Here is a 117,548-nt window from a genome sequence, read left to right as displayed (position 1 = left end):
GGAATGCGAAACTCCAGCCCCCACGGCGGTCTGCTGGGGCTGCATCACAAAATACCACGGGCTGGGTGGTTTAAAGGACAGAGATTTGTTTTCTCCTGTTCTGGAGGCTGGAAGTCCATGATCAGGGTGTGAGCAGGGCTGGTTTTTCCTGAGGCCTCTCCTCAGCTTGCAGATGGCCTCCTCGCTGTGTCCGTCCTCGCTGTGTCCCAGCACGGTCTTCTCTCTGCTCGGCACGTGTCTGGTGTCTCACTGTTTGTATCCTAACTTCCTCTTCCTAAAAGGACATAGTCAGATGGGATTAGGGCCCACCCTAATGAGCCCACTTTATCTCAATCACCTTTTTAAAGGCCCTGTTTCCAAATCTACATTCTGAGCAACTAGGAGTCAGGGTTTCACAGGAATTTTCAGGGGACACAATTCAGCCCACAGCACCTACTGAATGCGAAACTCTGGGGCGGAGCAGTCCATGTCTTAAGGAGCCCTCGGGTCATTCCGATGCACGCTCAAGTGTGACAGCCTCGCACCCCAAGAGGCCCAGCCCAGAGCTCGTCGCTTAATCAGTCAACAAACGGTCTTAGCTACTGGGCAATGGGTGCTGAGGTCATGCATGCACCAGACCCAGCCTTGTCCTCATGGAGAGCACACGGTCTGGACAGGAGACAGACACGACAATTGATTCAAAATATCCCATTAGGCTGGGTGAGCCCAGTGCTGTAAGGGAGACGCGCAGGTGCCCTGGGGCAGCGGCGGCTTTTCGGAAGATGCAAGGTTGCAGCCTGGACCAGAAGGAAGAGCTGTAGTCACCAGGCAAGGAAGCCGGTGGCTCCAGAGGAGCGCCCCAGGCGAGGGATAGGCAAGACCAGGAGCCTCGACTGAGACTTTGGGCAGCTCAGTGGGGTGCAAGGTAATTCCCTGGGGTGCAGGAAGAAAACAAGAAAATTCCTATTTATTTTGTATTGCATTTAATTCATTTAAATTATGTATGACTATATTTTAAACATATACGATATGTTAGCATAGAAGTATGTGGAAATAATTATTAAATTTTAAAATGTACAGATATTGAAAAATTTTTTGGGTGCACATCAACAGTTTGGAGGTCACTGGTGTACATACAAAGGCGAGGCGGCTGGAGAGAACGGGAGGCTGGTGTGGCTGGAGTCCAGGAAGGAGAGGGGCAGTGGGGAGCCACTAAAGGTGTTTGAGCGGGAGAAGGGCTCAGATTTGTGCTTTAAAAATCGTAGCCTGGCTTCTCCCAGGAGAATGACGTGAAGGAGGCAAGAGCAGCAACACTTGCTAAGCTGAGACGTCTGCGCTCCTGGGGGCGGCAGCCTGGGGGGCGTGAGAGGGCTGTTCTGGAGGCCCACTGCCTTGTTTCAAATTCCACCTCCTCTTCTTTTCAGCTGTGTGATCTTGGTTACCAGGTTCAACCTCTCTGTGCCTTGTTTCCTTATGTGTAAAATGCGAGGCATAATAGCCCACCACAGGGTGTGGTGAGGATAAAGGAGACCAGTAACTGAAAGCAGGGCCCTGCAAAGAGAGACCCCAATGCGTGGGAGTCATTTTTATTGCTGTTATTGTTGCTTCTGCCATTTGTCTGGGTATTCCTCTGGGGCGGGACACTTGTCTGCTCTACCCTGTGTCTCCAGCTGCAGGAACCCGCCTTGCTGTGTGCCCCTGGGCAAGCACCTTCTCTATTCTGAGTCTCAGTTTCTCCTTGTGCAAAGTGAGGGCCAAAGCTCAGATCAGTGGTTTTCACACTGGGTTCCTTGGAGCCCTGGGGTTCTGTGGAGATGCCCCCGGGGAGGGGCGGACTGAGCATCTTTGTTTTCATATGCCTTATATACTGGGATTGTGTATAAGATTTTATTCAAACAAAAGAATCCATTGCTTAAAAAAAAAAAACTTTTCAAAAGCTTAAATACAAATGGGTGAGACTTCTCTCATGCCCTTCAGGCCCGGAGCCGATGAATTGTTGCAGAATCGTAACGGGCTACCCGTTGCGCAGTCGTCCTTTACAAATGCCTCCCTGGCCCAGAGTTCAGTTTCCTGTGCGTGGTCCCTGCTCTGTGAGGCCGGGGATGCCTGCACACCAGGCGTGTGAGGCTCTCAGGCCGAGCTGCCGGCTGGCCCCGGGATCGATGGACGGGGTCCCCTGCTTTCCCTCACAAAAGCACTGCCCCTGGTTCCTTCCGTCTTCCCAATAAGCCGTCTTCCTCACCCTTGGTCATCTCTCCTCCTTTGCCCTGGACCTCCTCCAGCTGCTTATGCAGTGGGCACATGCCCCTCCGGAGAGTCCAGAGGCTCCGTGTGAGAGGGACCTCAGCTCAGAGGGGATGTTTGAGCTGACCTTAGAGCTGTGGCTCTCAAAGTTTGGGGGAATGTCAGAATCTCTGGCAAATGTGTTAAAAATGCAGTTTCCTGGGCCTCAGTTCTGATTCAGGGTCTGCCAAGGGATCCAGGAACCTGAACATTGAAAGAACCCCACAATAGTGGCTTCGGAGGGAACACAGATACTGGCCTGGGCTTGGATCAAGCTATCAGCCGGAGACCACTCCCCGGGCACTCAAATCACGCATTCGTTCATTCGTTCATCCATCCATCTAGCCAGCCAGCCGGCCCTTAGTGAGCACCACTTATGCCAGGCGTTGTGCTGAGAATAGAAAGACAAGCCCAGCCCCGCCTCTCCCCTTGCCCAGCGCATGGTGCACTTCGGGAGCTTCTGACTTTATGTCTAATGCAAGGAGACGTCAGGCACAGCAGGTTAAAGAGGACACAACCCAAGCCTTGAAATGAGATAGATACGCTGCTCAACAACTTGGCCACTCAGGTGAATTACTTAACCTCTCTGAGCCAGGCTTTCCTGGACTGTAGAGGGTGATGGTAACAGGGTGCGCCGCCCGGGGTTGTCGGGAAGATCCAGCAGGGTCACCGCTGCACAGCTCTTAGCCGATGCCCGGAGTACACAGGTTCTCAGTGCATGGTAGTGGTTCTATATTAGGTGGAATTTGCTTTTGATGTTTAGTTTCCTCTTTAATCACCCAAGTTCATTTCACTGCAAGAAAAACCTACTTCTCTACTTTGCTTTCTGTATTCTTTTCAGATCAAGCCCCCTTTCCCCCAGAATGCCCTGGGCTTGGCACGATGAGCCCTTCTCAAAGAAGTCCATGGCCATTTCTGCTCCTGGATGGTGGCTCAGGCTCTGGCACCAGGGTGGTTTGAATTCTGATTCCAGCTGTGTGACCATGGGCAAGTCACTTCACCTCTCTGGGCCTAAAGACAATATCTACATCATAAGATTATTGAGATGTCAAATAAAATTAGATATACAATGCCTATCTGGGCACATATTAAGCAGCCATGAAATATTAGCTATCAACGGATATTTATTGAGTGCCTACAAGGGGGCTAGTCCAACCTGTGCACTAAGCATAGAGCAGTTAGTCCCAAACAGGTCAACACTGAGTGAATAAATTAATACACAGATCCATTAGTGGCATTAAGTACTATGGAGAAAAATAAAGCCAGGGAAGCATTAGAGTGTGCTGGGGGTGTTGTAGGGGGAGGGAGGGCGCTAATCTAACTGGCATGCTCCGGGGGGGGGCCTTGAAAATATGCTCCTCAAGCAGAGATCTGAAGGAGAGGAGAAAGCAAGCCTATCTATCCGGAAGAGCATCCCCAGCAGAGGGAACAGCAGATGCAAGAGCCGTGAGGAGCAAATGGGTTTGGAGGGTCAGAGAAAAACCAAGGAGGCGGGCGTGGCTGGAGCGCAGTGCACAAGGGGAGAAAACAGGCCTGAGGGGTAAAGCGGTGGAGGTGCCGGGGCCGCGGGAAAGCTGTCGGATGCTGTAAGTGGGGTCCCAGGGAGGCGGGAGCACAAACAGTAGACTCCGTCACTGACAGTCAATGAAATGCTAAGAGAAGCTGAGCCGAGGAAGGGGACAGTCACCAATGGAGTGGCCTGGGGCATGCGGTGGTGGCATTGATGCACTTTTATTCAGGGCAAGGTGGGCTGGCAGCAGGGACACCACCTGGAAGGCCGTGTTCGGGTGAGCTCGGCCGCCCTGGCCGGGGCGGAAGTGGTGAGGAGGAGTGGGTGGTTCCGTTTTGACGGTAAGCCTTCTCCCATTGCGGGCTCTTCTTCCCAGCCCCTCAGCCTCCCTCCTGCTGGCTGTGCTCCCTTTGAAGTCCCAGGTGGCTGAGAATGTCCTTGGCCACCTCTGCTGCCGTGTCTCCCCAAGAAGGGGTCCAACCTTCCCCATGACACACGGGTTCTGTTCACGGAGGGGCTCACAGAGTGTCCCCTCAGAACGCGCGGGGTGAAGACGTGTCAGGAGTTAACAAAGGCACGGAGCTCCCGCCTCCACTCGAGTCACACGTTCGGCTTCATTTCTGACTTCTCTGCCTGACCTCTCCTCCAACCAAGTGGACAAACGGCCTGGCTCTGCTCTGGCGCAGGTCGCCATAAATCAGCTGGCTGCATACGCAGCACCCCGCTTTCCCCGAGCTGAGATGAACCTTCCTGCGATAAGCCGCCGGTATTTACCTCCGCCTGTCCCGTGTGCATCCTGGGAATCGGCGTGGCTGGGGCTGGGGTGTTTTCAGGATCACGGTCTGCTCTTCTCATCCCCCAGAGTTTGACAGCCCTGAGCCAAGCCAGGGTTAATTTGACACACAAATGCGACACAGGCTGAACCATGCAGCCTCCTAGGACTGCTGAGCATCATCACCCCTGTCCCAAAGGCGAGCCCCTCTTCCTCCAAGTGAGGACCTACTGTGCGCCAGGTAGCACACAGGATGTGGATGGGAATAAAGCCACCTCCCGCCCTAGAAGAGCTTGCAGGCCAGTGGGGAGGGCCGACAGCTTTAGCCCAGGACAAGAGTTACTAAAGTCCTGACAGGTACCCAGGAGCTGTTCTGGGTACCCAACTGGTGTGAAGGTGTTTCAAGCTCAAAGCAGCCCCACGTGGCAGGGGTGTGTCCCCATCCACCACGTGCACTGTCTCCAGACAGCCCTGGAAGGGCCATAGGGCCAGAGCTGGGAAGCATCCTATGGCCTGGGGTCTGATGGCGTGGCTTCCCAGAAAGAAAACGCTTGGCTGAGCCTTGCTGGGGTGAAGAGGCACTTTAACAGGGAGAAAGTCATTCGAGGCAGAAGGACCAGTGTGGGCTGAGAAAGGCACGCGTGATCCTATTGAATACTCTCAACCACTCTAGGTCCTACTGTTGTGCTCACTTCCAGAGATCAGGGAGGTTGAGAGAGTTGCCCGAGGACACACAGAAGACACTGTTCCAGATTTCCACATCTGGTCGCTAACTATCAGGTCCACTGCCTCCAGATAACCCACGTCACAGCTTGCACTTCATGTAGGGCCCCTCAAGGGCTGGTTCTGCTCAGATGTTGGGAAGTTTGACCCAGAATGTGCAGAGCCTGAAGGCTCCACTAAGAAGCCTGGACTTGAGATGGGTGCACAAGTTGTAAACACGGCGTTCCCGGGAAGACTCTAGAAGGCTCTAAAGCCCCCACCCCTTGCAGGAAGCCTGACTCTCCCAGACCACCGACCCACACCTGGCTGTGCTCATGCCCAGACTCCACGCCCAGGGCCTCTGAGAGGGTAGGACGTGACACCAGGGCCCCCAGAACCATCCTCTCAACACCGCCCTCCCTGCGGCCAGAATTCCCCCGCATCCTTCCTTGGTCCTCACGAGCCTCCCTCCGGAGGAACCCTGCGTGAGGAAAGAACAATGCTGCTTCGGGAGGGCGTCATCAGACCGGCCTGGGGGCACTGGAGCCTGGCCCAGCCCTGGCATCCCTTCGCAGGAAGTGGGTAGAGGACAGGGTGGTTTTGAGGATAGGGAGCTTAGAGACTGTGGGATGAGGTGGACTGGGGCGGGGCCTTTCTGTGATGGAGGACTCCCAGCCCCAGGGGCTGGAGGTGTCAGGGAGTCAGACAGCTCGAGATGCCTGCCCCCTTGGGCAGACGTCTCTCCAAGCCTCGCTTTCCTCACTTGTAACTGGGGTGTGGCTGGAGGGAAAAACAAGTGACATGTGGGGAGGACCCAGCACTGTGCCTGGCGCACAGCGAGGGCCTGTTACCAGTGTGAGACACCGCCACTGACAGCCTCCTAGCGGGTCCTTCTGCAGCAGGAGGCCCCCAAGGGCAGCCCAGGGTGGGGAAAGGCAGCTGGCTGGTGCTCCGCTCCACGGGCTGCTTTCCTTCCGTGGAGGCTGCGGCTGTCTGGGGTGGGGTGGCTGAGCTCGGCTCTTAGCCAGAGATGTCTTGGCGCTTGACGTGAGGCTGCTGTTGTTTTTGGCTCTGCATCCAAGACTCCTGCATGGCTAATTACTCATTGTCTTGGGAGACGGGCCGGGAGCCTGAGAGAGGAGGGAGAGGGTGCTTGGGGCTGTTTTGCACCTGGCTAAGGAGGCAGCAGCAAGCCGAGGGAAGAGCTGAGTCTTCCACATACTGTCAGCTTTACTGAGAAATAATCTGCACGCGATAAAAAGCACGCAAGGGTGCAGTTCAATTAGTTTGGATAAAAGCCCCATAAACCTATAAAATCACAAAGCCACCAATCTAATCTAGATAGAGAACACTTCCAAGCCTGGATAAAGCTGCACGCGGCCCCTCACCTGTCAATAACCCCAACTCCACCCCGCGTAACCTCTAACCCTGCTTCTCTCGCTAAATGTTAGCTTCATCTTTTTAACAATTTTATGCAAATGGATCCTCCGGCTCTGACCTCTTAGCAAGAGGCTCCTTTCATGCAACGTGATGCTTCTGCGATTTGTCTACCTTGTTGCGTGTCGGTGGTCCAAGCCCTCTCAACGCTGAGTAGTATTCCGAGATGTGGATATAACACTATTTATTTATCCATTCACTTATTGTGAAACATTTTAGGTTGCGTCCAGTTTGGGGCTCTCAGGAACACAGCTGCTGTGAATACACTTGTACAGGTCTTCAGGTGAACGCACGTTTTCGTTCCCCTCAAGCCAATACTGGGCAGTGGAATTGCTGGGTCCTTTGTAAGTGAACATTTAGTGTTATAAGGAACTTCCAGACCTTTCCTCAAAGTGGCTGCACCATTTTACATTCCCATCAGCAATGTCTAAGAGTTCCAGTTGCCCCGTATCCTCGTCAGCTCTTGATCTTGGCAATCTTTGTAATTTTAGCCACTCAGGTGGGAGGCAGTGGAATCCTACTGTGGTTCCAAAGCTGCATTTCTCTGGTGATTAATAATGTGAAGCATCTTTTCACAGTCTTACACCTTTTGTGGGATTTTGAAAAGAAGTGTAGGAGCCCTGAACCAGGCCTGTGACCTTCTCATGAGGAGACCTTGGAAATTCGGGAGGCAGGTAGAGGAGCAGGGGCCATAGACCCCACCTCTACTAGGCTAGCCTTTTAAACCTGAATTGTTCATTACATGAGTAATATATATAAATAAATTCATACAATAGGAACATGAACACATTTGTGTAAGACTTGAGACCCCTTGACTGCACCAAGGGCTCCCTGCGTGATCCTCCAACCTCTCCCCAGAGGTCCTTCTTTATGTTGCAAACGTGTTCCCAGGGAAGAAGCCAGTGTTTATTTGTATGTGTGTTCTCACATAAGTGATGTAAGACTATATAAATCGTTCTTCAGCTTGCTTTTTCCAGTCCTCAAACTGTCTTAGAGACCTTGGCACATCACTACATCACTCCACGCAGATCTGCCCTGTTCCTTCTAGTTGCTTAGAACTCCAGGGTGAGGATGAACCAGAGTTGATGAATCCGTTCCCCTACTGCTGGATGGATAGGTTTGCTTGTGTGTTTTGCTGTTACAGACAATGCTGCAGTGAACATCCTGGTCTTTGCCTCCTTTGTTGCCACGTGTGTGTTTCTTAAGGCAGATTCCAAGGAGTGGAACCATCAAGCTGTTGTATCAGTTATCTATTGCCACAATAATGCTGCGTAACAAAAAAACCCCAAGACCAAATGGCTTAAACAATGATTGTTTATTCTTTCTCACCAGCCAATGGGGTGATTGGGCAGTTCCACTGATGAGGTCCTTGCCCAGGTGATTGTGGCTGTGCTTGCTTATGTGTCTGAGGTCGACTGGCAGCTCAGCTGGTGGCTGGCTGGTCTTGGATGGGCTTTGCTGGGGCAACTTGCCTCTGCCCTGTCTGGCTCTCCTCCTCAATCAGATCAGCCTGGGCTCCTTCCAGCGGTGGAGGCGGGGGTCCAGAGGGAGAGTACAAGTTCATGGGGCCTCTTGAAGTCTGGGCTCAGAGCCGGCACCTCATCGCTTCTGCTCCATTCTATTGGCCCAGGTCACGAGGCCACCAGATTCAAGAGACTGAGAAATAAAATCCAGCTCTTGATAGGAGGAGCAACAAGTCACATCGTAAAGGCTATGGATACAGGGAGGGGAAGAACTGGGGCCGTATTCCGCAATCGATCCATGGCAGTCTTTGAGTACGCACATTTTCCATTTTCTTGGAGGCTGCCGAATTGTCCCCGGAGCAGCTGGTCCAGTCTACACCCCATGGACGGGGGCAGGAGGGACCACGTCCCCACGGCCTCGCCCGCACAGAGTCTGTGCACTTGTCCAGCACTTGCCTCCGTCTGTTTTCTCCAATACGGCACAGAGATCACACGGAGGTAGGAGAAATGAAATGCAGCCGCCCAGAGCGTTAATTTCACTCATCTTTTTGAGTGGCAAAAACCCATTTAAAAAAATTAGAACAAACATGAATGAATGCACCAAAATGCAAAACTTACATGAAGTGTTAAGAAAAAAGAGGTACTATTTCAAAGAAATATCTTGCTATCAAGGCCAGATACTTCAGACTTAACACTGTACCTCAGAATCTCTGCATTTATTCATTTGTGCGCTCGACTAGTCCTTAGAGATTGTCTCCTACATTCCAGGCCTGGGTCCCGGGGCTGGGGACGTAGGGGCAGATGTGAGAATCAAGGTCTCCACCCTCTTGGAGCTAAATATTTAGGGGGAGAAAAGAGACTATATTGTGATTCCAGAAAATGCTAAATACTATGAAGAAAATAAAACAGAGAGATGTGACAGGGAGCCCCCAGGGCTGGGGGCTGTGACCTTAGACTGGGAGGACAGGGAAAGAGTCTTTGAGGAGGTGATGTTTGAGTGGAGGCCTAAATGACAGGGAGACAGTGAGGTTGGAGATCTGAGGGACGTGTGTACCAGGTAGAGGAAACAACAGTACAAAGGCCCTGGGGTAGGAACAAGCTCAGTGTTGCCCAGAAACAGGGAGAAGGCAAGTGAGGATAAAGCCCAGGGAACCCAGAAAATAAAGGGAGGAGAGGAAGGCGTAGAGGTTGGCTGGGCCAGGCATCTATTGAGTGCCTGCTGTGTGCCAAGCACTGTGCCAGCTACGTTCACCCCTCTCTGTCACCAGGATGGAGAAGTCAGTGCACCCTCTGCCGGTCCACCTCCAGCTGGTTAAAATGGATCCATGTCACAGGCAGTAAGAGTGAGGGGAAGCTGGGGCAGTCCTCACGCTGAGAAGATGGTGGTGAGCTTCTGCTAGCACTAGTGGGACAGGGAGGGTGGCCTTCAGGTCGTGGTTTGGTCCTGGGAACCAAAAGGAAAAGGGGCGGACTACAAACCCAGCAAGGGCTCCAGGAATAGCAGCGAAGGCCACTAGGAGGGGTCTGGCTGCGTAGACCAGGTGAACCTGGGCTTGAGTTCAACCACCCGGGAGCCACCAGCTAACCACACACGCCCACACTTGACCTCCGGGGACCAGAAGGGAGAGTGGCCGGCCAGCACGGGCGGCCCCCTGGCAGCAGCACGTCCCGGGGATGTCTGTGTTACGTCCTCGCTGTTCAGGAAGGGTTGTCTGCTAGACTCTGCACCCACCTTCTGCAGTTCTGGGATGCTGGTCAGGTCACCCCACCTCTTAGCCTCAGTTCTGTCACCTATAAAATGGGATGATAATATTACCTAACACCTCAGAGAGGCTGGGGGGGATTTGAGCGGATACTGTGTACGTGGGGCACCAGCCAAGTCACACTCGCTAAACAAGTACATTCCATTCGGGGGTTCATCACACTACAAGTTGATTACCACTCAGGGGGCCCGTTTGGGAGATCATGGGCATGTAATCTGACAGAGCTGGGCTCCAGTCCCGGCTCCATCACTGTGTGATCCGTCGCTGTGTGACCCTGGGCAGGTGACTCCACTCCTTGGACCTTTGGTTTCCTCGACTGTAAAATGAGGTTGACGGGAATCCCCAGGCCCGAGCTGCTGGGTGAGATGACGCATGTGCTGGGCAGGGCACGGAGTAAGTGGGCAACGAAGAGCAGCGAGCAAGGAAGGCGAGTGCGCGTGTGCCCGCTTCGACTCCTCCCCAGGCTGGAGCGCCATCCCCACCACCGTGAGGATCAGGGAGGCAGAAGCTACAGCAGGTCAGTCAGGAAGCTGATTGGAGCCCACGCCAGCCGACTTCAGGGTCTGTTCTTTCCACTCCACCTGCTGCCCCTCAGACCAGTCTCTCCAGGGGAAGGTCGTCTTGTCGCAGCAAAGGGATAGCTTTGAGGGGCCAGAGCTGAGGGACCCCAGGTTTGAGCCTCCAGCCCCAAGGACTCTCTCTGTGACTCCCTGGAGGCCACTGTCCCAACCTTGCCTGGAGTCTCCCTGTCAGTGAGTCCTTCTTTCCGTCCAGCCACATCCTCTCCTGGGTGACTCTTTGCCTGCTTCAGCGAACGTTCGCTGAGTCTCTTTCGAGGAGCCATTCTGGGTGCTGGGGATACAGGAGTGAACAGAACAAGGAGCCTGTCCTCCTGGCGACATCCCAGCAGAGGCAGTAGGCCAGAGGCAGACAGCAAACAGCCAAGACGATGAACAAGTTATCTGGTGTGTTAGGTGACAAGGGCTATGGCCAAAAAAGAAAAAAGGAGAGCAGGAGGAAGGGGGCTCAGCCCTGCGAGGGCCCGGGGGCAGGTGCTGAACTACAGAGGGAGGTCGGGGCTCCTGGCAGACTTGGAGGGGGAGGACAGGGCCGTGCCCTCATCTGGGAGGAGAGGTCCGGGCTCAGGGCGCAGCCACAGCAGGGGCACGGATGGGGCCACGGCAGGACTCTGAGCAGAGAAGGGAGGTGCTCTGCCTTATGTCTGCAAAGGCTGCCCTGGTTGCTGGTGGAGAACAGACTGTGGGGGCACGGGTGGCCACGTGGAGACCGCTGGAAGCTGCTGCAGCCGTCCAGGCACGAGGCACAGGTGGCTCAGACCGGGGTGCTGGCGGGGGGTGTGAGAAGTATTCGGACTCCGGGTGTCTCTCCATTAAAGCCCATTTGCTCTCATTTGATTCCCAGAGAGCGTCTGGCAAGCAACTCCTGTCCCCCATACCACCCCCGGCCACTGTGCCGTCCAGCACTGACTGTGGGGACGCAGGTTCCCAGGAGACACGAATGTGAAGTTTCCCCCATGAGGGCAATGGGATGGTCACCCAGTGGGAGCTCAAGGAAGACGGTGCCTGGCCCCTGGCTCTCAGCTCAGGTTGGTCCTCTCTCTGGCGGGCGGGGAGTTTGGTAGAAAGACAGCTGGCCCGGAACTGGAAGCCACGGGCCTGCGTGCCTTCGGCTTCTCGTGAGCTGTGACTCTTCTGTGGGCCGCAGTGCTCGCATCTGTTAAACCAGGGAAACCACCCACTCCCAGATCCCAGCAGCCGGGGCCAGACACCTTCAGGCGGACAGTCCAGCGGCCCAGGGACAGAGACAGGCTGATGCCAAACGCCCCCTCTCCCCCGCCATCGCACGCAGGGAAGGGCGGCAGAAGCAGCAATGAGCGTCCCAGCATGTTACAAACCAAACTAGCAGGCCCGGAGAACACCACAGGCTTTGTGTACCCACCCAGAACGGCGCCCAAGGTTGTTTTGGGGCCGCTGCTGGCAGGCGGGTCCTGTCCCTGCAAGACAGGGCCTGGGAGGGGCCCCGTCACCCCTGGGAGATAAACTGGATCCCTTTCCTAATCTGTCGCCTGAACAAAAGCATAATATGCCGTGAGGGCGGGGGACCCGCAGCGAGCCGACCGAGGATGGCGTCACATAGATGCACGTGCACACGTGCAACACAAACGCACATCTGAGACCAACACCCGGCTTGTAGCCTGAGCTGAGCACCAGCCGTGTGTGGGGCCTTCACCTGAGTCATTTCCTTTGACAGGTTCCATGGAAGGGGGAGCCGCTGGGCAGCCAGACACTCTTTCTTTGCTAATTCCAAACAGCCCCAGGCAGCTCCATACGTGTTTCCTCATCCGATTCTCCCAACGGCCCTTTGAGGTGAGGATTTTGATCCCCACTGTACAGATGAGGACACTGAGGCTCAGAGAGGTGGAGTGACTTGTCCAGAGTCACTCAGCTGGGATTTGAACTCAGGTTTGTGACCTGCTCCTTCTCCATCTGTCTTTGCCGCCTGGGTGGGTAATAATCATAAAGAATAATAATAGTAATGATAGCCTTGACTTCCTGAGCACCCATCACATCCCGGGCACTGTGCTAAGCGCATACATGCATTGTCTCATCTGTTCCCAACCCCTGGAGCCCAACGGGTCCCGCATGCTGATGGCAGCTGGCCGAAGGCCCCGCAAGGGCTTCATGCTCCAGCGGCCAGTGGCTGCCCTGACAGCGAGGGCAGCTCTGCCTCAGCTGCCTCTTGGTTCCTCCTGGGAAGCAGACGAGCACGGCAGTGACAGTCCTGAGCCCTGGAGAGGAGCGAATCGGGTCTGAATCCCAGGCCTGCCCCACGCTGGCAGAAGGCCCTTCTCCTGCCTCCCCACCTGCACAGAGAGGACCGTCACCAAGTGCCCCCATAGCTGGCCAGAGGAGCAGATGAGGATGCCACTCCATCAAGGGTTCGTCTGCCTGCTGCGAGGGACCACAGCAGGCCGAGGCTGCCCTTGAAGCCTGGCTCTTTCTGGGACCCCCTCTCACGCTGGCTGCCAGGGAATGCTCAGAAATAAAGGGGGACCCACACCGGGGCCAACAAGGCCTGTCCCTCGCAGAGAAGGCTGGCGTCTGGGTTTGCGAGGGCTGCTGGAACCAGGCCCCACAGACTGAGTGGTTTCAACCACAGAAACGCACCCTCTCAGAGCTGTAGGGGCTGGAGGCTGAGTCAGGGTGTTGGCGGGCTGGTCCCTGAGGGCCGTCAGGGAGCCCCTGTTCCAGCCACCCCCTCGCTCACAGTGGTTAGCTGCACCCTTTGGTGTGCCCTGGCGTGGCCTCTGCCCTCGCTTCACCTGGTGTCCCCCTTTGTGTGTGTGTGCACGCGCGCGCATGTGCATGTGTGTGCGCATGTGGGTGTGTGCGCGTCTTCCCTCTCTGCATGTTGGTCTCTGGGTCAAAACGTCCCTTTTTTATAAGGACACCAATCCTATCGGGTTAGGGCCCACCCTGTGACCTCATTTACTTTGACTGCCTCTACAAAGACCCTCTCTCCAAATAAGGCCACGTCTTGAAGTCCCAAGGGCTAGGGCATCAGCACGGGAACATTGAGGGACTCAGTTCAGCCCACGACAACTGGGAAGGAAGGAGTTGTGCTGGCCTCTCCCATCTGCTCTCCCCAGGGTCCCTCGGCAAGGCAGGGAGCCTCTGCAGCGCCTTCACCCAAGACACCCCTCTCCCCACTGAAGGGGAAGGAGAGGCCCTCAGAGAGGCCACGTGGGCTCCCCGCCACATGGGCTGGGGTGAGGCCGTGCCACCTGTGGGCATCGCCACCTGGCTTTGCCTCTTTGGAAGTTTATAGAAAGGGGAGACCACGCCTGAATTTTCAGAAACACCTTTCCAAGAAAAAAGGCCACCAAATTCTCCTCAGGAGCACCCTGGGGGCAGGGCCTGGACATTGGTCAAGTCTGTTTGGCACAGCCTGGCACAGGGCCTGGCTGGTGAGCATGAGGAGCCCTGGCCTTGGAGTCCTGGTCCCACCTCTTCATCACTGTGTGGCTTTGGGCAAGTTGCTTAACCTCTCTGAATTTCAGTTTTATGACTGATAAAATAAAGGTAAGAATCATACCTACTTTTCAATGTTATTGAGATTAACCGAGAGCATGTGTGAGAAGGCTCAGCACAGAGCTGGGCACACAGTAGCCACTAAAGAAATGTTGGCTCTTCTTGATTACGTGATTGGATGGATGGATGAAGGGGGGAAAATAGCTACTCTGCAATTCATTGATTTCTTGGTCATTCCCTCCTTTGAGAACTCATGACACCTGCTTCTGGCCGCAGATGCGAACACCAGCCACATCCCTTACTAGCCGTGATCTTGAGCAGGTTACGACCACCCTGACCCTCAGCTTCTCATCTATAAAAAGGAAGAGGAAGAGGCCGCCCCCGAGAGTTGGGGCGAGAATAAAACGATGTGACCACATCTGGGGGCAGCCGGCTCTCTCTCGGCGGCTGGAGGAGCGTGGGGGAGAGCAGCTTCCATCGCGGGCGGCGGCCCGCAGGCACCACCAGGCACGAGGGAGGCGGAAGCGTTTCCATGGCGGCCCAGGCGGCGTTTCTATTTTCAGGTGACATCTTAACAATGCCGGAACTAGATAGGACCCCGCAGAACCACCATTTCCCACCAGGATCCGAGCCTTGGTGGCAGGGGGGGAGGGTCTCTGACCCTAGCGTGGCTCTGAGCTGGGTGGTAGCTGAACGCAGGCCCTGGCTTCCGGGAGACCCTGTGGTCTCTGCAGTGGCTCCTCCTTGCCCTCTGCTCTCCTTCTGCCTCTGGGTGCCCCCTCCACCCTCGGCCCTGAGCCCACCCAGGAGGCTGACCACAGCAGCTCCCTGCACCACGGCTTCTAGACAGGAGCTGGCAGGGGCTGGGCCCCGCCCCCCCACTGCCTGCCTCAGGGCTTCCGCAAGGCAGCCCTCTCCACACAGGTGGCCCTGTCCGTTGCTCCTTCAGCCTGGGGCGAGCTGGCTTCCCCGGGACAGCTCTGCGCCATGCTGATTTCCCTACACCCTGCCCATACCTGGGAAACCCCTCACACCACCCGGCTGGACTGCACCCGGGGCTTCCTCCTGGATCCTGTCAGATGCACCACCTTCAGTCGCCCCTTCCTCTCCTCCTCCGTCCCCCCCCCACCCACCTCCTTCCTCACCTCTCCCCCCTCCCTGCCCCAGCTGTGCCCTCATCTTTCCTTTCCTCCAGGAGGGGAATGCCTACTAACTGTGCCATTCCCAGCTCAAACGTCAGCCCCCTGAGAGGTGGGGACCCTCTCTTCTCAGCCTCCACGGCATCAGGATCCCCCCAACACACTGCATCCTGGATCTCTGCATTGCCACAACCCGTACATGCCTGTCTCCCCAACAGGACAGAACAGGAGCTGCTTCCAGTCCAGTGCAGAACTGAGTCACCTTTGCGCCCCCTGAGCCCAACACGGGGCCCAGTGTGGATGCGTGATAAACATTTATTGGGTTAAATGAGTGTATAGGTGACAAGTACGCAGGGAGTTCTAAGGTGAGGATGATCATAAGGAGCCAAGGCAACCAGGAAGGCTTGACCTTGGCCTCGAAGCAGCGGATGGAAGGCACGAGGGAGGGAATTCTTGGCAGAGGGAATGGCATGTGTAAAGGCCCAGAGGCGGGACTGCTAGGGTGTATCTGGACCTGTTGGACTAAAGGAGAAGCCAGGGAGATAAAGTTGGAAGGAGATGGTAAGCTCTTTCTGAGCCTCAGTTTCCCCATCTGGAAAGGATATCAATCCTGCCCTCACTAAATGAGATCACACACATGGGGCACTTGCTGTGGCACAGACCTGGCCCCTGGGGGGTTGTTGGCAAATGAGAGCTGGGTCAGCCCAGCACACGCAGGCCCCAGGTCCCAGGCCCATCTCCACATGTGCTGGAGTCAGATGCCCAGTTCTCCGGAACACAAGCCACCCGGCTCCCTGGATCTGACTGCGCTGAAAATCAGCAGGCCCCAGCCTCACCTGACCTAATCCAGCCCCTCACCCCCCGGGGACTCCCAGTCTCCAAGCCCCAACCCACTGTGGGAGACGCTGATCTCAACAGGGCTTCCCCAAAGATGGTCAGAAAGAGGGGTGCACCCTGGGGTGTGTGAAGCTCGATTCAGTAGCTGCTATGAGGTTGCACAATTGTGTGTCAGAAACATCACAGGACCCAGGGCTGACATCCACTAGGCACCAGCGGCACAATGCCCAGGGCCCACTTAGACGTTCAGGGGCCCAAGAAAATGTGCTCATTTCTTGTAAAATCATAAAAAATAATTAATATAATCTACTTTGAATACATTCATCTTTATACCAATGCAGTCCCAAGGTATCATTTTTAGTAAATTTTTATAGAGTAAGGGGCCAGGAAGACAAAGTGCCCGGGGCCCACACAAGTCATAACGTGGCCCTGACCACGGTGGGGCCTGGGAAACCCTGGGGGCAGAAATGGAAACTGAGACTCAGCCTCAGGGGGCCAAGGTCACACAGCAACAGGGTGGGGAGCTGGGATTTCACCCAGGACCACCTGGCTCCTGGAATCCTGGCTGGTTGGTGGGTGTTCTTGAGGTGGCCTAACAAAGATCAATGTCCCAGTCTTCGCTGAGGCCTCAGCTTGCCTGGTTTATGGTCAGGAATTTGGTGGAGGTCCCACCCACACCCCCGGCCATGGTGAGGTTGCCCCCTTCACACCGTGGGTGCTGCGATGGGCAGAGCTGGGAGGGACTTCCTGAGCATCTGGTCCCCGGCTCGCCCTCCGAGATGCGGCTCTGGGGCTCGGCTTGGGGAGCTGCTGCTCCTGGTCCCAGCGGGTGGGGGTGGGATGGAGACGAGCCCTCTCCCACATCGTCACCCAATGCTCCCCACTCCCGCCCCACCTTGTTTACGTTGAGCCTGAATGAGACAGGAATCTGATGTTGTCCAGATGGAAAAGTCCCCCGGTTTTTGGCTGAAATTTTCTTGCTCAGGGAACTATCGGGGGCCAGCATATTACAGCCCTGGCCGTGCGGGAGACACTCCCCAGGTTCGGGATCTGCTTTCTCTCCCGACCCCACCCCGACCCATCCCATCTGTACTCTCAAAACAGCTGGAGCCCGGGGGGGGCGGGGAGGCCGGCTGCGGGTCCACCCGAGGGCAGCCTCTCATCGTGCGCAGTGACCGGGAGACTTCTCAGAGGCTCCCTGACCTGCAGACACCCTCTCTCGAGGGCCTCAAATCCCGCCGTCTGTGCTCGGGTCAGAGCAGAAGAGCTGTTTACTGGCATTTCCTTTAAAGGCAAAGAAGTGAATGACTGTGTCAAACCCTCTTTCGGGGTGGCCAAGCGCCTGGGCCGCACAGGGATGCTGCGGCTCTGAGTCTGTGCAGGGAGGGGCATGGGGCCTGTAATCCCGCTGTAGTCCTGCACATCCCTCCAGGATCGACGACCTTGACCAGGGCAGGGAGCACAGAGTGCACCTGGGTTAAGGGCCAGGCACGTGTGTGTTGGGGGGGGGGGGGCATATTGTGAGTCACAGAAAACTAAGGTGAGAAAGGTAAGATGTCAGCTAAGTTGGTGGACAAGGAGGGGAGGACGTTCCAGGCAGAAGGAACACCAGGAGCCTGGCATGGCACAGCACCCGGAGAGCTCCCGGCACGCCTGGGGAACAGCTGTGGCTGGAGCACAGGCTGGGCATCTCTGGCATTTGCTGCCTGTGTGCCCTTGAGCAAGTGACTTTGCTTCTCTGTGCCCCAGGCTCTTTGCAGGCAATACTAATATTTAATTTCCAAGGTGGTTATGAGCGCTGGAACAGATCCCCCGGCGTGGTGCCTAATATACAGCAGGCGCAGAATCAGGGTTCTTTCCTTTCTCCCTTCCCAAGGTGCTTTGCCCTCTGCGAAATCCCAGCTACAGTCTGATCAGTCAGGTTGGCTCAATGGTCAGAGGCAGAAGCCAACTCAAAGGGCCTTAAGGGAAAACCGAGGAGCCTAATGCCAAAGGCCCAGAACTGCAGGAAGCAATGTGGGTGCCAGCCAGTCAACGGCCCGTCCCTTCCTCTCTCTGCCGGCGGCCTTGTTTTTCTCCTCCTGCTGCTGTGCCATTTCCTGGAGGCCAAGACCCAGACTCTGGGGAGCCCCTGCTCAGCCACGGGCAGGAGAGCCTCTTTCTCCTGGGGCCGGGGCTCGGTCCAGGGAAGGGCTCCGATTGGTCGTGCGTGGTCACGTGCCCGTTCCTTGGCCCAATCACGCTGGCCCAGGATGGAGGATTTTCAGCGGCCAGGCCTAGGGCTCCGGGTACCATCTCTGATCAGAGGAACCAGGAGCCCTCACTGGACAGAAAAAAGCAACCAACACCGGATAATTTTACAAAAGAGGATCCCAGGCTGTACAGCTGAAAAGCTAGAGAGGCCGTTCCTGCTCCGTCCGGCTGCCCGTCTCCAGTTCTCTGTTCCAGAACCAGCCTGGGGCGTCTCTTCCACCCCGAGCATCTCTTGCCCAGAACAGCACCTTCCACACTGGGTCTGCCCCGCCCTCAAGCGGCCCGGGCTGAGCACAGAGCAGGGTTTGAACCCACATCCTCACAGCCAGTGTCCAGCATCCTGTCCTCGGCCTCCATCTCTCCATCTGTACCCGGCCCCTGCCCTCCGCCCACCCTAGCCCTGCCTTCTCCCCGGGGACATCCAACCTCCGAGTCCTCTGGGGGGCGGGGGGGAGGGTGGCAGACACCAGCCCTTGCTTCCTTCTGAGTCCCTGAGGATCTGGCTGGAATCCCCCGGGGTCGGCATCCCGGGTCACGTGGTCATTTAGCGCCCCCCCCCCCCCCCCCCCCATGCTGGGTTTTCTTCTTTCCCTCGCTGGTTAGACTGGAAGTTCAGAGGCCCTTCGCAAAGTGAGGTTCATCTCCCCCAGCTCTGGCCGTGCAGCTGCGGAGGGGAAGGGCCACAGCTGTTTCCACCTGGGTTAGGCTGACCCGGCTCACACCCCCTCGTCCTTCCCATCCCGTCCCGAAGCCTCCCCACGGGAGGCAGAGAGCCGCTGACTTTCCCCGAGACGAGTCCCGGCAAACCCGCTGGGCGTCCACGTTCCCCCCGGTGGTTCATCCTCCTCACAAAGAGACGTTCTTGCTTTTCTTTCTTCCCCTTTTTTTGGTGCTGTTTAAAAGAGAGTAATGCAAGTCTCAGATCCCCTCACATCATGTTAATGTTAAAGTAGGACTAAAAATAAATCTTGGGTTGCCATAGGAACGCTGACTGTTGCTAGGTTTAGTCTGTGGGGGATTGGGAGCCCTGCTTTTTCTGGCCCTGCTGGAAGGCGGCCTTTGTGGCTGCGCAGAGCACCTGGGAGGGGCCCCCAGGGCCTCGCCCCACCCCCCAAAACCCACTGAAGGTCAAAACTTGCTGAAGGCTGGGAGTCAGCTGTCCGCTGGGTGTCCTACAGGGCAGTGCGGTCCCCTGGAAGGGGGACTGGGGCTCTGCAAAGCCTCTGAAAAGAAGTTTCCAAGAAGGGGGTGGAGAGGGAGAAAATAAAGACGAAGAAAGAGAGGTAAAGAAGGAAGGAGCCAGGGAAGGTGAGAGGGAAGGAAAAAGGGAGGGGAGGAAGTGAGAGGGTAAAGGTTTGCAGGGCCTCCGCTGTGCCAGGCACCTTTGGACAGACGGCTCCTCCCTCTCCCTAACTTCCTTGCTGTGCAGACATTGGAGCAGAGGTTCAGAGAGGTGAGGACACATGCCCTGTGTCACACAGCCAGCAAGAGGCACATGTGGGCCCAGAGCACAGGTTTTCTGGCTCACTCCTGGGCCTGGGCCGCAAGACCTCTCCTCGCCTTCCCGCTCCCTTCTGCCTCTCCGAGGCTGGGCCTGTATGCGTCCTGTGGGCCTTGAGCCGCTGTGCCCCTATCCATCCTTGCCCCCTCAAGTGGATTTCCCTCTTCTGATTTGGGCACGCCAAGGACACCGCATGCCAACCCATGGTTACGTCCCATGCATTGTGGGAAGTCCCTCTGTCCCTTCTTGGTCAGCCCCATTTGCTGCAAAGCATGTGGTCAGGAGGGCAGACTTGAGGGCCAGGCAAACAGGAGTTCAAATCCAGCCTCAGCACTTGCTGAGCAGTCTCCCCACCTCTCTGTGCTTTAGTTCTCTCCGCAGCACGATGGAGGCGTGGATATTTCCCCCAGGTGTCGCCGGGGGAACATGTGAGAAGGTGCGTGTGGGCCACGGGCCCCAGACCTGGCACGTTGCAGAGATGGCAGCTCTCATGACGATGATCTCAGAGCACCACCTCGCATTTGCTGGGACGGCCCCTGGCACTGGCTCCTGCCTATGGGGGCTGTGGCCCCGGCGCTGTCACCCAGGAATGCATGAGATCACTTGAGTGTTGTGCGTGAATGCCCAGGGCTGGGGATTTCACATTGACCTGGCAGATGATGCTGCTTCTGAGAGCACAGGCCCCAGGCCACACAGTCCTGTGTGCATTTCTGGAACTGCCCAAGGCAGCTGCTTGCAAAGAAAGCAAATGTCAGCAGGCAGTGGAAGAAGGCTGGCCGTGGTGCCCATGTCCCCTGCTCAGATCTCCCTCCGTCCCTCCCACAAACGTTTCCTGGCCGGATCCCTAGTGCCGGACCCAGTGCCAGAGCCTGAGGAGGTGAGGGGACCGCTCTGCCTTTCTGCCCACGGCACACACAGCACACAGAAGGAAGTCGTCAGCAGGGGACCTGAGAGGCCACGAGCTCGCATGCTCATCTCCAGTGACATTGGGGGGTGGGTGGGGGGAGTTGGGAGGGCAGAGAGAAGCAGAAGCTCTCACAGCCGCTGGGTAGGGACGTGGCCTGTTTTATGTGTCACAGGTCAGATTTCGTGGGTTCATGGTTTTCCAGGGCCCTGATGGTTCTGTAGTCAGGACAGGTAGGACCTCCTACCAGGAAGGCAGGGCATGTAAAAAGTGACTGTTGTCTGGAAGTGAGGGCTGCGGAGGGGAGACAGGAAGGCCTGGAGAGGAAGAGAAGGGGGTGATGGCAGGGAGTGAGGAAGGGATGCAGCTGCAGGCCGGCCAGTGGGGTCTTTTCCTCCTCTGCGCCCGGCTGCGGCTGGGAGCGTTGGGTGGAAACAGCGGCCGGGATGAGCCGGAGAGGACTCTGGACCACAAGAGACAAAGAACAGAGAGAAAGAGCAGGTCCCAGGAGGGGTGGCCTCCCTCGGTGCTGCCCTGTCTGCCTCACCCGCAGCTTGGCCCTGAGATGGGGCTACAGAGGGTGGCACTGGTTCAGACAAGAAGAGTTTTTTTAAGGAGAAGTTTGAACAGATGCTATGCTGGGAGCTTTGCAAGTAACATCTCATGTTACCTGCATAAAAGCACAATGAATGGTATCGTTATCTCCATTTTACAGATGGCGAAGCTGAGGCTCAGAGAGGTTGAGTGACCTACCCAAGGTCACACAGCTAGCTAGGGAGTCCCTAAGACCATGCCCCTTCTATTACACTAATCCAGTATCTGTGTTGCACAAGAAGATGGTGAGGGGGTCAAGGAGAAGAGAAGTAACATTTACTGAGCACCCACCATGTGCCAGGGGCTTTCCTTATTTAACGGGGCATTATACCCACTCTACAGCTGGGGAAGTGGGAGGCTCAAGAGGCAAAGGCCCTTGGGCAAAGAGGCGGAGCTGCGTCTTTGTAAGCTCCGTATTCCAGTGCCTAGTCCACATGAGGTGCATCACAGGCGACTGACGCAAGTTTGTGGGGCTAAACTGTGGTGCTGGAGCGAGTCGGCTTCCTGGATCTAGAGACGGTCACAGCTGCCTTATTAGGTAGTGATTTGCCCATTTTGAGAAGCATTCAAGCAGAGGCGAGTGGCTCATTCATGAAGCATGGTAGAGAGGAAAGGACCAGCCAGGGGCAATCTTTCCTGAATGTCTGTCTTCAAAGTTCAGTATCAACCACATCAGCCCCACTTGTACTGCGACTTCATGTTTATCTGTTATCTCCCACTTTTTATTTAATTAAGTTTACCCTCGTTCTAAACTGTATCATCAAGTCACGTATATTACAGGCTAGTTGTGTAATTTTTCTAATGCATATTAAAATTAATCCATAAATATTAAATTTTTTAAGAAAAAGCTTGTCTGTGCCCCCTAAATCCTCTCACATACCCCACTGGCCCACATCTGGGGGTGCTGTCCTAGAGGGCCAGCAAGGCTTCCTCCATCCCTCACGTCTGGAGAGGTGTGAACGGAGCCAGAGGTGGGGCGTCCCAACCCGGGATCTGAAGGTAGGAAGGACCACGCCCCATCTGCTTTGTCCGTTGGTCACAGGGTGACGGGGTCTGACGGAAGATACACGGGGTGATGGGGAAACTCACAGATCGTGGAAGTTCAGCCTGGGGTGATGAGTGGCTTTGAGGGGTCCGGATTTTCCCTCTCCTGCTCTCCGTGCGGGGACCTGGCTGAGCTCTGTCTACGGAATCTAGGGCCGTTTCATTTTAATGTTTCGACCAGTGGGCTTCCTCCCTCCCTCACCCAGACTTTTTCTCGCGGCTCCAGCATTCTCAGAGCCCCTTGTGGCCCACTGTGGCCCTCTGGCCTCTCTCGGCCTCCAGAACGACATGCCTCTCTCCGCTGCTTCTAGCTTGGGTCTCTCATTTCCAATTCTGGGTCTGCAGAGCTGGGCCCTGCTTGCATCAGCCTTTCCCAGTTGGTGTCAGTCCACACTGTGACCTGGGAGGGGGGATGGAGAGAAACCTGTGCCGGAATGTGGCTCTGCGTCTGACATCTCCGGTACGCCCCCTCCCCAAGGAAACAAAGAGCGGGGCAGATGGTCACCGCTGGAGCCCAAGCCCATTCCCATTAGCCGAATGCCCCTTGGGGGCTGTCAGAAACCCCTAGCAGGTGAACCCTGTGAAAGGCAGAGAGAGACTGTCACAGCCTCACTGTCCTCTGAGCCAAGGACCACCAGGCCCTGAAGATTCTAAATACCATGGGAATTGGTGCCCCCAGGCAGCTGACCAATGAGGACCTGTCTTCTGGCTGCCCCACTCCTCGCCTCCCTGCCTCATGTCCATCCCTGCGTGCTCTCATGTCGGGCTGAGGGTCAAAGCGCCAGCTCTTAGCATCACAAAGGCATCACTGCTCTTGGCACAGTCTGAACGGCATCCTCACAGCCCCTGGAAATGACTCTTGCCTGGACAATAGGAGAACAGCCGTCTGAGGCCTTGCACCCTCCCGCGTTCCCATCCCTGGCCCCCCTCTCCCCTGACGTGGCAGCAGGTCTTCCAGCTGGTCCTCAGCCTTTTAGGATGTCCCCTCTGATGCACCTTCCCACAGCCCCCAAGGGGTCCTCCGGTACACACCTTCTCATTGCTCTGCCTGACCCTTCTGGTAGCTTATAGGTTAACCCACAGGTTAGCAGCCAAGCGCCTAGGCATGATATTCAAGGTCCCCCTTGACCTGGCCCCTCCTGGTTCTCCAGCTTCCTTGCTACAAGCTCAGCTCCCACATGAGGCTCTAGCAACACTGGCCTGCCCAGCTTCCCCATGCCTCATGCTGTTTCCAGCCTCCAGCCTTATATTTGCTGTGCCTTCTACCTTTCCACTCTCTGCTACCAGCTTTACTTATCTTTGAAGACTTGGTGCAGGCATCCTCTCCTCCTCCAGCAGGCCACCCGGCCCCTCTGAGGTGCTTTCCCATCCTGAGCCATGTTTTCTGCTGTGTCACTGTTGTCTGGGGGGCCTGCCCCCTAGGGAGCAGGCACTGTGCCTGGACCGTCTGATTCGTCAGTGCCTAGGGAACGTGCTGGATCAGTTCTCAAGATGATGAACCCTGGTCTTCTGCGGGGGCAGTAGTCATGTCCTGCCCCGGATGTGGGTTTCAGAGGTGTCTCTTTCACAAGGAAGGAGAGAAGGTCCTTTGCCAACCCCTCTGTTGGCCACTTGAAGCCCGGGGATTTGTCTCTGGTCCACTTCGGAGGGTCCAGTTTAGTTTTTGGAGCTCCTATTTTGGCAACAGTAGGATAGATAGATGCAGGGTTTAGAGAATCAGCCACTCTGGAGAGCTGAAAAATCAGTGAAACCTGCAAATCTGCACGCTGGGGTTGCGCCCACCGGGTCCAGGCCTGCTGGTGGGGTCAGAAGCCCCGTGCAGCCCAGACGGGTGCTCAGGGAGCTGGCCATCTTGACTCATATTTCTCAAACACCGGAAAGGGAATTCCTCGCGTGCAATGATTTTTCTCAAAATCCTCTTTTCCTCTTCCATCTGTCTCCTCCGTGGTCTCCTCTCTCTCCCCTTTTGTCCCAAACTGGCATCATGGACACCCCCAAGGAACTGAGCAGCAGATCCTTCATGGAGGGGGGAGTAGGGGAGCCTGAATGGCCCTATTGGTGAGGCCCGGGGAAACAGATGGTGCAAGGACATCGGGGTCTTCCAAAGAGTGGTTATGCCGCTCCTGTTTGCAAAGGTGTGGACAAGATGCTGGAAACCACAGGGGAGGACCCCCCTGGGCCTGAGGAGAAGAGGGGAGGGAGCAACTGAGCAGAACCCAGGGACTGTGTGGAGAGGGCTGCCCTTGGCCGTGGAGGTCGGGGTAGGGGGGCAAGGCTATCAATCCCGACTTGGCTCTCCTGCCTCCCTCCCTTCTCCTGCCAGCGCTGCCCGCTCAGCAACCCAGTTGGGAAGCCAAAGGACATGAAGGGCCTTGGCTGAGATCCAGACAGATCAACGCAGTGCAGTATCGGGCGGGGGAGCGGGGAGAGTGGCCTGGGAGACAGAGCCCGGACATCCACGCCAGGATGGGCTTTCATGACGGGGAGAGGAAAAGCCTGGCTGCTAGACCTTCAACATTTTTGCTTGAGGCAAATGTTTAAGAAAAAACGAACACAAAGAAACAGTTTTTAGTAGTAATAGATTTAATTCTTTATAATAATCTATGCTCTTCAAAAAAAAAAAAAACCCAAAGAATAGCCAAGTCCAAGAACATGCCCTGGAAAGTTCTGGAAGATGATACCACACGTTAGGTGGATAAGAGGAGCCCAGAAAGGGCTTTAAGGATGTAAATCTCCCAAGCAGAGAGCCACGTACCTGGCGCCGAAGAAATACATCAGCTGACAAGATGCTGTCTAATTCTCATTCATTTACATCCCAATCTGAGGTCCCAACCTCCAGATTTGCAAAACGAAACGAAAATAATTAGCGCAATCTACTGCAATTGTTTTCCAGCTTAATATTCTGCCGAGAACCTGCGTAGGGAAATGTAATTGCATTTTAAACCACAGTGCGAGAGAAGAGGTCGAGGCCAGACAGCCCAACTGTGGGAAGAGAAACTCCATCTCCAAGACATTCGGGACCGACCGGGGAGGCCTGGGAGCTGCAGCTTCGGGGGAGAGCTCCAGCAAGTGGGGTCCATGAGGGCAGGTGGGAAGTGAGCACACAGACGGGCTAGCTCCAAGAGAACTTCCAAGCCCAGGGGAGCTGCGGGGAGCCAGAGACTGTGTCCCCTTGCATGCAGTAGGGACTTACATACTGTTCACATGAAATCTGTGCAACATATGTGATTGAAATTTCATTTTTCCTGGTACATTGTTCATCCTACTAGCGCCACGAGATGCCTTTGGAACAGAGGGTTTCATGGTCAAATAACTTTGGGAAGAAATGCGTGCAAGTCGTGGAGGCTCGCTAGGTGGTTGAAGACTCTGAGAAGAAACACGGACCTGGTCTTATTTAACCCAGACTGTCAGTTCCGCCATATTGAGCACAGGGCCTGTTGCCTTTATGGCTATTACATCCTACGGCATAACCTTGAGCAGGTGCTCCCGGATTAAACCAGTGACAAGGAGGCCTGCAGGAGAGGACTATCTGTTTTTTGAAGGGTGACAGTCATATATGCCTCTAACAAGGCAAAGTCTGCCTCTTCTTTTTCATTTGTCAGGGACAAGTCCAAGATGCTTGGGGTTCCTTCATCCAGCAGTCCCTGAGCGCCTACTGTGTGCCAGGCACTGTTCTAGGCACCAGATATGTCAGGGCACAAGACACGAAAATCCCTGCCCCGGTGGAGCTTCTGTTCTGGGGAGAGCCCTGTGCCCTCCTCCTTCCACAGCCCTGGAGTGCAACGGACCCACCCCAGCCTAGTGGCCATTGCTGATTGGGACAGGAAGGGACAGCTGATCCAGTAGAATCGATCCGGAAGCTGAGTGAGGTCAATCGTTTTCAGGACGCAGGCCTTGAACCTGGGTTGCCCGAGTTGGAATCCTGACTTCCCAGCTCACAAGCTGAGTGATCTTAGGCCAGTCGCTTATTCACTCTTAGCTTCTATTTCCATCTAGGATGAGGATAATAATAAACCCACCTTGTAGGGCTGTCTTGAGAATTAACTAAGAATATCCACATAAAGACCTTAGACGGGTGCCCAGCACACAACTGGGGTGCCCGTGTCTGCTGTCAGGTGGTGACAGTAATTCTTGCTCCCAGGTGTGAAGAGACTGGGTTGGTTGGCTGGGCCGGGGGCTCTGGAAGATTTGAGAACAAAAGCTGCCATCTGGGGACCCTGGGGGCAGACAGAGCTGATCTCCAGAGCGATTCAGAAAATGGAGAGAGAGGTGGAGGGAGACAGAGGAGAGACAGCAAGCGCGGCCACCGCTGCGTCTGACCAGATGCCTCCATAGGGCTGGTGGCTCCCCCATCCGTGTGTCCCATGTTGTTCCCAGCTTCCACTAATTTCGGTTATCTTGCCTGGGTTTTCTGCTCCCAAGACGCAAGCTACCCCTGACCAAACTAGGACGTCCTGAAAACCCTGCTCAGGAGCGTGACCTCACGGGAACAAGAGCTGTTTGCAGCACAGTCAACGAGAGAACCGGCGGGCTTCCCCGGCTGGCCTCCCCTCTCTACGTGGAGCCTCGTCATCACGGCACCTGCTCGCGGAGACGGAGGAGGAAAGAGGCGTGGAAAGCCGTCTGATCAAGGCCTCCGAAGGCGCTGGCCTCCTGGTCCTCTGCTGGCCCGAGGGAGGACGTCCAAGGCTGATCAGCAGGTCCCAGCACTGCTTCCTGCGATTCTTCAAGGCTGACGGGGTCACTCAGGGGAGCAGAGGACATCTGCTGTTTCTTCCTCTGCTGCAGAGAGAGCCCATCCAGCTACAAGTCCCCACTCTGCTCCCTCTTCCTGAGAGGCTGAGCAGGGAGTTGATGCTCAGAGAAGGCAGGAAGGTGCCCTAGTGGGCAGAAGACTCATTGGATGTTGGGGTGGGGGATAAGCCCAGAAAACGGCTTGGAATAGACAGTGGCCTTGAACGCCTGGCAAGGAGCTGGGAGCCCCTGACAATCTTTACAGGGGGTGTGGCGTGGTGTGACATGTTTTAGGAAGACTGTGCTAGAAGCAGCATGAAGGACTGACCGATGACAAGGTGTGGCTTGGTCACAAAGAACAAGAAACCAGATATGAGGAGATGGCATGGTGTCACACAGGGACCCCAGTGAGGCCAACGTTGACCCACGGCTCCTTCAGCTCCCCACCCACCCACCTGTGCAGCCTGCGTGGAGCTGTGCTGAGCATGCTGCCCTAGCTGTGGAGACAGAGAAGGAGATGGGTGGGGAGTCAGGACAAAGAGAAGGACAACTTCATACAAAAAAGACATTTAGGGGCGGGCCCAGTGGTGCATCGGTTAAGTGCACACGTTCTGCTTTGGCGGCCCAGGGTTCACTGGTTCGGATCCTGGGTGTGGACATGGCACCCCTTGGCAAGCCATGCTGTGGTAGGCGTCCCACATATAAAGTAGAGGAAGATGGGCACGGATGTTGGCTCAGAGCCAGTCTTCCTCAGCAAAAAACAAAGAGGAGATTGGCAGCAGATGTTAGCTCAGGGCTAATCTTCCTCAAAAAAAAAAAAAGACATTTATTCATTCAACAAACACTCTCTGCACATCTGGGCTGAGCCCTGAGCAAACACAATTCAAGCTTCTCCTTGTCTTTCTCTTTCTCTCCTCCTCTTCCTCTCTCTCTCTCTCTCTCTTCTTTTGGTCTAACTTTTGGCCCTTTCTGACATGCAAGTATGATAAGTCCAAGAGCTGCCGTAATGAATTACCAAAAGCTGGGTGGCGTAAAACAACAGGAATTTATCCTCCCACAGTTCTAGAAGCCAGAGGTCTGAAATCAAGGCATCCACAGGGCCTGCTTTCTCTGAAGGCTCCAGGAGAGAATCCTTCCTCGCCTTTCTCCTCGCGTCTGCTGGCAATCCTCAGTGCTCTTGTCACTGTGTCCTCCAGTCTCTGCCGCCACAGTCACGTGGCCTTCTCCCTGTGTGTGTCTCGGGGTCTTTTTTTCTTCTTACAACATCACCAGTTGTATCGGGTTAGGACCCACCCTAACTGAGCACAACCTCATCTTATCTTGATTGTATCTGAAAAGACAACTCTTTCCAAATAAGGTCACGTTCACGGTCCTGGGGTTAGGACGTGAACAGCACTCATTACAGGAAAAAGTATAGAAAACGTGGATGAGTAATAAATAAACAAAATCATTAAAAATTTGCATCACACAGAATCACTCTATCATTTTGGGATGTCTCTGTCTGGATAATCTTCCCTCTATCAAAAATATGTTACCGTTTTTGCAAACATTCGCTTCTCCCGTGCACTCCGTTGGGATCTGTTTGTTTCACCTGGTGCTCCGCATGTCTGTTCTAACCATTGTTTCCCATGTCTTGGGTCAGAGCCTCCCCATTACAGCCGGGGAGCCACTACCCACATTTCCTTCTGGAAGCAGAAAATAATAACGACACGGTCATAGACATAGGTCAAGGCTTTAGAGCTTGCTGGGTCATTACGACGGCAAGGTCCAGTCCATGCACGTCTCATGTTAGTGTGATATCTCGACCACCCCGTGAGTTCAACTTTATTGGCGCACTTTGCAGATGATGAAATAGATTGGGAGGGTTGAGCGCCTTGCCTTATCTCACAGCCAGTGGTCAGTATACTCAGGTTGTAGGCCCAGCTGACAGCAGAGGAATCCTCGAAGCTGCCTCCTCTAAGGGAGCTCTCAGATGTTATGATGTCAGGGGTGCTATTAAGATTCACCTCGCAGGTCTTGGAGGATGTGCAGGAGGGAGAGCTTGCCGGGTGAGAAAGCAGGTGGGGGATACGGTGGATGCGAGGGCACGAAAGCCCTGACCACTCCCCGGGGGGCAGACAGGTGCTGTCCGCTGTAGTGTGTGCAGCAGGGAGCGGAGGGAGAGCTCGGGTGGGCTGTGCCCTGTGAGAAGCCGGAGCGCAGTGGGGAGCCCCTGGACGTGTGTCGGCCTGTGCTTTGGAGAGCTCGTTCTGGCCAGAGGGTGGGGGATGGATGGGGCGGGCTGATGGGGCAGACAGACGGGGGGAAGGGGCGGCCGATTGACCAGCCATACAAGGAGAAGGGGAGGTGGGAAGGCTGTCAGTCCCAGAGGGTCAGCGGCGGCTCCCTTCGTCTTTGGAGGAAGCTGAGGTGTTATGGTGACTCCGGTGGTCCAGTTAGCCCCAGCCGGTGGCCGCCCAAGGGGCATCTACAGCCTTCCTTTCTCTTTTTGACAGGAGACTGGTGACATCAGGCTAAGTCTGAGGCCTCACGGGTGGGAGGCGTGGCTCCTGGCCACAGGGAGGCACAGAGAGAGAAGTGTCGTGGTGGAGGCACTGAAGACACAGGATCGAACACTTGGGGACTGACGTGCAGCCGCTCTTCAGGAGCCGGGAGATGGGACCAGGCCCTGCCTCCTGCTGGGGAAGGTTGGGCAGCTGGCAATGGAGAAACGATGCCTAGTGGGGGAGGTGGAAGCAGGCTCCCCATCTCTCATGGAGGCTGCTGCCCAGGGTCTGCCCCTCTTCTCTTTACACCCCTGGACCTGCCCCCCACATAGTGGACCTGGCCTGCACTCCCAAGGCCTAAGCAGCGTCCTATCCCACCACCATCAGCTGCCCGGGTCCACCCCTGGGGCCTATGGCAGCACAAACACGCCATTGGTACAGTCCATCCTCGGGAGGATGGACTCAGGCCATCGGTGTGGGCCCTGGAAGTGTGAGCAGAGAATTCTGGGATCTGGGTATCTGGAGTGAGGTCCTAAGGGGAGTTGTGGGCTCTGGGCTTCCAGCTTGGGCAGCAGGGTGGACAGTGCCACCCCTGGATATGGGGACCCAGGAACAAAGAAGAGGCAATGGGGTGGGGGAGTTGATGGACAATGAACTTGGTTTAGGCAGGTTGCCTTGAGGGGCTTGTGGACAGAGGAGACTCTGGGGCCGAATGGGAGGGGTCTCCCTAGGCCCGGCTTAGCTGCAGACCCTGAGAAGGACCCCCAGCTGCTGACGACCACCACCCCAGAGAGACAAAGGATTCGTCCAAACTCCTGGGCCAGGTGGGGTCCTCCCCTGCAGGCTGCTGGCTGTGGTCCAGGGCTGGAAGCGCACAGCGCCGTCCCCCTCTGGCCCCACCCTGTGGAAGGTCTCTGTGGGCTGGGCCTTCCAGGAAGAGGAAAAAACAAGATGTCTTAGTCAGCTTCAAGGTCAGGGCAGTTTCCAAAGGAGCATCTGGAGGCGGACGGGGAGGCAAAGGCGTCCGAAGACTAAACCTAGACAGGCCGGAGCGTGAGCAGTCTAGTCTGCAACAGGAACTGGAAGGGGGCCACCATCGACTGATTGATGGCGCAAAATGCACATACCATAGAAACTGCCAGTTAACCATTTTTAAAGTGTACATTTCAGTGGCAGTAAGTACACACACAATGTTGTGCTACCATCGCCACTGTCTAGTTCCAGAACTTTTCATCCTCCTGAACAGAGCCCCATAAGCTCCTGTCGATTGAGGCCCCACGACGGGCTCTGCACTCATTAGCTCAGCTCGTCCTCCTCGTGGCTTTGGGAGGAGGGTGAGGCCCAGGAAAGGCAGTAACACGCCCGAAGTCACGTGGCTGTCCGTGCCAAGGCAGGATTTGAGTCTAGGTTCCTCCAGCCCCAGAGTCCACTGTGTCCCAGGGGCAGCTGGGGGATATTGAGACTGGAGGGGACAGGTGGGGCAGCGGGCTCCGCTGCCGATGCCGCTCACTGGGGCACAGCTGGGTGGATTCATGCACAAGCCCCAGGAGGCGGGGATGAGGAGCTGTGCTGTGCTGGGGACCGTCTACATAAACAAGGGTGTCTGGGCTGGGGCAGGGCTCAGCTAGGGGGCCAAGAGAGCATGACACAGTGCCAGGGCCTTTGACCTACCGAAGGTAACCCCTGTTAGGGGCTGGCAGTAGGGACCAGGGTCCTTCCATAGGGGAGGGCTCTGGCCCCAGCAGAGCAGAAGGCCAGGGTCCCAGCTAAGTGGGAACCAGGAAGACCCTTTGGCCAAGGGCATGCTGTGGAGAGCAGGCTTCGGGGAGAGGGTGGGAGAAGCCAAGGTCAGAGAGCACCTGTGTGCCCGGCTGAGGGGCTGGGTGAGGGTTGCCAGGAGGGCCAGGAGGAGACAAGGCCGGCCTCCAGATCCCAACCATCCTTGGCAGGTGTCTGAGTCCAGGGTGGCAGGTGCGCATGACCCTCAAGTCTGTCTCCAGTCAACCCTGAAACTCAGGCTTCAGACGCTGCCAGAGCAGAGGTTCAGACATGCCTGTCCAGCAGGGAGGCAGGAAGATTTCCCCTTCTATCTCTCCTCCTCTCTTTCCTCTTTCTCTCTCTTTTCCTCTGTGTATGCATACAAACACACACAGAGGTAAAAATGGGGTTTGAGTATACCATCCAGTTTTGCCACCTGCCTTTTTGTTTCTACTCAAAAATGTCATGAGAATCTTCCCAAGTCGCTTTATGCATCATCCTTTTAAAGGCCACGCAGCGGTCCACTGTGTGGCTGCCTCAGTGTATCTAACCCAGTGGTTCTCATCTGGCAGTGTCTGGGGACATCTTTGGTGTCACAACCTGGAGGAGGTGAAATGCTCCTGGAAACTACTGCGTGGAGGTCAGGGATGTTGCTAAACATCCTACAATGCACAAGACAGGCCCCCTCCCCAGAAACAAAGGATTATGTGGCCCCAAATGTCTACAGTGCTGAGGCTGAGAAACCTGGGCCTGACCAATCCCTAATAATCAGCGTTTGTGCCGTATCTGGTGGTTTTGTTATTAGAATGTTGCCATCAACGTCTTTTTGACATAGAGTTGATCCTCATTCTCAGAGTGCGTGTTTTGAATTCACCTTCTTGCTAAGATTTGTTTGCAACCTCAGGATCAATAATCATGACACTGCCGAGGTCGTTCACGGACGCTTTTGCAGAGTGGCAAAAATCTGCGTCGCCCGACACGCACGTGCCCGGCTGAGGCGAAATGGGGCTCCCTCTGCCTCCTCATTTCAGCTCTTATGCTAGAAACAAGTGTCCTTTTTGCAGTGTATTTAGTGCCAAGGTTTTTGCATCTTTGCCCTTTTTGTTGGTGATTTTGCTGTTTGAAATGGCCCCAGCAGAGGGCTGAAGTGCTGTCTAGTCTGTCTAAGCCCCAGCAGGCTGGCACGGGCCTCGTGGGGAAAACACACGTGTTGGATAAGCTTCGGCAGGCAGGAGCTGTGGTGCTGTCGGCTGGGAGTTCAGTGTTCGTGAATTAACGATACGTATTAAATAAGGTGTCTTTAAACAGAAACACAGATGAAACAAAGTCACGTACTGACAGGTCGACTACAATGCCACCAGCGGCACGCAGGGCCCCGTGTTTCCACTGGGGGCAATGGTTGGGAATCGCTAGGGCAGTGTTTGCAGCCACGTCACAGAGCATGAGCACTCGCATGAGCACCGGCTGTATACACGATTGTTTCGCGTGCATATCCTGGAAGTGTGATGGCTATTCCCAGGGTGTGGTCCTTTTGAAGTTTTTTTTCCATCTTTATTGTGGTATAATCGACAAATAAAAATTGTGTATATTTAAGGTGTACAACTTGATGTTTTGACATACATATACATTGTGAACTAATCACCCTGATGAAGCTAATTGACATATCCAGCCCCTCACAGAGCCGTCATTTGTGTGTGTGGCGAGATCACTGAAGATCTACCCTCTCAGCAAATGTCTCACATACCATACTGCTAACTGGGGTCCCCGCGCCGCACATTAGAGCTCCAGAACTCACCCATCTGGCTTACCTGACACTCTGCGCCCTCGACCAGCACCACCCACTTCCCCCACCCCCAGCCCCTGGCAACCACCACTCTACTCTCTGCTTTTATGAGTTTGACTATTTTAGATTCCACATGTACGTGAGATCCTACAGTATTCGTCCTTCTGTGTCTGGCTTATTCACTTAGCATTACATCCTCTAGATTCATCCATGTTGTCACAAATGGCAAGATTCCCTTCTTTTTAAAGACTGAATAATATTCATATATTCATGTATATATATACACACGCACATAGGAATGCAGTATCTCTTTGAGATAGTGATTTCATTTTCTCTGGATATGTACCCAGAAATGGGATAGCCACATCAGAAGGTAGGTCTATTTTTAATTTTTTGAGGAACCGCCATGCTGTTTGCCATAGTGTCTGCAGCAATTTACAATCCCACCAACAGTGCTCAAGTTTCCTTTTTCTCCACATCCTTGCCAACGCTTGTTATTTTTTGTCCTTTGATAATAGACATCCTAACAGGATGAAAGAGAAAAATTTAAAAACATGATCAGAGCCAGCCTGGTGGCGCGGAGGTTAAGTTCATGCGCTTCGCTTCAGTGGCCTGGGGTTTGTGGGTTCAGATTCCAGGTGGACCTGCACACTGCCCATCGAGCCATCCTGGGACAGCATCCCACATGAAAAATAGAGGAAGATTGGCACAGGTATTGGCTCAGCAACAATCTTCTTCAAGCAAAAAGAGGAAGATTGGCAACAGATTTTAGCTCAGGGCGAATCTTCCTCACCAAAAGAAAAACAAAAACACGATCCTCTCAATAGAGACAGAAAAAATATTTGACAAAGTTCAACATCCGTCCATGATAAACACTCTCAACAACATAGGTATAGAAGGAACTTACTGCAACAAAATAGAGGCCATGTGTTAAAAGCCCACAACTAACATCATCAATGGGGGAAAATGGAGAGCTTTCCCTCTGAGATCTGGTACAAGGCAAGGATGCCCACTCTCATTGCTTCTGGTAATGTAGTAATGGAAGTCCTAGCAGAGCAATTAGACCAGAAAAAGAAACAGGGGCCAGCCCGGTGGCATAGTGGTTAAGTTCATGCCCTCCGCTTCAGTGGCCTGGGGTTCTGCTTCAGTGGCCTGGGGTTCTGCTTCAGTGGCCTGGGGTTCTGCTTCAGTGGCCTGGGGTTCCGCTTCAGTGGCCTGGGGTTCTGCTTCAGTGGCCTGGGGCTCTGCTTCAGTGGCCTGGGGTTCCGCTTCAGTGGCCTGGGGTTCTGCTTCAGTGGCCTGGGGTTTGCAGGTTTGGATCCCGGGTGTGGACCTGTACACTACTCATCAAGCCATGCTGTGGCAGCATCCCACATATAAAATAGAGGAAGACTGGCACTGGCACAGATGTTAGCTCAGGGCTAATCTTCCTCACAAAAAAGTAAAATAAAACAAAAAGAAATAAAAGGCATCCAAATCAGAAAAGAAGTGGTCAAATTATCTCCGTTTGCAGATGGCATGATCACATATATAGAAAATCTAAAAGATTCAACAACAACAACAAAAGCCTGTTAGAACTAAGAAACAAATACGGTAAAGTTGCAGGATGCAAAATCAACATACAAAAATCAGTCACATTTCTATATACAAATAAAAAACTATCTGAAAAGGAAGTAAAAAAAAATCCCATTCACAATAGCAACAAAAAATAAAATACTTAGGAATAAAGTTAACCAAAGAGCTGAAAGACTTGTATGCTGAAAATTAGAAAACCCTGATGAAGGAAACTAAAGAACATAGATAAATAGAAAGACATCCCATGTTCGTGGATAATTAAGAATTAATATTGTTAAAATGTCCATCCCACCCAAGTGATCTACAGACTCAGTGCAATCCCTATCAAAATCCTAATGGCATTTTCATAGAAACAGGAAAAAATCCTAAAATGCACATGGAATCACAAAATACTTGGAATATCTAAAGTAGTCTTCAGCAAGAAGAACAAAGCTGGAAGTATCACACTTCTTGATTTCAAAATATGTTACAAATATATAGCAGTCAAAAGAGTATCATACTGGCATAAAAACAGGCATGTAGACTAATGGAACAGAATAGAGATCCCAGAAATCATTCCACACATCTACGGCAAACTGCTCTTTGACAATGGTGCCAAGAACACAAAATGGGGAAAGGGTAGTCTCTTCAATAAATGGTGTTGAGAAATGTGGATGTCCCTGCCCCTCCTACAGCTAGACCAAGGGAAATGAACAGGCTGTTAATTCCTGAGAGCAGAAATTAACATGGATTGAAGAAGGCTTCCCGGACCAGAGAGGTCTGGACCGGAGGATAAATAGGAGTCAGATACCCCAGGAAGGAGAACAGTGTGGGCAAAGGCTCGGCAGCCAGATGAGACATGGCGCAGCGCGGGGAACGGAGGCAGTCCAGCGGCTGGCTCAGGGTGGAGGACGACCACAGGGTCTGCAGGCCCAGACACTGGAGGGCTTTGCAAATGTCTTAAGGAACCTGGGCTTCCTCCCGGGCAGCGAGAAAGGTTCTGATCAGAGGATTGACAAAGTCAGATTTGCATCTTAGGAAGAACACTCTGGCTGCAGAGTGGATGCTGAGGGTGGACTGGAGGGAGGCAAGTGAGGATGGAGAGAAGAGGTGGGTGTGAGGGAGATTCTAGAGGCCAAACGCTGGCCTGGGTGTGGGATGAGGAAGCGGGAGGCAGCGAGGAGGGTGGCAGCCAGCTTCCTGCTCCGGGCGAGGGTGTGGGAGAGCAGCTGTCTCTAGAGGGAGGCAGATGGCATGCGAATGGGGTGGCTGTGGACATTTGGCAGGGAGGACCATCTGAAGCCCAGGGGGACAGACTAAGTAGCAGACAGATTCACTCGTTCACCATCGCGGCCCACTTTGGGCCAGGCCTGTGCTAGGCCCAGCCGGTGAACGAAATAGACCAAGATGGCTGCCCTCAGGGAGCCCCTGTGCTAATGAGGGAGAAAGGCCGTAAGGAAGGGAGAAGGTCCCTGAGGCCTGTCAGGATGTGGAAGGTGCTAGGGAGAAAAGAGAGCGGAGGCGGGGCAGGGCCAGGGCCTCCAGTATGGGGGAGGCTGGCAGTTCTAATGGGCCACCAGGGAGGATCTCACTGGGAAGGGCGCTGTGAAATCCTGTCCCCGGTCCCTGCGTCCGCCCATCCACTCACCCATAGGTGCGGCGTACTCAGGGAGGGACCTAAGGAGGCCACTGCAGAACTTGTCCTGGGCCCCACCGGGGCGTCTATCCACTCAGGGTGAGTCCAAGGAGAAGCAGGGGACCAGGCCCCTGGCTGGGGAAGGGGGCAGCGTAGGGAGCCTCCAAAATAGAGCACCCCCACGCCAGCTTGTTTGGGGGCATCACCGGCAGCTCCAAAGAAAAAGCAGGACAACTGTTGCTTTAGTCGAGATTCTTCTCTATTTATAAATCAGGTCTTCTTTTCAACTCCATTTCAAAGGCCTGTGGCACATGGTTTCCCAGAGCCCCAGCCCCGCTCGCTGTCCTGTGCCCCCTCCCTGCGGCACGGCTGGCCTCTCACTTTCGGCATTTCTAGAATGGCCGAGTGCAGACCTGTCCCCTGCAGCGAGCAGGCTGGAGCACAAGATCCTGAAGCGCGGTCGCCAAGGAAACATCCCGGACTTCGAGGGCTCAGGCCTGGATTCAAACCCTGTTCCATCGCTGGCCTGCCGTGTGGCCCTGGGGTGGCCACCTCCCTTCCCTAGGCCTCTGTTTTCCTTCCTGTGAAATGGGTACAGGAGTCCATCCCCATCTGCCTCAGAGGGGATGGGCTCGGGGACAGCACAGATGCTTCTCCAGTGCCTGCCGGGTTCCACCCTCACAGGGTTCGTGGTCTGTGGAAGAGACAGATGTCAGTCAGATGAGCCCGGGGCTGGGCTCTGCACACGGGCTCAGGGGACACAGACGTCCAAACCACGGTGAACTGGGACACCAGACAGAGACGAGGGAAGGAAGCCATTCATACTGCACACGGACGCAGAGTCCCAGAGGCTCTGTCCCAGGGGAAGGGCTCAGGTAGGGCACGAGGGGGGTTACGCGTGAGGTCTTGGGGACCAGCTGTGACCAGCGGTTTAAAATATAGGTTTTGTTAATATCCGGGTTTGGTGAGGCCAGCAGATCAGGAGATGACTGCCGTTGAAAAGGCTGTCCCTCACAGCTCCTAAGAGGAGGGGCCACGCCACGCAGGGCCACGCAGGGCCACGCAGGGAGGTGCAGGGTTGGTGACGAGGCAGAGGGGAGCCAGGGGAACGTGTGGGCCAGAGCCTGTATTGTGGTTTCCACGGGAAGGACTGGGCAAGGCAGAGTGAGAGGGCTGAGGACTGGCTAGTTTGAGTAGTTCCAGCGGGCTCTGGGGTGGAGCGGCTGCCCTACTTGCCTGGCACGGGGTCCTGGGCTGGTGGGGCGGGGGACAGTGGCTCTGAGTGCGGGCTCTGGATTGGTTAGTTTGCATATGAAAGACACTCTTCAAGGTGAGCGGTTTACTAGCTCAAGGAGCTGGCTAGCTCCTCGGGGGCAGTCCCTCCAGGGTTAGACAACAAGGCTCCAGATCACAAAGCATCGGAAACACACAGTTAATACGACCGACCGGGTCCCAGTGCTGCTCGGCAGTTCTGCTCGGCAGTTGCATGGCCAGCAAATGCCTGCCTCCTCTTTGGCTCAGCTCCCTCGTCCGTGCCATGGGAGGGAGGGAGCCTCTCCCCATGGTTTTGTGGGGTGACCGATGGCGTCTGAGAGCTAGTAGAGCCAGGCACATGTCGGCCGGCTCTGCCCCTTCCCCTCTCCCGCATGCTGACTGGAACGGGCAACGGGAGGCCTGGCTTACACACAGCTGGTGCCCCTCTGGGAAGGTCCTGCTGCTTGGCCCATTGTCCTGGGCCGGTGGGCAGCACCCTTGACCCCTTCACTCTGACTGCAAGACTTAACCCCTTCAGAGCATACTCCCCCTGGCCTTTGTGCATTGCACAGCACTGAGGGGTGCCAGAGAAAGCCAGCCCTGAGTGCCCAAGCCCCTGCTGTGGGCCCGGGCTTCCACAGGTGCTATACCTTTTAACCCCATCTCCACAAAGTTGTGCAATACCATTTTCCCCCCATTTTAGAGATGAGGAGACTGTGGCTCAGGGTGAAGTGGCTTGCTCATACCCACTCAGCAAGCGGCTGTCAGGGCCACTGTGTATGGTTGTGCAGGTTGTGCACTGCACAAAAGTGCCTGGATGCCAGGGTGAGCGGGCTGTCAGCCAGGAGGAGGGGCGCCTCTAAGGTAGGTGGCACGAGGGGTTTTAGGCGCAGGGCCACTCCTCCCTCTGCTTCTCTTCTAGGGCCAGGAGCGTGGAGGACAGTAGTCCCAGTTTCTTGGGTGAGGTTTCCCCTTCGTCTCAGCACTGGAGGTGTCTGTCCTGGGTGGGCTGGAGAGAGAGGTTACCTCGACATCACAGCTGTTCTGGGCCTAACGGTGCACCGCGGCCTCCCTCTCCCCTTGCCAGGTAGGGTGTAAGGGCAACCTCCTACACACACAAACATCTCAGACACACACACCTGCACCTGACACACACAGCAGATACACACACAGCAGACATACATGCACTCACATACACACACATACACATCAGACCAACATACTCATGCCATGCATACACACACACACACACACACACATACACACACATACCCGCACACATACACACTCACACCAGCCCATTGGCCTGGGCTGGTCTCCCTGAGCTTGGTTTTCCAGGAGTCCCGGACGGGCCTCTCCCCAGCCTATGCCCATGCAGTGCCCTTGGCAGGTGCCAGCAGAAGAGTGTGTACCTGTGTGGGGGCGAGGATGGCTCTTCCCCCAGGTATGTGTGTCATAAGTCTGTGGGGTGTGGCACGTGTGCTCTCCGTGGGTTTGGAGGGGTGTGTCATTGAAGAGTGGGCTATGTGCGCACACTGGCAGGTCCTGGGAGCACACAGCGGGTGGGGGACACGCCACGTGGGAGCCTGCCTGGGCCCAAGAGCAGTTTCTTCCCCTGGAATGAAGTCACAGCCTTTCAGTCCAGTTTATTTCCAATTGCTAAGATCGGGCTGGTGCCAAGATTCAAGGCTGGCGTGATCTTTGGGTTCTGGAGCTTTCCAGTAGCCAGATCTTTCATGGGCAAAGGAAGAGGCAGGAACAATAGGGACCCCTTCCTCCAGGCCCCCAGGAGAGGAAGGGGTCGGGTGGAGAGGACACTCTGGATTCTGGACGTGGGAAATGGGACTGATGAATGAGTGTCTTTTCTCAGTCAATCCTCTTCATAACCCCTTGGGGAAGGGTCGCCAGATCAGTCAGGCCCCAGCAAAGGGGAGACTGAAGAGGAGTCCCTGGGCCTGCCAACTATGGGGAGCTGTTCCTCCCTAGGCCTGGAGAGGCAAAGTGGGGAGAACAGGAGCCGTGGCCTTGGTTAAAGAGATGCAGCCACAGCCACCCCCTGCCCACCCAGCAAGGAGGGAGCCAGGGGAATAAATGCCCAGCCTTTCTCCCCTCCCACTCTCTGAGCACCATCGGAGCCTCCTATTGGCCAAGCCAACCCAAGGTCAGAGGGTGCAGGGGCCTGGGCCATACCCCATGGAGGTCGGATTCCGGGGCTCAGAGCAGAGAGCAGGTCTGAGGGCAAAAAGACTTCCCAGAACAGTCACCATCCTGTCTTTACGGAGGGGACACTGGAGGTGAGGGAAGAAATGCCCCCTGCCCGAGGTCACTTGGCCAAGAGGCTGCAGAGTCAGGATGGAAGCCCGGCTCTGGCTGATGGCATGGCACAGTGGCTGGGTGGCTGGGAATCCTTGAGCTGGTCACTCACCCTCTCTGAACCTCCAGTCAGACCATAAGCCCAGCTGAGCCTCTATCTCAGGATTTCTGAGAGAGGTGAATGAAGTCATGAAGCTATAGCGGAGGGTCTGTGATAGGCAAGGCAAGAAAAAATGTTTGTAATGCAGCTGCCAAGGGCATAAGAGTGATTACCGGAATAAGGAGGGGTTGGAATAGCAAAGCAGGGTGCTGGGGAACTTAGTCCAAGCCTTAGTTTACAGGTGGGGAACAGGAGGCACAGAGAAGCTGTGTAACTTGCCCTGAGGTCACACAGCATATCCAGGGCAGAGCCTGGGCCAAAACTGCGCAGGGAGCCCTTTCCATTGCACAAGGAGATACCAGCCAGGGCTGGGAGGTGTCCTCTAACTTCCCTCCCAGGGGCCTGGGCTGAACCTGTTCGGGGCTCCTCCCCTGCCCTGGAGGTGTTCCTTGCAGCCCAAGACAGGAACTAATCCAAGTGTCCACCAAGAGGGGAGTGATTAAACAGGGTGCAGTCTTCTAGGAGAGTGCTATGGAGGTATCGAAAGGGTTACGATGGGTCCATGACAGGGAAACACCTCCAAGACATATTAAGTCAAAAAAAAAAAGTCAGGTTGCTAATCAGAAGCCCATTGAGGCACCACTTCACACCCACGAGGACGGCTGTAATCGAAAAGCAGACAACAACAAGTGTTGGTGAGGAATGGAGAAACGGGAGCCCTCATTCATGGCTGGCGGGCGTGTCAAATGGTGCAGCTGCTTTGGAAAACGATCTGGCAGTGCCTCAACCGGCTAAACAAAGAGACATCACACGAGCCAGCAATTCCACCCCGAGGTGTGCACCCAGGAGAAATGAAAGCACACATCCACACAAAAGCGTGTGCACGAATGTCTGCAGAAGCTTTGTGCACAATAGCCGAAAGCCAGGAACAACCCAAATGTCCATCAGCTGATGAATGGGCAAATGCAGTGTGGTGCATCTGTACCATATATCCAGTGGAATATTAGTCAGCCATAAAAAGGAGTGAAATACCAATGCGTGCTACAACAGGGATGAACCTGAAATCATTGTGCTGAGGGAAAGAAGCCAGTCACAAAAAACCATGTAGTAAATGATTCCGTTTTCATGAAATGTCCACGATAGGCAAATCTAGAGAGGCAGGAAGGAGATTAGCAGTTGCTCAGGGCCGGGAGCATAGAGGGATTGGCGGTGACGGCTAAGGACTGCAGGTATCTTTTTGGAGTACAGAAAATATTTTACAATTGGTTATGGCGATGGTTGCACAACTCCGAATATACTAAAGTCGCTGAATTGTACACTTCAAACCGGAGAATTTTATATATGTGAACTCTATTTCAATAAAGCCGTTTTAAAGATCAAGTTGTAGAAGTACGATTCTACAAGTATAAGAAAAAGGGCCCGCGTGTGTGTGCTTGTCTCGCGTTAAATATCTCTGAGAGACGTTGCCAGCACACTGTCTGCCACGGATGCTGAGGAGGGGGTGGGGCAGGACATGGAGGGTCCCCGCTTCTCCCTGTCAAGTGCAGTGTGTAAGGGTTTCTCCACTTGGGTTGTACTCATGATGCAAACAGAGGCGCCGCCCGCATCCAGCCCCTGCGCGAGCTGGGCCCTCCCTGAGAAGCAGGCCTCGGGCGTGAGGGTTGTGTGGAGGCTCTCGGGTTGCTGGATGCTCCTGCCCCTCTGCATGAGGTCATGGGAGCGCCTCTGTCCGAGAGGGGAGGTCAAGAACTCTTTCTCCCAGGCCTGAAATAGATTTCCTGTTAGAAACCTAGCAAAGCAACTATTTTTGGCTGCCTGGCCTACCAGAGACGGGTCTGAGAGCTGGCTGGGGCTCCATGCCCAGGCTCCCGGGGGACCCCCAGGGACCATAATCAGAACACCTCCTGGCCCCAACTCGAAGCAGCCGCCATACTCCAGCCCAGGGGATGGCATTTCAGGGGTCTTCTTATAAACCCGGGAGCAGGACCAGTCTGTACCCTGAGGGAGAGGGTCCAGGAACATGCAGTTCTGGAGCCATACTTGGTACCGAGCCCTGTGTCCAGAGGTGCCAGTCATGTTGTCTTTCCCAACAGCCTAGTCCAGCAGGGGTTATCATCACCATCTTATGGGTAGGGAAACTGAGGCTCAGAGAGAGAAGTGACCCACCAAAGATCCTACCCCCAGAGCTAGGTTTTAAACTCAGATCTGCGGCCTGACCCTACTATGCCACACGCATCATTCAAGATAAAAGTGACAAAATCCCCCTCAGGCTGATGCAGACCGTAGGGGAGCTTTATCCATTTACGTAGCTCAGAAGCTGAGCATGTATGGGCTCCAGGTGAGGCTTGATCAGGGCTCCAGCCCCATTTGTCAGTGGTTCTGTCAAGTCTGCCTTCCTTTGTCTGTCTGTGAGGTTCATTCTTGAGCTGAGGTCCCTCTTGGTACCCAGATGGCTTCTAGTATCTGTCAGGGAGATCTTCGTGTAAACTCAGACATCTCCAGAGGGTCAGCAAGCATGCCCTGCCCTCGTGTCTGCCCCAGACGAGACTCTTGGGATTTGCTGAGATTGGGTGGATCTAGCTCACTCCTCCCCCAAACCACTCACTGTGGCTGGGGCCTTAAGGCAATAGGGCTCAGCCTGAGCTGGGACGAGGGTTGGCCTTCCATGGGGTGTAGAGGACTTGAAGGGCTGGGCGGGTTGTGGAATGACAACTAGGAAGGGGAGAGGGCACAGATGTGGCATGTAAATGGTCATTGAGACCCCCGGCCCCTCCTCCGGGTGAACTGCTCTGAGACACAATTCTGAACTCACTGCACTAAAGAAATTATTTGTTTCCCCATCCGTAAAACTGGTGAGCAGCTAGACAAGGCCCTTCTCTGACGGTCTTTATTGCCATCAGTCACACCACGGCTTGTGATGCCACATGGGCAGCTGGGTTTATCAATACCCGAACGCTTGCCTTTGTTTCCTGGACCCTGGCCTGACCCCTAGCCCTCTCCAGTCGCTGCTTCGGGTCCTCCTGAGACCCTTTGCCCCACAGGACCCAGGCCCAGCCCCTTGGTCAGGCATCACAATCTTTGGGGCCCTGCCTCCTGCCCACCGCTCCAGCCACTGTCTCCAGAAGGGAAGAATGAGGCCCCCGCCCAGCCTGGACCATGGGCTTGTCCCCTGCCCAGAGTGGAGTCAGCAGCCCCAAACGACGTGGATCCCCAAACAGAAATGGGGGCTGCTGGGAGAGGGGCCCAGGGAATGGTCAGACACCCGCTCTGCACTCTCCCGGGGGCCCCCCTTGGCTGTGTGCCCTTGGGCAAGCACCTTCCGTCTCTGAGCCTCCACTGCTCCATCTGTGAAATGGGGGATTGATACTCTCACCTCGTGGGGTAGTGACGATGTCTAAGTGTCCAGCGTGCGCTCACTAAATGGTCTTCCTCCGTCCCCGCCCGCCCAGAGCCGCCCCAATCCTCTACTTTTCTCGCCTCCTCCCTCACGTGGACTTCGCTCACACACACCTTCCTCATCCCGTCACCCTATGCTCAGCCCCCGTCGGCAAGACAGGCTGCCCCCGCCAACCAGCCGGCCCACACGGAGGGCCCTGTCCCAGCCCAGGCGACACAGGGATGGAGGAAGTTTGCAAGGAGCCCAGCCCTGCCTCCTGCCAGCTCCCCGGAGAAGATGGAGACAAGAGCGCGCAAGGGAGGCGAGCACCCTGGCTCCACGCCGCGGCCCAGGCCGGGCAGGGCTCCGTGAGCGGGTCACTGCTGCTCCCAGAAGTAACCGCTGTGTGCATCTCGCAGGCCTCGCACGGTGGATGTTGAGGGTAAACCTCGTACATCTCTGTCCAGGGCCCGTCAGGAGAACGCTGAAAATCAGGACCGTGGCGACGGCCACAGACTCCCCATCTTCCTCTCTCTCATCTGTTCCTTACTCTACCTATCTGTCTCTTTCTGGCTCTGTCGCTCTTTGAATCTTTGCCACTTTCGGTGTTCTGTGTCTCTCCAAGCGTCTCCTTCTCTGTCCGTCCTTCTCTGTCTGTCCATCTGCCTGTCCCTCCCATTTCTTCCTTCCTCAGTTCCTTCCCCCACTATTAAGCTGCCGGAGAGGCCCCAGCCTATCCGACGCCCACGGAGCGCATATTTTAATGCGGCTTCGCAGTCTTCCAGAAAAACAGATGCAACATCTACGACATTCTTCCTGCTCCCCGGAATAGCGATTAAAGAGCGAGGATTGGGGGTGGGGAGCGGCGCAGCGAGGGGGCGGCGGTGGGAGCGGGTTGGGGAGGAGGAAAGACGGCCTCCTTGTGGGGCTGCTCCTCTCCGCAGAGGCGGCTGACCAGGCAGGGGCCGCTGGTGTGACCGGCTAGCGCTGTGGCATCTTTCTCCCCAGGACGGCACAGCAGCGGGGTGGCCGGGCGGACAGTGGCTCCGTGGGCAAAGTCTGGCCTTGGAGAGCAGTCAGGGGGACTGCAGGGGTCCAGGGGCCTGGCCAGAGGGCTCTCGTAGGAGACCTAGGGTTCTGAGTCCCACATGCAGATCTGGGTTCGGCTGCTTGAGTCCCCGTGAACACTGGCCTCTCAGTCCTGTGGCTCGTGCTTGGTCCACACCCTCATTCATTCATTCCACAGGCACGTTCTGAGTCCTTAGCATGTGCGAGGCCTGTGTGTATGTGGCAGGACTGGGGGCAAATAATTACAGAACAGCATGAGGGTATGTGAACAGGGGCTGCCTGGGGACCCTGGCAGCCCTCCCGGAGGAGATGGGACGGCTCAGGTCTGAAAGACGGGAAAGATTTGGGTGAACAGGATGGGGTGGGGATGGGCGTCTGAGAGGAGTGGAGGTCCCACAGAGGGGGCTGCAACTTGCAAATGGGAAAACTGAGGACACCCTAACAGGACAAGTGCCCGCCACGGTTATGCAGGGTGGCAGAGGGTCTCCAAGAGGCAAGAAAAGCCGCCTGGGCCCCACATCATCCATGTCACCGTCAACCAGGGCTCAGCCTCAGACACCAACAGGGGCAGGCAGAAGTGGGGGGCAGGCGAGGCCGTGGGGCCCAGCACAGCAGCCAGGGGTTTGCACCCATCGGAAGAGGGGTGGATGGTTGCCGTGTGGGGCTGGGGGCCCAGAGCTGCCAGACTGTCCACCTTTTCATGAGAAGACGTGAAATATGCCATCCAGGACAAAGAGGATGACCCAGATGCTGGTGAGGGAGCCAGAGATTCCCAGAGATTCCTGGGAATCTCTGCCACTCCCAGGAATCAAAATGAAGCCTGATGCCTCGTGTTGGCCAACCAGTGAGGCAGCTCTGGGACCACCAAAGTCCCCCTGGCTGTCCACTCCTTCTTCCAGAATCCACATTGCTCTCTGGGGTCTGGAAGCACAGGAAGCTCAAGCCCTGGTCATTGACCTTTCCCACACGGAGCTGTTTTTAGTTTTATGGACACTTGAGAGAGCAGAGACCTCGTGGGTCAGTTATTTCCTCTCTTGAAGCAAAGGCTGGGAGCTTCTTTGAGTTCCTCGCCTTCCTAACATTTCATCAACTCATCCACTCGGCTTAGAATGCACCACTTAACCACAGGGGGAGGGGAGGGTTGAAAAGTGCCTGGGAGGTAGCCCTTAAACCCGCTGTCTCACTAAGGAGACAAAAGTAGCCACATGCAAGCAGAAACTCCTCATACAAGATGCCAGATTTCTTACCGGGAAGATGAAAGGCAGTTTCCGAGGACAAATAAGTTAGAGCAAGCAACACACAAAAATAGCAGAGCAAGTGAAGAAAGAAATGACAAAGTTGGGGCATAAATGGAGCCACAAATAAAGCCTGTTCACAAAAAGCACACTTGATGTTCTAGGAGTTTCTGTGGTTGGGTCATAAGATTGATGTTGAGCTTCCTGGCAGCCAATGTGAAAAGGGAAATTTGGCCATTCCATAAATCACAATGATCACGCCTTTGAACAAATCAGTTACCCAAGAGAATTACAATAATAGCTAGAATCTACTGGGTGGTTACCACTCCTCATAAACCTGTATAAGGGAGGCACTATTATCCTCACTAACAGGGAAAGAAAAGTCCACAACTTGCCCATGGTCATACACCTGGTGGAACAAGGATTGTGATACAGATCATTTAAATTCGGAGCCTGGGCTCTAATCTTCGTCGTGCTTCTAAGACAAGAATCTCTCCCAAGGTGCTTACGAGTATGGGCACTGTGTAACCACCAATGCTCCGGCAGCAGACACGGGGGGATTTTGTGTTTTATCCACCCTCCACAGGCTTGTGCTTTCCCGCCAACGCACATTTCAGGTCTGCAGCCCGAGTCCCTGTGGAGAGTGTCCCGTCCCACCAGCTGCCATCTGCTGCCTCCAGGACAGATTGAAGGGTATCTGGAAAGGAAGGTGGACAATCTGTCTCTGAAGCCATCCTCGCTCAGTGCCGTTCTCGCATGGAGTTCTGGCTAAATACCACCTCACTCATTCAACAAATTCCTCTCGAGAATGCACACTGCCAGGCACGCTTCTAAGCTCCAGCCCTGCCCCCGTGCACACACAGGTGGGATTCCCACCCTCTTGAACTCACAGACTTGCAGAAGAGACAAATGTTAAATGAATAAAAACACAAAGAAAGCACATCTTCACATAGTACGACATCTTATGAAGGAAGCATGATGAAGGGGCAGAATTTCGGTTGCAGTAGGGCAATGAGGGTCCCCTTGGAGAAAAAATCATTTAATCTGGAAACTGAATGATGAAAAGGAGCTGGCCAGGCAAAGAGAGACAAAAGCCCTCCAGGCTGAGGGAACAGCACGGGCAAAGGGGAGATTGCTCACAGGTCAAGGAACTGCAAGTTGACCGAGTTGCTGGAAGGTGACAGGGAGAGGGAGAGCGGACACACAAAACTGGAGAGACGGGCAGGGGTCAGATTGTGAAGGCTAGCGAAAGGAGGTTTGGTGTCTCTTGTTTAATTTGCTTGAAAATATACTCCCTGGCAAGTGCATGAGTTCTGCAATTCTGTGTTGTAGCTGAGAACAGACCTAAGCAATCAGCTTTTTAGATGGATGGATAGATGGACGGATGGATGGATGGATGGATGTGATGGATGGATGTGACAGATGGATGGATGGATGTGATGGATGAGTGGATGGATGGATGTGATGATTGGATGGATGGATGGATGTGATGGACGTGATGATTGGATGGAGGGATGGATGGATGGACGGATGGATGGAGGGATGGGTGGATGGATGTGACGGATGGATGGTTGGACGGATGGATGTGATGGATGGACCAATAGATGGATGGATGTGATGGATGGATGGATGGATGGATGTGATGGATGGACTGATGGATGGATGGATATGATGGATGGGCGAATGGATGATTGTGATGGATGGATGGATGGATGGACGTGATGGGTGGATGGACCAATGGATGGATGGATGTGATGGATGGCCAGATGGATGGATGCATGTGATGGATGGATGGATGTGATGGATGGATGGATGGATGGAGGGAGGGAGGGATGGATGTGATGGATGGACCGATGGATGGAGGGATGTGGTGAATGGATGTGATGGATGGATAGACGTATGGATGTGATGGATGGACAGATGGATGGATGCATGTGATGGATAGAGGGATAGATGGATGTGATGATTCGATGGATGGATATGATGGATGGATGGATGGATGGATGGATGGATGGATGGATGTGATGGATGGATGGATGGACGGACAGATGGACATGATGGATGAATAGATAGATGAAAGGCTGTGTCCTGGAAAACTCATGGAGCCCTCTCAGAGGGAGCAGATTGGCTGGGAGAGAAATGGGAACCAGGAAGCCCATTAGGATGCCTTCGTCCTCAGCCAAGCAAAGTCAGGAGGGACCTGCTGGAGGAAGCTCCTTGGAGAAGCCTTTAGCCCTGCTCTGAGAAAAGTCCTTGCATTTGATTAAATGAAGGCACTGGGTTCAAAGACTCCAAAGGGGATCCATTCCATCCAGAGAAGACTAGCTTTGGAGCTGGACATGTCAGGTCCACAGGGACCTTCTTGATCAGAGCTGAGGGGCTGCAGGAAGCATGGAGGATTGTAATGTCACTGCTTCACCTTCCTCTGTAACCCTGTGGTTTACAAAGCCCTTGGACAGTGTGATAATAACAATGCTGATGCTGATGATCATGACTGTCATTTGTTGCATACCTTCTATGTGCCAGGCCCTGCACTAAGCACTCAAAGTGCATTTGCTCATTTAATTCTCGCCACAATCCTGCATAGGCCATACTATCACCCCCCAACCTCAATCCCCATCCCCATTTTGCAGATGAGGGCGCTGAGACTCAGAGAGGTGAAATAACTTGTCCGAGGTCACACAGCCACCTCTTCAGGAGACCTCCTTATTTCATACTGCCCAACTCCACCCTCCCTAAGCACAGGCCTTATTTGGCGTCAGTTCCCACAGTGTGCTGGGTGAACATTGTGGCATTTCCAGTCATACTTGCCAGAGACAAAGGTAGGAAGAGGGGGCATGGCGGGGGGGGTGGGGGGAGTGACTGGGACAAGATGGGGTTGAGCATCACAGGAAGGTGCCTTCTGGGAAAGCTCTGATGCTCTTTGGTGAGTGAATGGACCTCCTGTTTGATCTCATTGACGAGCAAAGCCGTGAAGCAAAGCCAGGATTCCCAAATCGCTTCCTGGAGACCCACAATCCCAGAGCTGCAGGAAACGTTCCAAAAGTTGCCCAAATAAAATTTCACTTGACTATAAATTTTTTTTAAAAGTTACTCACTAACAGCAATGCAAGTGAAAATAGAGACGAGCTGCTATGACCCCATCAGATGGGGAGATGAAAAGCATGACAATAGCCGTGGTTGGAAGCTGGGTGAGGGACAGGTGTCTCCCACACCAGGCTAAGGGAGGTGGACCGCTCCCCTCCTTCTGGAGGGCGGTCCGGTGTTGCTCATGGAAAGCCTTGGGATTGTGCCTGTGCCCTGACGGCCGTTTCGCTTTGGGGAATTTATTCTAAGGAAAGAATTGCGGACACGCACCGAGGTTCCAGAGGTCGTCGGTGGGGTGTGGGGTGTGGGGTGCCGGAACCTGCGGCACAGGCTTGCAGGGGCTGCTCGCTCAGTGACGTCATGACTCAGGAGCTCCCAATCAGCCAGGGTGGGAATATTCACACCACAGAAATGGACAAACGCTGAAAATCAGGGCTCCCTGCTCCAGCCCCCGAGAGCCCAACATTTACCAGTTTACCAACAGTGGGTGGGCAAGATCATTTACAATTGGTTGGAAGCTTGTTCAATAAATGAAGGTGCATGGCTCTGATAGGACACTGTAGGGGGAAGCGTTCACTGGGTGACAAGGGAACACATTCCTGAGGGATGCTACGTGAAGAAAGCCAGCGGGTACATTCTCATATCAACACACACGCGTGTGCTCACATACACGGGGACACACACGCTGTGTAAGCACAGCCTGTCTGGAAGTCCCCACAAGAGGATGCAGCCTCGGTTCCCTCCAGGAGCACAAACAGGGGGCTGGGGCAGGCATGGAAGATATGGACCCTTTCCACCATGGGGATTTTATTATGAGTGTGCTTTCCTCAAACCTTTAAAAAATATCCTCATTAAAAGGTACCTCTGGAACTCAACAATAAAAAATCAAATAACCCAATTACAAAATGGGCAGGGGACATGAACAGACATTTCTCCAAAGAAGATATACGGATGGCCAATAGACACGTGAAAAGGCGCTCATCATCACTAATCATCAGGGAAATGCAAATCAAAACTACACTAAGATATCACCTTACACCTGTTAGAATGGCAAAAATATCCAAAACCAAGAATGACAAATGTTGGAGAGGCTGTGCAGAAAAGGGAACCCTTATACACTGTTGGTGGGAATGCAAACTGGTGCAGCCACTATGGAAAACAGTATGGAGATTCCTCAAAAAGTTAAGAATAGAAATACCTATGACCCAGCCATCCCACTACTGGGTATCTATCCTAAGAACCTGAAGTCAGCAATTTCAGAAGCTCTATGCACCCCTATCTTCACTGCAGCACTATTCACAATAGCCAAGTCATGGAACCAACCTAAGTGCCCAGCAACTGATGATTGGATAAAGAAGTTGTGGTATATATATACAATGGAATACTACTCAGCCATAAAAAAGGACAAAGTCGTCCCATTCACAACAACATGGATAGACCTTGAGAGTATTATGTTGAGTGAAATAAGCCAGACAGAGAAAGACGAACTCTGCATGACTCCACTCATGGGTGGTAGTTAACATATGGACAAAGAGAACTGATTGGTGGTTGCCAGGGGAAAGGGGGGTGGGGGGAGGGCACTAGGGGTCAAGTGGTGTACCTACAACATGACTAATAATGATGTACAACTGTAATTTCACAAGGACGTTAACTTTTATAACCTTAATTTAAAAAAAAAAAAAGGTACCTCTGCCCCTTGCTAGTTCCAACACAGAAAAAGGCTGGACACCTGCAGGCTGAAATGATACCAGGGACTGTCTCAGAGACTGTGGAGGACTTTGAAAGTTTTGTTTGTTTGCTTATTGTCTTTCAGTTTCCTTTCCTTCATGCTTCTCTGAGCTTTCTGCATGTAAGTATAATGTTATATTTTAGAAAAACAGCAACCCGATTCACGTGCCAAGTCTTTCTTTGAGAGGGACAAGAGGGTGTTGCAAGAATTAGGATGGCAGTTCTAATGAGTCAGTAGCATCCATTTGGAGCAAAGGAACATTTTATGATGATGACATAGAACATGGCTTCCCAGCTCCCAGAGTCCCCAAGAGGACGCTGGTCAAAGTGCTGAGCTCAGATAAAGGCTGGCGCCGCTTGACTTCGACTGTGGGGTTTTCAGGACAGATCTGAGGTCAGGGAATTTAGTGCCCAGCCTCCTGGGCGTGGCGGGGGGGTGGGGGATACAGGGTGGGAGAGTCAGGGTTAGGAAAGCCTAGGCCTCCCTTGGGGAGGAATCGAGATTTGCAAGCTGGGGAGGGGTGGGTGAGCAGGCAGGACGTCTTTGTGATCAGATACGCATGCACGCATGCATGCATGCATTCATTCTTTCATTCATTTCTTCGACAGATGCCTCCTAGGCACCTGCTCTGGGCAGACCCGGGTTAGACACCTGACGTAAGCCGTTGTGTCTAATCCTTGCAGTCGTCCTGGGAATTATTCCCATTGAACAGTTGAGAGGGCTGCTGCCCAGGGAGGTGGGTCGCCTGTCCAGGGGGTCTGCGGATGCGGATTCCCTGATGCTCAGAGGATGCGCCTTCCTCTTAGACTTGAGGGACTTGCGCAGGAAGCTCATGGCGAGAATCACGAGTCTTTAGAAATTCCCTTCTTCTTCCCTTCCAGATTCTTTGGTGACAAACACAGTCGCATCTCAGCACAAGAAGGGTAGCTCCGACTCCCCCAGCCCACACACAGGCACCCGAAAGGGCCTTCTGATCAGCCCACTGACCCTGCAATGCACAGACGAACCAACAGGCCCAGGGAGACGGGCCTGCTTCTCCCCCTCCCACCCCGCAGCCACACAGGGCCCAGAAGGGGTCCTGCCACACAGGGGAGGGCGAGGGGAGCTGTCACACAGCCCCTCCCAATGTCCCCGCCCCTGCCTGTTACCTGCACTGGGCAGTCCCACGCAACCTGGTAGGCCCTACTCCTGACCCCACCACCACCACCACCAGGGTCCAGGGCCCGGAGCAAGCAGGCAGGACAGCTAACCTGGCTCCAGACCTGCAGAGGCCTTGCCCTGCCGTGGCTTGGCCTTCAGTCCCAGCCCACCTATGGTGGTGAATGTGAGTCTTGGGACTTGGGGCATAAACCTGGCCTCTTGCTCCCCTGCAAACAGCCACCCTGGTTCAGGCCAGCTCCCTGCCCGGAGGCAACAGCTAGAATACAGAGAAGGGACTTTGGAGCAGCCAAGCCTGGTGCAAATCCTGGCTCTACCACTTACTGGCTGTGCAACCTTGGGCAAGGCACTTTACCTCTCTGTGTCTCGCTTTTCTAAAGCTCTTGGACCCTGAAGAAGGCAACAGAGCGTGGGGGTTAACGGGCCATTAATCACAGCTGATGTGGAGACTTCTGCTTCTGACCACAGCAGAGGAACAGGATCCAGATTCCCTCTTCCGCCTGAGACAACCCAAAACGGACACAATATACAAAGTAACAGTTTTCAAGACACTGGCCGAGGCAAGGAAGAGCAGTGACCCCAGAGTGTCAGGCAACGAACCAGGCCCAGCTTGTTGCCTCGAGGGAGTTTCCAGGCCACAGCCTGAGGTGCGGGGAGGGGAGGGAGCCGGGTAGACCCGACCTCTCTCTGGGCTGAAGAGACTAAGCTGAGTGTGCAGGGTGGCGAGGCAGCTGGAGTTTCCAGAAGATGAAAGAGAGCTGCACAGAGAAAGCCCCAGGGAGACTCAGAGGGGCCCCTTGAAAACCCACCGGAGACTGACCAGCGCACACGCGTGAGGAGCCAGCTGAGCCCGGGGAGGGCCACCCTGGGGATCAGAGGCACGGCGCCCAGGCAGGGCCTGCGAGTGCCCGACCCCCGGCCAGACCACGGACCCTCACCATTCACAGCATGGCGGGGCAGGGGGACGCGGAGGGCCTTACCCCAGCAGTGGGGCCGACCAGCCCTGATTCCTTCACTACTGAGCGCTGCTCCCGTCCAGCCTGGAGAATCCTAGAAGCAAGACTGAAAGGATTAAACTATTCTAAGTAGCTTAATTTCGTCCTAGAACACAGGAACACAAAAATATCCAGTTCCCAGCAAGGCATCTAATCAAAAACTTCCCGGCACATAAAAAGGCAGGAAAATACAACCCATAATAAGGAGAAACATCAGTCAGTGCGAGCTGACCCAGAGCTGACACTCAGGTTAGAATCTGTGGACCGGGACATGAAAACAGTTACTATAACTGCGTTCCATATGTTACAAAGTTAAATGGAGACTCAGAAGATACAAAATGAAATTCTAGAGATGAAAACCGCAGTGTGCGCGAGAAACTACGCCAGGTGGGATTAACGGCAGAAGGTCAGGGACCGTGAAGACATAGCAATAGAAACTGTCCAAAATGAAAAGAGAAAAGAGAATTAAGAGAAAGCATGGAGCATCAGTGAGCTGTGGGGCAACTTCAAGTGGCTTAACATATGTGTAGTTAGGAGGGTGGGGGCAGGAAAAATACTTGAAGAAATAACGGCGCCCAGTTTCGCAGCCCACAGATCCAACAAGAGCAGACGCTTACAGGTCTAGTCTATGTGCTCACAGGGATTAACTCCTCTGCTTCTGACAACTCCTGTAAAAGCTCTGCAGTTCTTGACACATCCTTATTTTAACACAGAGAAACAGAGGCACAGAGAGCCAACCATTCGCCCGAAGTCACACCTGGGCTGGATGAGTGGCTGAGCCAGGACTGGGATCCAGGGACTTCTCAGACTGTTCACATCTCGGCTCCTTCATTTGCGGATGTTTTCAACACCAGTAAACAGCATCCATCCACCGGATATTTTTAATGGCTGCATAGTATTCCACTGCTAGAGTTTACTTAACGAATTCCCTACGGTTGAAAGGTGGCTTCCAGTCCTGCACCACGATGAGGAATGCTGCTCATGATGTGCAGAGTGCCGAGTTGTTGAGGCCACTGCCTGACTATAATCCACGGTTTCTGAAAGTGGAGCAACTGGGTCAAAAGCAGGCGCATTTCGAGGACTTTTGCTGTGTGCCATCAGATTGTCTGCAGGGAGGGTTTTACGGCCCCAGAAGCCCCACCACGGGCTCCCTATGCTGCCTTGGTGACTGACTTAACCTCTCTGACCGTCACAGTCCATCCGTACAAGGGGCATAATATTCCCTACTTCTCAGGGCTGCTGAGGGAACTGAGTGAGGCAGCCAGTCAGTCTCAAGTGCTTGTCACGTTACATGGTGTGGCCCAGAGTAGGTGCCCCCTTTTATGACGTGAACAGCATAGCAGGAGGGGGTTGGTGCTTCCTTAGACCTGAGGCCTGCTGGGGTATGGGAGGGACACAGAGGGTGCCTACCAGCTCAGAGGCCGGCCCGCAGGGGCCTCCTGCAGACCCAAGGGCTGCTTAGAGCGTGTCTAGCTGGAACCTTCCCCCTCCTGATCCACCCGCTGACTCACGGTCTCACCCAGCGTGGAAAACAAGCCCCGACTGTTTTCTTTGTGTGGGTCCCTCCCCGTGTTGTTCTCAGCTCCTTTCAGGCAGAGGTGGTTTAACCACACAGGTGTAACACAAGATCCCGCCACTCTGCACACACACACACACGCACACACACACTCTCACACTTGTGTCTCCCTACCCCCACCTCATCCCCTCAGGGACCCATTATGGCCAAAAAGCTGCTTTTGCACGGAAAGGTCTAGAGAGCACAGTGATTGAAAGGGGCGATGCTGACGGTGGGGCTGCAGGCGCGGGGCGCACTGGCTGCGTCACTGTCCTGGGAGCAGCATGAGCTGGCCCCATGCCGCTGGCCGTTCCCATTGTGCCTTCTTCACAGTTAACACGATTAGACCCCAAACAAGAATTTCCTAACTCAAACACCATTTCCCACTAAATCAAATTCACAAAGAAATGTCTTCCCTTCCCTTCCTTTCTCCTCCCAAGAACACAGCTTTTAAAAACATGGTGTTAATGTGTTTTTTTAGGCCCACTAGCTAATGTGAAGAGAGAGAAGACTCCTGTGGGAAACACATTGTCCTGATGGACTAAATTACAAGCTTATTTGCGACGAGAAGGGAATTAACACTTACTGAGCACATACTGCGTGCCAGGTGCGGGGCCTGCCACTCTGCCTTCAATTGCTCACCTTCTCCAACAACACAGAGGCAGCTATGATTATTTCCCAGATGAGGGATCTGAGGCCCAGAGAGGCCAAGGGACTTGCTCAGGTCACACAGCAAGTTGTGTGTGGGCCAAGGAAGTGGGTCCAGCCTCTCTGACTCAGACATGGGGCAGGCGTCCCTTCCTCTCGGGGCCACAAGGGGTTAATGAATCCTTTGTGGAAACAGCCCAGGGAGCCAAGCTGGGTCTCTCCCCACCCTCCCTTCACCCATCTCATCCCTCTGCTTGTCTCAGCTCTGTGCGCGGTGGGTCTTCCCTAGTGACGTCTGTGCCCCTCCAGCCTCCCTGGGTTTGTCAGCCAGCCTTGGTGGAGCACTTCCTCTGTGCTGGCCCTGCGAATGGACGGTCATGGCTGCTGCCCTTGTGAGCTCATGGCCTGGGTGCAGGGCAGGCACGAAATGACCTCGCGGGTAAATGCTTGTCTGCACCCTTGAAAAGTGCGCAGAGGATGATGGGGGCCCCTGAGCTCAGAGCAAGGGGGGGCGGTGTAAAGGGCAGGCTTTCCTGAGGTCCGAGGGATGTACCTAGAGGGAGAGGGAGGGCTGGGAAGTGTTCCAGGCAAAGGGAACGGAATGGACAAAGAGCGGGTGGCTGGAGGGAGCAGGGCCCGTGGGCGAGACAGAGAGGGTGAGATAGAGTCAGAAGGTGAGCAGAGGACTGGCCACGCAGAGCTCAATGGGCGCAGGGAAGGACTAGGGTTTGATCCCAAGAGGATAGGAGACCCCTTCAGAGTTTCAGGCAGAAGTGTGACGTGGTCAGGCTCGTATGGAAGAGACTCTGGGTGCTGTGGAGAGAAGAGCTTTAGTGCATGGGGCTGTGTCTAAACTCGGACATGCCAGCTTGTTCAGGCCAGCTGGGAAGGCAGAAGGCGTGGGGCAACAAGCACGCAGTACAGTCTTGAGGAAAATCAACCTCCTTCTCAAATGTCCCTCTGCTCCATCTGCACTTCCTACTCGTGGGGAGATTGGTAAAAATGTCTGTTCTTCTCACTCTCTACAGCGTCCCCTCTGACATAGTCCCCACCCCTAACACTTACAGGACACTGACTCACATTCCAGGCGTGGCCACATATCTGTTTCCTCCTTGGAATCTTCCAGCAAGCATGTGAAGCAGGTTTGTTTTGTTTTTTACTTTTAGGTGAGGAAGATTGGCCCCGAGCTAACATCTGTTGCCAGTCTTCTTTTTTTTTTTTCTCCCCAAAGCCCCAGTTCATAGTTGTATATCGTAGTTGTAGGGCATTCTGCTTCCTCTCTGTGGGACACCTCCTCAGCACAGCTTGATCAGCAGTGCTGGATCCGCACCTGGGATCGGAACCAGTGAACCCTGGGCAGCCGAAGTGGAGCGCACGAACTTGACCACTCGGCCACAGGGTGGCCCCGTGAAGCAGGTTTTAATTGGATGTTCTCAGCTATACTCACAAATGTGCACTATACTCACAAACCTCCGGGGCAGCCGTGCGTGTCACTGCGTCACTTTCCCACTTGACAACCAGCAGGGCACCGAGGATGCCTTCACGAGGCAGAGACTCTCTCGGGGTCCTCCTGCTGGTCAAGATGACCTCCGACCCTAAAGCCCAGAGCGGTGGTTTGCAAAGTCCCCCACAACAGAATCAGGGTGGGGTGTGGAAGCGCCAATTCCAGGGCCTCCGCCAGACCCGTCCAGTCAGGATCTCTAAGAGCAGGGCCCGGGACTCTGCATTTCAAACTCGCTGCCCCTCGCGACTCTTGTGCCCATTGGGGTCTGTGAGCGCCGGCATGGAGGAAAGGAGAAGCTGCTCCGGAGATCGTAGCTGTGTCACAGCTGCTGGGGGGAATCAAGACTCGGTCACAGGAGGAACTGAGGAAGCCAAGCTGCCGACCAGACCCTGGTCTACAGAACACAGAGGCCAGAGAGGGCCACAGAGGGGTCATGTCCGGGCCAGGCAGGGGACAGTGGCTCACTGGGCTGAAGCGCAGTGGATGACCGGGAAGGGCACCCGGGCAGAAGGAACAGCGTGCAGAACGGCTCAGAGGCCGGAAGCACCGTGGGGAGGGCGGGAGAGTGGTGAGCTGGACCAGGCAGCATGGAGGCCTGCCACCACGGATCGCGGCTGGGCCCCCGTGAGTGGAGCGTGTTCCTTTGTCGGACAGACGAACAATTCCAGGCCTCACCCGTCCTACGAGGCACGTTCGCGCACACTCGGTGTGTCTGGAGTCAGAACACATTTTTCAATGGATGGCGCCTTAGCTGTGATGCAACGTGGCAGCGGCCCTGCCTCCTACCGTCCCTGGGAGGATCGGCTGGGAGAAGGTGAGGAGAGCACCTCGTGTGGCGCTGGGCACCCGGGGGGAGCCCAGTCAGCGTGGCCCCTCCCTGTCCCCTTCACTGAAGGCCCTGTATGGCGACAGGAGTGCCCAGCAATGACCCGACTTCATGACGACAAGCTCAGGCGAGCTGCTGGTCAGAGCCGCTGGCCTGAGTGACGCAGTCGTCCTTATGCGTGCGGTCCTTGTCCTGCCACCCGTGGGCTGTGGCTGAAGTCCCGTCCTCTCTGTGTGGCGGCCCCCACACTGCTTCATGAGGCGAGCTTCACTCAGCCCCTCACTGCGTGCTCCCCAAGCTTGCTTCACTGAGGAGTGAGGGAGGGCTGTGCTCTGGCTGGGTTCTCAACCCCGGACCCACTGTGGGGCTCATAGGACCAGGGAGGATCCCCATGTACAGGCTGTGTGACCTTGGGCAAGTCACTCAACCTCTCTGGGTCTCAGTTTCTTCATCTGTAAAAGGGGAGAAGTGGCAACAGCATTGCTAAGGGCTGTTGTGAGAAATCATTCACTTGTTCGGTTACCAAATATTTGTTGAGCCCTGTGTCCACACAGGCTCTGAAGCTCCCGTGGTGAGCAAAGCAGGTGACATTCCTGCTCTCATGTTGCTGGCCCTCCATTGGGAAGGAAGACAATAGACAAGTACTTGCAGAAAGTCCTTGAGGAAAATAAAACAGAAGGCTGAGCTAGCTCGCATCTGAGGGAGGAGGGGCAGGAAGTGTTCGTCCCACTGGTCAAGGGGGTCAGGGGCTGGGGGCTTCTATAAGGAGGACACGAGCTGAGCCCCAGGTGGTGAGCTGGAGCCACTTAGGAGCCCTACGGAAAAAGCGTTCCAGGCAGGCTGAACAGCAGGTGCAAAGTCCCTGAGGCTCGCTGAAGCTCCACGTGCTTAAGCAGCAGAGGAAAGCCGTGTGCCCGGGACCACGGTGAGCACAGGCTGGCCTGGTGGGAGCTGGGTGAGAGAGCCCGCAGGAGCCAGATCAGGGAAGGCCGTGCGAGCAGGTCAGGAAATGGGCTTCTATCCACTTTGGGGGGACACCACGGGAGATGTTCAGCCACAGGCAAGCCACAGAGTGAGGACTCCGGCTGCTGTGAGCCGAATGGCTTCAGGAGGCACAGCTCAGTGGCTGGTAGGCCTCGCTGTGATTCCTGTCCCGTCCCTGGGTGATCAGGGGAAACCGGGTCCCTCACACAGACCCCAGGACTGAACAAAGGACCCCCTACACCCACTGAGCCCATTATCCTGACACCAGTCAGTGACTCATGTAACAAGACAGTCGGCAGCTGATGCGCCAGGGTGAAAATTATGCAGACTGCATGTGATATTAAAAATCTTAGGAGCATATATTTCAAGCGCAGTGGATGCCAAAATGTAGCTGTTTTATTTAAGGAATTATTTGGCTGGTGCGAACGGATGTTTATCAGAGTTTTTTCTCCCGGTGGGGGAGACAGGTACAGGCGGCTTTGTTGCTAAAAATAGGGGGATCCTCAGTCTGTTTTCATGTGATGGGTCCTGAAATGCCCAGCCACCTTCCTGCCCCACTGCGGGCCGAGGGGCAGAGAGCTGGCTGCCCTGCCCTGGGGGCCCCGGAGTCCAAATCCCGGGCCTGGTGCTGGCTCTGGCCCTAGGTGTGACCTGTGCTGGGACGCGGGGCCCCGGCAGCTGCTTCTGCCCCTGGAAGCCGAGGACGTGACGCCACCGGGAGGGCCGCAGAGAGGCTGGAGTGTGGCTCTAAAGGCTGGGCTCTGGACTGGGAGCAGGAGCGCTGTCCAGGGCTTCCCTCGGGCGTGCGTGTGGCCTCCAAGCTGGGTCGGGGGCCTTCGTAGCTGGGCTGCCTCCGGCCAGAGGCCAGCACTGGGCCAGGGGGAGGCCCAGGCCCTCCCTGCCCGCAGAGTCTCCGAGGGGTCCGTTTCCCAGCCAGGCACCTCCGCCTGCGGCGGGTAAATGAGGCCTGGCCGCGAGGGGCGGTCCCCCACCCCACTCTGATACTCTCTGTGCCGCCTCTCTGCTGGGGCATCCCTTTCATTCAGTCAGTCGCCCCCTCTTTCATTCATTCATTCACTCACTCGTTAACAGTCTGCAACTGCTCCTGGGCCATTTCAGGGCCCTGGTCCGAGTCCTGGACTGGGCACCTGAGGCCAGAGAGTGGTCTGCGATGGCAGGAGGCTGGGGCTGAGACAGCTTCGCCCCTCAGCTGTCTGAGTCCCAGGAGGGGGCAAGGGCCCCCCCGGGGCTGGGCAGGAGCCCACTCTCTGACACGCTGGCCCAGAGTGGCTGGGCCGGGTCAGAGGGGTGCCTGGTCTGGAGCCCCTCCCCCGGGGGTCAGCTCAGCGGCAGTGGGAGCCAGACAGACAGGAATCCAAGGCCCTGATGGGGCAGGCCGAGCAGGAGCCCTCAGGCCCTCACCCCCTCGGATGCAAATACACCCAGCTGCCTCCCGGCTCGTGCCCTGCGGCCCCTCTGCTCGCTGCTCGCTGCTCGGTGCACCCTTCCTCGGACTCCGCCTGGCTTCCTTCCCGCCTCCCTCATGGGTCCCCTCCACAGGGACGGCGCCCCACCCCACGTCCTCCAATTGGTTTCCCCTCATTCCGCATCTCACCCTCATGTTGAATTACTCAGCTCGTTTCTTGTCCGTCCTGCCCACTAGAATGGACCTTCCTTAGGGCAGGGACCTCAGCCCCTTCTGAGTGTGTGGCAGGGTTGGACAGGACCCAGTGTCCCACTCTCCTGCCCTTGGGGACACATCACCTCTTTCAGCTTTGGTGGGGGAGGGATGGGGGAAGGGGTTTCACACTGTGGAGGACCCAGAATCCCTGCATCTATATTCTGAGATTGGTCCTATTCCTAGCCCCATTTAGCAGACAAAGAACTAAGGCTCAGAGAAGCAAAGAACTTGTCTGAGGTCACACAGCAGCGGCAGAGCTGGGATGCACACCCTGGTTGGCTGACGCTGAAGCCCTGGCTCTTTTCTCTTGGGGAGAATCTGACAAGAGGGGACTAGAATACTCCGCAAATGGGCTACAGCAGAGACTCAGGGAGAGCACAATTTCACCTTGATTTTTCTGCCCCTTTGGCACCATTTGAACTTTTTTTTTTTTTTTTTTTAAGATTTTATTTTTTCCTTTTTCTCCCCAAAGCCCCCCGGTACATAGTTGTGTATTCTTCGTTGTGGGTTCCTCTAGTTGTGGCATGTGGGATGCTGCCTCAGCGTGGTCTGACGAGCAGTGCCATGTCCGCGCCCAGGATTCGAACCGACGAAACACTGGGCCGCCTGCAGCGGAGCGCGCAAACTTAACCACTCGGCCACGGGGCCAGCCCCTGAACTTTTTATTTTTATTATGGCCACTATCTTTGGTATTGACAATTTTCTGAAGAAAGATGTAAAAAACAGAGTCACCCACAGTGGGGTCTCTGTCCCCCGGCAGAGTGCTAGGCAGCAGGGTGGTCTTTCCTCCCCTGCTCCCACCTGGCGAGGGCAGGGCCAGGGTTGCTGGGAGACCCCGGGAATAGTGGGCGCAGGGAGCCACGGCAGGTGGGTGGGCATGAGGCCTTCCAGGCAGCTGTGGGAGTAGGGGTTGCTGTGTCGGGTCTTCTCAGGAGCTGCGGCCACACGCACAGGGCCGGGCGTGCTCCCTTTCTTTGCCTTCTCCTTCCACACCTTCTACCCGACCTGTTCTTCCAAAGGCTCCCAGCGCCTCGCCCTTTCCTCTTGCTGGCTCCATGGGGCTCTGCCTGCTCCCCTCCTGCAAGCCCCCTCTGGTGACTCTCCAGGCCCCATCTTGCTCCTTCCCCATGTCCTTGCCAGCACAGTTCCGCTTCCAGAGCTTTTCCTCTCCCAGCGAACCCTTCTCACCTGTCTCCACCTGACAGTCTACTCACCACCTGGGGAGACAGGGGGCTTCGAATCTGGGCCTCCCATAGCCCCAAAAAGAATTCTGAAAACTACAGATCATGCACAAGCATCCTTGGTTGGCATCTAAATGTTTTCATCATAACGTAAATAGCTGCAAAGGCCGTAATTTCCAGTGTGCAGTATACCGAGCAAGTGCTTTAAATAGACTCCTGAGAACGAACGCCATGATGTGCGCTGGACGGACGATGCGCGCTGGCCAGACAAGCAGCCAGCCCCACCACACAGCGAAGCAAGGTTGGCCTGACTTTCAGCCAGCGTTGTGTGAGTGTATTTTTCGGGTGGTAAACATGCGAATGCGCATCTCTGCATCAAGCCTCTCCTCTGAATCCCAGTTCTAGCTCAAGATGGGTAGGCATTCGATGCCTGCAGGGAGGTGGGCTTTGGTGTTCTGTGTCTCATCCTCTCTCTTGCTTTCTTGCCCCAGGGCGCTCCCACAGGAGCTGGACTCTTTCAAATTGCCTTCCCTTTGGTGCCCTGGAAGGCTATTTTTTTCTTTTTAAACTTTTTATTGTGAAATGTAACACACACGGAGAAGCCCATTGTGTGTGGCTAAAGCTCTCATCAGAACTAAAATGTGAGCTCAATAATTTATCAGAAAGTAAATAAGAAACAGAATATTTCTAGCTCCCACAATTGCTACCCTCCCAATTGCTACCCCTCCCTCCTGTTCAAAGGTGACCACCATCCTGAATTTTATGGCAGTCATTTCTTTGCAGTTTTATCAGCCACACATGCCTGGCTTTGGACGTCACACAGATGGGGTCACGTGGTGGGTTCCCTCTGGTGCCTGGCTTCTCTCCCAGGACAGCGTGTTGGTGAGTCACCCAGGAAGGTGTGCACTGCTGTGCTCCATTCATTCTCATCACCGCATGGTATTCCATTGTATGAGTACACCCCAATTTATCCATCCATTCTGCTGTGGACAGACACTTGGGTTGTTCTCACTTCTGGTCCATTTTGAATCAAACTGCCATGAACATTCACAGACAGGTCTCTAGGTTCATAGAAGTATGAGCTTCTGTTGGGTGTGTATCTAGGAGGGGTTTTGCTGGAGGCGGGGCAAATGTATGTTTAATGAACAAAGATCGTGCCCTCGGTTTCTGCGGCGGTGGTTCCACGCTGCGCTCCGGCCCGCACTTCGTGAAGGCTCCTGTTACTTCACGTCCTTGCCAGTTCTTGCTATTGTCAAAAATTTTAATTTGAGCCAGGCTGGGGCCCCGGTTATCTCATTGGGACTCTGACTTCTCACTTCCCTGATTGCTGATGAGATTCAGCACCTTTGTACATATTGGTTGGCCCCTAGAACATTCTCGTTGTGAAGTGCTGGCTCTTTGCCCATTTTCATACTGAGTTGTTAGTCTTTTTCACGTCAATTTGTAGCTGCGTTTATTCTGCAATCAAGTAAGTCCTTTCTGGGTTATATGTGTGCAATATATCTTTTCCTGCTCGGTAACTTGCCTTTTTATTCTTTTATTAATGTCTTCTGACAAAAAGAATGTTAAATTTTAATTTTAATGCAGTCAATTTTGTTAATCCTTTTTTACGCTTAGCACCTCCTGTGTCTTATTAAAGAATCTTTCCACGGCTCTGAGGTCACGAAGACATTCTCTTCTGTTACTTTCTGGAAGTTTTACTGTTTTGCCTTTAACATTTAGATCTACAATTCCCCTGAAATTCATATGGCGAATGGTGTGAGGTGGGGATCAAGTTTCATTTCTTCTCTATACAGATATCCGATTGACCCAGCCCTAGTCGTTGAAGAGATTGTCCTTCCGCCACTGCTTGGCGATGTCACGTTTGTCATAAAACATGTGTCCATATACGTCTGGCATCTCTCTCCTACTCCATCGGCCTATTTATCTACCCTGCACCAGTCGCACACTGTCTTGCTTACCAAGCTTTGTAACAGGTGTTGGCATCCAGTAGAGGAAATCCTTCCACTTTGTTCTTCTTTTTCAAAAAATGGCTATCCCTCACCTTTCTGTTTCCACATAGATTCTACAATGTTTTCCAAGCTACACATATGAGCGCTCACACACACACTCACACACACTCACACACACACCTGTGAGGATTTTGATTTGGGTTGTATGCACTGAATCTATAAATCAGTTTGCTGAGAACTGACTTCTTCAAAATATTGAGCTTTCTGATAAGTATAATATGTCCCTCCATTTAGTTAGCCTTTTTGGACTCCTCTCAATAATTTTTATAGTTTTCTGAGTATTTTCAGGGTGAACCAATTTTTGAAAAACAATAAAGTGAGTGATAGCACAGGTGACGGCTGGATATGGCAAAATCATGAAGACAGCAACGCTACCGGAATATTCTCTTTGTACCCCCAGGCAGCTAGGTCTCAAAGAGACCTCAAGCTCTGCCGGGGCCTGGGCCCTCCCCCGACACCCGCTTTCCCAACACATGCAGAATCAGCCCAGAGCTTGGGCCTGGTAAGTATGTATGGAGTGAACACTACCCGTCACACCCCCACCCCACAGCATTCCACTCATTGATGGGAAATGGATAATCCGATCCACGCCAATCTGAGGACAGATCAGGCAGGGTTTCAGCTCTCAGATGAACTCTATTTTTGAAAAGCAGTCTATTGAATTCTTTCCCATTAGAAAATCTTATACACGCTCATTATGGAATATTTAGAAATTGCCAACAGGCAGAGAAAGGAAAAAAACCCCACCCATATTCCTATTACTCAGAGATAATCGCTGGTCATATTTTGATGCATTTCCTTCCATCCTGTTTCTATGCACATTTTGTATTTGCTTATTTTGTTTTCACAAGCTTGACATATTCTGAGTTTACAGTTCTGTGTCTGGCCTGTCTCATTTAACATTAAAACACAAGCCCTTCTCCGCTGTGACTGTAAACCCTTTGGAAACATCGCGGCCAGGAGCTCTGCAAGGTCCCAGTGAGTGTAACACTGTTTGCTAAATGTCACCCTACGGTGGGCGGTGTTTGTGACTTGACGCTGGCGGTCATGCTGTGTAGTGAAGATCTCTGGGCATTTACTAGTTTAGTCCCTATCTGTCTGGCATTGCATCCTCAGTATAGACTCTTAGAAGTGGATTCCAGACTCAAAGGATGTGGACAGAAGCTTAGGAGGAGTTTAAAGGCAAGAGTTAGAACCTGCAGCCGTGGCTGCTCATGGGCATATGTTTCTTGAGGACGAACTATGGCCAGACACTCATGCAAATGCCTCAGGCCTGTAAAGTCCCTTGGTCCTCACAGCTCTCAGGAAGTTTCTATTATTTGCTTCATTTTACAGATGCAGAACCTGAGGCATAGAGAGGCCGTGTTATTGGCCTAGGGTCACAGGCACTGAGTGCCCAACCCGGGAGCCAAACCCAGGCCTCCGCCTCCAGGGCTCCTGCTCCGACCACTCCACGAGGATGGGCAGCTCTGTTGGCTCTCTGAGACACGCATGCCTCCTCTCATGGGCTCCTTCCTCTTGGCGCAAGGAGCCTCTTCTTTCTGTAGGTGAGGGGTCAGTAGATGAAGGACTCAGCTGTAGGGTCCCTGGGACAGCCTTAGTCCACCACGTCCAGCTGTGTGACCATGGGCAAGTCCTTCACCTCTCTGAGCTTCATTTCTTCTTCATCAGGGAAATGGGCAAAGAGGCCGCAAAAGGGAAACAGCTCTGTGACCTGGGAAGTGCTCCCAGGGTTTCCACAGCTGGTCCATCTGCAGGAACTCTGGGGGCTGCGGGAGGAAGGAGGCTCCCTTTGGTCACCCACCCCTGGCTGGCTCAGGACCTCAGCTCCTGCCACCTCATCTTCACTGACTGATTCTCTCGAACCAGCTGGGGAGCAATGGACAGTGCTTGCTGGTGGCTTAGCAAGAGTGGAGGCCACACCGTGGTCTCAGGGTCTGACACTAGACCTGGCACAAAACAGATGCTCCAGCAATGGTCGTGGGATGGAGTTTTAAACAGCCCTTGCAAGATTTCACTCAGTTAAGTGGCCAGTGGCGGCAGAGAAAGCAGGGGCCAGAAACTGTTGGGGTGAGGCGGGAGAGAGGAGGGTGGGAACCTTCCTACCCCTCTGAGAGCATCAATGGCCTCATTTATAGAGTGTCCTTGTTACCCAAGAGCGTGGCCTGTCACGGAGTCCCCATTGCTCTGAGACATAAGGGCAGGTCATAGGGCAAGTAAGAAGCAGAGTCAGGATTTGAACCCGGGTCTGTGTTACTAAATCCTGGACAGCCAACCTGGCCTGTGCATCGACGGCAGGGGTGTGGTACCCACAGCCTGAAGGTCCCTCGAATCCCATCGTCTGCCTGCAACAACCCTACAACTCTGATCTTTTCGTGGCCATTCTACATATGAGGACACCGAGGCCCCTGAGGGGTAAGGGCCGCACCTCCAAGCTGATCCCGGGCTTTCCAAGTCCCAGTCAGTGCCTGGGCTCCTCCAGCCACCCTGTGCTGACATCTCCCCTCTGGCTGGGCAGATGGGCATGGACAGAAACCTCTGAGCAGGAGCCAGGCCACAGTGAGAAGGTTTCAGCACAGGTGGGGGTGGCTCCTTGGATCCCTAAATAAATAAAGAGCACAGTTCCTCAGTGCAGAAAGCAGACAGGGGCCCCAGGTTTTCTCCTCCTGGGACAATAAGGTAGTTCCTGGAGATGCCTCAAGAAATGCAGCTCAATTTGCTTTATGCTGCAGGTGTGTTTTGGGGGAAAGAGTGTGCCCTGCACTGGATCTTACTGTAAACGTGCGGTAGTTCTAACTTCAGGCAACCTGGGTGGAGCCTCCACCGTGCCAACTGCTTCCCAGGCTATGTCTTGTTCCCATCCCACACCAGGCATTACTGTCCCCATTCTGCAGATGAGGAGCCGAGGCTCAGAGTGGGCCTGTGACATGCTCACGGACCCCCAGCTGGGCAGCAGTGGTCTGGGTGTGCACTTAAGCCGGGGACCCAGAGCCAGGCTCTCCCCTCGGCAGCACCTCCTGCCAGAGCCCGAGGAAGCCCCACATCTGGCCCCCTCCCTAGAGCTCCCTGAACCCATCCGTGGCGCAGGCGGCCCTGACTCCTGGACGAGCAGGACCCAGCCCATTGAGGTGTGGTCCTGGAGGGCACACATGCTGGCCAGCCCCCCACCCCACTTCGAAGCCTCACCAACCTGTGATCCCCAACTTGGGCTCCTGCTCAGCTGGCCCAACCTGGTGCCTCTGTGTCTGCTGATGCTCTGGTCAGAGCGAGGCTGGCTGCGGGCAGCCGAGACCACCTGAAAGACCACAGGGCGACAGGCCTCCAAGGGTCCAGGCCCGTCGGGTGTGACCCTCTCCTCGAACGGCTCAGGTGGTGCCATCGAGCCCCAGGCGGGCACGACCCTCCAGTCCGCTGCTCAGGCTCCCCACACCTGGCTGCTCCTGGCCCAGCCCCAGGGAGCTGCCCCTAGACACGAAGATCCTGCGGCGTTCAGGGCCAAGACAGGTGGCTTCCCCCCCCTGGGCCCACCCTGTGTTCCCCACTCTGTTCCCCTCCTCTAGGAAAATGTGCCTCTTTCCCGAGTAACTGACTCAGGACTAACAATAATTAATAAGAACGGTGGCTTATTCTATCGAGCATTTACCATGTGCTGGGCACTGTCCTAAGCACTTAACACGTATTATCTCATTTAATCCTCGAAACAATCCTATGAGGAAAGAGGAAAGTGAGGCAAAGAGAAGTTGAGTAAGATGCTCAAGGTCACACAGCTAGATAAGAGGGAAGGCAGACTATGAACCCAGGTGGTCTGGTTCCAGAGCCTGAGATCTTAGCCAATGCCTCATAATCTGAGTGAGCCCTAACTCCTGCCCCCGGGCTCATCCATGCATTTCTTCATCAATTTACTCATTCATCCAGCATTCACTGAGCACTATTCTGTGTCAAGTGCTTCCCAAGCATAATCTCATTGGAAGTTTCTATCACCTAGCAGGTGGGCATTAGTATCAGCTCCACTTTAGAGGTGAGACAATTGATGTTCAGAGAGGTTAAGTAACTGCACAAACACACAGCCGACAAGCTTCGAGGTTCAGCAGAACCAGAGGCTGCAGATACTCAGCAGACAGAAGGTGGCACCAGCCAGAACACGGCGGAGCCAGGGTGCCGGGCGGGGAAGCCTGGCCCTGGCTGCTTGCAGGGGACCTCGCCATCTGACAGAGGAGGGGGTGACGCTTCTGAGGGCTGAAACGACCTGCCTGAGTCGCTGAACCAGGACTTGAACACAGCCCACTCTGGCCCCATCTGGACCCTCTCTGCAGCGGAAGGGGTTTGGGGCAGGGAAGGGCCGCCCTCAGCTTGTGGGCCTGCAGGGCTGAGTCCAGGGTGGGGAGACCAGGGAGAAAGACCAGCTCTTCCCACACTCACCTGCTGCCCCTTTACTGCGTGCCAGTTCCCTTTTGACGGGCACATCCACTCCTGCAAACCTGCTATGAAACATGGGCTCCTGTCAGCCCCATTTTACAGATGCAGAAACTGAGGCACAGAGAGGACATGTGACCCATCCAAGGTCACCTGGTAGTAAGTGGTGAAGCTGGGATTTGAACCCGGGCTTCTAAGCTCTCCACAGTCCATTACTCCAGTTTCTCTTTAGAAGTCCGTGTCCCCGAGGGTGGGCTCTCCACAGCTCGACGAAGTCAGCAGGGGATGGGGCTCTCCCAGGGCCAGGCCAGGGCTGGGCCCTGGACTCAGAATGGATCAGTGCAGGCCTCCCTCAAGCTGCCCCAGGTAGGATGTGCCAGGCTCTTTGCAAACTCTCTGCCACTTGAGGGGCCAAGAAGAGGAGCACACAGACTCTGTGGTCAGAGCAACTGGGTTTCTGTCCTGGTTCTGCCTCTGGGCTGTGTGGCCTGGGGCAAGTTGCTTTGTCTCTCTGAGCTGCCCAGCATGCCTTATTGAATGAAGATGATAATGCCCCCACCTTGCCAGAGAAGATGGAGATTTCAAAAGGCAACAGATACAAGGCCGGGAAGCACCTCCTTAACCCTTAACTCCCTTTCCCCGCTCAGAGGGTTGCTGCGAGGATTAAATGAATCAGAGCCTAGTGTGTTCAGTCAGACTGCTCTCTGCCTGTGTGACGGTACACAAGCTGCCTACACTCTCTGGGCTTCTGTTTCCCCATCTATAAAATGGGCATATTGATAGCACTACCTCCTAGGGTTGTCGTGAGCTTAATGCATCTGAAGGACTTGGGGCAGCATCCGGCACTCAGTAAACGTTAGCTGTCACTGTGTCAGAATGATCGTTGTAACTGCGGGGTGAAGGCAAGTTCCTGGGATCATGGCTGGATCTCAGCTCAGCCCCTGCCTCAGGCTTCCTTGCCACCCCTATAATGACCACGTGTTCAGACTGTCTTAGCTCCGTCCTTGTGCTATGAGAGAGCCGAGTCCAGGGCACCCACAGCCCCAGCCTCTGAAGAGCTGCCTCCAGCGGATTCCAGGAAAATGTCAGCCCTTGGCCTTATCAGACAGCTGGCAGGGGACCCATCCATCAGAACGTCATGGATGTGTCTTTGGGCTGACTCAGGAGGAAGAGTCTGTCCATTCGGCCTTCCCGAGCGCCAGGGATGGACTCCCCTTGGGAGCTGGCTCCAGCACCAAGCGTGCATCCGCAAAGGAACAGGACAAGAAAAGCCATGCAACGGGCCTCTTTCCGTTTTTGCCTTGGCCGCCAGGTGAAGTGCAGCCACATTCGCTTGCACACAAATATGACTTGTTCACTGAGCAGCTTCATCGCCCTGAGCCTGTTTCCTCCTCTGTGAAAAGAGAGGACCGAGACCCCTGTGACTTCAGCCTCCTCCAGGCTCTCCCTCCTCCTGGCGTGAACTTGGCAATTCCTTCCTCTCTCTGAGCTTCAGCGTCCTCTCGTGCAAGACAGGAATTGTGTTACAACCACGCTGCTGGATTGCAGGGAGGGTGCTCAAAGGGCGCGGCCTGGTGCCTGCTACATGGTGAGCACTTTGTAACCAGGAACTGAAAAATGTTGCTTTTGTGGGTGAAGATCCGCTGGGTCTGGAAATCCAGGGTTTGATGAGCAGGGTTCGCTGAAACACAGCCTTCCTAAGGTTTGTGGTTTGACTGCAGCCTGGACTCCTGGTTCTTGACTTGAGAGGCCGGGTCTGGGCAGATGCCCTGGGGCTCCCTGGACGAAGGATCTCCTCCCAGGTGACTGCAGTGGGCGTCCCCCCCAGCTCAGGGTGCACCCTTTTTACGAGGTGCACCTGACTGCGTGCTATGGCATGGGGCAGGGCCTGCCAGGGCATGTCCCGAGGGAGCAGTGCCAGGGAGCCGGGCCAGGCCCTCCCTCTCCCTACTGCCATGGGCGGCTGTGCCAACACTGCACAAGAGAGTCAGCCCCACCCAGGGGCCCCTGCAACCCAAGCACGGGTCCCGCTGCCAAGGGTGGTTGGCACATTTTGTGCATGTCTGGGTGTGGTTAAGTGTGGTGGGTGTGTGGAAGTCAAAGCCAGGAGAGGTTACGACCAGAGGCTGCTGCTCAGGCCGGAGGATGCTCCTTCATACCCTGCTTTCTGTTTGCACACCTCCTGTGACAGGGACCTCCCTCTCTCACCACCTTCCCCTCCTTCCCCACCTTCTCTACCTTCCCCACCTTCCTGGAGCAGCTTTGTCTTGCTTCTCAAGTATGGTTCCCGGAGCCAAAGCAACTTCTCCCACAATGGTCTAATCAGCATGCACTTGAGCAGCAAGCCCCTCCTTTGTTCTAGCAACAATCCTTCTGTTAATGTATCCCATTTTGTTTGTTTGTTTCTCCCCACACATGTCACTATTGATCACACCATAGTCCAGGGCTACTATCAACTAAACTCATTCCTCCACAACTTTTTTCTACCCCTTCCTTCTTCTCTTCCTCCTTCTTTCCTTTCTTCTTCCAGTTCAGAGCCATGCATTTCTGCAGTCAGCTTATTCAAACGTGTATTGAGCACTTGTGTGTGCCAGTCCTGTTCTAGGAACTGGAGATTTATAAATGAATACCACCTGGGTCCTGCCCACAGGAGGCTTCCCATCTGCCAGCAGAGAGGATGGGAGGGTAACAGCTATAGCACCTGCCCTGAGGGTGTAATGGAGGGACAGGACAAAGTGCAAAGGGACAAACTGCATGGGGTGAGCAACTGCCATATACGTCCAAATGCAAGGCAATCCAGATAAAGGGTAAGGGCAGTCCCACGCTCACGGTGAGAAGATGCACAACAAAGCTGAATCATATAAATGAAACTTTAACAGGTGGAGATAAAATAGACATCTACTTGTAATATTTCACTTATTTATTTAGTTAGGCATACATCTTTTAAATCTTTTATATAAAATATTAATTTGGAAAGACTGCTTTTGTCTGATCTCAAATTTCAAAAGACTATTTGTTTCAAATTCTCTACCTGTGGCTTTGACACCAGTGTGACCAGCATCTCGGGGGAGGGGCTTTTTTCATTTTCCCAAGCACAACATATTTGCAAGGACCAAGATGCTAAAACACAATCCTTTTGGATCCATGTGTCAGGTGGACACTGTGTTCCCCTGTCCCATCTGCAGGCACCACCTGCATGACATTATGACAGCTGGGGCTTCGTGTGCTGCAGGGGTGCATCTGCGACCTGCACAACACGGCCACTCACCTGAGCACTCTGAAAGCCACTTCTCAAAGAACTGTTTACAGCAGCCTCCCCTGCAGTCACCCTTGGCGACCTTCCCTTTGTGACCCTTGCAGTCACAAAGTCCCACTTGCACTGCCTTGCTCTGCCTGAGTAAATTTCCTCCACTCCCTTGGTGATAATGCTGACCTCTAGCTGCATCCCGAACTCACCTGGACGGAGGGTGTGTCACTCACTCATGTGATGGGAAAAGGAACTCATGTACCTTTCCAAGCAGGACTTTGTGTGTAAAAATCAAGTCACTGAGAGGGCACCTGTAACATGAGAAATTAGTAACTACAAATACAAGGCAACCTTGCATACGACCCAGACGATAAGTCAGGGCCGGGGGTGGGGGATGGAGAAGGCTTCCCATAGGTGGAGGGGTCTTTGAGCAGACCTTGAACAATGAGAACCCTCTGGGATGAGCCAGGCGCCCTAGGCAGAAGGCACCGGAAAAACTGACTGGGGGCTCTCTCAGGGACCCCCTCTCATTCACATAGCTCCAGCCCAGCTTTATCCCTTACCAGCTGGGAGATCCTGGCACCTCTTTTCCACTCTCTGAGGCTCGACATCCCTATCTGTGAAGTGGGGGTGATAACACATACTTCATAAGGTCTTAAAGGATACAAGAGCATGGAAAGTAGAGTGGGGAAAAAACTGGTTTAGAACCGAGTCTTTTTGGGCAAGTCATTGTACTTCCTGAGCCTCAGCGTGCCCATCTGCAGAACGAAGCCCAGTGAGGGTAGGGCCTGGCAGGCGTCGCTCCCCACTGACCGTGGTCTGGGGTCCCCCGCACATGAGAGGTGCTGGGAAAACACCTGCAGGGGGAAGGAATCAATGACAATGCCTGTTCCTCCCTCTGCCAGGGCACACCCCCCAGCTCTTCACACAGATTCCTTGCTGTCTGTCAGATGGAGCTGCCATGCCCCTCAGCTTCTCCCTGAGGCCCCCATCCCTCTTGTTTTATTTCTTCCTGGCTTTGATCATTATATTATGTGATCTTAATTGCTTATATTTCTGTCCTCACCACTAGCATGCCTGGTCTGTACCTACAGCGCCCAGCGCTGCGACTGGCACACAGGGTGCACTCAGCATTTTAATGGGTTCCCTCCTCCCCACCTTTGGCCGCTGCCTCGGTTTCTCCTACTCTCAGGTGCGTGATGCCACCCCCACCGCCGTCACCCTGGCCGTCACCAGGCTCTTTACACCGTCCGAAGTGACCTGCCTGTGCGCACGTCCCCAGCCCCGCACCCCGGCCCCTGCAGACTGCTCGGCGGGGCAAGGGCTTGGCAGGCTGTGGCCCAGCGCCTGGAAGAGCGCCTGGCACCCAGGAGGCTTTCCCAAAGTGTGGGAATAAATGAGCGGAAGGCCAGCGGGATGACGAGCCGGGTGCCCGAGGCCACCCAGCTGCCCGGCGCGCCTTCCTGCCCCGGGCGCGGGAGCGGCGAGGGCGGGAGGCTCGGCCGTTCCACTCCCGCCGCGGGTGCGAACTTTCAAAAGACGCGGCGGCCGCGGCCCCGCCCTCCCTGCGCGGTTGGCGGCGGCGGGAGCGGGGGCGGGGCCGCGGCCGGCCGGTGGCTCCGCCCCCTCCTCCAGCCGCCTCCTCGCTCCCGGCGCCCGCCCCAGCTGCCGCCCGCCCGCTCGCCGGTGCAGCCGCTATGCCCCGGGGCCCGACCCCGGCCCGGGTCCCCGGCCCACCGCGTAATTAGCTTCCGTGCGCGCCGCCGCCAACGTCGCGCCCAGACGCAGCGATGGGCAACACGGTGCACAGGACCCTGCCAGGTACGCCGCGGATCCCTGCCCGGGAGGCAGGCGCTGGGGTCCTCCTCTCCTCAGGGGACCCGCTGGGTGACTTCCGGAGAGCCACCTCCGGCCCCTCTTGGAGCCCTCGGCTCGCAGCGGGCTGGAGTCCCCGCTGCCTCCCGGACCCCGGACCCCGGCTCCGCGCGCGCCCCGCGGCTGGGCTTTGCGCTCCGGGAGGGCGGGTACCGCGTCCTGGTTACCTTGGGGACCCCCGTCCTCGTTCTCCCGGCTTTGGCCAGATGCGCGAAGGGGCCGCTGGGGCGATGCCGCGCGCCCCCTCGCCTTTGTTCCAGCCCGAGGGCGCTGAGGAGGGAGCCCGGGGCGCCCCGGGGGGTGACTGGAGCCGGGCTCCCCAGGGCTTCCGACGGCCAGAAGCCGCCCATTGTGCCGAGACTGCAGCTGCTGAGAATGGGGGTGGGGGTGCTCGCAGGGGTACCCCAGTTCCCAGCCGCCCAGCGCCCCCGCGGCACATGCTGCCTCGGTTTGACTATGTTCCCACCCGCACCCTGGCTGCGCCCCCCTCTGGTGTCCGCTCAACTGGGGGCGTCTCTCTAGCCTCTCGGAGTCGCGGCTGCACAGCGCATCGCCCCCTGGTTAACACCACCCCAGAATTTCCGGGGCCGGAGTAGGGGGATGAGGCGGGGAGGGTGGGGGTGGGAAGGCCAAGGAGGCCTTACTAGAAAACACCTGGTAATCGTGGGAAAGGATCATTGCTCTGTGCTGGGCGCTTTGCATCCCCCAGCGCGGTATGCACAGAAGCTTTGTGGTAAAGAGATGGATCTCAATTTTATAAATGAAGAAATTGAGGCTCACAGGAGGGGAAATGATTCACCCAAGGTCACACTGCTGGTGGGGGGAGAGTCTGGATTGGGACCTGTGTCTGCCTGCACACCCTTCCCCACCCCCCCAAGTCTTTAGAATAAGTCTTTATTTTGGCTTACGGTGGGGCATCGCTAGCATCCTTTAGGTGGAAGGTGAGAGCTGTGCGTCTTTTTAAAGTTCAAAGGCCCGGCTCAGCGGGGAAGCAAGTCTGCTGTGGGGAAAATTTAGTGTGAGGTTTCAGGAGGAGAGGGACCTGTCACTCGGTCTCTGCTCTGACACTCCCATGTAGCCCTCCCTTCTAGGCGTTCTATCAAAAAGTAGTTGTTTCTTCCCCTGGAGGGGACTGAAATTGATGATGCTGAGCCCCGGGTTCCCAAGGCCGGTTTGTGGAAGAGAAGCCAACGCCTACTTTTTAAGCCTGCGGGCAGCTTTAGGGCCACTGCACTCAACCTCCAAAGTCTCAGAGGTGAAGTCACCAGCAGAGGGTCACCAGCTAGTCAGTGGCAGAGGTGGGATTCAAACCTGGGACCACTTACCAGAGGGTGCCCTCCACTTCCTGTTCCAAGCTATTGCTTGGATGGGAGAGAACCCACCCCCCCAGCCGGGAGGTGTCCAGGGATGTTGGCAAATATGGCAGATGTTCTGTCAGCCGCAAAGACACCGGGCTGAGGCATAGACCCCTCTGTAGGATTTCTTACTTAAGGAATGTTTATGCTGTTTTAGTAAAAAAGCCATTCTGCCATCCGTGGGTTGGCCTTGGGGTGGGTGAAGGGACAGACACACGCCAGGCGGGCTAAATATAGCTGGAGATTTATGTCGTCTCCATCCCACTGGGGTCTCGCTTTGTGGCCTGGGCCACCCTGGGCTGGGAGCCCGGGGCTGAGGTCAGTTACCCGCTGCAGTAGCTAAGTGGAAAATTCAAACTCTCCACTGGGGCTGATGCTGGCACTGAGTTTGAGGAAGGGGGACAGAACTGAATTCCTGAGCCACATCAGTTTGCAGGTGCCAAGAATATGAAAGGCCTTTATTGTTTTCCGACCTGCCTATAATTAGTTTTTCACATACACTGTGCCATTTTTTACACCTCTGTGCTCAGTATCTGATGCTCCCCACTCCTGGCATATCCTTTCTTGTCTGGTCCATTTTTCAAAGTCTAGCTTAGTTGTCCCCTGCTCCAGGAAGCTTTCCCTGACCAATCACACCCAACCCTATCCTTCCTTGTGCTGCCTAGATGCCTTCTTCAGTCTCTGCTTATTCATCTGACCACACTGCATTGTGGTCGCCCGTCTCCACAGCCCTTGGGGCCGCCTGAGGACAGAGCCCATGTCTTGATCATCTTGTATTCCTGGTTGCCCAGCCCAGAGCCTGGTGCCTGGCAGGGGCTCAAAAACCGGTGGTGGAGCTCACGTGTTGCCTGAATCTTGGGCTGAAAGAACGCTTGGTTCAGTGTTGCCCTGTAGAAATCCTCGTGCTTTCGTGCTCAGGGAAAGGACCCCTGCGTGGGGTTCCTTCTACGGGACTGGAAATAGAGAGCTGGCACTTGCCGAGCACCTGGCTCCCGTGCCAGGCTTCCTGCATATGTGGCTTCATTTACATGCCAAGCACAGCTTCTCCTTAAGGCTCCTGCATTGCTGATCCCTCTGCCTGGCGCATCTTACCCCGGACCTCCACATGGCTTCCCCCTCGTGGCCTTCAGGTCTCTGCTCCAACGCGGGTCCTGCCCTTGCGCCTGCCCCCAGCTCTGCCCGCTCCCTTTACCCTGCTTTGTGGTTCTCCTTAGCGTGAACCACTAACGTGCCATGCTGGATGAGTGGGTAGCCGTTTATCATCTGTCTCCCCAGGGAAGATTTTCTCTCTTTTCTTCACTGCTGTGTATGCAGCTCCTGGGGCTGTGGCTGGTACACAGTAGAGGTTCAGTAAATATTTGTTGAATGAATGAGTGAATTTCACTCTCGCAACAGCCCTGCAAGGTAGGGATTATCAGCTCCATGTTACAGATGAGAAAACCAAGGCTCAGGGAGTAAAACGACTCCCTCCGGCTCACGCGGCTTGTCCAGCCAGCAGAACCAGGATTGAAATCTGGATTTGTTTAGCTCCAGAGTCCTGCATTCTTCCTCTGACATGCAGGACCCTCCCTGTCAAAGTTCAGATAGTGTTTATTGGGTGCCCCACAGTCCACCTGGCATGCAATCGTGTACAATAAGGAAATGCCAAAGAAGGGAATGCCCTTTTTGATTGATTATGGGGAACCCCTTGGGAGCCCTCACGAAGGGCGTCAGCAAATTCAGACGAATGCTCTATGAACAGAAGTGTGCAGGCGTCAGCACGAGCGTGCACGTTCACTAAGCTCCTACTGTGTGCGTTACCCATTCTCTTTCTAGTGGCAGTTCAGTCCTGCAGAGTCAGGTGTCATTCTTCTCCACTGTACAGGTGAGGAGACAGAGGCCCAGAGACGTTAAGACACTTGCCCTGACTCCCTGAGTTAGGCAGTGGCAGAGCTGAGCTTAGAAGACCCAGGTCTGTCTTCTTCCTAATACCACATGGTCCTTTTCCCTGCACTCTGTTAGCCTTAATCTGTAAGGGGAGAAAAGTGTAAACAAGTGGGGGCGGGGCGGCGAGAATTCCAGGGTGGGGAGGAGGGGAGGGGCAGGAGGAGGAAGTCCCCCCTTCTCCCAGCAGCACGGTCAGTCCCTTCCCTCATCGCGCCTCTGGGATCCCCGCAGCTCTGGTTGGAGAAGAGGCTGAATTCGAACTGCCCGTGGGGTTTAATCATTAAGTCAGTCTGTGCCTGACCGAGCCAGGCGCCCTTTTTAGTGTTAGTTCAGGAAGAGGGTGTCCTGGAGCTTTCGAATGAGGGCACAAGTTGACCCTGCTCTGTGCCAGCCCTGAGTCAGGGGCTTTACTCACGTCATCTATTTTAAATCGTCTTAACAACCCCCCAGGGGGCTGTATTTATGCCCACTTTACAGGGAGGCAAATGAAGGCTCAGAGAGGTAAAGGACAAGGGCACACATGGAGTGAGGGAACAGCCAGTCTTCCTAACCTAGATGCTTGGTCTGCAAATGCTGTGTCCAGAACGGAAGCACCTGCTCCCAGCAGCCACTCAGATGCCCTCCCTGTGGAACCTCTTTCTTTCTTTCTTTGGTGAGGAAGATTGCCGTGAGCTAACATCTATGCCCATCTTCCTCTATTTTATGTGGGATGCCACCACAGCGTGGCTTGATGAGCGGTGCTAGCTCCCTGCCCAGGATCCGAACCCATGAACCCCAGGCCCCTGAACCAGAGCCTGCAAATCTAACCGCTGCGCCGCCAGCCAGCCGTCCTCTTCCTTTCTCTGACCTGCCTGCGGAGCGTGTAGGTGTGGGCCTGCCTGGGTCGGCTCTGCAGCTCCCTGGCCGTGGGAGGTGATGCTCCAAGGCTGGGCAGCCGCCCTTCTCCCTGGATCTGGACTGTCTCAGCTCTTAGGAGAACTGCAGCCTTCGTCACTCCCCTTTACAGCCGCTGCAGTGGCTGTGTGGATGACCCCTCCAGTGACGTTCCCTCTCTTTGCACCTCTTCCTCCTTAGCCCATCACAGTGTGAGGTTCGGTTGGGCTTTATCTTGCCCCAGCTGACCCCTCCCCCCAGATCATTAAGAATGACTCTCACAGCCTCCAGGTTGTGCAGGAGTCCTGAGCTGAGCCTCTCCAGGTGATGCAGCTTCTCTTCGAACAGCCCGGAAACCTACGAGGCTGTCAGCACATGGTCGGGGGCCTGACTAGTCAAGGTTCTTCAGTGACGGCCCCTGAGGATGCTGGGGCTAGGGTCGGGGTGGAAGGGTGGAGTGGTCTTATCCATCAGTGGACATGAGGAAGAGGGTGTGGGGTCTGTCCGGTACATAGGAAAAGTGGAGAAGTTGCCTGTGGAGAATCTGGAGCCAGAAGGAACTAGGCCCTTCCTCTGCTTCTGCCCTCTTTCTGCTGCCACCTCTGCTGCCTTCACTCTCTCTCTCCCTGGCGGGAAAGGAGGGAGCTCTGGGGCTATGGGAGTAGGGGAAGGCTTCCTGGAGGAGGCGACATCTGAAGGAAAGTCCAGCTGAATGTAGGCCTCCCCGACTCGAATGTCATCTCTTTCTGCCACCTTTGGTGTCTAATGTGACTTGGTCACCCCAAGGCCCCTGATCTCCACTTAAGTGCGTCTCACCCAGGCTGGGGTGACTCTGGGGTCTGCCCTGCTTTGCATCTTCCTGAGTGCGCACCTTCATTCATCTATCTGACATCTTTTGGGCATCTGTGCCAGGCCCTGGGGGTTCAGCTGTGAATGTGATGGGCAGCTGTGGATGTGAGGGACAGGAGGCCCCCGGGAGCTGGCCTCTGGTGGAGGAGGGATGGGATGCTCTAGAGGAACAGTGACGCTGTCACTGGGGGGCACAAGGGGCTGCTGCCCTCTGCCCCAGAGAGGTGGGGGTCAGTGCCCAACGCCCCGGACAAGGCCTGGCCACCAACCAAGTGGTCTCTCTACTGTGGGTCGTGCTCGACTAGCTTTTAAATAAATCTTTAATACATAGAGTAGAATAAAAAATAAAATATTGAGTGCATTCTTGTAGTAGGAGTGTTTTTGCTTCGTGAACTTTGGCTGTGTGTGCGCACTCGTGTGTTGTGTGTCACAGTGTAAAATGTGTTGGTCTGCGTGGCTCTCAGCCATTGAGCTGTGACAAGACCGCTCACTGGTCTCCAGCAGGGGGAGGTCTGGCGTCTGGGTCTAGAACGTGGGTCTTGAGTCAGGCAGCCGGGTTCAGATCTCCGTTTGGCCATTTCTCAGTGGAGGGACTCTGGGCCGGGTCCTGCCTGTCTGTGAAGTGGGAGGCTGGGGAGGCTGTCTTGGGGTTGGCGGGCTGAGAATTCAGTGGATCGGAGCAAGCGGTCTTTTGCACAGTGCCTGGGGCATTCGCTGTCACGGTTATTGTTGTGGCCTGGAAAGGAGCGGCCTTGGACCTGCCCCTGGGGTCCCTGGATGGGGCCGGCTGACAGGTGCCCTTCACTTCCTGCCTTGAAACCCTGCCCCAGGCGACCGTGAGCCTTGACCCGAGGGCTGGAGCAGGAGGCGGCCCTTTCCTGTGCACTGGCAGCGGTTCCCAGGGGTGCCCGGAGCTCTCCCAGGATATCCTGATTTCCAGTGAGAAGCATCTTCTTGGCAGGCTGCATTTTGCGGTTCTCAGCTGTTCCCCAGACCTTCAGGCCAGGCTCTGTGCTGGGCCTGGGGGCACAGCCTGGGTTTAGGGACCCAAGGTCTAGTGGGAGAGACCAACAAGGACTAGGCAGTTACAGGGAGCTGGGGAGGGAGAACCCAGGGAGCCGCGAGAGCCCAGAGGAGGACACAGGAAAGCCTCCTGGAGGAGGTGCTGTCCAGCTGAGAGCAGAGAGCAGAGCAGTTAGCCAAGAGAAGGGAACGAGAAAGGCTATTCAGGGCAGACGGGCTAGATGTGCAAAGGCCTGACGAGGGGGAGCAGCGCATGTGTAGGGAGCTGTGGTATGTGGGGGTCCCAGTGCAAGTGGGGGTGGCATTGGGGTCAGAGTGGTGGGCAGAGGCCAGGCGGGGGAGGGTGTCCTCACAGGCCAGTGCGGCCGGCAGGCTCCGCTCCTCGGCTGCACGCTGCCCGCTGGGATGACGGCCCTGTTTGCCAGCGGGGCGCAGCATTTTCGCTGGCTGGGCTGCAAGGACCGCTCAGAACAGGCCGTTTAATCTTCCCCATGGAACAGAAGAGTCAGCTCTGCCCTCTTTTGGACCAAAGGGCTTTCTGTACTTTGTGGTGCTCTGTGAGGGCTTAAAATAGAAGCCCAAAGCCAGGTGTGTGGTTAGAGCTTAAAGCAGAGAGAGAAGAGGGGGCAGGCCCGAGTGCCGCCCGTCGGCGCTCACCTGGGCCATGTAGCAGAGTGGTCAGAGCTTTGGTGTGCTTGCCCCATGCCAGGTCCTTAGCCCGTTTCGTCCCATTTGAACCATCAGGACGAGCCTTCCAGAAGTAGTTTCCCGTTTCACAGATGGGGGAAACCGAGCTCAGGGGGTAACCAGACCTGCCTTGGGACAGGTGGCCGGGAAGTGGCAGGGCAGCATTTGACTCAGCCTTGCCCACCCCTCCGTCACCAGGGGGTGCTGGCCCTCGCCCTCATCCTGAGCCCCGCCCCCTCAAGCTGCCCCTCCTGCAGGTGTACCTTCTCACCTTCTGTGTCCTGGGAAGGTGATTACTCCTGTCCACCGCATCCAGGATGAAGCCGCCCATGGAGCAGGGCCGTCCCCCAGCCCCGCCCCACCTGCCCCAGGCCTGCAGACTCCGTGACTCTAAAGGTGGAGGTGGCCATCAGACATCACCATGAGCCCTCTCCCCCGGAGCCCAGCTGCTCGCAGGCTCTTCCCACTGAGAGCTCCAGGCAGCCGCCCGAGTCAACCAGCAGGGGCACGGGGCTGGGGTGGGAGCCCTGGGCCGCCCTGCACCCAGGCTTTCCTGCAGAGGAGGAGCATCCCGTCCCCTGCTGTGCCGGCATTCTCAGCAGAGCTGGCAACAGCACAGCTGGGGGCCTTCACCCCTGGGTCTGAGTCCTGGCCCTGCCCCTGATTGGCCAGACAAGCAACTTAACCTCTCTAAGCTTCCATTCCCTCTTCTGCAGAAAGGGGATGATGATGGTACCTCTCAGACATGCAAAGAGGCCCACGGATAGGAAGTGCTCCAGGGGGCACCTGCTATTATGTATGCATTGGGCAAGCAAGCCCCTGCTCCATGCTGAGCCCTGTGCTCCCGAGGGAGACAGACACAGAAGAGTAGTAATAACCGCTGACTTGTGTCACGCAGCCAGTCTGTGCCAGACACTGTTCTAAGCAGGTGCCTGCATTCAACCTTCAGGACGAGTTGTGAGACAGCTGCTATTGTTAGTGCCGTGTCACTGTTGAGAGAGCAGGGAGAGGCACAGAGAGGGAAAGTGACTTACCCAAGGGCACGTAGCTCTCGTAGTCCAACAGGCTCCCGCTAGAGAGAAGGGATGATGGTGTGGGGTGGACGGCTGTAGGGCCGGGCCGGGGGTCAGGGGCGAGGCATTCACATTTGCACTGGAAGCCTTCGTAGTGTTAAGCACAAGTCTGTAAGCATTTAGGAATCCTGGCAGATTGGTTTTTAGTTCACCTGCTTCTTTGGTTGTTTGTCTCATATCCCGCCTCCAGGCATGGTCGGGGTAGGGGGCCTTTCTCCAGGTGGCCTTGGGCTGACTGTGGGGACCCCAGCTGATATGCTCCAAGGTCTGATGTGTAGGTCTTTCAAGGCGGGTCAGGGGACAGCTGATGCCGTGAGGGCTTTCTGGAGAGCAAAACGAGACCATGTCACCCCCAAGGCAGCAAAGAGTCCCCAGCAACGTAGCCTGGGGACCCCTGGAGCCTGAGAGCTGCCTGCAGATTCCTGAGGCCAAGGAGCGGACTTGATGGGGAAGGCGCTGTGGGCCAGATGCAGGTGTGACCCGTGTGTGGACAACACATGGAGGCAGATTTCAGCTCAGTTGAAGGAGGAACTTTCTAAATGTGGAAGCTGTCTGGAAGTGGAACAGGGGTGGGGCTAGGAAGCAGCCTTTGCTGGAGTGGCACTGGTGTTTAGCTGGGACTTGACATGGACGTTGCAGAAGCAACCGGAGCATCAGAGAGATCTGGGGTGAATTGTCCATCAGTTGCCTTTTGACCCTGGGATCTTAGGGGGAGTGCTATCCAGGGCTCATTTGCTCGACACCTGTGGGGCCCTTCACAAGCTTTCACTCATGTAACCCTCCTGCCAGTTCTGCCTATTAGGTGGTTTTAACCCCATTTTATAGATCAGGAAACTGAGCACAGAAAGAGAAAGCTACCTTACCCTACCCGAGTCTATCCCCCCCCACCCCACCCCCGACCTCCCAACCTCAGCACCTTTTCAGACTCAGCTGCAGGTGTTTCTGAGCAGAGTTTGGGACAGCCATCTTGGACGCCAGTCCCAGCTCGCCCTAATCCCTTCTCCCTTCATTATTATTTTTTTTTAAATTGGCACCTGAGCTAACATCTATTGCCAATCTTTCTTTTCTTCTTCTCCCCAAAGCTCCCCAGTACATAGTTGTATATTTTAGTTGTGGGTCCTTCTGGTTGTGGCATGTGGGACGCCAACTCAACATGGCCTGTTGAGCGGTGCCACGTCCGTGCCCAGCATCCAAACCGGTGACACCCTGGACCACCGAAGTGGAGCACGTGAACTCAGCCCCTTGGCCACGGGGCCCTCCCTTCGTTCTTATTACTGAGCCTCAGGGCAGCTCAGAGCTGGCCTCTTGCCCCACTTCTGGGCAGTGGGGGAAAGTTCCTTAATGAGTAATCCATTTGGGGAAACGGGTGGGGTGGGGGTGTCGGGGGCAGTGCCGGCAGTCGGCAGAATGCCCATAGCTATTAAAATGTGTTTTGTTTATATCCTCAACATTACACGTTGTTTCTATCACAGTTCTATCCCTGGGCACGTGTGCTCCTTCCTGTTCCCCTAAGGATGATGGATTTATGAGCTGGGTGGGCACACGCATGCCCGTGTCTCCAAAGCCGAGTCTGCTTGGTAACTTTCCATTCCACGGGAGGGATCCTCACCCCTCAGAAGAGCTTTGCTTCTCCTCAAGGTTCTGGGCGATTCAAGGGCAGGAAATGGGAGAGCGGAATTTCCCTGTCTCCGGGGATGGTGCAGCCTCTCATCCCTGCAGACAGCTCACTCAGGCTCTCTGTTCCCAGGACCAGAGAGTGCTCGGAATCACCACGTCCCACCTACCATTTGGCGGATCGGACACTGAGGACCAGAGCCTTGAGCAGGGTCACACACAGATTTACAGATGGGGTCTTTGGCTGGCATCTCAAGAGATGTGGTGGAAAGAGCACTGGTTTTAGAGGCAGTCTCAAGTTCAAATCACAGTTCTACTATATCTAAGCTGTGTGATCCTCAGCAAGTCACTTCCCCTCTCTGGGCTTCCATTTTCTCATCTTTAGGATGGGGATAATGATGGTACCTCCCTCATGGGATTGTGATGAGGAATAAATAGGAGAGTCCAGGAGAAGTCTGAGCCCAACATTAGATGGGGACTGCATATGTGGGCATGGCTCACCCTCTTTACCAGAAGGTGGCTTCAGATTCCTTGAAGGCAAGGAACGTGTGCTTCTGAAATTGATGGAGGGGAGAGGAGCCATGGCACCAAATGGTCCTGCTGTGTCGCCCCTCTCGCGTCCCTGTGATAGATTACTGCAGTACCCACTGGTTGGCTAGGGAAGCAATTCCACATCATGGTCAAGAGCACACCTGGGCTTTGGATTCAGATTTCAGTCAAATCCTGACCCAGGTGCTTACCTGTACCATGGTCTTGGGCGAGCCCCTACCCCGCTGGGCCTGATGTCCTCATCTGGGAAATGGGTCCATAGGGCCGTAGAGAGGCCCAACTGAGCCAATGACACTCACATCATCAGAGCTTAGGACAGATGGGATGGAGATTCCTATCAGGGCCCCAGTTTGCACTTCTGACACTTCTCCTTTATGTCTCGGGTGAGGGGCATCGTGGGTCCACACTCCCCTGCTCTCGTGAGCTCTTGGGCATTTGGAGGAAGGCCTGCGTGGTGGACAGGGTGAAGGAAAGAGAAAGCTGGTCTTCAGAGGGGAAAGCAGAGTGGAAGGTACCCTTCAGAGTCACTTCTCAAGGTGGGCCTCAGAGCCAAACATGGCGGGGAAGGAATCAACATTAGTTGAGGACCTACTGTGTGCCAGGCCCTGTGCTCTGGGCCTTCCCTGCAGGGATGACTTCTATACTTTGCCCGAAACAGCCATAGCTTCTCCTTCCTAGCCTTGGGAGCCAGGCTAGTATGGGTCCAAATGCCTATTCCACCACTTCCCGGCTGTGTGGCCTTAGGCCGCTCTCTCAACCTCTCTGAGCCTCCCTTCCTCACTGGCAGTGGGTCTGGTAGCCGTCACCTCCTTTAGCACTGTTGGGAAGATCACAAGTCGGGTCATCGGAGGGCCAGTCGCAGGCTCTGCGTCACCCCCTGGGGGCTCTGCCTCTCTGATCATGCCCCACCCCGAATTCTTTCTGCAGACCTTCGGGAAGTTAGGCGCTCGGGCTCCATCCCCCTCTCTAATCTGTCACTGGCTTTCCTTTTTTAGATGCTTTACTTATTGTTCATCCCAAGTTCTGCCAAACCGTGTGTGGCCTTTGAGCTGCTCAGAACAAGCTGATTGATGACATCCACCCCCCACCCTTCCCCGAGACCAAGGCGGGGCACGCTCACCCTCTTTGCCAGAAGGTGGCTGATGCTACTTGTATATAGTCTAGATTTTTTTCTTGCTGGCCAGCAGGTAGGGGGGAGAAGGGAGGCATAAAACAGGAAGGATGTGGCCTTCGGGTGAGACAGGACCAGGTACAAAAACAGGCACTGCCCGCACAGGCTGGGCCGCCCCCAGCAAGGACGTCTGCCTCTCTGGGCCTCAGTTTTCTCCTCTGGGAGCCACCTGGCAGGGTGTGGCAAGGAGTGAGCGGGTGTGGTGAGCCCCAGGCCCATGCTGGGTCTGCCAGAGGTGGGCCCGCACCCCTCAGGGCCGGCGAGCACGGCCCTGCAGTGGGGCTGGTGAAGAACATTTCGTCAGCTCCAGGAGCGAGAGCAGCGATGTTCAAGGAGAGCTTCCTCCCTCTCTGGTGCTGCTTTTGACTGTGGAAGGCAGAACCAGTGGATCTGTTGGGACCGGGGCCCTGCAGGTCCCCACCTGCGGCTGAGGTTAGCGAGCAGCCAGCTTCTGGGCACCACCCGGTCCCGGGAATGGCTGCCCTCAAGGAAAGAGAAGGAGAGAGCTGGCAGACTCGGCCAGCTTATCAGCCAGCTGCCGCCAGGGGCTGCCTGGAGAAGAAGCAGGTGCCGGGGAGCAGGCCTGTGCCAGCCGTTGGAAGCGACGTTTGAAATCTGGACTGTTTCTCTCACTCCTGCTGTGCTGGGTCATTTTGACAGGCGAGGCGGAGAGGAAGGGACAGTTGCTATGGGAAGACCCAGGGCCTGAATCCCATTCTTCAGAGAGGCAGGTCCTCGGGGATTCTTCCCTGCTCCAAACCTTCAGTGGCCCCCAGAGCCTTCTTGAGGACCTTAACCTCCTCTGCACGACCTTTAAGACCCTTTGTGGTGCAGCCGCTGACTCCCTGTGCACCTGCCCCTCTCCTTTCTGCACCACATTCCCTGCGGCTCCTCAAGTCCACACATCTCATTCTCACCTCCAGGCCTTTGCCTGTGCTGTTCCCTGTACCTGAACCCACTTTCCCATCTCTTATCATCCTCCCAGCCACTTCTTCCTAAGTCTGCAGAGTGGCTTCTCTGAGAAGCAGCCCCATAGCCCACTCCTCTGTGCTGGCACCCTGAGCTGTCATGACGCCTGTATGTGGCCGTCCCGCCTGCTGGTCTCAGCTCCAGGGGCCCTGGCATGCAGCAGAAGCTCCATAAATGTCAGTGAAGGAGGAAGTGATGTACTGGAGAAAGAATGAGGGCACATCCCCCCTCCACGGCCTGGGGCCCTGACCCTGGGAGCCGGTGCCTGAGGTTGGAGCTGCCTGGGCCTGTTTATCAAGCCAAGACCTCAGCTGAGGCACCCAGTGGAGGGTCGAGCCTGCTGGGCATCATGACCCCACTGAGCGCACTTCGAGGGTGGCGTCGGGGTAACCTCAGCCCCCAGGAATGTGGCACATCTGAGCCGACTTGAGCAAAGAGGGATGCTTAGGCCTGGAGAGAGCGAGCTTTCCTCCTAGCAGGCTATGTCGTGGGGCCTCCGGCCTCCCTCGGGGCCTCCTTGCAGCTGTTGACGGGAGTGTGGGCCTCCTGGCTGGGCCGCACCACAGAGACCAGGTTTTGTTTGCAAGAAAAGGGGAGAGGAGGAGCAGGGTGGCGGTTTCCAGGGTGGGCTGGCCCCATGCCATCCGGGGTGCTGGCCGACCAGGCCTCTGAGACAGAACAAAGTCCCCTTAAGCTGGCAGCCGTCCCCTGGGCGCATGTCACTGCCCCGTTTGGCAGAGGCGAGGGAGGCTTGGTTGTTTTTTTCCAGCCCACTTTCAAACCCACCAATGGCAGAGGAGTCCGATCCGTGCCCTGCCTTGCATGGCAGGAAGCCTTGCCACATATCAGCCTTGCCTTTTCCTCTGTAACACACACACGCACATGCATGCACACGCATGTGCCCACACACGCACGTGTATACCCCATGCTGCTTCCCACCGCCGAGCCAACAGCGTTGGTTTGAATTTTGGACATGGGCAAATGTCGCTTGAACCAGAGATTTCTCACTCGAGGTCCATGGTCTGAGATTGGATGTCGTGTGGGTCAGGAAGCCCCTGAAGTTGGCGGTCAGGTGGTGTGCGTGCAGCGTGGGTGTGTCTCGAGGCAGAGGCTTGTATGGCTTTCATGGCCCTTAACAAGGCTCACACCCCTGCCCCCAAAGGTCACGAGTGGCTTCCTTGGAGGAGGAGTGGCCTGTGGGACAAGGGCCTGAGCCCATCCCTTCCCTGCCACCGCCTGGCTTCGCAGCCTTGGTGTCCTCCTCTGGGAAATGCTGTGGTAAAGCCCACCCTGAATGTTGTCCCGAAGACTCAGCCCAGTGCATGTGGCCCCGCCGGCACAGCGCAGGGGCTCGCAAAAGGCCAGTCAGATCCCCTTGTGCAAGGAGGGGCAGGATGGACTGTGCTCCTGGGTGGCGAGTCCCTTTCCCGGTGGAGCAGAGTCTGCTGCAGATTTCAGCCAGGATGCCATCTGCTGAATGCCAACACTCTGGAAGCCGTCATCCGGCGGTCGGAGAAGCCGGGCTGCTGCTTCCTGCCGTCCTCCTGGCGGTCAGTGCCATTTCCCTGGGCTCTTTTTAGATCAAAGGAAGGCTGGACTGCACGATGAGCGAGGATCATTCGGGGGGTGGCACAGTGCACGTGGGATGCTGCTGGGATGGCTTGAAAATAGGCCTCTGTCCGTGGACACCAAAGGAAGGTGACCCCAGGGTTTTCAAGAGGCCCTTCCTGGCCAAGATCACCAGCCCTCCATGGGAGAAACAGTTCAGGGTGTCTTTCCCTAGACCCCCAAGTAGACACTCAGACCCAGGAATAAACCTTTTCTCATCAAAGGAAGTAAATTTGGTGTTAAGGAAGGGACCAGAGTTTAGTGAACACCCACCATGTGCCCCACCCGTGTATCTGACGGACGAGGTGGGCTCCTTCCTCCCACAGCCATTTTGAAGGGTGGCGATGACTCTTAGGCTTTTCTAGATCTGGTCGGGGGACCCAGAGAAGTTAAGCGCATACCTCAAGATCACACAGCTAAGAAATGACAAAACCAGAATTTAAACCCAGGTCTGTCTGGCTCCAAGCTTGTGCTCTTTTTCACGGCCTCTCACAGTGGGATTTAGAGAATTAAGAGCACAGGAGAGATGGAGGTGAGGGGCTCCCCCGGGGGCCGGACCTGAGGTTCCGCGCAGGGAAGGGAATGAAGGTTTAGCGAGCATCTCCCATGTGCCAGGTCTGCGGGGCTCTCTCTGCGCTCTCGCCGCCCCTCCCAGCAGCCTGAGAGGGGATCTAAGATCGCGCACCTTTTGTAGATGGGAAACCTGCAGCGCTGGCAGGCGCCTGACTTGCCCACGGACCCTCAGGCAAATTAGCCACAAAGCACAGGGACATTCTAAGACACGGATGCAAGTAAACCCCGGAGCCACCCCAGAGTGCCTCTTGTGTCCACCTGAGTTCCCGCAGGACTTGCCCAAGGCTGGGCACTGGCAACATGATTTAGTGAGAACGGAGTCCCCGCCTCTCTAACCACCCACAGCTCCTCACCGCCCACCCCGCAAAATCTCTGGAGTTGGGCGTTGCTTCCTTGACCAAACGCTGGAAAGACCCTCCTGTCTGGGCTTGGCGGGCTGGGGCAGTCTTTGATTCACCATGAGGTTGGGCCAGGACTGTTTCGTCTTCCCCGGTGCACACGGGATGGGCCACTGCAGAGGTCCCCACCAGGTCCCCACCTCCCAGAAAACCCCACCACCTGCCTTGTTCTTAGGGTCCCGATTCCGGGCCAGAAAAGGTGGCGGGCCCACTGGCCAGGGGCGCATCCTCAGCCTTGCGTGGAAGGAAACGGGCATGGGGTCCCTGGTGTGGGGTGGGGGTGTCTTCCTGGCAGAAGGTTCCTCACTAGTGACAGGGTATCTATTTGAATCTGGTCCTGGTGCCAGCAACCGGGAACCTCTGTGCCCGTAGCCTGAGCCATTTGGGGGAACAGCTGAAGTGATCCCCAGGAGGGGAACCGTGGGGGACATTTGGCCCTTGATGGAATATTCTGTGGCCATGAAACATGAGCACAGTGAATGCTTGGGAGCCGTGTGGGAAAATGCTTTTTATGTAATGTTGGGTTAGAAAAAAGAGGCAGGAACAGAATTGGCTGTGTGCTCTGATGGCAGTGAAGTTACAAAAGGTGCTTGGTACTCCTTAGTACTTAGTACTTCTGCACGTCTTCTGGAAGGAGGTTGGAAGGGGAGGGAAGAGCACCGGTTCGGGGTCAGACAGAGCTGGGTTCACGTGGCAGCACTCTCCTCGTGGCTGCGGGCAGCGCCTCTGCTGCCTCCAGCCTTGTTTTTCTCCTGGAAAATGGACACAATAATCCTGTAGGTGAAGGTTTGTTTTGAGAATTAGCTGCAATCACATATGGAAAACATCCAACACAGGCGTGGCACACAGCGAGGGCACCGCCTGCGCGGCTGACGTGGATGGGCAGGCGGAGATGGTGAAAGATGGGATGCAGGTTAGGGTGTGAAAGTGGGGAGGTCGGGGCAGTTTTTCTCTTCCTTCTCAAACTCTCTAAAATGTGGCTGTAGTTTTTATTGCAATAATTTAAGTGATAAAGTTCAGGGCTTCCACTGATATCTCTGAACTAGGATGTTCTGCGGGGCCGCTGGGGTCCACGGCCACAGTTTTTCTTGTAGAAGCCACTTTCCCTGAGCGAAAAACAGATGTTTGTGCACAATTTGGAGACTGCTTCTTGTGGTTCTTTTACTTTATGCATTTTCAGTTTGTGTAAATAACACGTCCTCTTAGAAACTTTTTACTCTGGTTTTCTTTCTCTCACATCAGGACTCTGGCGTGGGGAAAGAAGTAGTGTTTATCCCTCATTCCCTGAAGGAAGTGCAATCATATACTCCAGATTAAACAAACATGTAACCCTCGCTGGTTACGCGGCTGCATTTTATCCTAACATATAGTTGGCTTTGCAGGCAGCTGCCCCGGATAGTAACAGCACAGCTGCTCGTGCCCCTCTGCTCATGTCAATCACAGGCCACTCCCCTAGAACATCTGCTCAGGATTCCCAAGCCGTCTGTAAAGGAACTCTCTGAAGGAGAGATAAGGTTGGAAAAACAACAGTGATGGCAGAGGAGATAAAAATAATCAAGTAAGAGTGACCTGTGGTCTTTGGTGCTCAACAGGGCTTTTGATCTGTGGTCATATTTAATGTTTCTGGAGAGTCTGCCAGCTGTGGGGACCTTGGAGAGAATCCGGCCTGTTGGATGGGGGAGGAAGCTGCAGCCCAGAAGTTGGGTGGCTTGCTGGGCCCGGCGTGGAGAATGCAGGCTCTGCGCTCCCCCGGCGGCCTCTCCTGACGGTTTACACCCAGCTGGTATTTCCCCCGCTCATTGATTTTGGTCCTGCCGAAATAGCTCTCCAGTGGGCCTTTGTGCTTATCCTTGTGGTTCCCAAGATGGCCTGCAGGCTGCCTCTGTGTCCACCGTCGTCACTGCTGTGGGGCCCCTCCCTAACAGGCAGTGCTGGCCTGCTCTGCTGGAAGCCCTTCGTGGCTCCCTGTCCCCTACGCTGTGTGATCTGAGCCTCTCGGGCTGGCATTCAGGGCCTTGCCCTCTGGTCCCTGCAACATCGATGGCACCCTAGCCCCTCACCCCTCACCCCTAGGAGGCAGTGGCTACCCAACCTCATACACCCTCTGCCACACCACCATATTACTTACCTTCCCCACAAAGTCCAGCTGCCCCCACCTCTGGTGTTCCCTCAGCCTGGAATGTTCCCTCTCCCTCAAGACCTGGCTCTATGGGCATCACCCCCCGCCCCCCAGCCCCTGGCTGAGTCCAGGGACTTCTTCAGGCCCTATAGCCCCCTGTGCTGATGCCTAAGGTGCTCTTTATCTTGCCCTCTTGTCGTTGTCTATGTGTGTCTTCTCCACCATGTGGTGACTCAGATCTCCATGAAGACAGGATTATGTGATCACCTGTGCACCCTCAGTGCCTGGCACCAGTAGATACATCTGCAGAAAGGATGGACGGATGGATGGACGGACAGATGGATAGATGGATGGACCAATGAAAGGATGAGCAGACAGATGGGATGGACACATAGATGGATGGATGGGTGGACGGATGGACGGATGGACGGATGGATGGCTGAATAGAGGAGTGAACATTTTGTCTGTTGCCCTCCTCCACCAGTCAATGTCTAGCAGGCCTGCCCAGAGGTAACAGGAGTCAGCAGGGGGCCTCTTGCATCCCTCTCCTACATAAGAAGTCAACAACTCAACCCTTCTGTCTGTCCTGTGTTGGCTCCTCAAAAGCAGAGAGAGTATGATAAAATGGCTAAAAAGGCAGGATGGGGGTCACACAAACCTAGCTTCAGTCACAGCTCTGCCTTTAGCTAAGCCGGCTGCGTGACTTTGGGCAAGTGACTCCACCTCTCTGAAACTCCATTTCTTCATCTGTGTGATGAGGATCCGTGGTCCTCGCCTCATGGGGTATTATAAGGATTAGATGAGGAAATGCATGGTGGGTAACCAGCCCAGAGTTGGTGTCTTGTACCAGCTTAGTGAATGCATGGTGACTCTGTGAATCTGGACAGTTTTGGTTGCGAGAATCAGAAACCTGGCTCGACCTGGCTTATAAGCAAAGAGGGCTGGCTCCCCAAGCTGAAAAGTTTGCAATGATCCGAGTGGCCAGGCTCACTGGATCACACCCCACTGTGTTTAGGAATTGGCTCATACCCCAATTCCTAAAGTTGGGGTGAGGTCAGCCCACTAGCTGGGGGAAAGCTGGGTCTCCTGAGGAAAATTGGGGCACAGTAGCCAGAAGAGGAGGAGTGGATGCTGGGCAGGCAGCAGCGGCCATGCCCACGTGACTAAGTGTGGTGGGAGCCACAGAAAACTGGAGGCCCCTTTTATGGTGGCCCAGGACCTGTGGGCCTGTGGTGCTTGGCCAGCCCCTCCAGGGCTCCCCCTGCCCTCCTTGGGTGGGAGTGACCTCTGACATTCTCCCTGAGATCACAGTGGCCTGGCCAGAAGAACCCAGGAAAGGGGTTCCTGCCCAGACCCCACTAGCCTTGAGCTTAGCTGGCCCCTCCCCTCCGTGGGCCCATCTCCCCATCTGTAAAATGGGCTCATTGGACGAGATGATCTCTGAGGTCTGCTCGCGATCCAACCATAATAAGCAGCCTCTGGCATTCATCGAGTGCCCGTGTGTGCCAGGCCTGGCTGGGCACAGAGGAGTCAAAATGAGACAGACAAGCCGCTGCCCCACAGGACCCACCGTGGTCCCTCCCCAGCCCTTTCCACCACCTCTCTGCTTCTCCTTCAATATTCGTTATAGAACCAAAAGGTGTTTTTAAATTGTTTTATTTATTGAATATAGTTTAAACATCCAAAGCATCAAGTCAAATGCTTTTTTTATTTCCTGCATTAAAAACCAAAACCTCCAAATCTCTACTACCCTCACAACATATCCAGAATCTGACCCTTTCTCGCCACCTTTACTAGTCCTGCCTGCCAATCTGAGCCACCATCACCCCTGTTCTGGAATCATCCGGTAGCCTTGTCCTAGCCCCCAGCTTCCTTGCCCACCCCCCACATCTCAACAGTCCCCTCCCCACACAGCAGCCTGAGAGTCCTACCACCTCTCTGCTCTAAACCTCCAAGAATGTCCCATCTCACTCAGAGTAAACTGGTTAAAGAAAAACCACCACCATAGGCTCTTCTCCCCACCCTCAGCCCCAGCCCCAGCTCTGGGCTCATTTCCTGCCGCTCTCCAACTTGGTCATGCCATTCCAGCTACGTTGGCTTCCTTCTTGTTTCTCAGCCACACCAGCACAGTCCCACCTCAGGGCCCTTGCACTCGCTGTTACCCCTGCCTGGACCACTCTTCTCCCAGATACCCTCCTGCCTCACTCCCTCACTTCTTTCAGGTCTCTGTTCAAAAGTCACTCATCAGAGAGGCCCTCCCTGGAAATCCTAAGAAAAAACCTCTCTGCCCCCTCCCTTGGCTGCATTTTTCTCTGTAATGCATCCCACCAGGCAGAGTATGTTTTATTTGTTGTCTGCCTTTGCCCACTGGAATGTCAGCCCCATCAGAGTGGGAACTTTATCTGTCCTGGTGAGTGCTGTATTTCCAGTGCCTAGCGTGGTGCCTGGCACGTATGGGTGCTCACTAAACATTTGTTAAATGGATGAATACGAAAGTTCCTTATGTTCTTTTTCCTTATGTGGGTCGTTGGCTTTATTCCGTGTGCCAACAGCCCACAACTTAGAATGGTTCAACTTACGATGTTTCAACTTTACGATGGTGCAAAGGCAATGTGCTTTCAGTAGAAACTGTACTTCAGATTTTGAATTTTGGTCTTTTCCTGGGCTAGCCATATGCAGTACGATCCCCTCTCGGGATGCTGGGCAGCCGCAGCTCCCATTCAGCCCTGCGGTCACAAGGGTGAACAACAAATACACTACCCCATTCTGTACCCAGACGCCCATTCTGTCACTGTCAGTACAGTATTCAGTGAATTACATGAGATAGTCAACACTTCAGTATAAAATAGGCTTTGCGTTAGCAGCTTTGCCCAACTGTGGGATAATGTGAGTGTTCTGAGCACGTTTAAGGTAAATGAGGCCAAGCTAGGATGTTCCGTAGGTTGGGCGGACTGAATGCATTTTCAACTTAGGATATTTTCATGCTTTCAACTTACGATGGGTAACATTGTACCAAGGAAGGCAACGAGCAAGATCTGTCTTTTTGTCTTCTGTGGGTCAGTGGCTTCTGTTTGCAGAGGGGCCTCCCAGCTTCCCAACAGTTTCCTCCCTTAATGACTGGGGTGCCCTTCCCCTGGGGCCTGGCTTGTCTGCCTCCTCATGGCCTCTTCCTCTTCATGTGCTCCTGTCCTGGCTCCCATCAGCCTCAGGATTAAGTGAACCCCTGATGTGCCCAGAGCACAGCGGCCCCGTGGCTGGCCAGGGGAGGCGTGGTCCCTGCAGCGGCCTCTCATTCCCTGGGGTTGCTACTCTTCTCCCATGACCACAGACCATTGTGATCTGTGACCACCTCCCATGGAAACTGTCCCCAGCTGCTGTTGTGAAGGAGCAGCGGGCACTCGTGCAGCCTCTGGGAACCGCCCCCGGGACGCAGGAGGAAACGGGGAGGATAGAACCCCTCGGCGCGGGGCTTGTGGCCAGAGGCCAGGCCCTTTGAAAGGAGACAGGCCCAAGATTCTCCAGGTCCTCTGGGGCAGAACTCCCTTATAAATGAATCCTGAAAGGTGTATGTTCTAGAAAAACCAAGCTTGCTTCTAAAGATGCCTTCATTTTCTGTGAGTGAAGGGGAGGGGAAGTCACAGAGTCCTGGCTTGGGCTTCCTCTGGAACTTCAGTATGGTGATCACATTCTTAGCTGCCTGTGAAGCACATAGCTTGTGCCAGGCAGTATCCAAGGACCCTCATCCACATGATCTTTTAGTAGCTGTATGAGTTAAGTAATGTCCCTATTTTACAAGCAAGGACAGTGGTCTAGAGAAGTGACAGGGTCTACTGCACATCACATGGCCAGGAAGTGCCAGAGAGCTGGGCTGCCAGGCAGCACTCTTCATCTTGCCTCTTATTCTACTGTCGGGGATCCCAAGGCTGCACGCTTTCTATTTCCTATTATGCCTTGCTTTTGAACAAATTGCCCAGAAACAAGCAGCCCAAGACCCCCTCTACTCCCCTAGAATCCAAGGCCCTGTTGCCTTTGAAGGGACTCCGCTGCCCAGAAGGGGCCCCTGGAGGAAGACGCTAGATGCCCTGGGATTTGATGGGAATGGGCAAGTCAGTGGCCCCCAGTCTGGCTGTTGTGACAAGCTCATCGCTGTTGGCCTGTCCCGGAGGGAAACAGCTCTGAACAGGGCTTCACCAGACAGACACACACACACAAACACAGCTCGGTGTGCTCCTCTGTGAAGTGGGTTTAGTGACTTCGCCGTGGCAGCGTTGGGCAGGTTGGGGGTGGCCGGAACGTTCTCAATTACCCGTCTAATCAAGATGGAATTTAAAATGGAAACGATTGTTAAGGACGAACCTGGGCGGCGGCGCTCCGGGGCCTAACCCTCCCGCCTGTCTCTCCCGCAGAGTCCAGCCCGCCCGCGCGCCTCCTGGCCACCCGGCCGTGCTGCGGGCCCGGCCCCGAGCGGCGCCCGGTGCTGGGCGAAGCGCCGCGCTTCCACGCGCAGGCCAAGGGCAAGAACGTGCGGCTGGACGGCCACTCGCGCCGGGCCACGCGGCGCAACAGCTTCTGCAACGGCGTCACCTTCACGCAGCGGCCCATCCGGCTGTACGAGCAGGTGCGGCTGCGCCTGGTGGCCGTGCGCCCCGGCTGGAGCGGCGCGCTGCGCTTCGGCTTCACGGCGCACGACCCGTCGCTCATGAGCGCGCACGACATCCCCAAGTACGCCTGCCCCGACCTCGTCACGCGGCCCGGCTACTGGGCCAAGGCGCTGCCCGAGAACCTGGCGCTGCGCGACACCGTGCTGGCCTACTGGGCGGACCGCCACGGCCGCGTCTTCTACAGCGTCAACGACGGCGAGCCGGTGCTCTTCCACTGCGGCGTGGCCGTGGGCGGCCCGCTCTGGGCGCTCATCGACGTCTACGGCATCACCGACGAGGTGCAGCTGCTCGGTAGGTGGCTCGACCTGGAGGCGCTCCGTGCGCGTTTCTCTAGCAGGCACAGCTTACAGAGGGCTCAGCTTGCCGGGCGTGGTTCTAAGCGATTTACACCCTTTAACTCGTTTATTTCTCACGACAACTCGCCACCCCGTTTGTTTGACAAACGAGGAAACTGAGGCACGGAGAGGTTAAATGGGACTTGCATCGCAAAGCCGGGATTGGAACCCGCGGGCTGCGGGGGTCCAGAGTCCATGCTCTGGCCCAGGGTCACTTGCTCCTTCTCTCACCATTCTTCCATCCGTTCCTGTGCTCCTCTCTTCACTCCCGTGTTCATTTGCTCACTCACTCATTCATTCATTCGTGTATTCACTCATTCACTCATGTATTTATTCATTTGCTCATTCATTTGCTCACTCACACATCCGCTCACTCACTCACTCAGCACAATCAGCTTTGTGCCTTAATCCTCGAGTTTCTGTGCCACCAGGCAGTGAGCAAGCAGACACATCATCTCCAGGCCCTCAGGGTCCCCTGGGGATGCAGGCAGAGGAGTGTGGCCCCGACTCTGACAGGGGAGGTAGCCACTACTGCAGAAATCCTGGTGGTGAGAACTCGTGGGGAGAGAAGTTTTCTGCCCTTGAGACGGTATTTCTTTCTCTTTCTTTTTTTTCACTTTTTTAAATTGAGGTAAAATTCACGTAACATAAAAGTAACCATAAAGTGTCCAATTCCCTGGCATTCCGTTGGCAACCATCAGCTCTGTCTAGTTTCAGAACATTTCATCACCCCAAAGGGAAACCCCTCCCCGTTAAGCTGTCCCTCTGCCTTCTCCCCTCGCCCCAGACCCTGGCGACCACTGATCAGCTCTGTTTGTGACCTTAGCTCTTCAAGTCACAGTTGGGACCTCAGCCAGCCCAGCCTCAATTCCTGGGGGAGTAAACAGGGAGCAGGTTTCTCGGGGTCTGGACACAGCCCTCGATGCCATTTACCTGCAATGAATGCACAGATCTAAAGTCTGAGTTTCGGCAGATGTATCCAGTGTCCAGAACTCGCAAACGTTCCCACCAGCTGTTTGTGAGTCAGCCCTTCTCTTCCCCAGATGGGGCCACTGTCTGATTTTTCCCCATGGATTAGTGGTGCCTGTTCTTGAACGTCATATAAATGGCATCATACGGGGTATGTGCATGTATGTCTGCCTTCCTTATCTCAACACAGTATTTTTGAGATTCATCCACACTGTTGCTGTGTGTATCGGTAGTTTGTTCCCTTTTTATTGCTGAGTAGTATTCCGTGGTGTGGGTGTACCACAGTTTGCATATCTGAGTGTTTGGGTGGTTTCTGGTTTTTCAGCCCTGCATCTTGAGGGAAAACCCTGGCATGGACTCCTTGCCCACCACCACCTCCCACGCCACCACTGGGCAAGGAGGGAAGATGGGTGCATCCAGGCTCTGCCCTCCCCCTTAGCCCCCCCGTAGAAGGAAAGCAGCAGAACTTCTGAGTGGTTAAGAGCAGAGTGTTAGGAATCACATGGACCTCTGTTTCACACGTGGCTCTCCATTTGCCAGCTGTGTGGCCTTGGTCAGATGACTGAACCTCTCTGTGCCTCAGTTTCTTCCTCTGTAAAATGGGTTCATGATAGCACCCACCTCCTGGGCTTGTTGGCAGGGTGACATGAGATGGTGTGGGAAAGTGACGCAGCACAGTGCCTGGCACATGAAAGGCACTCAAGAAATAACAGTGAAGAAGTAAGAACCTCTGCCCATTTGCACGTGGGCCGAAGCACGTGCCTGAATTCCAGGCTCAGGCAGGCTAGGTTGTGAATAGCTACCCACCCCCCCAAGCTGGGGCCTTACTTGGGCTTTTTAACCACGTTCCCCCACACTCTTTTCCATGGAAGCTTTCGGCATTTCATCTCTAGGAAATGTGGGTTTCTAAAACCTCCTGGATCTCTGGTTGCCTTTCTTCGGAGCTCTTTATTCCTACGGAGCAGGGAGGCAATCACGCCTCACTCACCTGCTCCCTCAGACAGCCCGTGTCTCGGGGTGACAGCCAAGAAATCACAGCCACTCCATAATCAGTGCAAGTAGATTAGGAGTTTTTAAAAATACAAATTGGAAGCAGCCTCTGATGACTTAATGAGACTGAATAAACCGGTGAGGCGTCCTGGGCTCTTCCCCCTGTTCATTTGGTCACTTGACAAAGCTTTATGGAGCCCCTGTGACATCCCACCCCCTCGGAGGGAAGGGAGGGAGCCCACTGGCACACAGTGTAATGTGGCAGACGTGGGCCTCAGTTTCCTTTTCTGCAGATAGTTCCTGGGACTTGCTGGCTGATGGTGCACTGGCTGATGTCCACAAACATATGCATGAGGGGACATGACATCGGAAGGAACGCCATCTCTGGGTGATGGGATCATAGGTGAATTGCACTTGCTCCTTTATACCTCTATGAATTCCTTTTTTTTTTTTTTAATATATATGTTAAAGAGCTTATATTGCTTTTACAGTCAGAAAGGGCAGTAAAGTTATTTTCCTCTCTGAAGGTTATATGAGATGATAGGGAAGCTTCTGGGACGTGATCAGGGTTCAATAAATGTTTATTTCCTTCCCGGGGGAAGGGCAAATTGACATTGGTTACATTTGGGTAAAGGGATAATGGGTGGGTTTTTTCCCTCCCAAGTTATCAACAAAGATTTATGATCAGGAAAAAGAAGTTATACTAAAAATAAGAAGAGAGCTAAGCAGTCATGATTTTGGATGATTTGAGTGCAGGCAACAGGTACTTCAGCACAGGGTAAGGCAACACGAGAACCACAAACATCCACCGTACCTGGGGCCCCTCCCTCCCGGTTCTGGAGTACTGGGCTCCTAGGGGTGGTGTCCAAGGTCCCAAATGGATAAATAAAAAGCAGACAGTGTTCACATTATCCGGAGCCCTCTGGCCTCCTTTTCCTCATGAGGAAGGAGGAAGTGACATGGTTGCTTTAGAGATTCTCAGCTGTGAGACTCCAGGAGAGAAAACTCCAGAATAGATAAAGAATCCAGGGTTCAGAGAAGGGAAGTGACTTGCCTGAAACCACCAGGCTTGTGAGTGGCAGAGCTGCGATGAGAACCCAGGTGCGGGGGGCCTTGGCTCCAGCCACACGTCGAGGTCACCTGGGAGCTCTGAAAACCCCACTTTCCAGGCTGCACTCAGACCAGTGAAAGCAGAACCTAGGGGTGGCTCCCAGGCAACTGGATTTCTTAAAGCTCCTCTGGTGACCCCAGGGCGCAGGCAGGGTTGTGATCACACGATCCTCTTTGCCTGGGAGCCTGTCCCTCCCCTGCTGGGTGCCAGGCTGAGTTCTTCAGACCTCTCAGTTCAGGGCATGGGATCATCCCCGGAGCACGCAAGCCCCGTCTCTTGTTCTGTGTGGCTTTGCCGCTGCGTCCCTAATCCCACTCCATTCATGCCTTCCCGTGCCCAGAGTGCCACCACTCTGGTGTTTGGCATAAGCCCTCGAGTGTGTGCATCTGTAAGAAATAAGTAGAGTTGTTTTATATGTATATATGGATGGTATTATGCTAAGGCTCTTATTCTGGTTTTCTTTTTTCACTTGCCCCATTTTAGGTTTTGTCTGTGTTTTTCTGGTTCCTTGTTCCCTAGCGGCCTCCCACATTGATGGGCACCCGGGTGGCCACGAGGCCCCCACCCCCACCCCCACGCAGACTGCACTGCAGGGCACATTCTGCCACAGGGCTGCCCTGGGGCCACTAGTTTACTGTTCTCTGGGGCACAGACCAGGATGGGCTTGAAGGTCCTGAGCCGTCCATCCTGAGAGCCTGTGATTTCTCTGGATGCTCCTCTGGACCAACGAGAAGAGGCTGAGCCCAGGCAAATTACTCCCTGCTGAATTCAGCAGTTCCTGGACCCAGGAGAGGCAGGTTCAGCCAGGCCACGCACGCCTTTCCCCCTTCTCTCCCTGGCTTTTTCTTCTCTGAGGAAGCCCCTCCCTGGAGCCCTGGAGCTTGGGCCCCCATGCTGTCCTGAGCCAGCCCTGTCCTGCCTCCAGGCAGCTCGGGAGTGGTTGGTGTCATAGCCCGGTTATCCTTCCTTTGGCCAGTGGTGGAAGGCTGGTCAGACCGAACAAGCAATGCCAGCCCAAGGCCACGGCACTGCTATGTTGTCAGAAATCTTTGGTTGCAAGTGACAGAAACCAGTTCAATCCTGCTTAAGCAGAAAATAATGATGATGATGATGATAAAAATAAAAGGGGGTGGAATTCTGTCTCATGTGACTGAAAATTCCAGGGAACGGCTGCCTGTAAGCCTGGCTTGATGCTGGGGCCCAAGAAACAGCACCTGGAATATTGGCCTGCCTGTATTTCCTGCTCCGCTGTCATCTTCACTGGGGTCATCCTCAGGCGGGCTCTCTCTTTGGGGTGGGGGCAAGGCCACCAGCAGCTCCAGTCCCATGTCCCACCAGCTTACCAGGTCCAGCAGGAGAGCTGCTTTCCCACGAGGTCCCCTAAGGTCTCAGGATCTAGCCTCACTGAGCTCCGTGGCCGGGGTGGGAGAGAGTGACCGGCCAGGTTAAGGCCCCCTCCTCAAGGGAATGAGTGGAAGTGGGGGTGGGGGTGGGGCAGTTCCCTCAAAAGAAAAGCTGGGAGCTGGGACCAGAAGGGGGTGGCTGCCAGGCAACCAGAAACAGCAGCTCTCCGCAGTCCTCGGAAGGGAGTCATTTACACATCTTGAAAGCCTCGAGCCGCTCTGTAAATTTAGTTCCTGGGCACCTACTGTGTGCCAGGCCCCATGCAGGGCTTTACCTGGGTGGTGTCTTCTAGTCCTCACAAGAATCCTGTGGGTGGGAAACAGTATCGTCCTCATTTGCAGGCTCGGCATGGATGGATAACGTGGCCAAGGTCAGCCAGCAGTCAGCGTTTGTTCATCAGTGTTAGGAACAAAGTGTGTGATAAGGGCTTGAACTTTTGGATCTAAACGCAGGGCCTAGGGGTCTAGTGCACTGCTCCATGCTGCAGATGAGGAAACTGAGGCCCAGAGAGGGGCAGGGACTTGCCGAGGTCACCCCGCTGATCAGTGGCTGTGGGGAGGGAGGGGGTTTGGCCCAGGGCCCAGAGAGGCGCCTCGGTGTGGGGTCTGTGGGCACGCGCGTCCTGCAGGGAAGGGCTGCAGCTGGCTTCAGCCAGAGCCCCATGGGGGCGGCGCCGGGAAACTGGCTGCTGCAGATCATGTTGTCTTTCCCAACAGCCAGACCAGCGCCCACCGCCTCGCCCCCACGCTAAGGCACTTGCCTGGCAGAGTGGCCTGGAGGGTTGTCCTCTCTCAGTCTGGAGAGAGGTCTCCACTCTGTGGTCACAGGCCTGTCCTACTAGGGGCTCCTGAGGGCCTCCTCTGTGCCCGGCATCGTGCACAATTATTCCACAGTTCTGCCATTAATCCTCCCCAGTGGCCTGTGAGACAGGGGCGAGGGTCCCCACATTGCAGGAGGAAACTGAGGTCACAGCCAGGACTGGCCAGGGTCCGACAAAGGTCTGCCTCCAGGTCCAGTCTGCTTTGGTTGACAGTAGGGCAGCATCGGGACCAGCACAGGCTCAGTGGCCCACAGACCTGGGTTCACTCCCGGTGTGCCCATGACAACATCCACGCCTCCTCTTCTCAAGCCCCACACCCCTGCCTTGCCGCCTGCCCTCCTGGGACCATGGCTGAAAAAGCTCTGCTCCTGTCCCCTGCCGCCTGTTCGGGGACATTGCTGCTATCCTTTGTCACTTTCTCCGGCCTCACTTTCTCCATCTGCAGGGAATCATTCCCATGAGTGCACACAAGAGTTCTAGTAACTTCCATCTTTAAAAAAAAAAATGCCCTTGGTAGTCTCCTCCGCCAGCTGCTGTCTCATGATTTCTCTGCTCTCCTGCAGAGCAAAACCTTCTCAAGTATTCTCTGTACCACCTTCTCCATTTCCCTCTTCAGCTCATCGCAGGGATTTTTTTTTTTAATTTTAAAAGTTTGAATTTTAAAAATTTTAAACATGAAATTAAAAAGAAAATACAAATAGGAACAAGTCCACTTTCTTTAATGTTGTACAAAAATGTATAGGTAGACCCAAAAGTAAATGAAACATGGTCACGTCTGTTGACACCACTGCGGCTGCTTATTAACTTTACTATTGAGACAGTGGGAGGAAGTGGCAATTTAGGGACGGGGGAAGAGAGCAGCTTTTCTCCTGGGTTTATTCTACCCCGTGTATAGCTGTGCTCACAGACACGGCTTCTTTTGTGTCTCCCCTGCACAGGAATCCAGCTAGATAGAAAACTGAACCTGCTCAGAAGCCAAGGGAGATGAAAACTGACGGGTCCACAGCCTGGTGCCTGGGCACTCAGTTCAAACAGTGGTGCAGCTGTCGACTTGTAATTTTTAGGGGCCTCAGACAAGGCTTTCTCTTGAAGTTGAATGAAAAACAACTTCTTCTGTTCTGGAGGCTTTGTAATATGTGCAGGAATATATGCATACTGAGGAGGCTCCAAATTTGGTCCCTACTGGTTACCCGTGCAGGCATCATGACCCAGTCTGGCGGGACTCCACTTCAACCACCCAGTATGTCTGTCAGTAGGAGTTTTGGTCCTTCAAATTCACCTTCTTCCTCTTCGTCTTCTCCTGGGTTAAGTTCACCACCCAACGCTTTGAAGAAAGTTGTCCCCAGCTGCAGCAGGAACACATGGGGTACTCATGTACCTTCAGAACCCCTTCTGCAGCCCTCCTCACTCCAGTGTTATCAAATGCTTCCCTCGGGCACTAAAATCTGGCTGCAGCAGAGCTGTCCTCACTGCTTCCCTGGACTTCCGCCTGCAAGCTCAGCGGTCAGCCCCACACTGCCGAATCCAGAGCTCATGTCTCCATCCTTTACCTGGCACAGGTGACCTCTCCGGCCTCTCTGACCTGCTCTCAGCTGCTGGCCTCGCAGGCTCCTGCTTCTCCCACCTCCACCGCTGCCCCTGGCTGGCTCCTCCCCTGCCTGTTTCCACGTGCGGAATGCCCCAGGGTTCTATCCTAGGCTGTCTTCTCTCTCTCTCTCCTTCTTACTTTTAAATCATGTAATACAACACGCATACAGAAAAGTGTATAAAACAAGTGTAGAGTTTAACAAACAGTCATAAAGCAAAGCCATTTTTCTTCAGATGATCCGAGCCTGTCGCTGGGCCTGGAACCCCATCCCTAGGCTGTTGGCTCGCAAATCCGTATTCCTAGTCCTGACGCCTCCCCTGGACTCCAGACTTCCCTCTGCCCACTCACATCTCCTGGCATCCAAGAGGCATCCACACTGAACACGTTCAGGCAGCCATCCCGGTTGTCAGTGAATGGCACCACCCACTTGGTTGATCGTCTCAAACCTCAGGAGTCATCCTTGATTCCTCTTTTCCTCGCCCCGCATCCATTCTCTCAGCATATCCTGTCACTTCTGCCTCCAGTACATGTCCCAAATCAGTCCTTGAGAGACAATGAAGTGTCTGATGGATGGTCCCCTCTGTCTCCAGTTCTTCCAGCCTTCATTTTCATCTTCACACAAAGATGGTTTCTCTTGGGACACAAATTCTGATTTACTTCCAGCCCCAGACATATTGGACCTGAGAGAGCTGGGGAAGTGAAAGAAAAGGAAGCACCCGGCTCCCTCCCAGTTCCAGAGCCAGGCCTTGGAGGTGGCGGTGGGCGGGGGAGGGGGAGCCCATCCCGGCCTCTCCGCGCCAGGCCTGGGACGCCTGCTGTGGTGGTGCTCTGATGTTTGGGGGATGCAGGGGGCTGTTGGACCCTACCTCTCAGTGCTCACATTAGGCCCCTGGGCACTGCAACTCCAGGAGCCCCATGGCCTGAGGCTGAGTCCGTGTGCTGGGCAGCTCTAAGAGCTGAACAGGGACAGCTGAATTTAGGAGGCGGTGTTGCTAGTGGTCAAGGGGCCTGGCTTTGGAGTCTCGTAGCCTGAGATGCAATCCCATTTCTGTCACCGCTGTGTGACCTTGAATAACTCACTCCATCTCTGAGAGCCTGTGTTCTCCCACTGTGAGATGCACCCATTTACAGAGCTGCATGGGAGAGTGGCGAGGACTGATGGGGATCACACATGCACAGCACTGCCTCTGGGGGGGTGCTCTAGAAAATGGCCACGTGTCCTTTCAGCAGGTCCAGAGCGGGGCTGCAGGCGAGTCACAGGTTAGGAGCTGGAAGTCGTGATAAGCTCCGTGGGTGGCCTCTTGACGCTGCAGGATTTCTCCCTCAGCCAGCAGCTCCACAGAGAACCTTCTGAGAGGCAGACTCTCAAGTGTCAGGCCTAGGCCAGCCCTGTGCCGTCTTGGCCTGTCTCACTCAGGGGCAATGCCTGATGGGGACAAAGCTGCTTGTAGAGAGATAAAGTAAGGGACCCAACCCCTCCTGGGGCTGCTGCGTGCCACGTGCCAGGCCACCTGCTGTCACACATGTTGTAGCGTCAGCCTCACAAACACACCAAGCGTCCACCTCCGAAATGCGGTTCCTTCACACGGCTGTCCCTCCTGCCTGGAGTGCCTGCACTCCCTTCCCAGCCACCACTCCCTGGCCTTCAGCTCTTAGCTCCAGTCACTGTCAGCAAGGCCTGTTCTGACCCGCTCTCAGGCCCCGCCTGTGACCAAGTCCCCCCTTTTCCACACTCTGAATCCCAGTTCTGTCACTCCCTGGCTGTGTGACTTGAGTAACTCCCTTTGCTTCTCGGAGTCCGGGTTCCCCACCCTAGATATGCCCATTTTACAGAGCCCCGTGGCTCTTGGTGGCTCTCATCAGTCTGTGCTTACCCAGTGTCTGTCAGGTGCTTCGCTGGTCTGCCTCTCCCACTGGCAGGGCACCCGTGGACACAGGGGCCACGCCTGCCATGCCCGTCTCCACCCAGTGCCCAGTGCAGCGCCTGGCACATGGTGAGGTCTCTGTGCATCTTGTTCAATAAAGGAAGGAGTTATGAGGATAACAACAACACGCGTTGAGCACTTACTATATGCCACTTTCTGTGCTACACTCTTGATGAAAGCATCTCATTTAATCTCCCTAACTTCCTAGGGGAGGGCTGCCATCACTGCTCCACTTTAAGCTGAGGAGGCTGAGGTTTGGAGAGGTGAAAGAATTTAAAGTAACACAGCCAGAAAGGGCTGAAGGCAGGACGTGGACTTACACCTGCCCCTCTCCACAGGCCCTGCTCTTCGATACGATGCTGCCCTCAAGGACAGGCTCCATGTGGAGTCCTCAGGGGCAAGGAGGCGGCGCTCTGGGGTGGGGAACAGCAGCACAGCGTGTTGGCAGGAGCAGAGGCCCAGGGCGGGCCGCGGCCTGGCAGGACGGCAGGGGAAAGGGCCCAGGAAGGTGTGCTACAGCAAGAGGCTCCGCCAGAGTGGCCGCCACCGGAACACCACTTGTCTAAAATGCCTTGCCAAAAACCTGCTTGTTTTAGGTCTACTTTTATACATGCTTTTCTTCTGATTACAAAATCGGTGCATGTTCGTTAGAGAAAAATGAGAAAATCCAAAAACTATCAAGCAAATTTCCATTCAGAGAAACCATCCTCAAATTTTCCTGTTTCCTTCCTATATTTTTCCTGTGCATCCTACACATAGATTTCCCACACGATCAGAGTCTGAGGAATCCCATATTCAGTTTTGTGTCCTCTTTTGTTCACTTAATGTTGTATCACGGGCCTTTTCCCACATTGTTAAAGATTGATAGAAAACTTGGTTTTTTAAAGTATTGGGGTTTTTCTGATGATAAAACTTTGTAGTATCCATGCTTTCTGTAGAAATGTTGGAAAATACAGGAAAACCTGAAGAAAAGTCCCTCATAATTTCACCCTGAGAATGCCATTAACATTTGTTGCACTTCTTTCCAGAACTTGGTTTCCTATGCTCACGAACAAAGTGGTTTAGACAGACAGTTACAGACACATGCGCACAGACATACTTTCTAAAAGACCACGCTGAACTCGCACTTCTCCCCTCAGGTCACGGGGAGGCATCCCCCAGGCACCACCTCCCCCTCAGACACCCCCAGAGCCCAGGCAGGCAGCTGAGAGGCCTCGGGTAGGAGAGCAGACTTCTCAACAAAAGGTGGGCCTCGGCCAGGCAGCTGTGCCCAAATTCGGGCCTGCGTCACCAGGCCTCCTGACGCTCCGGGGCTGGAAGTCCAGTTTCAGTGAAATCTCCTGATTCACTAGTACTGGCTACTAATTCAAAAAAATTAAAAGAGCAAGTGATTTATTCAACAGACAAATGGAAGGGGGTAAAAAGAGATGAGGCGGCAAACTATAGCTTAAAAGAGACCAACGACAATGAATGGACTTCATTTGGATGTTTATTCAAACAAACTGGGGAAAAAGTATATTCTCACACACAGTATAAAAGTCTCTAACTTTTAGAGAGACATACTGAAGTTTTTCAGATGAAAAGACACATCTAGGATTTGCTTCAAAATAATATAGGAGTGAGAGTTGGTGGGGGTGTCAGTGAAACAAGATTGGCCACGAATTGATTAATTGTTGAATCTGGGTAATCAGCATTCATTGTACTATGTGTATATGTTTATAGTTCAAAAGAAAGTTAAAAAAAAGAAGGAAAAAACACTAGTAGGCCAACCAAGTCCACGAGCCAGGGAGGGTCAGAACTTCGATGGCCAGTTTGCAAAGTGTGCCCTGGATGGACGGGTGGGGCTGGGAGTAACAGATCACACTCACCAGGGGCTGGGGCATGCTTTTTGAAAATGCATTTTTCAGATTTGGAAAACTAAAGAGGAAGAAATATTTTTTTCCATGATATAAATTATAGAATGGCAACATTTTAACAAAATCTTACCTAGAGGGGTCTGGTTTAAAAAGTCTGAGAAACACTTTTTCTTGCTTTCCTGGTTATAGTACCAAGAATATTTTTTACCACTAAAAAACTTCACCACACTTTAATGGCTGTTTCTGTCTTTCCCTGAGCTGTTGTTCCGAGTGGCGCTCAGCCTCCGCAGAGACCTCGTTCATTCGTTCATTCATCCATCCAATGAACATCATAATGAAGCTCTTTGCCCAGCACTCTGCTCAGCCCGAGAACAGGGTGAACAGACCCGCAGACCCTGCCCTCCAGGGACTCTGTTCTAGGTGGGGAGACAGACACCAGGCAATCTGCCAAAGCATGAAGACCTGTACTACCTCAAAGATAAACACTACTTTTATTTTGCTTTTTTACTTAACTAGAGTATGTAGTATCAAAAACATTTTTCCTATTACTAAAAACTATTCAGAAATATTTCCATGGCTGACTCTTTGAAACTGCCTCTAGCTTGCTGTTCTCTGAGCCATACACCGAGTCTGTATCCTGTAGAGCCTTACACATTCACTGTCTGAGCGCCACCAGGCCCCGGGCTCTACTGCAGACACACTGCCCCTCTCAGTCAGCGCCTGTGCCAGAGCCCTGGCTCGGGCCCCAGACGCCTAGGTTCGAGTCGCGGCTGTGCCACTTGGTCGCTGTGTGACCTCAGTCACGTTCCCTAACCCCCGTATGCCTCAGCTCCCTTCTTTGCTAAATGGCGGTAACAATGGGACACACCTCCCAGGTTGTGTGAGGACTAAACGAGGTAACACGTGAAAGGAGCTTAAAATCACGCCTGTCACGTAATAAGGCCACAAATACAGGGTTTGAGCCTTCTCTTGGAGCTTATGTTCTAGTCGGGGAGGCAGACAACAAAGGATTTTCAAATGCCCTTTAACTCTTCAAAGGATGAAAACCTCTGCGGGAGGGACGGGAAGAGGAAGGAAGAAAGGAGGGAAGAAGGGAGAAAGGACGGAGGGAGGGAAGAGGAGAAGAAAGGGGCAGGAGAAAGGGAGGAGGGATGGAAGTACAGGTGGAGGGCAAAAGGGAGGAGGGACGGAAGTAGAGGTGGAGGAGGAAAGGGAGGAGGGATGGAAGTAGAGGCGGAGAACGAAGGGGAGGAGGGACGGAAGTAGAGGTGGAGGGGGAAAAGGGAGGAGGGACGGAAGTAGAGGTGGAGGCGGAAAAGGGAGGAGGGATGGAAGTAGAGGTGGAGGAGGAAAGGGAGAAGGAATGGAAGTAGAGGTGGAGGGGGGAAAGGAAGGAGGAATGGAAGTAGAGGTCGGGGAGGAAAGGGAGGAGGGATGGAAGTAGAGGTGGGGGAAAAGGGAGGAGAGACGGAAGTAGAGGCAGGGGGAAGGGAGGAGGGATGGAAGTAGAGGCAGGGGGAAGGGAGGAGGGATGGAAGTAGAGGTGGAGGGAGGAAAGGGAGGAAGGGTGGAAGTAGAGGTGGAGGAGGAATGGAAGTAGAGGCAAAGGGAGGAAAGGGAAGAGGGATGGAAGTACAGGTGGAGGGCAAAAGGGAGGAGGGACGGAAGTAGAGGTGGGGGAGGAAAGGGAGGAGGAATGGAAGTAGAGGTGGGGGAGGAAAGGGAGGAGGAATGGAAGTAGAGGTGGGGGAGGAAAGGGAGGAGGGACGGAAGTAGAGGTGGAGGGGGAAAGGGAGGAGGGACGGAAGTAGAGGTGGAGGGGGAAAGGGAGGAGGGATGGAAGTAGAGGTGGAGGAGGAATGGAAGTAGAGGTGGGGGAGGAAAGGGAGGAGGGACGGAAGTAGAGGTGGAGGGAGGAAGGGTGGAAGTAGAGGCGGAGGAGGAAAGGGAGGAGGGATGGAAGTAGAGGCAGTGGGAAGGGAAGAGGGATGGAAGTAGAGGTTGAGGGAGGAAGGATGGAAGTAGAGGCGGAGGAGGAAAGGGAGGAGGGATGGAAGTAGAGGCGGGGGAAGGGAGGAGGGATGGAAGTAGAGGTTGAGGGAGGAAGGGTGGAAGTAGAGGCGGAGGAGGAAAGGGAGGAGGGACGGAAGTAGAGGCCGAGGAGGGAAAGGGATGGGCCCAGCCCAAAGGTCAGCTTGCGCAGGTAAGCTAGGGATTGCGCCTGTCCCACTCTGGGCCCTGAGGCGCGTAGGCCCACTCGCAGGGGGCGGGGCGGGGGCCTCGGGCCGGCCCGCGCTCACCGCCCCCTGTCCCCGCGCAGAGAGTGCCTTCGCCGACACGCTGCCGCCCGCGCGCCTCGGCCAGGCCCGCTTCAGCGCCTGCCTGCCGCCCAGCAGCCACGACGCGGCCAACTTCGACAACAACGAGCTGGAGAACAGCCAGGTGGTGGCCAAGCTGGGCCACCTGGCGCTGGGCCGCGCCCCGGGCCCGCCGCCCGTCGACGCCGCCGCCCTGCCGTGCGGGCCCCGCGAGCGCCCGCGGCCCGCGTCTTCGCCGGCGCTGCTCGAGGCCGACCTGCGCTTCCACGCGACGCGCGGGCCCGACGTGAGCCTGTCGGCCGACCGCAAGCTGGCCTGCGCGCCGCGGCCCGACGGCGGCCGCACGCTCGTCTTCTCCGAGCGCCCGCTGCGGCCCGGCGAGAGCCTCTTCGTGGAGGTGGGCCGCCCGGGGCTGGCGGCGCCCGGCGCGCTGGCCTTCGGCATCACGTCCTGCGACCCGGGCGCGCTGCGGCCCGCCGAGCTGCCGGCCGACCCCGACGCGCTGCTCGACCGCAAGGAGTACTGGGTGGTGGCGCGCGCCGGGCCCGTGCCGAGCGGCGGCGACGCGCTCAGCTTCACGCTGCGGCCCGGCGGCGACGTGCTCCTGGGCGTCAACGGGCGCCCGCGCGGCCGCCTCCTGTGCGTCGACACCACGCAGGCGCTCTGGGCCTTCTTCGCCGTGCGCGGCGGTGCCGCCGGCCAGCTGCGCCTCCTCGGTGAGTCCCCCAGCGCGCGTGCGCGGCGCGGCGCCCCGGCCTCCGCATGCGTTCGGGGGCAGGAGGTGGGCCCCGGGACCACCTGGTCTGCCTTGAGCTATGCACCCGCTGGCCTCGGGCCTGGCGCCCGTACACAGTCGGGAAATGGTCGGTGCGGTTTTTATTTAGGTTTTTATGGTTTATTATATTTTTTTACATATGTGATGCATATGAAGTGTAGGAGAAAAACTAAATGGAACTCCTAACAGAGGAAATAGGAATAGCACCGTCCACAGAAAATGGATCGGAGGCTTGAAACCTCCTGTTGCGAGACGCTTCTTGCCTGCCTTGGTGCTCAGGTGGACGCGGAGCGCCCCGGCCGCGGGCCGCCTGGCTCCGGGATGGGCCCGCAGAGGACGGGATGCCGGCCGTGAGCACAGGGCGCCCGCAGACGCCCCGACGGAGCGGAGCGCGGCGTGATGCCCACCTCGCAGGGCGGCCTCGCTCCCCCAGGCCGGCCGGGTGGGCTGTAGGGGTCAGGAAGGCTCCCAGAGAGCGTGGCTCCGTTTTCTGGTTCAGGAAGTCAAGTCCATGTGGTAACAGAAACGATGAACACTTCATATGTTACCTTGTTCAGCTTTAGCCTCCTGATGATCGTATGGACCCAGTATCGTCTACAGATAAGAAAACGGAAGCGCAGAGAGGGTGAACGACTGTGCCAGCCGCATAGCTGGTCAGCCATGAAGATGTTGGACAGTGCACAGACCCTCTCTGAGCCTCAGTTTCCTTCTGTGTAGAAAGGGAGTGGTTACCTGCATCCTGGGGTTGTCACCAGGATGAAGTGAGGAGGACATAGAAGGCTTTCAGCAGGTGCCTGCCCCCTACAGTACGTTTAATAAGTCGTAATAGTAACAATAGTGACTGTTGTTTGGTTGAGGGCAGAGGAGGGGAAGGGGTGCTGGTTGTGGTTTGGGGGGTTTTTTAAGGAGATCAGACAGTTACTTCACCCCGAGATGAGTTGCCCAAGGTCCCACTGGGGCTTTGCAAGAGCTGAGTCTAGAGTCCTTCTCACCCCACTTCCCAGCACCTCCAGAGGAACCAGGATGAGCTCTTAGTGGTCAGGAAGAGAAGGCAGGAGAGGGTAGAAGGGAGAAAACTGCTTTCGGAGGCCAGGGACTTGCCCTCCTGATCCCTCCCTTACAGTAGTCCCTGCCCTGCATTATCTTTCCATTCATCCTCAAGTAGGGGACCAGAACCGGCAGCTTTCTTCACCTAGGAAATGACCCATTATCATCTAAACTAGCAGTCAATTCCGGGAAGAAAACTCATCCATGTTGAACACGGCTAGTCAGGAATCTTGTAGTTGCAAGTGACAAAACCCCACTCAAAGTGCCCTAAGCAAAAAGGGAAGTTTATGGGTACAGTTTGGGAGTATATTTGATGGATTCAAGAACAGCTGGATCTAGGTGTTGAAAGGATGTCATCAGTATCTTGTTTCTCTTTCCATCTCGAAGCTCTGCTTTCCTCTGTGTTGGCTTCACTCTCAGGCAGGCCCTTCGGCACCAGGCTTACCTCCCAATGCAGTGAGCCCCTTCTTTCCCAGCAGTTCTAGTGGAAGTCACAGAATTGGGTGTCGTTGGCCTTCTTTGGGTTACACTGAGACCAAGGGGTAGAAGTTCATGTTGGCCTGGCCTGGATCCTGTGAGTGAGGGTGAAGTAGTGCCCCCAGACAAAATCCTGGTGTTCTCTCTGAAATAACTGGGAATGGAGGCTGGGTAGACAAAGAACGGATGTCTGCCACACATGTACGATTCCATGAGTCCTTAGCAGGACCCTGTGCAGTGGATCTTGTCCTCCCATTAGACAGACGGGATGCTAAGGTGCAAGGCAGTGGAGAGCCAGGGACCAGCAGAGCAGGGCCCACCTCCCGCTGCCCCTGATGGAGCTTCTTTGGTCTCAGGCACCCAGCAGTCCAGCCCTGCAACCACGTCTCCGTCAGGGTCCCTCAGTGGCTCCCAGGACGACAGTGATTCCGACATGGCCTTCAGTGTCAACCAGTCCTCCTCGGCGTCTGAGTCATCCCTGGGTGAGGAAGTGCGAACCCTGGAGCGGGTGGGGGCTGGCGGCTGGCCCGGCTCCTTGGGCTCTGCTAGCGCCTGCCCAGGGCCACGCAGGGTGGCCGTGTTTCCTCTCTGCATCCCCTTGCTCCTCAGTCTGCATTCAGCTGGATGGAGGGAAACATCGAGATAAGGCACCTCCCAGGGTGCTTGATGCTGGTGGGGGCTGGGGCGTGGGGGGGTAGGGAAAGGGGCAAAACCTGGGATAAAAACCAAAACTGGTATCCCCAAAATTGTCCCCCCACTGGTTCTGCTATAGAAGCTCTGCCCTCTTGGGGTTGCCCCAGCAGAGCCCACTGAGCGCCACGTTATGAAGGTCTGTCCTGTTCTCCCTTTCTGCAGTGACGGCCCCCAGCTCCCCGCTGAGCCCCCCGGTGTCCCCTGTGTTCTCTGCACCGGAGCTGGCAGGCAACAAGAACGGCGAGTGCACGGTCTGCTTTGATGGTGAAGTGGACACAGTCATCTACACGTGTGGACATATGTGTCTGTGCCACAGCTGCGGCCTGCGGCTCAAGAGGCAGGCCCGGGCCTGCTGCCCCATCTGCCGGCGGCCCATCAAGGACGTCATCAAGATCTACAGGCCGTAGCCTGGCCCACTGACGGGCCTTGGCCAGAGCAAGGTCACCTTTCTGAAGCCCCCCTAGGCCGGGCAACCACCGTGGCCACCAGGGAATCCAAGGGCAGCAGCCATCTCGTCTGCCACTCTCCAGTGGTGGGCAAGGCGTGACAGTCGTGGAGACAAGGCCCCGAGGGTCTGAGCCCAGGCAAGGGCTAATTCTGGCTCAAAAGTGCTTTGCCCCCAAAAGGCCGCCCAGGAGCAAGCTCAGGAACTGCCTGGCAGACTGTCCGGTCCCTCGGTGACCTCGCAGCTGGGGAGCGTCCTCTGTGCAATGCTTTTTGCTGGGGTTGGGTTGAGCGTGTGAGAGAGAAGTAGCGGGGAGGGTGGGAGACGGAGGAGAGGGAGGGGCTGTGAGAGGATGAGAGAGATGGCATAGGTGTTTATCCAGGGATTCTGGCTCTGGGAGGAGGTTTAAGACTAAGGAATGTGCAATCCAGAGTCCAGACATTAGCACGACTAGAAGGCGCTCACTTTCTGGGGCTGTGATGTCAGCTGGTTTTGAATGTACGAGGCCTGCACCTGAACAGAACTCCCTTGGATGGTGTAGAAAAGGACTCAGATTTTCTAAGGGGAGGAAAAAATAGCTCATTGTTTACAGCTCCACAGCAGCGCTCCTTGGGGGGAGGTGGGCGGAGAACATCAAAGAACGGTTTGCTTGTTTCGTTTCTGACTCGTCTTGGAGAGGAGCTTTGCTGGGCACTGTGGCCGAGAGCTCTGGGCAGTGTCCTCTCCAGAATCTTTTCCCCGCTTCCCCCCGGACAGCCTGCTCACGAGCACACCGCACCTTGACTCCGTCCCCAGATGCTTTCTGTCTGTACCACCCGTCCCGTCCCCAAGGAGAAGACAAGCAGCAGGTTCTCTTTTCCAGGAGAGGGGAAGGAATCCCGGAGGCAGGTGACTCACCCGGACTTGGAAAGGCCGCTCCATTGCACAGACAGCCCTGCACAGTTTCTGTTGTAAGCAGGCCTGGCGTTCGCCTGCGGCTTGGGCCTCACAGGGCAGCCTGCGGGGAGCAGGGCTTTGCCACTGGTCTGTGTCCTGATTCTCAGCTTACCTTCCCCTGCTGGCTGCTAAGATGGTACTTGGTCATTAAGATGTTAGCTAATAACTGAGACGTTAGCTGACAGTTCTGACATTGGGCCTCTCCCCCTTCCCAGGGCTGTTTCCTAGGTATTTCCTGGGACCCGGCCCCTATCCCCACCCCTGCCTGGGCCCACCTCTGCGCACTCCCAGACCACACCTGGGCTGATGCGCTGGCAGGCCTGCCCCTCCCTCCTGGGCCCCCTCTGCCCTGTCTTGTGCTGTACTTGTGCGGAAGTCCCTGGGCCTCTCTGTTTCTCGGTCCCCAGCCTGTCCAAGAGGAAGCCTCGGGCCTGGCCACCCCAGAGCTCTTGGGAGGATCAGCACAACGTTCTCAAAAGCCCGAGACACCTTGCCGAGAGCAGGTATCATTTTTATTACAATTCCTAGTCTGTCCATCTGCTGAGGGGGGCAGGGAGAGGAGAGCGTGCAGAGAGTTTACCCATCACATAACACACACTTGCTGGGTGTCCGGGCCCGGGGCCCAGCGCCGGCCTCTCCTCAGATCAAGTCCCACAAGACCACTGGGTCCTCGAGATGCCCTGCGTCTCGGACCACCTGCTTCTCTGGCTGGAAGTGGTCACAGTTTCCTGATCTCGACTTCAGAAACCCCATTCTTGCCCCTGCAAGAACCCCTGATTGGTTCTTTTTCCCTAGTGAAGTTGAGAAACATGCCCCCATTTTAATTTTCCAGCAGAAGTTTCTTGGGAGCTACTAGAACCCTGGCGTTTGCCAAGATAAGGGCTTGAGAATCTAGGCAGCGCTCGGTGCCCTGCTAAATTTGGGCACTGGGAGCCGTCCATCTGCCCCGTGCGCTGGATGGGGCACAGGCCCAGGTGAGAGGACTCGTCACCCCCCGGACTGTGGTTCTCCAGGCAACAGTGCCCCTGACTGGATTGAGCCAGCCTCGAGGCCCAGTGGTCTCAGCAGCCTGGGGGAGCCAGCCCCTCTCGCCTGCCCCTTGCCCTCCCTGACTGGCCCCTTGGGTTCCAGCTGCGGTCATGCACAGCCACCACCAGGAAACCAGTGACCGAGGACCTGGCCCGGGGTGGACCAGGCCGTGCTCCTGGTAACCTGTTACCTGGGAAGAAAGGAGCTGGTGGCCTGTTTAACTTGCTCCGCAGCTGCTATAAATAGCCTCCCTGTTTTCAAGAGGAATTAAGGGGGTGTTTATCTTCTAAAAACCAGACATTTCCTGATGCTCTAAACTGATTTATTCAGCGCTGCAGAGGAGCTGCTCACGTCGCCCTCTGTGTTCTGTCTGGAGAAGGGGGCAGGAGACACGGGAGAGGGGCCGCTCCTTTTTGTTTCCCGTCCCCATGTGCCTGGGTGCTGGGCTGGAGGGGAGCCACACGCCCTCCTCCTGGGGGCAGGTCTTATTACCATACAGAGGCGTGTCTAAGACACCACCCATGACAAGACAGGCCATTTTACGTACCACTAAGAAAAAACGCTGCCAGCTTTCACGGTAAGATGCGGCAGCTATCCAGTTCATCCTCATCAGAGATGGTGCAATGGGAAAGAATCTCTGCTCCTCAGAATCAGTGAAATATGTATTATCCCCATTTGGCAGGTGAGAGAACTGAGGTCCTCGGAGGGAAGTGACTTAGTGTCACTCAGCAGGGGGGGGCGGGGCTGGGATTCAAACCCAGGAGTGTCTGGTGACACCCTCTCCACTGCCTGGCCCGAGTCGAGTCGCGGAAAGCTCAGTGCTGCCTGCGTCACTCCTCGGCAGCCCCTGGAGAGACCCGGGGGCCTGCCCCTGCGCTTCCTGGGGTTCCCAGCCCCAGGCTGCGGCCCTCTGCTGCCCATCCCCTGGACGGACAAGTGTCCTTCCTTTCAGCGCGTCTGCCTGCCGCCCAGCTTCCCTGGAGGGGCTGAGCTGCATGAGATCTGGGGTCCAACCCAAGGGTCTCCTCCTTTTACACACTGGCAACTGTGGGGAGGGCCCGAGGCCTTGTCCCTCCACCTTCCTGGGCCCTGTGACCATCACCATCCCCGCAAGCAGGCCCCCAGGGGCGGAACGGGGGCGACCACAGGACGTCCCTCTGTTGTGGCCTTGTGCCTGCTCATTTTGAACCGCCAGGGAAATCGGGCCGTTTCCAAGTCAAGACAGGCTCCTTTTTCCAGTCCATCCCCGAATGGGGCGTCTGCAGGTGTTCAGCTCCTGGGGCAGCTGCTCCGTCACTGTGGCCACGCTCTTCAGTCCTGCAGCGCCCACTGGTCAGCAGAGCCTGTGTTCTGGACACAGGATTGGGAACTGGGACCAAAGACAAAGCCCATGGGGAGCTCGTGGTGCAGACAGGTGATGGACAGATGTGTAGGCTGTTAGTTGATCCCTCCGTGTCAGGCCTTGTGCTAGCCTATGGTAGGTACTTACTAAGGGTTTACTGAGTAGATCAGAAGTCAGGTTGTGAGTGTTCAGGGGTTTGGTAGAACACCACATACACATGCACACAATCAACAAACATTGGCTGAGTGCCTCCTGGGTGTGGGGTGCTGGGAGGACGGGGTTGAGAGGGCAGCGCCCCAGCTCTGGCGTCAGAGGTAGAGACCTTCAGAGGTAGTGAGACATTTGGGGCAGAATCCACTGGGCCTTCTTGGGCATCCTGTTCCCTCAGGGGTCTCTTGGTGAGTGCACAAGGACTGCCTTCCTGACCCAGGGCCTCCTGCGGGCTCGGAAAAGCCGCCTCTGCGGGAGAAACGCCAGGCGCTGTGCAGTCAGCGAGCTGCTGCCAGGACCGCGTTGGGCAGAACCCTCGGGTCCTGCGGGGAGACGTGGGGAGATGGCTACCTGCTGCTTTCAGGCCTTGGTTGCCAGAAATAACCCCCAAGTCCCCAGGGAACCCCCAGTCAGCTCCAGTTGGAAAGAGGGTTGTGTGAAGTCTTGGAGGATGAGAGGTGGCCCCTCCCACTGCTCGGTCCCCGCTCGCCCCAGTTCTGGGGAGGGACCCCGGCTCAGGAACACGGGGCCTCCTGACATTTCTTGGTGGTTAATTGTCCCACTGTCTTTTCAAGTCCCTAATGCAGTGACTTGTACAACGATCTGTCTGTGCCTTATGAAAGTGTCTGTGCACTTTTTATCCTTTTTAAAAGCAACTTTAAAAAGTGGGCAGGGGATTAGCAGACATGATGGCATTCTAGAAGCCTGTGACGGTCACTGAAACCCTTCTGCATTGTGTTCTTGATGTTGGAGTGATGACGTGTACGTCCCCACCCCACCGCCACTACCTGTGTACAGACCTTTTTAAAAATGGCTCTTACTATTATTTTCCTGGTTCAATACTGTGACCTCCCCAGTACAGTCTAATCTTTGGGGATCCAGAATAAAGGTTTTAAAACTTGGGGGGAGCGGGTTGGGAAGGGTTTGCACTGGTCCTGTGTATTGTGCTTTTGTGTGTTGTGTGTTTTGATTTTTGTCTGTTTTTATCTGTTTTATATTAACATAATTTTCCTGTTTAAAAAACAAATACAACTTTGGCTTGTTAAAAAAGAAAGTCTCTTCAGAAGTCAATTTTAAAAATCACAGTTGCGTACGTTATTGGGGAGTGGAAGTGAAGGACACAGACCTCTGCCAACCAAGGAAATAATTTGCAGAATATCTACAGAGCCCGACAAAGTTTGATCCTTTGCCAAGTAACTCCTGTGAAAATACCGCAGGGAAGAAATTCTAATCAAGGATAAGGTCCCCATGTAGACGTGTTCATTGCAGCGTTATTTCTAATGGTGAAAACACCGTAAGCAACCCTAATATCCAACTACCAGGGTGTGCTTGCCAGAACTCTTGGTTACAAGTGACAGAAGCCCAAGTCGAACTGGCTTAAGGGGATTAAAAGGCTCAGGTAATTGAAAAGTCCAAGATAGGACCCAAGAACCCACTTGAGGTGCAGCTGGATCCAGAATCTGAAATATCGCAATAGGACGTGGGCTCTCCCCTCTCACTCAGCCCTCCTTTTCCGGCCCCACGCCCAGGCAGGTTCTCAGGACAGCCAGCCGCCGTCCATGCTACCTCTGCCTCTGAGCAGTTCCTGCGTGGGCCAGTGCGGGTCACCTGCCCTTTCCTGCACCAATCCCGGAGGCCAGGGGAGTTCCGGCTCCCGTTGGTCAGATCCAGGACATGCGCTCACCCCACCTAATACTGCCAGTAGAACTGAACGTAGGCGTCATGGTCCTCAGGAGAAAGGGGAGCGATGGAGGGTCAGGCAGGCACAAACAGCCAACTGCTCTCTAAGGAAGGCTGAGTCAACTGTGATACGGATACAGACGGGTCACTAGCGTGGGCTGCGAAACCAGACTGCCTGGGCCTCGCCACGATTGCGGGGGAGACGCTTAACCCCTTTGTGCCTCAGTTTCCTCATCTGCAAAGCAAGAATAAGAACTCCTGGTTTTAGGATGGGATGGGCATTACTGAGATCCTGCTGGTGATGTGCTAGGCACAGTGTCTGGCACTAGCCGAGAGTTTATAACACGGGAACATGTTTATGTTAAAATATGGTGGGAAAATCAAGATATAAAACTGTGCATACACTCTGATCTCACGGATGTAAAAAAAAACCCGAGAGCCTGTAAACCTGACCGTGCATTGGAATGATCAACAGAGAAGTAGAACGCCCGTGGGAGCTGTGTCCAGGTGGTGGCACTATTGATGACTTTTTTCCCTGTGTTTTCCAAATTTTCTATCGTGACCAACCATTACTTTTAATTTAAATTTGTTACTTGTAAAAGTTATCTCCCTACTCTGCAAAAACCGATGGGAACAGCTGGCCCTTGCTGGAAGCCGTCAGGAATTCCCAGGCTGATTGTCTGAGTTTGAGATAAGGGCCTGTAAGCGCCTAGTGGAAGCCACGCCAGGCGGACCAGTTTGGTTGGGCTTCCTCCAGGCCAGGCTTTAGCGCCCAGATTTTTCGGGTGGAGCCTTGCAGTGTATCAGGAGGACGGGGGAAGGGAGAAGGTGAGGGCGCTGCCCAGGCCTGCTCCTCCGGGCTCCCTAGAACAGCCCAGTTTGGTGACACTGAATTTTAGGAGCAACAGGCTAAGAGAAGTGAACTAGCATTTATCAAGCAGAAGAAACCATGATTTTCACACATTCTCTCAATGAGTCTTCACAGCAGTGTTTGTCTCCTCACTTTACAGGCGAGGGAACCAGGCTCCCTCCAAATTAGAAGCAGGATTGGACCCCATGTGTGCCTGCCCCAGAGTAAAGGCAAAATCTTTCAGAGGCACATTTTGCACCCTTTCCCCTAGGTCTCAGTTAAAGGCAGAGTCTGCCTGGAACTTAGGCTCTTTTCTCCCTTCCTAGATGTCCTTCTCGTGATATCACTTGCTTCTGCTGGGCCACAGGATATTTTCATAGGTGCCATCTGATAATCAAGACTTACTTTTAAATAAAGAAGGAAAAAAGACCATATTTATCTAGGCTCTTGATTATAAGACACTGAAACCCAGCTCAAGAAAAACCTAACTTAAGAAACAACTCACACAACTAATGAGGTCTGTTCTTGCTAGCTTCAGGAATGGCTGGATCCGGGTGTTCACATGATGTCATCAGTGTCTCCCTCTGTCTCTCAGTTCTGCTTTCTTCAGGGTTGACATCACTCTCAGGCAGGCTGTCCCTTTGTGGTAACCAAGATGGCTTCCAGTGGCTCTTAACTCATATCATGCCAGCTTAGTAACTCTTTAAAGAAGTTTCAGGAAAAGTCCCAGAGCTGTCTTTCTTTTGACCCCCTTGGATCAAAAGCTCAGTCCCTGAGCCAATCTCTCTCACGTGCCCAACTTGATACAAAACCAGGTATGACGTTGCCCTTGCCCTCCAGAACCAACCAGCCTGGAGGGGAAGGCAGACGCCAGA

At 55.0% G+C, this 117,548-nt stretch overlaps 1 protein-coding gene, 1 long non-coding RNA gene and 1 pseudogene across 4 annotated transcripts; 1 reads left to right on the top strand and 2 right to left on the bottom strand.

The window, feature by feature from the left end:
• Positions 1-36,425: 36,425 nt before the first annotated feature.
• On the bottom strand, positions 36,426-72,035 carry LOC111767730 (uncharacterized). Its single transcript, XR_002799532.2, has 3 exons — positions 71,709-72,035; positions 70,760-70,861; positions 36,426-36,878 (listed from the first exon to the last, which is right to left on the bottom strand). It is a non-coding gene; the product is annotated as an uncharacterized lncRNA (long non-coding RNA).
• Positions 72,036-72,154: 119 nt separating this feature from the next.
• On the top strand, positions 72,155-115,223 carry NEURL1B (neuralized E3 ubiquitin protein ligase 1B). Of its 3 annotated transcripts, XM_070232915.1 has the most exons (6): positions 72,191-72,371; positions 93,619-94,164; positions 96,461-96,570; positions 107,192-107,905; positions 109,845-109,970; positions 110,344-115,223. In XM_070232915.1, exons 3-6 carry the CDS (start codon positions 96,528-96,530, stop codon positions 110,586-110,588), a joined length of 1,128 nt encoding a protein of 375 aa, XP_070089016.1. In that variant the 5' UTR covers positions 72,191-72,371; positions 93,619-94,164; positions 96,461-96,527; the 3' UTR covers positions 110,589-115,223. The 3 variants fall into 3 exon arrangements, with proteins under 3 accessions (XP_070089017.1, XP_070089014.1, XP_070089016.1); XM_070232913.1 differs by lacking the exon at positions 96,461-96,570 and having other exon boundaries at positions 72,159-72,371; XM_070232916.1 differs by lacking the exons at positions 96,461-96,570; positions 107,192-107,905 and having other exon boundaries at positions 72,155-72,371; positions 110,344-115,197.
• LOC111767935 (cleavage and polyadenylation specificity factor subunit 5-like) lies at positions 99,146-103,043 on the bottom strand (annotated as a pseudogene).
• Positions 115,224-117,548: the final 2,325 nt, after the last annotated feature.

The sequence above is a fragment of the Equus caballus genome, chromosome 14 (assembly GCF_041296265.1).
Source record: "Equus caballus isolate H_3958 breed thoroughbred chromosome 14, TB-T2T, whole genome shotgun sequence".
NCBI lineage: Eukaryota > Metazoa > Chordata > Mammalia > Perissodactyla > Equidae > Equus > Equus caballus.
The sequence above is the reverse complement of the archived record's forward strand: the minus strand, read 5'-3'. Positions and strand labels throughout refer to the sequence as shown.

What these genes read in the sequence shown, in the direction of transcription:
- NEURL1B (XM_070232913.1), top strand. Translation starts at nt 72,341, where the DNA reads ATGGGCAACACGGTGCACAGGACCCTGCCAG. An exon ending in GGTGCACAGGACCCTGCCAG is followed by an intron (nt 72,372 to 93,618) that starts GTACGCCGCGGA and finishes TCTCTCCCGCAG; the next exon opens with AGTCCAGCCCGCCCGCGCGC. An exon ending in GGCGTCTGAGTCATCCCTGG is followed by an intron (nt 109,971 to 110,343) that starts GTGAGGAAGTGC and finishes CCCTTTCTGCAG; the next exon opens with TGACGGCCCCCAGCTCCCCG.